The following is a 109415-nucleotide window of genomic DNA, read 5'->3' on the forward strand; positions in this document are numbered from 1 at the left end:
TCAATTTTCTGAGAAAATTAAATAAACATTTCTAAGAGTTCACAGTTAGGAGAGCCAAGATTATAATCTAAGTTTTCTAGCTTTTATGTTAATGACATTACAACATATTACAACACACCTACTCAAAAATACTACAAGTAGGCATTGTCATGCTTACCACAACCCTCCCATTGTTCTTTGTATTTATGGCCATTATGATGGTCATAGTTTTGTTTTGTTCTGTTTAATAAGCTTTATTTTTTTGGAACAGTTTTAGATTTACAGAAAGATTGAGAAACTAAACTCCATACTTTTATTCAGATTTATTTAGTTTTCACCCAATGTCCTTTTCCTATTCTGGGATCTTATCCAGGATATCACATTATATCTAGTTTTCATGTCTCCTTAGCCTCCTCTTGGTTGTGACAGTTGTTTGTTTTTTTTTTTAAGATTTTATTTATTTACTTGACAGAGAGAGAGACACAGTGAGAGGGGGAACACAAGCAGGGGGGGGGGGGAGAGGGAGAAGCAGGCTTCCCGCTGAGCAGGGAGCCCGATGCGGGTCTTGATCCCAGGACCCCAGGACCATGACCTGAGCCGAAGGTAGATGCCGAACAACTGAGCTACCCAGGTGCCCCAGTTGTGACAGTTTTTTAGACTTTCTTTGTTTTTTGTTTTTTTCTTTGTTAAGATTTTATTTTAGGGGCGCCTGGGTGGCTGAGTCAGTTAAATGTCTCCCTTTGGCTCAGGTCATGATCCCAGGGTCCTGGGATGGAGCCTGCATCAGGCTCCTTGCTCAGTGGGAAGCCTGCTTCTCCCTCTGCCTGCCATTCCCCATGCTTGTGCTCTCTCTCTCTCTATGTCAAATGGATGAATAAAATCTAAAAAAAAAAAAAAAAAAGATTTCACTTTAAAGTCATCTCTACACCCAATGTGGGGCTCAAACTCACAACCCCAAGATCATGAGTCACATGCTCTACTGATTGAGCCAGCCCGGCGCCCCTAGACTTTCTTTTTGATAATCTTGATAATTTTGAGAAGTACTAGTTGGTATTTTGTAAAATGTTCCTCTATTGGGATTTGTTTTTCTTGTGATCATAGTTTTTTTTTAAAGTTTTTTTTATTTATTTAAGTAATCTCTACACCCCATGTGGGACTTGAACTCATGACCCTGAGATCAAGAATCACATGCTCTTCTGACTGAGCCAACCAGGTACCCCGATCATAGGTTTATTTTTGATTTAACATAATCCTAGGCTTGTCAGCATATGTTTGTAAATTCTTTTCATGTGACATTATCCATTTCTAATAATTTATGGCATCATAAATATCTTTTTTTTTTTTTAAGATTTTTATTTATTTACTTGAGAGAGAGAGCACACACCAGTGGTGGGGGGAGGGGTTGAGGGAGAAGCAGACTCCCTGCTGAACAGGTAGGCCAACGCAGGGCTCAATCCCAGGACCCTGAGATCACGACCTGAGCCAAAGGCAGACGACGCTTAACTGACCGAGCCACCCAGGTGCCCCTTGTTTTGTTTTTTAAATATCGTTTTTAATGGCTGAAAATCCCTACTCTTTTATTTAAAATCTGTGAGGTCTTGCACACATTTCTAAACTTCTCTGAGCCCTTGGTTTCCTCCTCCGTAAGTGGTGCTCACAGGATTGTCATGAAAAAGGCAAGTAGCCTACTTGGGCAGAGGCAACACATAATAAAAGTTTTTATTTTTTTTTTTTCTTAAAGATTTTATTTATTGGGCATGCCTGGGTGGCTCAGTCGGTTAAGCGGCTGCCTCCGGCTCAGGTCATGATCTCAGGGTCCTGGGATCGAGACCTGCATCGGGCTCCCTGCTCAGCGGGAGGCCTGCTTCTTCCTCTCCCTCTGCCCCCTGCTCATGATCTAGCTCTCTCTCACACTCTCTCTCTCAAATACATAAATAAAATCTTAAAAAAAAAAAAAAAAAGAAGATTATTCAGAGCCTGGTGTTTAAGACTGGGGGGAAAATAGGTGGCCAAGAGGCAATTGCAATAGTTGGGGCCTGCAACCTCAATGGGACTGGAGAACTGACTGGATATGGGTGGGGGGGACGAGTTGGGGTCACAGAGCAGACAGAACACCTTCCTTGTGGGGATCCTCTAGGACCAAGAGAAACTTAGTGCAGGGTGGCTCAGTCAGAAGAGCATTTGACTCTTGATCTCAGAGTCATGAGTTTGAGCCCCACATTGGGTGTAGAGATTACCAAAAGAGAGAGAGAGAAAGGGACTTGGTGCTCTTGAGAGCCAGGGAAGAGGGGAAGGCAGCCCTCTCGGTGAAGGCAGCAGCTTGGATTTCGATGTGTTTAGTTTCAGGTGGTGACTGCCTGTTCCCGTGATGATGTCTTGTAAAGAATTAGAGTTCTGAAGGAAAGTGAAGTCTCAGGGCTTGAGAGTGGACAGGCTCTGCAGAGGCTAATGCTGGAACAACCAACATGGAAAGGGACGAGAGATCATCTCAACATTCAGTCACAACTGTTCCCATTTACAGTGTCCACTGAGGACAGGTGCTGCACAAGACCTGTCACCATTTCTTGTTTACCCTGAATAAACTCTGCAAGCAGGGTAGGTATTTTTACCCATATTTTATACATGATAAAACAGATTGCTAGGGTTAAGTAACTTGCTCAAAGACACAGGGCTCGTTGGTCACTGACCAGGAATCAATCCTGTTGTAGTGAAGTCAAAGCCTTCCCATTGCTCTACTGGAGTTAGACCAGAGGGCCTCAACCCCCTGATTTAGCAAATGAGAAACCTGAGGCCTAGAAAGAAAATGTAACTTCCCCAAGAGCAGTCAGTTAGAAACTAAACGGGGAGGGGAGGGTGGGCACGCCTGGCCAGCTCAATTGGAGGAGCATGGGACTTGATCTTGAGGTCAGGAGTTCAAGCCCCACATTGGGTATAGATATTACTTAAAAACAAAAAAACAGGGCGCCTGGGTGGCTCAGATGGTTAAGCGTCGGCCTGCGGCTCAGGTCATGATCCCAGCGTCCTGGGATTGAGTCCCGCATCGGGCTCCCTGCTCCTTGGGAGCCTGCTTCTCCCTCTGCTTCTCTCTCTGTCTCTCATGAATAAATAAATAAAATCTTAAAAAAAAATAAAAACAAACAAACAAACAAAAACACTTAAAAAAAAAAAAAGAAACTGAACTAGGGCTATAAGCCAGGTACCCAGAGTGAAATGTCCCTGTGGGGCACCCAGTATGAAAGGGGTCTGGGGTGGGAAAGAAAAGCCGGTAGAGAAGAACAAAAAGAAATGAAGGAAGAACTTCTCAGTAGGACTCACAAGGCCTTGCCTACAGTTCTACACAGAACCTCTCCTCTCTCTCCTCCACACAGCCTATGCTTCTGCTACCCAGGTTCCTTGCAGCTTCGGCCCGCACCATGGGACACTACACCTACTGCCCCAGCCACTCCTGGAAAACTGCTCATTGAAAACCCAAGCTTCCTGTGCTCTGTGAGGCCTTCCCACTCAGCCTCAGGACCCTGGGCAGGCCCCCCACAAGGGCACCTGCAGAGCAGCGATTTCATCTTTCCCCAATGACCGCCTTGTGATCCCACCCAAAGAAGGCTTATGGTAGAGAAGGAAAAGAAGAGAGACAGGAGGAGCCCAGGATCACATGAAGTGGGGAAGGCCCAAGGACATGGAGATAAAGCTGACTTTACCTCTTTCCTATGCATACCCACCCCTTAGTCCCTGGTCAGGACTGCAGTGTACTGGATGCCCACAGAAGGATCCAGGCATTCGGCAAATAGGAAAGGCAGTGAGTGGTGAGGCAGAGCAGCCGGGCATCCGATCAGCCCCTTTATGTTTGCACGTACATAGATTATACATAAGCTGCACATTTACAGGTGAGACATGGTACAGGAGGATTCCTGGAACAAGGGCCTTGCTGAATGCTGAAGGAGCAGACATTCGGCTGAGGCCTACAAAGGGGAATGGCAGTGGGGAGGAGTTGAGAGGCAGTCTTCTGGGCAGAGAGGTGGGCAGCCATGGGCACAGCTCTCTGGGGAGGGGCAGGCCTCCTGAGGTTGGGCCAGGGCGGCCAGGCGCCGCTGTACACACCCCGCCGTCAGCCGCGCTTCTGGGTCTGCATCCCAGCAGTCCTCTAGCAGCTCTCTCAGGCCGCCAGGGTCCTGGGAAGAATGGGAAGCAGGCTTAATCCTGGGATCCTCAGTGGCTCCCTGAGTAGCCCCAGAGTTGAAAGGTGTCCACCACTACCCTGTTTTCAACACTCCTCTTCTGATCCTCCCTGGGGCCTCCCTCCCTTCCCCCTCCCTGCAATCCAGCCCTCTGCATCTTGCCCCCAATGAGACAGTTCTTTGGGTGTCTTCCAGAGGGTCCCCCTTTTCCTCTGAGGAGCTAATTCAGGTTAATGACTTCACATGCTGATGGGAACTTACTCTCCTTCCTTTCAGGCAACCAGGGTCTTAGGCAAACAATGTTTAACCCAACAGATACTTGTGCAGTGGAGATTTCAGACCAGGTAGCAGGGAAAGGGGCTTCCTGTTAGGAAACTAATTATACAGATCCTGAAATTTCACTGTTTGGCCACTTTTTTAACCCTTTATACTCAGGACTGGCTTTTCTTGGGTCATGGCAGAAACACAGATGTGTGGGACAGGGTGAGGAATTACCGGACTGAATGTTGGGCTCCACTGTACCAGGAGAGGAGCCATCTTGGGAGCAAAGCTCAGGGCAGAAGCAAGGCTAAGGAGGGCTTCCTGGAGGAGGAGACTGAGAAATAGGGCTAACCAATGGTGGGGAGGAGAGAGACAGACCAGGCAAGTCTGAGCAGGAGGAAGGTGTCTGTCTCAGGAATGGGCTGTGAGACTTATGGTAGAAGGGGATGAGCTGAGGTGCAGAGGAAGTTTGCCCAGCTCCAGCTGAACACGAGACAAGAGTGGTGGCAGATGAGAGGAGGACAGAAGCAGATGGGCTGGTCCCAGTAGGCAAGTCCTTGAAGCCATGTCCACACTTTCCAGGTCCCCAGCCCACTAGCAGGTGGCCTCTTACTGTGGTGAAGCAGTGCCAGGTGGATGGGATGTAGGGGCGCCTTCTCTCCTCTACAGCCAAGGTCCACAGCTCACAGGTGGTGGGAGTGCTGCCCAGTTCTGCCTCATAGGCCAGTTGGAAGGGTGGTGGTCTGCTGTCTGGGGAAAGGCACGTGGGGCTAGGTGTCAACTTGCCCTGGGGTGCCTCCTTGTGGAAAGGCCAAGAGGGAGAAGGGCAGAACTTCCTGGGTCAGGAGGTAGGTGCATCTAGAATGGGTGGGTGAGTTATGGCGGGGGGGAGAGGGGGCACTGTCGCACCCATCCTTACCAGGCCACAAATCTGGGCAGCGGCTCAGGATCTCCCATAGGAGCAGAGCCAGAGAGTACACATCGGCTTGTCGGAGGGCCGTGCCCCAGTCCTGTAGGTCCAGAGTCTTGTCCAAGAGCTCTGGCGCCATGTATCTCTGGGTGCCAGCCTGGAGAGAAAGGCGTGGAGCGCCAAGAACCATCTCCCGGGCAAGCCTCACTGCAACGTTGGTCCATGCAACTTCCCCCCAACTAGAGTCTGCAATGTCCCAAACGCTATAGGTACTGCTGCACTGTTGTCACAGCAAAAGGCCCATCTCCATCAGCAACACTGCCGTCATCCTGGGCTTCACCCTTATCCAGAGTACTCACCTCCATGATGGCAGCTGGGCCTCGGGGTTGAGTAGGGGCCCACGTGGGAGGCTGGGTGAGGCCAGGGAGCACCAAGGCAAGGCCCAGGTCTCCAATGGCACACGACCCATCCTCCCGAATGAGCACATTCTGGCTGCTCAGATCTCGGTGGGCGATACCTGGTTTATATTGGCCTGTGAGAGAAGCCAAGGTTGAAGGGGCATGGATCCTCTTCCTTTCTCTTTGGACCCAATTCTTCCCCTCCGAGCTAAGGGAGAATCAGAAACATAGCAGTGTGGTTCCTGATTCCCATGGCTTCCTACTTCCAGCTCACCCACCATCCTGCCAGCGCTCCTCATGGAGAAATGCCAGGCCCTGCACCAGAGACAGTGCCATCCGCATGGAACTTCCCCAGTCACTGGTGTGCTGGGTCAAGTAGTGGCACAGGGAGCCCTGGGGAGCAGCAGAGAAAAGAGGAGGACACATAAGCTGGAGGTGGCTGATCCACCCCAGGGAGCAGAGATCAATCTACAGACTTCCCCCTGCATCTCCCAGCAGACGACCTACTGATCCATCCAGGCCAAGACAAGAGCAGGGGAGAAATGAGAACATGCATCTGTCAGATTGATGGGAAAAATAGTAACCCTAGCTCAAGTGTCTGAGTGCTTACTGTGTGCCAGGCCTCCTGAAATCCTCACAACCCTAGGAGACATGTACTCCTGTCACTCCTCTTTTATAGACGAGGAGCTTGAAAGAAAACTAAGTAAACCTGCTGGAAGTCACTTGGTGAGAAACAAGTAGAGCTTGAATCCCAGCAGTCTGACTCTAGGGTCACTCACTAGTAACTACCTTATCCTGCCTAGGGACTTGAGACAACAACAGAAGCAGAAGAGGCAAGGTGAGCTCAGTGTGGTGAACCACCTGGCCTGTGGTGTCAGGCCTGGGTGGGAGAGCAGGCCCCTGGGGAGAGCTGCTGGCAAGGAGAGTGAAAGGTGGGTAGCAAGTGGAAACTGGGAGGGGAAGGAGCATTAGCATCCCTCACTCAACAAACATTACTGAGCACCTTTAGTGTGCCAGGGAAGTTCAACAAACAAACCAACCCAAGAAAGCAGAGATTTTTGAGCTAGGCATTAAGGCACATGGTCAAAGAGGGGACTTCTCCGAATTCAAGATTTCAGAGGGAGAGGACCGCAAGGGCTAATAAAGTCCCAAGTCCTTAGGTGGCCCACAAGGGTAGGTGTGGTCTGGTCCCTGCCTACCTTGTCCTCTTCATCCTTCCTGTTCATGATCCTCCCCTCCAGTCACATATCCTTATTCTTCTCTCATGGTACCTCCTCTCTCAGCACTCAACACGCTTGACATTTGGCGCTTATTTTTGTGTTTACCTGATTCACTTTTGTCTCCCCCACTACTCTATAAAATCTACAAAGGCGGGGAAGAGGCTGTTTGTCTTAGCACAGGAGGTATGGCATATGGTCCATAAATACTTGTTGAATGAGTGTGTAAATGGTTTGGAGGGCTGTGCCTGGAGGTATTTCCTTAAGGTTGGGAATATGAATAGTTTTGATTTCTCCTTCCCTATGTTTCATGAGTTAAAAATATTAGCAAGTATTTCTTGTCTAATAAAAAACCAAGAAAACAACAAAAAATCATTTCTAATGTTCTAGAGTAGAGGAAATCTGAAGCAGAAGAATAAACACGAGCAGGGCCCCGCTGCCACCCAGCGCGGCACCCACATACACACATGGGCAAAGACATACAGATGTCCCTCCATCCTCACCTTCGGGTGCAGTTCCAGTACCAGCAGGGGCCCACAGGGCAGGGGGCCAGGGCCCCCTCTGCTGGCGGTGATAAAGCGGACAATGTGGTCGTGCTGTAGGCCTGGCAGTTCGTACACCGCTCTCTCAGCTTGGAACTGGGCCACAGCCCTCCGGGAGAAGGCCTTGATGGCTACCAGTTTGCCTTGCAGCCGCCCAGCCCACACCACTGTGTGACCTCCTTCCCAGATTACCTGGTGGGAACACAGTGCTGGGTGGGAACCTCTGCTGGTATCAGGACCAGGCTTCCTCCCCAGCACACCCTTTGGGAGGGATTGTAGGGCACCCCCCCCCCCCCAGGGCACCTGGGAGAAACGCAGCTCGGGCAGCTCGGGCAGCTCGGGCAGCTCAGCACTCCAGTCCCTGCCTGAGTCTGGCTCTGGCTCTGGCTCTGGCTCTGGCTCTGGCCCACCTTGTACTCTGCAGGCCTTTCGCTGTAGCAGGGCTGGGGCAGAAGAGCCCTCGGGTCAGGGTGCATAGGCATGGAGACTGGGAAAAGGGCTTTGTGGGAGGTAAGGGGCTCAGGCTGTAGAGATCTCAGAACCATGGGGTCAGGGGAACCCGGAGAGGGGTCAGAGCTTTGGGGCAGTGACTTGGAGTCACAAGGGAGGGATGAAGTCGATTAGTACCCAAGATGATGCTGCCCAGCAGCAGCAGGAGGAGGAAGAATAGCCCCAGCAGCACCAGTGCCATCCAGATGGACTCGCCTGGACAGTAAGGTAAGAATGCAGCCTGGATGAGCCCTGCCCCAAATCCACTCTGCTCCTCTCCCCCTCCTCAGAGAACTTACTTCTGGACCCACCCCCACATTGGTCACAAGCCCCTTATCTCCCAGTCACCAAGGCAACCAACTTCTCAAGGCCAGGAGGAGGACAACTTGGGATGGCGGTAGGGTGAGAACTGGCCCTGATTCTACCTCTCACCCTAACCTGGGCCCCAGCCCCCACCAGGCCCCAGCACCCTGCATGGCTACCTGGGACAGGTGGGGGACCCTGGGAGCCAGAAGTCCCAGGGCTCCCTGGAGGAGGCAGATGGCTGTAATTGGCATTGCAGAAGTCAGTGCCACAGGAGCAGGTGAAGAGAGTGGACCTGGGGCTGGGGTGGGCTCGGGGGCTCAGGTCACAGTGGGGGGACTCACAGTCTGGCTCATCACTGTCTCGGCATCCTGATGGGGTGGGATTAGAAGAGGAGAGAAAGGGCGAAAGGGACAGAGAGAGAGGGCAAGCGAGCATAATAGAGTCTAGGAACAGAGAGGATAACCCCCTTCTCTATCAGAGGCAACCCCTCCATCTCATACAGGCTTTTCTTGCCCTCCACACATTCCATTTCTCCTCCTCTCCCGCTGCTGTCACCCCCAGCCCAGGATGTACCTGTCTCCCACCCTAGCTACTACCTGCTATATACTTGGCCATTCACCTTGCATCTCCACCTGTGCCTGGTCTTGGGTCAGGTTCCAGATCCCAAAACAGCAGCGGCTGTAGAGGCAGCGGATAACCCTGGGGGGCCCTGGTCCTGCATCTAGCAGCTTCCCCAGTGTCTTTGTGCTTCCCCGCACTCCAGGGGCCTCAAAGAACACACAGGTCCGCCTGTTTGGGGGTGCTGTGGCCCAGGGTGGGGAGAGGGGAGGGTTCAAGATGGGCATGAATGCAGGGGCCAAAGCAGCAGCCAAAAGGAGAGACGCAACCTGTTTCATACCCTAGGGCCAGCACAGTAAACCCAGAGGAGGAAACAGGGTCAGCAGAGGTCTGGAACCTGACCTCACCGTGGGGACACATGGCTCTACTTTTTGCCCTCACTTACCCACCCCACTCACGCTTTCAAGGGTGTGGCTGCTGCTTCCAGTGCCCCTTTCCCTCCGTGGGTGAGTGAAAAGGCCCTGCCCCTCCCTGTAGACACTTACCGCGCACAGCTGTGGGAAGTGGTACCCAAAGGCCCAGAGTCCCCAGCATCATGCCGGAGGGGGCGCGCAGCACTAGGAGGGGAGCATGAGCCAGCACAGCTGCCCTGGCCAGAGCTTCCTTCAGAGACAGGGCGCTGTGGGGCTTCTGATCCCTCAGTCCCCAACCCCGCCCCCTCCCTCTTCCCAGTCTCTGTGGGGGAGATGGCTGCTGTGGGGGAGAGGGTGGGTGTAGGGAAAAGCAAGGAGAGGGAGGAGCAGAGAACCGAGCTCATATCCTCTGCAGCTGCCTCCTCTTTGCTCTGCAAAGTGGGAGGAGGGGTCTTAGAGGCCCAGCTGAGAACCCTATGATGCCTAACTTCAAGCCTCTGCCCTTTGCGGACCCTGGAAGAAAGTGCTGGAGCCTGTCAGCCCTTCCTAGGCTGGAAACCAGAGTGAGGTCAACGGAGCCATTCAGCTGTGCCCAATATCCTTTCTTTTCAGGGCTCAGATCTGCAGCTCTCTGGGCAAAGAGAGGCTTCATAAACCATACTAAAGTTGACCTCAGTTTCCAAACTCCAGAATCAGAAAAGAGTCATATAAAATTTCTCAGAGTTTAAAAAAGTCACATTGAAAATGGGTATAATGGTAAATTTTATGTTACCAAAATTTAAAAAATCATCTTGAGTCATACACTGAAAAAAATCACTGAGAAGGTAAAATAAAACAAAACAAAACAAAACAAAAAAACACTTTTATTGAGCACCTATGTGCTAGGGCACAGCTAGGGCTATGCATTTTACAGTCATCTCATCTCATTCTCCCATTGAGTTATTTATTATTATTTTCACTATACAGGTAAGAAAGCTGAGCTTAGGTAACTTGCCCAAGGTCACTCTGCTAGGAAATAGCAGAGCTAGGATTTGAACCTAGGTAAATCTGATTCCAAAGCCCAGGCCCTGTTCTTTATTCTATGATGCCTGAAAACAAAAAATTCAGTAATAAAAAATATTTCCATTTGATACAGTATTTGAATATTTGAATTTGGATTATTGAGAAAATATACACCATTACCTGCCAGCAGGCCGCTAACTAGAAAGGGAGGGTACAGTTCAAACTACCGCCACCAGAGGTCAGCAGACATAGGAGAAACTCAGGATGCTTCAAAGGGCAAAAGGGCCTCCTCTGATGACTAATATCCATAGTCCACCTTCTATATTTATTAAGCTGCAGGGACTGTATAATGTGAAGGCAGAGCTCAGGGTGTGCAGCGTGAATGGCAGCACGGAGATGGAAGAAGTCTACACTTGTGCTGCAATAGGAGACAGGAGTCCAGCTGCACCAGACTCCTCCCTAGAGTAAAGCATTTCAGTAATAGGTAATCATTTCCGTACCTGTGAGCAGTTGGCTCCCTTGAGAATTAAGAGTCAGAGGGGACTGGTTCCGTTTTCCTAGCCTTCTGTCCCCCTGGTGGTTGCCTAGAAACCCTTTCTGGGAACGGTCTGGCTTAGACCAGGACTGAGGGTATAGGTATTAACTGTCTAATTCTGGAGCCTTTCTCCTGGGGAGCCTGCATGAAGGAAGGAGAGAGTAAAAGCCCCCGGTACTTGTGAAGGAGCAGCCGGAGGAATGACCAGGGCCAGAGGCAGATGGATAGCTGCCCATCCCTCCCTGGGACCTTCTTGGAATCAGCAGGGCCCTGCCAGTGAGATGGAATGTTGTACTTAGTTACAGCTATTTTCCTGCTCCCAGATCAGTTAAGTCTGGAGGGTTGGAGGGCAGGTGGGGAGTTGAGGGTCAAATAGCTTCTTGTGTCTGGAGTGTTTCAGGAGACTACCTCCTCCAGAGGGGAGCAAAGTAAGGATGAGGCAGAAAGGCCACCTCCTCACCCAAAGCCTTGGGTGACTACTCCTCTCAAAGACAGAAACATCCCAGCCAGGTTTATAGGGTGAGGTGGTGATAGAAGGGGTAATAATCTGAATGCTGAGGGATTAGGAAGGTCCTGAGAAAGGACCCCAGCATAGAAACAGTTTCCCTGGATTCCACATACACAAAGATCTTTCTTCATCAGGATCCTGATTCAAGTCTGCAGTGGCCCAGTAAGTTACCTTTGACCCCCTGTCTACAGAGCTAACGTGAGTTGTTTATTCATTCAACTCAGAAAATATTAAGTCTCAGCCTTTCTTTTTTTATTGAAGTAATCTCTACACCCAGCGTGGTGCTCAAATTCATGACCCTGAGATCAAAAGTCACATACTCTTCCAACTGAGCCAGCCAGGTGCCCCAAGGTCTCCGTCTTAAAATGGAATTTCAGTAGGTGCTGGGCCTACAAAGAGATGCGTGTTTCCTGTCCTCCAGGATCTCATAGTCCAGAAAGGCAGGAAGATATATCAACAAGTAACCAGAAAATTATGGGTCAGACCAAGGGGTATGAGCAAGGAGCTCTATAAGCAGAAAGATCAAATAAGCTAATTCTGTACAGGGCATAGAAGAAAAGTACCTAGAGGGTTTCAAAGAGAAAGGGACAAATTGTCTTGAAGGTAAACACACTGAAAACAAGTAAAAGGAGGGTGATGATTATAGGCAAAGGGAGCATCAAAAATAGTGTGTGTTGGGGGCAGGGGGGAGTGAGCAGGAGAAAGAGGTATGAGATATGAAGCAGAAAATCACCCTAGAGACAGAGTGGGACCAGACTGGAAAGGTTTTTCAGGTCTATTATCAAGGAGACTAGACTTTTCCTGAAAGTAAAAGATTTTAGGGAGGGATTTGGTGCCAATGTGGAAGATGGATGACTAGGGTTTGGGAAGACTAGAAGCAGAGAGATCAGTTATGAGACCTGAGCAGTAGCCATGGTGAGTACTAGGACAGTGGAAATAAAAAGGGAAAAAGTTGATACACATTGTATTGGTAATATTGACAGGATTGGTAATCAAATGAATGTGGGTATTTGAAAGTGAGAATTAAAAAGATGATTCTGAGGTTTCAAGTATAAATGATCAAGGGGTAGTAATACTGTTAAGTGAGATGGGGAACACAAAGGATCATTTCTCCTTCTTACATCTTGATTTTGAGTTATCTGTGGGACATCCAGATGAAAATGTCCCGTAAGCAGTCTGCCAGGTTGAGAAAAAAGGCAGGGCTTAAGATTTGGGATAGCTAAAGAGTGGATGCAACTTGTTTAAGGGGATGAAAGGTAGAGTAAGGGAAAGGACACAAGACAGGGACACCAACATTTAAGGGACAGAGGAAGAAGTGGCTATGAAGGAGAACCAGGAGTATCAGTCTCACACTCCAAGGGAATGAAGCTCTAAGATGTACATGGTTGCAAGAGGTCTAAGAGGCAAATGACTGAAAGACCACCGGAGCTGGCAACCAGATTGCAGATGTTCATAAGAAACAATTTCGTACATGATAGGTGCTGAACAAAGTGGCCTGAGGGGCTCACTAAAAGAAGACAAAAATTGTCAACTACTCTCACTAACTTTGGAAATGAAAAGAACTAGATCTGAAGCTTGAAGTGGAAGCAGAGGGACAGGGGGAGAGATTTCAACATGCTTATAGGAAGACGAAAGGGAACCCAGGAGAAACTGAAGATGAAAGGGGAAAATACTATCCAAATGAGGAAATGAGGTTAAGAGCACAGGTAGTAGGGCTGGCCTTGCAAAGGCCAACTTTCTCTCCCAAGAAAAGATAAGGAGGGGCGCCTGGGTGGCTCAGTCGTTAAGCATCTGCCTTCTGCTCAGATCAGGATCCCAGGGTCCTGGAATGGAGCCCAGCATCGGGCTCCCTGCTCAGCGGGATGCCTGCTTCTCCCTCTCCCACTCCGTTTGTGTTCCCTCTTTTGCTGTCAAATAAATAAATAAAATCTTAAAAAAAAAAGAAAAGATAAGGAGGTAAACTAGCATTGGTGAGTATACGGCTGTTTGTAGGGAGATAGGGAGAGGTGAGGGAAGTTTGAGGAAATTCATGCTTAAACGTTCTCTCCACGAAATAGGAAGTAAAGCATCTGTTAAAAAATGGGGTCAGGATTGGGAGCCCTGCAAGTAATGATCTCTCTCTCACTTACCAGACTATCAAGTATGTGGTGGCAGGACCGGTCTTATTTTTTATCCTCAACCTAGCTCAGCACCCGGGACATAGCAAGGGCCCAATAAATGTTTACTGAATGAATAGATGATATAGCTATTAAAGGCCCATTTAGGGCTACAAAACCAAAACCAAAACAAAAACAAAAACCCCAAAACACCCAACTCCCCCCCAAAAAATACCCTCCAATAAAGCCAAATGTTAAAATGTTATATTGCTAATGGCTAAATAAGGAAATCCAATGACTGAGTTTACCCATGGCTGAGTGATTGAAAAGCAAAGGGAGTCAAATGAGCAAAGTAATTGAGAATGCTGGTAGCCACTGTATAAACAAGTGACTGAGGATTCTTGGATAGGTAGGAAGGGAAGGGAAACCATAGGCTGATGGGAAATTGGAAAGGCCATCAGAATAACTTCAATTTCAGTTTCTGAAAGGACCATAATCCAGATTCAATCACGTTAGACACAGGCTGCTATTAACTGAATGTAAAATATATTGGGACTAGATCTTAAGTTTCTAAATACCATTCTCCAATAAAAAGAACGAAGGCTCCTTGGAGAAATGGCTGATTCTAGGGCTGGGGCTGGGAAAATACAAGGTTAAGTCTGAAGCATCTTGTGTTTCGGAACGTTCTTTAGAAAGTGCTCAAAAAAGGAAAAGGATGTAGATGTATCAAAGAGACTCAGGAGTCAACCTGAAAGAGCTCCCAATGCCCAGAGCTGGGACAATTTGAGCAATGAAAATAATGTAGAACTGGATTATAACCTAAGTATAAAATAAACATACATGAGTACATACTAATATAAATTAAGAGTGAGAAGAGACAATTTCCTCACAGAATTCCAAATACTCTTATGTAGTTACTTCCATCAGGAAGGGAAACTTAAATTCCCACCAATTCCATTAAGGATGCGCTAGGCTTACTGACTTGCTTCCCAAGAATAAGGAAACACAGTGGAGAAAGCTGGCAAGCACTACCTTAACTAGGGTGATGAAGGTTAGCATTGGTAATGTCACGTGGCTCTCATATACCCAAGAGGATGTAATGAGAAAGGCATTTCACACTGTTTCACCTGTGTGGTATTTCTTCCAAAAACCTGGGAGCTCAGTCTAATAATGAGGAAAACATCAGACAAATTCAGATTGCGGGATATTCTACAAGACACTTAGCCAATACTCCCAGACTGTCAAGGTCATGAAAAATAAGAAAAGACTAAGAAACTGTCACAGACCAGATGCGTCTGGGGAGACCTATCAATGAAATGCAATGTAGCATCCCAGAACGGATCCCGGATCGGAAGGAGGACATCAGTGGAAAACCTGGTGAAACCCACAGAGCCTGGGGTTTAGCTAATGTAATGTACTAGCATCAGTTTCTGAGATTTGACAACACACCACAGTAGTATGTTAACAATGGAAAAAAACTGGAAAGGAGTATATGGAATCTCTCCGCACTCTGTAGCTTTCCTTTAAATTTAAAAGTATTCCAAAATAAAAAGCTTATAAAAATTTTTTTTAAAAAGAGGTTGGGCCTGCCCTGTTCCCCTTGGTCCTCCACATTTCTATGTACTCGTGGCACACTGATCTGATCATGAAACTGTTTGCCTGGGAGCTAAGCGTGGGGCAACTGCACCGACTAACATGTATGGGAGCACCACCGTATACCTGGAAAACTTTGTTGGGTACAGTATATGAAGTTATAACCATATTTTCCCCATTCCCACCCTGTCAACACACCAGAGACATGGCTTTTTATTAAAAAAACTTTTTTTTTAATTGGTTTACAAAGGAGCTACAGACTACATTGAAACTAATCTTTGTACAAAAAGGCCAAAAAAAAAAAAAAAAAAAAAAAAAAAAAGCCCCAAAACACCCAGAGACAAAAGGTAGGGGGAGAGACAAGAAAGGAAGATACAAAAGAGCAGGAAGAAACTGAAAGACAAGAGATTAGCATCATACATACACAAGATCAGGGGGAAAAAAGAGCAAGAACAGATGAGAGAGCATTTAAAAGTATTTCCCCACACGGCCCTGGTGATAATCGGATTGGAATCAACAACAAACACAGCATGAGAATATTAAGAGGTTTAAAAAGGCAACAGTGGTATGGAGACTGGTTATCGCCAGTATTGAGAAAGAGAAATAAACTTGTTTTAGGCACCAGATAGCACTGCCCCTCCCTCCCAGATGATGACAGACTGGGTAACAGGAAGCAGGCCCTGGGGCAGCTGCCATTGGTGTGTGTAAAAAGGGTCTCCTCAGGTCAATCTCAGTATATTTCCCCCAGCTTCCCCCAAAGTCTTTGTGCCCTAGACTCCAGGTGAGGGCTATGGGATGCCACTGGGAGAAAAAGGTGAAGACCTGCCCTGTCCACACCGTTCAAGAGCAGTTGCTGGGAAAGTGGAGGGCTGGGTCGACAAAGCCCATTCCCCTGTGGAGAAGGCACAGTGTAATTCCTGAAGGTGAGATAGAGGAAAACACACACCCCAGGAGAGGTATTAACAGAGTCCTCACTACCTGCAACCCCAGCTTAACCCCATTTGTTATGCTTTTTTTTTTTTTTTTTTTTTTTGATACTGAAGGGAGTTGAGGGATAGTTCACCACACCTCTTCTCACTTAAAAGGGACAAGGCAGGCTAGGGGTTGTTTGATAATAAGGAAAGAGGAAAACGGGACAATGTACTCATTTCTCTCCAATGAACGTGGTAGAGGAAATCTTTCTGGGTTTGGGGAAGTCAAACTGGAAAAGACGTAGGGGAGGAATGAAGCCAGGGACTCCCCTTTTTTACCCTTTCCCAGCCTTCACTCTTAAGGCAAGTAAGCCAAAACGGGAAGAGGGAGTAGGAATTTAAGCTTAAGGCTGCTTAATGTCCTCCTGGGGGCTGGTGTTTAGGGAAGGCAGACAAAGAAAAGAAACAGGTCAACCTCAAAGCTGGTCTGCTCATCCTCCTAGAAGAGGTCTGTACCCCAGGAGGAGAGCCAAGAGAGGCACCAGAGAGAACACAGGCTCCCAAACAAAAGTAATAACCTGCCCATGTTTTATCAGCAGTTTCAAAAGCAATGTTTTCCGGGATTGGAGGAGTGCCATATCCTCCTCCCTTTCCCCAAAACTACTGCTGCCACCTTTCATCCTTGCATATAAGTTACTGGCTCTCTTCTAAGGGAGATGAAACTCTGAGATTTCACATTTCTCTTCCTCACCCCAAGAGGCTACCCAGCTTTGAATAGGGGGAAGGAGAGCTATGCTAAGGGCCCCTCACTTGAGGAAGCTAGACTATCTGCATTTCCTTGGTACCGGGATCTCCAAAAATTGTTTGCTCTGATCCCAAGGTCCAAAAGGCATCAGGGTACTTACAATTGAATGAAAACTCTAAGCAAGTAGCACCAGGGCTCCCCCAAAGCGTAACAGGGGCCTGATTAACACCCCCCGAAGAACCCCTCAAAAAGTATATAAATTTATTGCGTCCTAGCAAAGATCTGCAGTTTCCAGTATTCACACAATGTGAAGATATTAACAATACAAAATATATTCTGAAAGTCAAACATCCGCAGTTCATAGTGCTTTCTCAGATTTGTTAAAAAAATACAATGCTTAGTTTCCTATATAGGATATACAAAAGCAAAAAATATATATATATATATATGTATATAGTAGAAATAAATCAATCAGCCATAGTAATTTACAGCTTTTGTCTCTAACCCTCCCCCAATCATAATCTTTACCCCATACTTCAGTCTATACTTTCTGGGATCAAGGGTTCTATTTATTCTGAATCAGGCTGAGAAATACCCATTAAATGGCATTCTGCATAGCACCCACAAACAGGGTGCTAGCTGGGAGGTCCCTGAAGGAAGATGGGTGTGGGTTGTTACTGCCCTGGCTTATAAGAGAGACAGTCAAATGGTACACAGATGAATGTGAATGGGCAACCTGAAGGGACAAGGGAATGGGTGCTTTAATATTACCACTGTTCTGGGCATCCCCTGCCCCACAGGTTTGGTCATCTAAAAAATTTAAATAAAAAAAGCAACTCATGAAAAAAATTTTAGAATCAATACGCCTGTCAATTACATTAATTTCTGCTGGCCAAAATGTTCAGGGAGAGGGATTTTCAGCAATGAGCTCATGACTCAAGCACTGCTGGCTCCCAAACTCCCTGTGGAAAACACTGAGCGGCTCACTGCTGCTGGAAGACAGGAGAGGAAGCTGCTTCAGTCTGGGGGCCAAACAAGATACTGCATTTGGAGCTTCCTTGGCAACAAGGAAAGAGGGCAAGTGGAGAGAACGGACTAGGAATTCACTTATAACAATGCTCATGAAGGGGGCTGAGGGTAAACCAGCATTTCATCCCAGAGAAAATCATCATCAAATAACCTTCTAAACACTTGTAGTCCTCAGCATCATTAAGCTAGTTTATATCAAATAATTTCATACTGGGGAAGATTCCATTTCTTGAAATGCTCTAGCAAAATACCACACACTCCGGTGAGTTATCCTGCCCCTTTCCTCCAAAAGATGCCTACGTACATGATTACAGACATACAATAACAGGTTCTGAGTTCTGCCTTTCGGTGGGAATAAAGGGTGTGTGATAAGTGGCTGGGCACGGATGACTTTTACTTCAGTATTAACAGAATTTGATTTGGGGAAAGTTCCTCGCAATAGTTCCTGAGTGTATGAAGTCTGCAGGGGAAGGACCAAATGGAGTGAACTACTGTTTAGAATATCAACAGTTATTGTATTTCTGGTTAAACAACAACACAAAATTACCCAGACCCTAATTTGGATAGATTTGATATAAAATATATAGTAGAATCATAGCATCATCTATTTGTAGTCAAGGTAAAAAGATTTATGAAAGAAACTAGGACGCTGCTATAGATCTGGATGTTGGTTTCACTTTCAAACACAAAAATAGTTTTTTCTTCAAAAGTGCAGTCGAATATCCCCCATCATTAATTGTAACTAATTTAGCATAAGCAAAGAAATGACCTCAGGAACATACCCAGGTTTTAAGACAGATTTCTAGGTAATGGGCCTGAAAGGCATTTTTGAGCTGAATTTGATTTATTTTCCAACAATTTCAAATATAATTTCTCATTGTGTAGATATATACAGGCACAAACACACATACACACACAGTCATACACAAACACTTCATTTTCTATCAGATCAGGGCAATTTTTTATTGCAGGTCTCTTTTAGTATAGGCTAACAGAAAACCTATCCCCAACCTAACAGATTACACACATACACACAGCCATTTCCACACTTCCTCACAGTGAAAAGCTCTCTGACAAGATACCAGAAGGTCAAGAGAGACAATGTTTTAATGGCTGGGCCTTGAGGACAACTCTGGTTGCATTTAAATCTCAGTGCCAAATGCACTAAGAGTTCCCTGCCGCTATAATTTTTGGATCAGTCTCTTCAGGAATCAGGCCATGGAGAAAGCAGGATGGCGTCTCCCGATCTCTCCTATAAACCACAGTGGTAAGACAAGATTTCTTTTTGTTCTGAGCTATCATTCCCATGATCGTGTGCTTCCTTTTCCCTTAGGAACCACCCAAGGAAGAGTTAAGGGAAAAGATCAAGGAACCACTGCCTTGCCACTAGGTACATGCTCTGGAGTTCTGCAGAATGGAAACTGGGAACAGATTCATTGGCTGATGCTCCTTAACAACATGAGAAAGAAACTACTGGGGATGTTCAAAAGAGGAAGTGCATTTCCTTTCAGAATGTGCCCCCAGAAACCCAGACACCAAAGCTCAGAGCTACTTTGGAAGACACTGTACACAAGTCCAAATACTCCACTAACTCCTGAACTGGACTACTATGAGTCACTTCCGCTTCTGGGCACATCATTTTCCTATTGAAAGCCCCTACCTATTACTTGACCGCTTTTTGATGGTTTATACAAACTGATCCCAGATTATAACCTTTAAAGGGTCTCTTGTACAATTCCATAGAAAGACTCTTGATGCTTAAAGCAGCTACTGACGAGAGGTGCCTTGGACTCTCCAGCGCCAAGACGGTGCCTGCGTCAGTAGTATTTTGAACACTCTCTCCACAGCTACCTCAAGCATCAGCCTGGGCTTCAAGGCTCTCCATTCTGCTGCTGGGAACAAGGACCTTAAAAGACTGACAGAAGTGCCTCATCCAAGGATCATTACCAAAACCAAAACATGAAGTGATCAGGTGAGAGAAAAGGGAGACAGAAAGGTTGAGTCAAGAAAGGAGTGCAAGAAGCTGATCCCAAATAAAAAGACAAAATTAAGAAAGGAAAAACATTATGTATGTATATATAAACTAAAAGCAGAGCATATGAATGCTTAATCTGGTGGGAAGCCAAGACAACATCTATAGAAAAGCTTGATGTGTCACAACAAGGCTCAGCCATAGGGAAATAAGGCAATATAAAAAAATGACCAAGGTATTTTGGTCACAGAATGGTCTCCTTCCTCCTCCCAGCCAACCCCTGCAAATGCATCTCTATATATCTTTTATATATATATATATATTTATATATATATAATATAGAATCTGTTTTTTTGTTAAAAAGTATTTCAATGATCATATATATTTATCAAGGCATGATGGCTTTAGGAAAGGGGGGATCCATCATGGGGAAGCTGAGAAGGGAAACGCAGGAAGGGGAGGCTGGGATAAGAAGTGTAAGAAACTGGGGTCAAACAAATGCTCATCAAAGGGTGGCACCAACAGAATTTTCACTAATGTTTCCCACTTCAAGGAGGTACTGATGATATAGGTGGGTGCCAAGACCCCATCTCTTCTCTTATATCCCTCCCCCAATTCTTCCCACCACCATGCATTTTAATGCCTCATGGCTCTCTCTCCCACATGTCTCTTGGACCCATGCTACCTTGCATCCCAGGGTTGATGGGTATGGCCCATATGTCTCTGGCCCCGGGTGCCTGATCTCAGAAGCCATTGCCACTGATATTAATGGACTGCAGATCCGCCACCTGCATGACGTTGATGCCACTGTTGGCAAGACGGGCAATACCCTCTGGACAGATGGCCTCCATGGCTACCATATTGGTGGTAATAAGGGCTGAAGGGGTGGCAGTGCCGCTGCCTTCTGAACCTGCCCCACTGTCCAGGGGCAAAGTGCCCACACTCAGGGATACACCTGGGCCTCCCTTCTTATTCTGGTGGGTCTTGATATGCTTTGACAGGTGGTCACTCCTCATGAAGCGCTTGGGACACTCAGGGCAGGCAAATTTCTTCTCACCTTAGTAAAAGAAGAGAACGAAGATAAGATACAGACATCTTAGGAAGAAGGGTTACCTTGTCCAATTCACTGTTTTCAAACTATATTAGAATATTAGAATATTAGGCACTCTTAGAAGGTGATAAAAACAAGAAAAATCTGTTGAGTATCTTTTTCTTTGGAGCGGGGAGAAAAATAGGTAAAGTTCAAGGAGTACTCAGAAAGGAAGGACTATAGCAGAAAAGGCAGGACTGAGACTAAGAAGAATAATGGGCCACGGTCCTCCTTTAAAATCCCACTGAAGGGGTGCCTGGGTGGCTCAGTTGGTTAAGCAACTGCCTTCAGCTCAGGTCATGATCCTGGAGTCCCAGGATCGAGTCCCACATTGGGCTCCCTGCTTAGCAGGGAGTCTGCTTCTCCCTCTGACCCTCCCTGCTCTCATGCTCTGTCTCTCTCTGCCATTCTCTCTCTCAAATAAGTAAAAAAAAATTTTCTAAAAAAATAAATAAAATAAAATCCCACTGAAAACCTAGCTCCTTCCTTCTGAAAGGTTTTCCAGATTAACTACAATTCCATTTATATTCTATACATTCACTTTCAAACTTAAGTTGCTCAGAAATTTATTTCACAGCTATATTTTGTGTCTTTCTTCTATTCTATTACTGTTTCTCTCTTCCCCAGGTTGCTCCTCACCTGTATGTGTGCGTTTGTGTCTCTGTAGCTCATCCGAACGTGTAAAGCGTTTCCCACAGTATGACCAGGTACACATGAATGGCCTCTCGCCTGTATGCCAGCGCAAGTGTGCCCGTAGGTGTGAGGTCTTGCCATATACTTTGCCACAACCTTGGATGTGGCAAATGTGCTGTTTCTTTTTGCCAGGGTCCCCAGAGCCCCTGAAAATAAGAACACAACTATTCATCATGCATTCTAGAGACAAAAATTAAAGAACCTCAGTGTCAGCAGTTATTACCTGACCCACTCAAAACTAACCCAAATTTTTATTTTAAAAAAAGGCTTCTCTTGGGGCACCTGGTTGGCTCAGTCAGTAGTGCATGCAACTCTTGATCCTGGGGTCGTGAGTTCAGGCCTCATATTGGGGGTAGAATTTACTTAAAAAAAAGAAGAAGAAGAAGAAGTAGTAAAGACTTCTTTTTAGTATCAAAAGATAAATTTTTAGGGGTGCCTGGGTGGCTCAGTCAGTTAAGCATCTGACTCTTGATTTACGTTCTGGTCATGATCTTGGGGTTGTGAGATCAAATCCCACGCTGGGCTCTGCACTGAGCATGGCGTCTGCTTGAAATTCGCCCTCTCCCTCTGCCCCTACCCCCGCTCACACTCTAAATAATAAAATTAAATAAAAAGATAAATTTTTAGTTGATTCTGATTCTTAATATCCTAAATTCAAGTTTTAAGTTCCCTCTCTACTGGGTATTTACTCTTTCTTGTTTTTTCTATTCCTTAATCATTTTTTATTTTTTTAAAGATTTTATTTATTGGCACCTGGGTGGCTCAGATGGTTAAGCGTCTGTATTCGGCTCAGGTCATGATCCCAGGATCCTGGGATGGAGCCCCACATCGGGCTCCTGACTCGGCGGGGAGTCTGCTTCTTCCTCTCCCTCTGCCTCTCCCACTGCTCATGCTCTCTATCTCTGTGTCTCAAATGAATGAATAAAATCTTTAAAAAATAAATAAACATTTTATTTATTTATTTGAGAGAGAATGAGAGACAGAGAGAGCACATGAGAGGGGGTAGGGTCAGAGGGAGAAGCAGGCTCTCTGCTGAGCAGGGAGCCCAATGTGGGACTCGATCCTGGGACTTAAGGATCATGACCCGAGCTGAAGGCAGCCACTTAACCAACTGAGCCATCCAGGCGCCCTTCCTTAATCATTCTGATGTGTGAAGAGATAATTGCTCTCACGATCACTTGTCAAGTCTGTGAGGAATTTTCTTGTATTTATCACAAATTTTAAATCACAATACAAGCATTTTCCATGGGGAATGTGAATATGGTGCTATTTTTGGCTGGGAACTTACTTACGGAGCAAAAGGTCTCTCCATTTAAACACCTGGTGGAAAACTTTAAAGAAAACGTAATAGTTTACAACTATGAACTTATTTCCTAAAATAAAGGTCAAGAGCCAAATGGTGAAGGGCGCCTGGGTGGCTCAGTTGGTTAAGCGACTGCCTTTGGCTCAGGTCATAATCCCAGGGTCCTGGGATCGAGCCCCGCTTCGGGCTCCCTGCTCCGCGGGAAGCCTGCTTCTCCCTCTCCCACTTCCCCTGCTTGTGTTCCCTCTCAGGCTGTCTCTCTGTCAATTAAATAAATAAATAAAATTAAAAAAAAAAAAAAAAAAAAAACGAGCCAAATGGTGAAGATTACATTATCAGGGACTTCAGAGTAGAGGAAGATGGGCTGGATAAAAGTTAAAACAGGGGAATAAAAACCCTAATTCAAGGTATATATATATAAAAAAAATTTATATATATAGACATATATATATATTCCCTATATGAAGCAGTTTGTAAGCTCCTCTGAGGCATCAGTTCTGAAATGTTTTTGCCAAACCAATTTGTTCCATGTATAATCCATTAGTGGGCATTGGGGAGATTTCCAAGAGGGACTTTTCTTGGGTTTTAACAGCAGAGGGAAAAAAAACTGTAATGGAAATGAAATCATTACCTTTGGAGAGTTACCTTTGAAAATTTAAATCCACTTTAAGTTTGTTTGTTTTTTTTTAAGACCCTATCTATTTATTTGATAGAGGGAGACAGCGAGAGAGGGAACACACACAGGGGGAGTGGGAGAGGTAGAAGCAGGCTTCCCACAGAGCAGGGAGCCCGATGCGGGGCTCGATCCCAGGACCCTGGGATCATGACCTGAGCCGAAGGCAGACGCTTAACGACTGAGCCACCCAGGCGCCCCAAGTTGTTTTTTGTTTTTAAATATTTTATTTATTTGACAGAGAGAGACACAGTTAGAGAGGGAACACAAGCAGGGGGAAAGGGAGAAGCAGGCTTCCCACAGAGCAGGGAGCCTGACACAGGGCTCGATCCCAGGACCCTGGGATCACGACCCGAGCCGAAGGCAGGTGCTTAACGACTGAGCCACCCAGGCGCCCCAAGTTTTGTTAGAGGGAAACTCTATTGTATTCATGCTTTTTTTTTCTTTTTTTTTTTTTCTTTTATTATTTTTAAGTAATCTCTACACCCAACATGAGGCTCGGACTTACAACCCCATGATTGGGAGTTACACACTCCACTGACTGAGCCAGTCAGGTACCCCTCAGTGCTTCTGATTCAGATTTTTCCTGTAATGTAGGGTTAACCTATAAAGAACTCAAATTATATTTAGTTTTGTTGCTTTTCTTATTTTTGTATCTTTGTACTTAATTTTGTTGGGACAAAACTTTAACAGATTTTATTTCCAAAGGCATTAATGACTTTCTATTCTCTTTCAAAAGCAGTGAGTTGAAGAAAAAGAATGTAACTTGGAACTCTCCAGAGATAATACTGAATAAAACTGAATATTCCACTAATAAGAAAAATTTGCCAGAACTTTGTTCTGTAGGACACATTAAATTCCAGGATAGAAGAATTTTCTATCTGGAGTAAGCACTTCTGTCTATTTTGAGGGAAAATAAGACTCTATAAACCCTTAGGATTCTCACACAGCCACTGTAAAAAATCATTACAGTAGGTATGTTTCTTTTTCTTTGCAAGACTATTTTATAAGCAACCTTGTTAAAACCATTTCAAAACAGACATATGGTAACAATCATTTGACCAGTTGGCTCCATGTGATTACCTTATCTCTGGAGAAGGCAGGCACCTATTAAGGCCCAAGGTCTTAGAGTAGATCAAAGGATCAGAGCTGGAACCAAAATCCTATAATATAACCCAATCAAATGTATTGTACTATCTCTGGTCCCTTTGCAACACTGCCAAGTCTTAAATGTTAAAAAATTAACCCTCTTCTGTTTACCTCCAAATCCATTAATTTTTCTCCTTTATACTCTTAAGAGACTGGCTTGGCTGGGTCAGCTTACCTTCCTTCACTGTCTTTACAGTAGGGGCAGGTGCATGCTTCTCGCCGGGTCCTCCGACCAGCTTGGGGCTGGGGATCTGGGCTGTTTTCCCCTTCTTCTCCACCTGCTGTGTCATCATGTATTCCGTCACCACCAGCTCCATGGAGGCCAAGCTGGGCTCCATGATCACCTTAAATTAAGAGAGTAAAGGGTCAAGGTGGGAAGTAGAGGAGATTGTCAAGCTGTGGTCATTTCAGTGACACTTTACGTTTATAGCACCATTTCTTCACAGCTTTGAAGCCATATTTACTGATACTGCCGTCCATTCTTGAAATCTCAAGAATCAATTTGTATTTGAAAATACAAAGAGCTAGTAAATATATAAAAACATGGTCAGTCTCATTTAAATTTTATTTTTTTTGAGGGGGGGGAAGGGGCAGAGGGAGCAAGAGAATCTTAAGCAGGCTCCACACCCAGCACAGAGCCCGATACAGAGCTCAATCTCACCACCCTGAAATCATGCTATGAGCCAAAACCAAGAGTCAGAAGCTTAACTAAGCTATCTGGGCGCCTCTTTTTTTTTTTTTTTTTAAGATTTCTTTTTAAGTAATCTCTATACCCAGTGTGGGGCTCAAACTTATAACCCTGAGATGAAAAGTCACATGCTCTACCGACTGAGCTAGCCAAGTACCCCATTCTCATTTAATTTTTCAAATGCAACTCTAGGGGCACCTGGGTGGCTCAGTCAGGCATCTGCCTTTGAATGATCCCGGTGTCCTGGGACAGAGCCCCACATCAGGCTCCCTGCTCAGCGGGGAGTCCACTTCTCCATCTCCCTCTGCCTGCCACTCCCCCTCTGCTTGTGTGCATGCTCTCTCTTAAATAAACAAATAAAATCTTTAAAAAATAGAAATAAAATTCAACTCTAGGTGGACTTTTGTAATTTTTCACCTATCAGTTCACAAAAAATTAAAACAAACAAAAAAACACGAGAAGTCTAAACTCTAATAATGCATAGCATTAGCAAGGACATGGGGAAAGAGGCTTTTCCTTTTTTTTTTTTTTAAGATTTCATTTATTTGACAGAGAGAGACACACAGCGAGAGAAGGAACACAAGCAGGGGGTGTGGGAGAGGGAGCAGCAGGCTCCCGTGAAGCAGGGAGCACGATGCAGGGCTTGATCCCAGGACCCTGGGATCATGACCTGAGCCGAAGGCAGACGCTTAATGACTGAGCCACCCAGGTGCCCCGGAAATAGGCATTTTTTAAAAAAAGATTTGATTCATTCAAAGAGAGAGAGTATATAAGCAGGGGAGCAGCAGGCAGAGTTGGAGAAGCAGGCTCCTCGCTGAGCAAGGAGCCTGATGTGGGACTCAATCCCAGGGCCCCAGGATCATGACCTGAGCCAAAGGCAGATGCTTAACCGACTGAGCCACCCAAGTTTCCCAGGAAATAGGCATTTTTATATATAGGTGGTGATAAATCAATACCACATTTTAAGTCCAATTTGGCAATATTATTAAAAATTTAGGGGCTACTGGATGGCTCAGTTGGTGGAGCATGTGACTCTTGATCTCCAGGTCGTGATTCAAGTCCCATGTTGGGCACAGAGCTTACTTAAAAAAAATAAAATTACATTTAGAAAAAATTTAAATGTGTACCTTCAAAGTAATTCCACTTTTTGTTTTTTTCAAGATTTTATTTATTTATTTGACAGAGAGAGACACAGCAAGAGAGGGAACACAAGCAGGGGGAGTGGGAGAGGGAGAAGCAGGGTTCCCGCCGAGCAGGGAGCCCAATGTGGGGCTCGATCCCAAGACCCTGGGATCATGACCTGAGCCGAAGGCAGATGCTTAACGACTGAGCCACCCAGGGGCCCCAAAGTAATTCCACTTTGAATCAGCAATGTCCTATGGATATACTCATGAGTATACAAAAATATGTGACAATAATATTTTCTATAGCTTTATAACAACAAAGAACTAGAAACCATCAAATGGTACACATCAGAGCAGTTAAATAAATTATGATAAACTTATGCAACTGAACACTATACACCCATGAAAAAGAATGAGATAAAGGTATGTGCTGTTACAGAAGATGGTCATGACCCAGTATATTGATATTATGAAGCACTAATGTGTCACACTTAACGTTTTCAAACACTTCTCTAGGCCAATGGACAAAAGTAATGTTTCAAAGAGGTATCATATCCTCAAGTTTTCAAAGCATCAACCAACAATAAGTATTCACCCATGAAAGCACCTTGCGAAAAAGTTAATGACTCTATCCATACTTAAGATTTCTATAAAGAGATTTGATTTGATTTTTTTAAAGATTTTATTTATTTATTTGACAGAGAGAGACAGTGAAAGAGGGAACACAAGCAGGGGGACTGGTAGAGGGAGAAGCAGGCTTCCCGCCGAGCAGGGAGCCCGATGTGGGGCTTGATCCCAAGACCCTAGGATCATGACCTGAGCCGAAGGCAAAAGCTTAATGACTGAGCCACCCAGGGGCCCCTATAAATGGAGATTTTAAATTGGCCTGCTTTGTTTTTACCTGTTGTATAAAGAAACAAACAACTACAAATCTCAGCTCCTGGTTTTACTTCTGTACCTAATCTCCACTCTTTTCAGTGCATCAACATAATTTTGAGTAACTATGCCTAATAATAAGCTCTCCTCATGATTTCCTTCTCACTCTACCACTTCTTTATTTATTTAGCTATTTATTTATTTATTTATTTATAGATTTTATTTATTTAACAGAGAGAGAGCGTGAGCGCACAAGCAGGGGGAGCGGCAGGCAGAGGGAGAAGCAGGCTTCCTGCTGAGCCAGGAGCCCAATGCGGGACTTGATCCCAGGACCCTGGGATCATGACTGAGCGAAGGCAGATGCTTAACGGACTGAGCCACCCAGGCGTCCCTAAGATTTTATTAAGGGGGAGGGGCAGAGGAAGAGGGAGAGAGAGTCTTTTAGGCTTTTTTTTAGATTTTATTTATTTGACAGAGAGAGAGAGCGCCAAGCACAAGCAGGGGAAATGGCAGGCAGGGGAAGCAGGCTCCCCGCTGAGCAAGGAGCCCGATGTGAGGCTCAATTCCAGGACCCTGGGATCATGACCTGAGCTGAAGACAGATGTGTAACCAACTGAGCCACCCAGGCGCCCCAGGAGAGAGAGTCTTAAGCAGACTCCCTGCTGGGTGTGGAAGCCCAACCCACGTTGGCTCAATCTCAGGACCTTGAGATCACGACCCAAGCAGAAACCAAGAGTCCAATGTTTAACTGACTATACCACCCAGGTGCCCCTCACTCTACTACTTCTAAGCACCAGCCTATGGAATTAAATAAAATAAATTGGAACATTCTGAGATTTTCATGATACTGGCAGAGCTAAACTGGAAGGACTGGAGTACAGGGTTAAGAACAGGTTTTGGAATAGGACAGATGTAGATATGAGTCCCTGCACAGCCATTTGATTAGCTTTTTGACAGTGAGCCAGTAAAACTTCTCTAGTTATCAGTTTCTCCCTTAGCAAAAACTGGGATGAAATATTATCAATCTCGGGGCGCCTGGGTGGCTCAGTCGTTAAGCGTCTGCCTTCACCTCAGGTCATGATCCCAGGGTCCTGGGATCGAGCCCCACATCGGGCTCCCTGCTCGGCGGGAAGCCTGCTTCTCCTCTCCCACTCCCCCTTGCTTGTGTTCCCTCTCTCGCTGTGTCTCTGTCAAATAAATAAAATCTTTAAAAAAAAAAAAAAATTCTGGGCGCCTGGGTGGCTCAGTTGTTAAGCGTCTGCCTTCGGCTCAGGTCATGATCCCAGAGTCCTGGGATCGAGTCCCACGTCGAGCTCCCTGCTCAGCGGGAAGCCTGCTTCTCCCTCTCCCACTCCCCCTGCTTGTGCTCCTGCTCTCACTGTCTCTGTCAAATAAATAAATAAAATCTTTAAAAAATAAAAAAAAATTCTTACAAAATGGACAGTTAAACCTGATATCCTCCTCAATCCCTGCTATGATTTCAAAGGATTTTTTTAATATGAAAACTGAAAATGGGGTTAAATGAGTTTCATTTAACAAAAAGAGGGATAAAATGCCAACAAAGCATCGACATCAGACCAGAATCTGTTTCCAGCCTCTTTTTTTAATAACAGTTTTAGAAAAAGAACAGTTTTATCTTAAAATGTGGCATTGGTTAAGCAATGAAATAAATTAAAGATTTTCCTTTCCATGATGAAAATAACAAGTAACCAAAGGCACAGTTTAATGACAGTCTCGCCCAGCCCAGTGGTTGCCTTTAGCATCAGTTATTGAAATAGCTATGGTAGTTAACACACTTTCTCAGTTTCTTCAAAGTGAAGAAGTGTGCTGAAGTCATGAACTTTTAAGACCACCATGATACGTCAAATACCCTATTCTTCTCTGAGAAAAAACTTGGGCAATACACTAAAATAAGATGAAACAAGAAACTCAGTAATTTTCAAAGGGTAGTTCCCATACACTTCTCTATTCATTTGGTCTCTGGAATGATTTTGAGAACACTGTGTTCTTTAATTCAGTATTAACACAGGATGACGGATTTTCAAAACTATACCTATACTAAGTACACACTGAGTTTTCTGAACATGTTTCATTTTATACAACAGATTTAATCCAAAGAATTTTATCTCAGTTCAGAAAGTGTTTGTGTGTTCAGCCACATTCAAAAAGAATACTGGTAACAAATCTTTTTTTTTATTCTTATGTTAATCCCCATACATTACATCATTAGTTTTAGTGGTAACAAATCTTTTAACCGTGAGGAACATCAGGTATCCAGAATATAGCCCCAAATCAAGAAATAAAACAGAAATAGGTAATTCATAATACATTACTTTATTTTTCAGAATAATAATAATTTTATTAATCTGGCTTCCCAATCCAAGTGAATCAGAGGTAGCAAATCAGAGAAAAAGGAATATTGTACTTTTAATGGCAGAAAAGCGGGGCGCCTGGGTGGCTCAGTGGTTAAGCATCTGCTTTCACTCAGGTCATGATCCCAGATCCCCATGATGCCCTTCTCCCACTCCCCCTGCTTGTGTTCCCTGTCTCTCTCTGTCAAATAAATAAATAAAATCTTAAAAAGGAAAAAAAAAAAAAAGGCAGAAAAGCTGACAACTGGGAGTGATAAAATGTAATACCAAAAAATACTGATAGATGGTCTCTAAATTCATCCCTACCTTGACTACTTGTTTATGCCTGAGATACAGTTTAACATAAGAGACAAAATAAATGCTTGATTCTGTCAATTACTAGTTTTTAAAATAGTTTCCTAGAATCCTTGAAAAGTGACTAAGGACTCTTCCTTTTAAAAATCAAGTCTGTTGGGGTGTCTGGCTGGCTCAGTCAGAAGAGTAGCAACTTTTTGTTTTTTAAGATTTTATATATTTGACAGAGACACAGCAAGAGAGAGAACACAAGCAGGAGGAGTGGGAGAGGGAGAAGCAGGCTTCCCACAGCGCAGGGAGCCTGATGTGGGACTCGATCCCAGGACCCTGGGACCATGACCTGAGCAGAAGGCAGACGCTTAATGACTAAGCTACCCAGGCGCCTGTGTATGCAACTCTTGATCTCAGGGTCGTGAGTTTGAGCCCCAAATTGGGTGCAGAGATTAAATAAACTTAAAAAAAATTAAGTTTATTAATAAAGATGTAATTTACACACAGTAAAAATTCACCCTTTTTAGACCAGGGTTCTCAATCAGGGCCACTGCACTTCCCAGGAGACACCTGACAATATATGAAGACATTTTTGATTGTCATGCCTAGCATCTAGTGCTGCTAAACATTCTACAATGCATAAGACAACCTGCTCCTCCTCCCAAATGAAGAATTATCTGGTTCAAAATATCAATGTTGCTGGGGCGCCTGGGTGGCTCAGTCGTTAAAGCATCTGCCTTCGGTTCCGGTCATGATCCCAGGGTCCTGGGATGGAGCCCCATATCGGGCTCCCTGCTCGGTGGGAAGCCTGCTTCTCCCTCTCCCGCTCCCCCTGCTTGTGTTCCCTTTCTCGCTGTGTCTCTGTCAAATAAACAAATTTAAAAGAAAAAAAAAATCTTTAAACAAAATATCGATGTTGCTAAGGCTGAAAAACCATGGTTTATTATTTTTTTAAAGATTTTATTTACTTGACAGAGAGACACAGCGAGAGAGGGAACACAAGCATGGGGAGTGGGAGAGGGAGAAGCAGGCCCCCCGTGGAGCAGGGAGCCTGATGCGGGGCTTGACCCCAGGACCCCGGGATCATGACCTGAGCTGAAGGCAAGACGCCTTACGACTGAGCCACCCAGGCGCCCCGAAAAACCATGGTTTAGATAAATGTATACAGTAAGTAGTGTAACCTTTTAATATAATCAAGATACAGAATATTTCTATCATCTCAAATAGTTCCCTTATACCCCTCTGCATTCAGTCCTTTTTGCATCAATATGTATGAACTCAGGATTTAAACTTATTTGATGTTTCAATCCATTGTGGTTACTGTTTTTATTGATGCTCAAACTATCTTACACTTGGTCACAGAAACTTACATGTTGACTCTTGTGTCCTTTGACAAAATATCCCACATTTAATATTAATTTCCTACTCTAGATCAAAAATCAGGTATTTCTTCAACTATTCCTAATATCCCTAGTTTCTCTTACTGGAAATTAGTATTTAGATACCACAGTCTGGTTCTCTAGTTATTTTAGTTATTTGAAGCTCTAGTAGATTCCATACAAAGGGATCATGTGAACGCTGTTTCTTCAATTCTTTTTTTTAAAGATTTTTTTTTTTTAAAGATTTTATTTATTTATTTGAGAGAGAGAATGAGAGACAGCACAAGAGGGAAGAGGGTCAGAGGGAGAAGCAGACCCCCCGCTGAGCAGGGAGCCCGATGCGGCGGGACTCGATCCTGGGACTCCAGGATTATGACCCGAGCCGAAGGCAGTCGCTTAACCAACTGAGCCACCCAGGCGCCCCTAAAGATTTTATTTATTTGACAGAGAGCACAAGCAGGGGGAGTGGCAGGCAGAGGGAGCGGGAGAAGCAGATTCCACGCTGAGCAAGGAGCCTGATGCAGGACTCGACCCCAGGGATCATGACCTGAACTAAAGGCAGACACTTAACGACTGAGCCACCCAGGTGCCCTATTTCTTCAATTCTTACATGTTAGTGTTAAACTGTCTGTGGTATGGGGTGCCTAGGTGGCTCAGTTGGTTAATCGTCCAACTCTTTATTTTGGCTCAAGTCATGATCTCTGGACTGTGAGATCAAGACCTGCATCAGGCTCTGTGTTCAGCAGGGAATCTGCTTGAGATTCTCTCCCTCTGCCCGCCCCCCCAATAAATAAATCTTTAATGAACTGTCTGTGGTTCTTATACTTAGGGGTCTATTTGTCTGGATATAAAATTCTTGGTTCATGCTTTATTTCACTGATTTTCTTAAATGTTAATCCACTTCATTCTGACACTAAACATGTTGTCAAAAGAGTCTAGTGACAAGGGGCACCTGGGTGGCTCAGTCAGTTAAGCAGATGACTCTTTGATTTCAGCTTAGGTCATGATCTCAGGGTCCTGGGATCGAGCCCTACATCAGGCTCCATGCTCAGCAGGGAGTCTGCTTCTCCCTCTCCCTCTGCTCCCACCCCCCAATCTCTCTCTCTAAAAAAACAAATCTTAAAAAAAAAAAAAAGTCTAGGGCACCTGGGTGGCTCAGTCCTTAAGCGCCTGCCTTCAGCTCAGGTCATGATCCCAGTGTCCTGGGATCGAGTCCCGTAGCGGGCTCCCTGCTCAGCAGGAAGCCTGCTTCTCCCTCTCCCACTCCCCCTGCTTATGTTCCCTCTCTTGCTGTCTCTTTCTGTCAAATAAATAAAAAACCTAAAAAAGTCTAGTGACAATCCATTTTCCTTCCTTTTTAAGTGATTAGTAGGTCTTTTTTTACTAGGATGCCCAAATTATTTTTTTTTTTGCCCTTAAAGTCCATCAGTTTTACTAAACTATGTCGCCGTGTTGGCCATTCTGAATCAATCTCCAGAGACACACTTTCACGAAGTTTTCTTTCTGTCCCATGGCTTTGGTTGTTTTCTTCCTTGGGGACTCTGTTAGTATGAATGTTAGTTTTTCTTTTTCTTTTTTTTTTTTTTAAGACTTTTATTTATTTATTTAACAGAGAGAGAGAGGGGCGCCTGGGTGGCTCAGTTGGTTAAGCCACTGCCTTCAGCTCAGGTCATGATCCTGGAGTCCCGGGATTGAGTCCCACATCGGGCTCCCTGCTCAGCGGGGAGTCTGCTTCTCCCTCTGACCCTCCCCCTTCTCATGCTCTCTCTCTCTATCTCATTCTCTCTCTCAAATAAATAAACAAAATCTTTAAAAAAAACAAAACAAAACAGAGAGAGAGCGCGCGCCAAGTTGGCAGAGCAGCAGACAGAGGGAGACAGACGCTTAACGACTGAGCCACCCAGGTGCCCCTCTTTTCTTTTTTTAAAAAGATTTTATTTGTAAGACAGAGAGCGCACACGCACAAGCAGGAGGAGTGGCAGGTAGACGGAGAAGCAGGCTCCCCGCAGAGCAGGGAGCCTGATGCTGGACTCGATCCCAGCATGATCCCTGGGATCATGACCTGAGCCAAAGGCAGATGATTTACCCACTGAGCCTCCCAGGTGCCCCTCTTTGCCTACTATTATAGCAGTTTTTTCTCAATCCCTTTTACTTCTTTTTTTGATTCTTAAAAGCTTCTCTCTTTATACCTTGTTAAAAATTTCTGTTTTGCTTTTTATTTTATTGAGTCATTACCTGTTGTGCTTCATGTTTGTGTTCCTTTTAGTTTAGTTTCACCTTTATTTCTGAAATAATTTTTTCTCTTATTTCTAATTTTTTCCTAAGGTCTATCACTTCTTTTTTCAAATTTTCTTTTTCTTCAATCACCTCATTTCTAAGATTCTTTTAATTTGAATTAATTAATTAAGTAGGTAGGCTCCACACCCAATGTGGGTCTTGAACTCACGACCCCAAGATCAAAGGTCACATGCCCTACCAACTAAGCCAGCCAGACACCCCTATCTTCTAATTTGAATTTATTTTTTTTGAAGATTTATTTATTTGAGAAACAGAGCAAGCAAGTGCGGGGGGCAGGGAGGGGGAGAGGGAGAGAGAATCTCCAGCAGACTCCCTACTGAGCAAGGAGCCCTCCGTAGGGCTTGATCCCACAACCCGGAGATCAAGACCTGAGCCCAGTTCAAGAGTCAGGCATCCAACCAACTGAGCCTCTAATTCTAATTTGAATTTAAAGTATTTTATTTTGGGACGCCTGGCTGGCTCAGTTGGAAGAGCATGTGTGACTCTTGATCTCAGGGTTGTAAGTGAGTTGCAGCCCCACACTGGGCATAGAGATTACTTTTAAAAAGTAAATAAATAAAATAATTATTTAGGTGGAATCCTCATTCTCTATTTGTGGTTGCTTCAGTGGTAAAGATAGGTAAGCATGTACATTACGCTATGGTGCTCAACAGCAGATACTACTACTTGTTCCCAGTTTTCATTCTCTTCCTCTTCCTGCCTAAAAGCTAGGCTAACAGAGTGCCAGGTTACAAATATTCCCCTTCCCAGATACCCTTGCAGGTAAGAAGTAGGCAAATGACAAGGTCTTAGCCAATCAGATGTAAAACAAAATTACTGTTAGGTAAGACTTTCAAGAAAGCTCTTTAAATGCGAACTAAGCTTGCTTCCTCCTTTATCAAGCTTCACCTTTCCCTCCTTTATCCTGTCTGGAAAGAAGTCACAATGCCCAAAGGTGATGCAGCTGCCTTGCAAGCATGACAACTGTGCCACACTAAGGCAAAAGTAAACATAGCCAGGGTTCCTACTGTTACCTTGAGCTGCCACACGAACTTTGGACTCACTACCTTCAGACTTCATGTTACATAAAAACAATAACCACCCACACACCTGATTAAGTCACTGTAATAGGTTTTCTGGCATATACAGCTAAATATGCATTCCCTAACTACAAAAAAAGAAAAAGGAAATTATTATTTTTTAAAGACTTATTTATTTGAGAGAGAGATAAAGAGTGCATGTGCGCATGGGAGGCAGGGGGGAGAGCGAGATCTTAAGCAGGCTCCACGCCCAGAGCACAGCCTGACGCAACCCTGAGATCATGATCTGAGTCAAAATCAAGAGTCGGACGCTCAACTGACTAAGGCACCCAGGCGCCCCGAAATTATTTTTTTAAAGTACATCATGACTATGCTGGGCCTATCAGTTTTTCTTAATTATACAGTCTATACATACCTCAGTATATCCTACCAATATTTTGTGTCACTATTTTTTGTGTGTCAAATTGGTAAGAGCCTTTAATTTTATTTTTTGTCCAGCTCCCAGAACTGTGAGTGGATAAGCATCTAACAAAAAAATTCTAATACTTTTATATTAAATTAGACCACACAAGAATAAAGAACAGATAACAGAAACTTATTTCCTCCTGTTCCAAAATACAAGCCCTTGCTAATTCATTAGTAATTTGTGCTCAATACAAATCCATATAACCTTGCTTCTAAACTCATTTTTTCCACATTAAATCTTTCCTGATTATAGAGTTATTACAGCATATTACACACACACACACACACACACACAATTTACAGGCTTTACTATATATAAACTTCCTTTAGAGCTTATCCCTATAGTGTCCTATACCAAGTGGACTCCCTAAAAAGTATGTTGTAGAAATGTTTACCAATTATTTATTTTCTGTTATTCCAGGTACTATACTAAGCTCTGAGGAGTCAAAGAAATAGTACTGGCTGTTGAAGAGTTTGTAGTTCCCTAGAGAAGAGAAAAACAGGTAATTTCAAAATAGTGAGATAAATGTTATAGTAAAAGCCATTCCAAAGATGTTCTGGTATTGAAAGGGGTAATCTCCCCAGTCTGGAATTTCAGAGAAGGCTTACTTCCTAGAGGAGCTGACATTTTGGCCAAACTTTAAAGAAGAATACATAGGAATTAGCCAGGTGAAACATGTCGGCAAGGGAAGGTGTTCCAAGCAAAGAGAACACTAGGAGCAGAGTGAAGGAATATAGAGGAGTAGAACATGGTGTGTAGGATGATGGTAGAGTAAAGGGAGAAGATGGATGTGGAGAGGTGAACTTCAAAACATGGTATCATCAGATCCAGGACAGATATTCAAATGACTGATTTTTTGAAAAGTGATGGTAGAGACAACATAAAAAGATAAACACTTTCATACAACTCCCAGTAGCATGAGTGCACTAAAGTGTATAGCAGGGAACGAGCATGGTGTGTATATTAGGCACTGTGGCACAATACAGAGCAAATCTTTAAAATGTGACTAATCTTGGGGTGCCTGGCTGGCACATGCAATTCTTGATCTCAGGGTCGTGAGTTCAAGCCCCACACTGAGTATGGAGCCTACTTAGAAAAAAAAAAGGGAACCTGGGTGGCACAGTCAGTTAAGCTGACCCCTGGTTTCAGCTCAGGTTGTGATCTCAGGGTTGTGAGATGGGGCCCCCAAGTTGGGCTCCATGCTCAGCACAGAGTCTGCTTAAGAATCTCTCTCCCTGGGGCACCTGGGTGGCTCAGTCGTTAAGCGTCTGTCTTTGGCTCAGGTCATGGTCCCAGGATCCTGGGATCGAGCCCCACATCAGGCTCCCTGCTCGGCGGGAAGCCTGCTTCTCCCTCCCCCACTCCCCCTGCTTGTGTTCCCTCTCTCGCTATGTCTCTGTCAAATAAAATCTTAAAAAAAAAAAGGGGGGGGCGCCTGCGTGGCTCAGATGGTTAAGCGTCTGCCTTCGGCTCAGGTCATGATCTCAGGGTCCTGGGATCGAGTCCCGCATCGGGCTCCCTGCTCCTTGGGAGCCTGCTTCTCTCTCTGCCCCTCTCTCTCTGTCTCTCATGAATGAATAAATAAAATCTTAAAAAAAAAAAAAAAAAAGAATCTCCCTCCCCGGACATTAAGGAGGACACGTGATATAATGAACACTGGGTATTAAATACCACTGATGAAATCACTGACCTCTACCTATAAAAACCAATAACATATGTTAATTAATTGAACTTAAATTTTTTTAAAAATGGGAAAAAAAAAGAATCTCTCTCCCTCTCCCACTCAAGCTCTCTAAAATAAATAAATCTTAAAAAAAAAAAAAGGTGACAAATCTTTTAACCCAGTAAGTATATGTCCAGGAATAACGACATGTGCCAAATACTGTATTAAGTTCTTGGGAGTGATAGAATCCTGGCCATTACAGAGGTTCTATCTTACTGGGAAGATAAAAATTAAATCAACTATAATATTTGCCTTATAGTTTATAAAATAAAGTACTAATAATATGCTCTGATAAAAGGAATATAAGAGTTGGAAGGAGGAGTATTAGAAAAAAGAAAAGTAGGGCGCCTGGGTGGCTCAGATGGTTAAGCATCTGCCTTCGGCTCAGGTCATGATCCCAGGGTCCTGGGATCGAGTCCTGCATCAGGCTCCCTGCTCGGAAGGGGGCCTGCTTCTTCCTCTCCCTCTGCTGCTCCCTCTGCTTGTGCTCTTTCACTCTATCAAATAAATAAATAAAATCTTTAAAAAAAAGGTAGAAAAAAGAACAGTAGAATGTTCTGGGCTACTCCACTTGATAATGATGAAAGATAATAAAGGCGTAAAGCAGGGCTGTGAGGGGTGCCTGCCTGGCTCAGTCAATACAGCATGTGACTTTTGATCTCAGGACCATGAGTTCAAGCCCCACACTGGGTGTGGAGTCTACTTAACAATAAAAACAAAACAAAACAGGGCGCCTGGGTTGCTCAGCCGTTAAGCGTCTGCCTTCAGCTCAGGTCATGACGCCAGGGTCCTGGGATCAAGTCCCACATCAGGCTCCCTTCTCGGCAGGAAGCTTGCTCTCCCTCTCCCACTCCCGCTGCTTGTATTCCTGCTCTCGCTATCTCTGTCTCTGTCAAATAAATAAATAAAATCTTTAAAAAACAAAATAAAACAAAACAAAAATCAAGTGGGGCTGTGGTTCCAATGAAGAGAAAGGCATGAATAAAAAATATTTAGGAGTAAAAACAGTCAGAATTTAATGGCTGAATACAGGGAACTTCAAAGTTTCTGGGGCATAAATGAAACAGCAAGACAACCAGGAATATGAACAAAAGAGAAGCGATAAATACAGTCGTCTCCCCTTATCTGCAGATTCTCTTTCTGTGGTTTCAGTTACCCACAGTCAATCACAGTTGGAGGCAGATGATCCTCCTGACATTATTGTGAGAAGGTCAACTACAGCCTAACACTATGTCACAATGCCTACATCATTCACTTTACTTCATCTTATCATGTAGACATTTTGTCATCTTATATCATCACAGAAAGGGTGAATACAGTACAATAAGATATATTTTTTACAATAAGATATTGTGACAGAGACCACATTCATATAACTTTATTATGATATATTATTGTAACTGCTCTATTTTATTATTAGTTATTGTTATTAACCTCTTACAGTACGTAATTTAGAAATTAAACTTTATCATAGATATGCATGTATAGGGAAAAAACAGTTTATTTGGGTTCGGTACTATCCACAGTTTCAGACATGCACTGGAGGATGAACGCATCCCCAGCAGGTAAGGTGAGACTACTGTATTTTTAAGATCTTTCAAAGACACAAAAGAACTCATTAAAAATTGAATCTAACCCAGTAGCTCCGCTCCTAGGTATATAACAAAGAGAAATGAAAACATATGTCCATACAAAAACTTGTAAACAAATGTTCATAACAGCACAGTCATAATGCCAAAAAGTAAAAACAAGCCAAGTATGTACCAAACTTGATGAATGGATAAACAAAATGTGGTATATCTACATAATGAAATACTATTTGGCAATAAAAAAGAATGAAGTACTGATACATGCTACAACGTATGAACCTTGCAAACATTATGCTAACTGAAAGAAGCCAGTCACAAAAGACCACATATTGTATGATTCCATTTATATGAAATGTCCAGAATTGGCAAATCTATAGACACTGCAAGTAGTGGTTGCCCTGGACTGGGAATGAGAAGTGAGAATAGGGAAGGACAGCTAATGGGCCACATAGTGTTTCTTTTGGGGGTAATGAAAATGTTCTCAAATTAGATTGTGGTGGTAGTTGCACAACTGTGTGAATATACTAAAATCTACTCAACTGTACATTGTAAATGGGTGAACTGCATGGTTTATGAGTTATAGCTCAATTAGGATGTTTTTAAAAGCAAACTATGTTCAAAACATTCCTTGTTTTTTTTTTAAGATTTTTTATTTATTTATTTGAGAGAGAGAGACAGCGAGAGAGGGAACACAAGCAGGAGGAGTGGGAGAGGGAGAAGCAGGCTTCCCGCCGAGCAGGGAGCCCGATGTGGGGCTCGATCCCAGGACCCTGGGATCATGACCTGAGCCGAAGGCAGACACTTAATGACTAAGCCACCCAAGTGGAAGAGAAGGAGGAAAAAAGAGGAGAAAAATGTTCAAAGGGGAAAATTGAAAAGGAAAAAGAACCTATACTGCACAGGGGATGGGGGGCACCACAGAAGGAGGGAGAAGAAAAATACTTATTAATTTTAATTCAATAAATTTTTTTTTTAAGATTTTATTTATTTGACACAGAGCAAGAGAGAGAGACAGAGAGCAAGCACAAGCACGGGGAACAGCAGGCAGGGTTAGAAGCAGGCTCCCTGCTAAACAAGGAGCCTGATGCGGGACTCGATCCCAGGACCCCGGCATCATGACCCAAGCTGAAGGCAGCCGCCTAACCGACGGAGCCACACAGGCACCCCTAATTCAGTAAATCTTTACTGCACATCTGCTGTGTTCCACACACTAATGTTATGTGCTAAATTGTAGTGAGCCAAATGTAGTGAGATAACACACAAGACAGAAAGTAGCATTACCAGTTGCCTTTTTTGTTCTAGATGAACATAAGAGACAGCTCTTACGTTCAAAATAACTTTAGATACCTCTCCCCTGACAGTTCAAAAATAACTCTGGGCAGATAAAGGTCAATGTTTACAAAAATGTCTAGAAAGAAAACCTAGCAAGAAATTCCAAAACACTAACACTGGTTTCTTTAAATGATAGGTTGCCTTCTTCATATTTTCCCCTGAAAAATAAAGCATGAAAAATAAAAGGGAGGGGAGTTAAACACACACAGACACACCCACACAGACACACACCCACACCCACACCCACACACAGTTTAAATGTGAAGAAAAGAAGGGGCGCCTAGCTGGCTCAGTCAGTAGAGATTACTTTAAAAAATAAATAAATAAATAGGGCGCCTGGGTGGCTCAGTTGGTTGGGCGACTGCCTTCGGCTCAGGTCATGATCCTGGAGTCCCGGGATCAAGTCCCGCATCGGGCTCCCTGCTCGGCGGGGAGCCTGCTTCTCCCTCTGACCCTCCCCCCTCTCCTGCTCTCTCTCTCTCATTCTCTCTCTCAAATAAATAAATAAATAATCTTTTAAAAAATAAAATAAATAAATAAATAATGTAAAGAAAATAATTATTAATTTTTGAAAAGGCATTTCTATATGATTTTAAAATTCATTAAAGAAATCACAAAAGATCAGTTCATTTGACACATAAAAATGAAAACTTCTATATTACAAAAAAGTAAATAAGAGCTTGAGGAAGTTTTTCAACAAATTTTATTTATTTTTGGGGGGGGTGGGGGTGAGGAGGGGAGAGGGAGAGAAAGAATCTTAGGCAGGCTCCACACCCAGCGTGGAGCCCAATACAGGGCTCGATCCCATGACCCTGAGACCATGACCTGAGCTGAAATCAAGAGTTGGCCACTTAACCAACTGAGTGATCGAGGCACCCCTCAATAAATTTTAAAAACAACGAACTTCTTTATTTAAAAAAATAGCCCAGGCAACTTCCTAAGAATATCATTATGGTGCCAGTAGACAAATCAACTAATACAACTTGTAAACAAACAGAAGGAAAAACTTCAACCTCACTAGTAGGCAAAAACTTAACCTTTAGGGAAAGGTCAGAGTCTATAAAAATATTCCTAATTGAAAAAAATCCAAGTATGGAAAAAGTCATTTGAACAGACACCCAACAAATTACTTAAAACAGCAATATAAGAAATGGAGGGGCGCCTAGCTGGCTCAGTCGGCTGAGCGTCTGCCTTCAGCTCAGGTCATGCTCCCGGGGTCCTGGGATCGAGCCCCACATTGGGCTCCCTGCTCAGTGGAGAGCCTGCTTCTGCTTCTCCCTTGGCCTGCTGCTCCCCCGCTTGTGCACTCTCTCTCACTCTTGCTCTATCGCAAATAAATAAAATCTTAAAAAAAAAGGATTAAAATAGGAACAATGAGGAAAGTGTTAAGTAACCTATGGAATACCAGACAGTCAGTAAAATTTATGGTTAACTGAAGTATAACTTGGAAAAAATGCTTATGCCGTAACAGTGAACAAACCAAGGAACAAATTACATGCATGCCAAGAATAAAGCTATGCTTAAAAAATAAATACATCAGGGATGCCTGGGTGGCTCAGTCGGTTAAGCATCTGCCTTCAGCTCATGATCCCAGGGTCCTTGCTCTGCACAGAGCCTGCTTTTCCCTCTCCCTCTGCCTGCTGTGCCCCCCGCATGCTCTTTCTCTCTCTCACTGTTTCTCTCTGATAAATAAATAAATAAAATCTTAAAAAAATAAATACATACATTAAAATTTAAGTAGAAGAAAACACACCAAAATTGCTGACTGTGATGGGGAGTAGTTATTAGTTTTGTTTTTCTCCTTTCTGTTTCTCATATTTTCTATAATATGATCATTTAACTTTTATCATTAAAAACATACACAGGGGAGGGGCGCCTGGGTGGCTCAGTTGGTTAAGCAACTGCCTTCGGCTCAGGTCATGATCCTGGAGTCCCCGGATCGAGTCCCGCTTCAGCCTCCCTGCTTAGCGAGGAGTCTGTTTCTCCCTCTGACTCTCACCCCTCATTCTCTGTCATTCTCTCCCGCTCAAAAAAAAAAAAAAAATACACAGGGGTGCCAGGGTGGCTCAGTCCGTTAAGTGTCTGCCTTCAGCTTGGGTCATGATCTCAGGGTCCTGGTTGAGCCCCATGTTGGGAATCCCTGCTCAGTGGGGAGTCTGCTTCTCCCTCACCCTCTGCCCCTCCCTCTGCTCCTGCTCTCTCTCAAACAAATATATAAAATCTTTTTTTTTCTAGATTTTATTTATTTGACAGAGAGAGACACAGCGAGAGAGGGAACACAAGCAGGGGGAGTGGGAGAGGGAGAAGCAGGCTCCCCACTAAGCAGGGAGCCCGATGCGGGGCTCAATCCCAGGACCCTGGGTTCATGACCTGAGCCGAAGGCAGACGCCTAATGATTGAGCCACCCAGGCGCCCCAAATATATAAAATCTTAAAAACACACACACACACAACATATACACAGGAAAAAAATAAATAAAAAAAAAATCAGCCTCTATATCTCACCCTTTTATTATTAACAATGTTTTATAGATTTAACAACTGGTGTTTCACATCTCACTAAACGGGAGTTTTCTTTAAGCATGGGGCAATCAGCACAATGATGTCAAAGATTCTTACCAACAGGTGTCGCCGTAACTAAGAGATAGATAGGAGTTTTTATTTATTTATTTATTTTTGGTAAAGATTTTATTTATTTATTTGAGAGAGAGAGAGAGCAAGAGTGGTGTGAGGGGCAGAGAGAGAAGCAGGCTCTCTGCTGAGCAGGGAACCTGACGCGGGGCTCAATCCAGGACTTGGGGATCATGACCTGAGCTGAAGGCAGATGCTTAACTGACAGCCACTCAGGCGCCCAGACAGGAGTTTTTAAAGCCCACCCTCCCAGCAAAGAGGTTTAGAAGAAAAAAAGGGGGAAAGGCAATCCACAAACTTTAAATGGGACCATTTGGAAGTATAATTCAGATGTGTATCAAAACCAGATTTTTTTTTTCAGCTTTGGTAATGCTTCTTTACTAAAAACTCTAGTCTTAGGTTATCCATCACGAATCCAAAGGCACAGGTTTCCCTATTTTCCGTGTCCAAAAAAACCTAAAGATCTCAAAATTTAATCATTATTAGTAACATACTGAAATTCTTCTAAATTCCAAGACTTTCACCTACTTCCCACCTCTGTCAACATCATTCCATAGTGAAAACTATTTTTTAAGACCAAGACATGAATTAGAATGGTCATATCTTTCCCCCCAACTCTCACCATAATGATAACTTCCTGGGGAAAGGGTCTCACTTTAACATCCCTCCTAAACTAGCTATAATTACTTATTATTCAGACTGGTATGATTTAAAATTCACTTAATTTAAATATGTAATATATACATTCCAGAGGAAAGCTATGGGAGAGGGATATAAAGGTTAAGAGAATATAGTCGTTTGGTTTATTAAGAGCAAGAAAGTGAAAAAACAAATAGGAAATGATAAAATTAAAATTAATTTTGGGACTTAATTCATGCCTCCACCATTTTCCTGATTAAAGAAGAGATGAGGCAGCTCTTTCTGCCCACAGGTCCTGTCCCCATGCTTTAATAAAACCACCTTTTTTGCATGGAAGGAAGGAAGGAAGAAAAGAGGTGAATGCAACTTCTCCCTTGTTGGTTATTTATTTTTTTCAGGTTTTTAACTATTCATTTAAGTATTCTCTACACCCAATGCAGGGCTCAAACTCACAACCCCAACACCAAGAGCTGCATACCCCTCTGACTGAGCCAGCCAGGTGCACCACCTTGTTGGTTTTATCTTTTTTCCTTTTTTTTTTTTTTTTTTAAGATTTTATTTATTTATTTGACAGAGAGAGACACAGTGAGAGCAGGTTCACAAGCAGGGGGAGAGTTAGAGGGAGAAACAGGCTTCCCGCAGAGCAGGGAGCCCGATGCGGGGCTCGATCCCAGGACCCTGGGATCATGACCTGAGCCGAAGGCAGACGCTTAACGACTGAGCCACCCAGGCGCCCCTTCCTTTTTTTTAAAGTAGGCGCCACACCCTGCATGGAGCCCAACATGGGGCTTGAACTCATGACCCTGAGATCAAGACCTGAGCTAAGATCCGGGGTGCGTGGGTGGCTCAGTTGGTTAAGTGTCTGCCTTTGGCTCAGGTCAAGATCCCAGGTCACAATCCCAGGGTTCTGGGATCGAGCCCCACATTGGGCTCCCTATTTGGCAGGGAGCCTGCTTCTCCATCTCCCTCTGCCTGCTGATGCCCCAGCTTGTGCTCTCTATCTCTCTCTGTCAAATATAATAAATAAAATAAAATAAAACACCTGAACTAAGATCGAGTTGGACACTTAACTGAGCCACCCAGGGGCCCCCAACCTTGTTGGCTTTCAAATAAGGTCCTTTTGACTGACTTTTGGTCCATTCATATACATTAACAGGTATTTTAAAATTACTAGGAGCTTCTGATGATTAAAATTAATCAGGACCATTAAATACACTGAAGGCACTATAATGGTGCAGCTGGACAAACCTAGATTGAATCCTGGTTTCACCACTTAACTACTAGCAGAGTAACCTCTCTGAGCCTTACGTTCCTCATCAGCAAAAAGGATATGATTATACTGGATTAATAATATAAAGCATACCGTTAGCATTACACCTCACACATAGAAGGCACTCAATAAATCACTGTATATTAGGGCGCCTGGGTGGCTCAGTTGGTTGAGCGACTGCCTTCAGCTCAGGTCATGATCCTGGAGTCCCGGGATCGAGTCCCACATCGGGCTCCCTGCTCGGCAGGGAGTCTGCTTCTCCCTCTGACCCTCCCCCCTCTCATGTGCTCTCTCTCATTCTCTCTCTCTCAAATAAATAAATAAAAATAAAATCTTAAAAAAAAAAATCACTGTATATTAGTAAAATAAAAGAGCTGAGTGTGACTTTTGTTTTTTCCCTCCTATCTATATATGTACTCTTACTACTCACAGTATGTTATTTTGAACTTATCTAGGACAATTATAGTATCAAATTCAATCACCAATATCTCTAAAACAGCACCAATAAAATGCTGTAAAACAAAAAAATGAAATGCACAGTAATGCAATATTTTGCTTCTAACCATTCGATTTACCACTGAAAAAGGATAATCATATCGAAGCATTCAAATAATACTTGAAATCATTAAAAATAGTTTTGGGGGGGGGCGCCTGGGTGGCTCAGATGGTTAAGCGTCTGCCTTCGGCTCGGGTCATGATCCCAGGGTCCTGGGATCGAGCCCCGCGTCGGGCTCCTGGCTCAGCGGGGAGCCTGCTTCTCCCTCTCCCTCTGCCTCTCTCCCTGCTCATGCTCTCTCTCTCTCTGTATCTCTGTGTCTCAAATGAATAAATAAAATCTTTAAAAAAATAAATAAATAAATTTTAAAAAATAAAAAAAATAAATAAAAAATAGTTTGGAGGGGCACCTGGGTGGCTCAGTTGTTAAGCTTCTGCCTTCGGCTCAGGTCATGATCCCAGGGTCCTGGGATCGAGCCCCACATCGGGCTCCCTGCTCGGCGGGAGGCCTGCTTCTCCCCCTCCCACTCCCCCTGCTTGTGTTCCCTCTCTCGCTGTGTCTCTCTCTCTCAAATAAATAAATAAAATCGTTTAAAAAATAAATAAAGTTTGGAGTTGATTAATAATGCAGAAATAACAGTTCTGAATACACAACACTGAAAGGACAAATTGTGCCAATTAAGCTTCATGTTTTCAGAGAATTTTCTGGATAAAATATAGTAATGAGATGCTGTGTGACGATAAAACCATGAAAAAATGCTGAAGGAAAATAAAGATGACCATAGGGAAAATAAGTACTTTAAACTCAGGTATCCTAGAGACTCTCTCACTAACAAGACCAGATTAATTTCTCTAGTAGGGGGGCGCCTGGGTGGCTCAGTTGGTTAAGCATCTGCCTTCGGCTCAGGTCATGATCCCAGGGTCCTGGGATCGAGCCCCACATCGGGCTTCCTGCTCAGCGGGGGGCCTGCTTCTCCCCCTGCTCATATTCGCTCTCTCTCTCTGTGTCTCGAATAAATAAATAAAAAAACCTTTAAAAAAAAAAATAATAATTTCTCTAGTAGGGCCTGAAGAAAAATGAGTAGTAATAGCCATCTATCATGTTTTGTGAATAAGATTTTTTTTTTAAAGATTTTTTATTTATTTATTTGACAGAGAGGGACACAGCGAGAGGGAATACAAGCAGGGCAAGTGGGAGAGGGAGAAGCAGGCTTCCCGCGGAGCAGGGAGCCCAATGCGGGGCTCGATCCCAGGACCCTGGGACCATGACCTGAGCCAAAGGCAGACACTTAACAACTGAGCCACCCAGGTGCCCCGTGAATAAGATTTTTAAAAAAATATTTATAGTATTAGTAAGAGTAATGGAAACAAGGGGCATCTGGCTGGCTGAGCTGGAGGAGCACATGATTCCTGATCTCGGGGTCGTGAGTTTGAGCCCCACGCTGGATATAGAGATTACTTAAATAAATAAATAATTTTTTTTTTAAAGATTTTATTTTTATTTATTTGACAGAGAGAGACACAGCGAGAGAGGGAACACAAGCAGGGGGAGTGGGAGAGGGAGAAGCAGGCTTCCCGCCAAGCAGGCAGCCCGATGCGGGGCTCGATCCCAGGACCCCGGGATCGTGACCTGAGCTGAAGGCAGACGCTTAACGACTGAGCCACCCAGGTGCCCAATAAATAAATAATTTAAAAAAAAAAAAGAAAAAGTGTAATGGAAACAAAAAAGGAGGGGGAAACATCCAAAACCCTACCATCCCAACAAATTATCATCACATTTTCATCTTCTCAGTTAATATTCATATGCACAAACTTTACCTATTTATAATCATAATAGTTACATTATACATAAAAATCTGAACTAAAGGGGCGCCTGAGTGGCTCAGTTGGTTAAGCGACTGCCTTCGGCTCAGGTCGTGATCCTGAAGTCCCGGGATGGAGTCCCGCATCGGGCTCCCTGCTCGGCGGGGGGTCTGCTTCTCCCTCTGACCCTCCCCCCTCTCATGTACTCTCGCTCTCTCAAGTGAATAAATCTTAAAAAAAAAAAAAAAAATCTGAACTAAAGGGGCGCTTGGGTGGCTCAGTCGTTGAGCATCTGCCTTCAACTCAGGTCGTGATCCCAGGGTCCTGGGATGGAGCCCCTCATTGGGCTCCCTGCTCGGCGGGAAGCCTACTTCTCCCTCTCCCATTCCCCCTGCTTGTGTTCCTGCTCTCGCTATCTCTGTCAAATAAATAAAATCTTTAAAATGTTTTTTTAATCTGAACTAAAGGAGTAATTCTTCAGATCCACACCATTCTAAAATCCCTGAAATGGGGGCGCCTGGGTGGCTCAGTCATTAAGCGTCTGCCTTTGGCTCAGGTCATGATCCCAGGGTCCTGGGATCGAGCCCCGCATCAGGCTCCCCACTCAGCGGGAAGCCTGCTTCTCCCTTTCCCACTCCCCCTGCTTGTGTTCCCTCTCTCTCGCTGTGTCTCTGTCAAATAAATAAATCTTTAAAAAATAAATAAATAGATAGATAGATAGATAGATAGATAAAATCCCTGAAATAACCAGGTAAATAGCACTTACATGTTAGATACCTTTTAATGATAGGCTTCTCAAAGTTTATACATGAGTAATGCCCATAGCACAATTATATAATCTGATATACTATGGACTAATATTTTAACCCCTCCCTAAGCATAAACTCTAAAGTCACTTTATAATGTAAGAACTAGACTTCACCTTGTCTTAATTTAGCTAGATTAGTAGGTAAGTACTAAAAGCAGATACTCTCATTTATACCTAGTGTTCCAAAAACACACCACATCTTTAAACAGCCAATGACAATACCACAAAAAGATACAAGACAAAATGCTACTCTACGGGGACGCCTGGGTTACTCAGGTGAGCCTCTGACTCGGTTTTGGCTCAGATCATGATCTCAGGGTCATGGGATTGAGCCCCCCTGCAAAGAGCTGTGTAGCGGGGACTCTGCTTGAGATTCCCTCCCTCTCCCTCTGCCCCTCCCCCAGCTCTCATGCGCTCTCTTTCTAAAAAATAGATTTTTAAAAATAGAAAAAAAGAAAAAAAGAAATGCTACTCAATGATAATATACAGGTGCTCATCTATGCATCTGCGTACTCCTTTTCCTATACTAGTTTCCTTAAACTTCTACTTAATATGGCAATGGATAATTCAGACATATTTTATCTAATACATTTTAAATGTTATGCTCTCTTTAATATTATGTAATGAATGAATCAGGAAACCAACTCCTCAAGATGTATTCTAAGTAAATGACTCAAAATGAAAAAACTGTATGCTCTATTATATTCTATATTTAAAATATAGGAAAATTTCAAACGATCAGAATATTTGACAAAGAAAGAAATTGTGGCAAACGACTTGATAGAATATTACACAGTAATTAAAAATCACCACTTTAAAAGTGAAATATAGGGCGCCTGGGTGGCTCAGTTGGTTAAGCGACTGCCTTTGGCTCAGGTCATGATCCTGGAGTCCCTGGATTGAGTCCCGCATTGGGCTCCCTGCTCGGCAGGGAGTCTGCTTTGCCCTCTGACCCTATCCCCTCTCGTGTGTTCTCTCTCATTCTCTCTCTCTCAAATAAATAAATAAAATCTTAAAAAAAAAAAAAAAGTGAAATATAAGGGTGCCTGGCTGGATCAGTTGGTTATGTGTCTGACTTGATTTTGGCTCAGATTACAATCTTAGGGTCATGAGATGAACCCCTGGGTCCGGGCTCCATGCTCAGCAGGAATTCTGTTTCTCTCCTCCCTCTCCCCACCCTGGCTCATGCTCTCTCTCTCTCTAAAATAAACAAATAAATCTTAAAAAAAAAAAAAAAAAAGGAGGGGCACCTGGGTAGCTCAGTCAGTTGGGCATCTGCCTTTGGCTCAGGTCATGATCCCAGCATCCTGGGATCCCCCCTGCTCAACGGGGAGCTGCTTCTCCCTCTCTCTCTGCCTGCCGTTCCCCCTGCTTGTGTTCTCTGTCAATATAAATAAATAAAATTTTAAAAAAAAAAAAGTGAGGGGCACCTCAGTGGCTCAGTCGGTTAAGCATCCAACTCTTGATCTCAGCTCAGTTCTTGATCTCAGGGTCCTGAGTTCAAGCCCTGCGTTAGGCTCCAAGCTGGGTGTGGAGCCTACTTTAAAAAAATTAAAAAAATAAGTTTAAAATAAAAACAGGCAACTCACAAGAGAAAAATGTAAATAATAAATGAAAATATATTTATTTCCCTAATATTCAAATAATGCTAATTAAAGCAAGACTCTTCCCCCCACCATATTGGCAAAGACTAGTTATTATTTTTTTTTTAAGATTTTATGTATTTATTTGAGAGAGAGAATGAGATAGAGAGTGCATGAGAGGGGGGAGGGTCAGAGGGAGAAGCAGACTCCCTACTGAGCAGGGAGCCCGATGCGGGACTCAATCCCAGGACTCCAGGATCATGACCTGAGCCGAAGGCAGCTGCTTAACCAACTGAGCCACCCAGGTGCCCACAAAGACTAGTTATTAATGGTAGTATAAATTGCTAGCTTTCTGAAATTCAGTTTAGCTGTTAAGTATTGAAACATTAAATGTATAAAAACCTCTGACCCACTAATGCTTAGAATTTTTTTCAAAGATTTATTTATTCATTTTAGAGAGAGACAGAGACAGAGAGCAAGAGAGAAAGTGTCATGTGTGAGAGCGGGGAGAGGGGGAGAGGGGGAGAGGGAAAGGGAAAGGAAGAGAATCTCAAGCAGACTCCCTGCTAAATATGGAGCCTGACTCAGGATTCGATCCGACGACCCTGAGATCATGACCTGAGCAGAAATCGAGTCGGATGCTTAACAGACTGAGCCACCCAGGCGCCCCTAGAATTTAAGTAAGCTCTACAGCCAACATGGGGTTTGAACTCACAAAAGCAAGATCAAGAGTCACATGCTCCACTGAATGACCCAGCCAGGAGTTCCTTTTGAAATTTTTTTTAATTGACATGAGATTCACATAACATTCAATTAACTATTTTAAAGTGTACAATTCAGTGGCATTCAGTGCATTCACAATGCTGTGCAACCACTACCTCTCTATACTTTCAAAACTTTCATCACCCCAGAAAAACACCCATACCCATTAAATAACCATTCCCCATTATCCCTTCACCCCATACCCTGACAACCACTGTGTCTATGGATTTTCTTGTTCTAGATAGGTCATATAAGTAGAATCATAAAATATGTGACCTCTTCTCTCTGGCTGATTTCCTTCATTTAACAGAATGTTTTCCAGGCTCACTCACATTGTAGCATGTATCAATACTTCATTCCTTTTTATGGTTAAATAATATTCTATCATATGGCTATATCACATTTTGTTTATCCAATGGACATTTAGGTTATCGGCGTCTTTAGGTTTCTGTGCAAGTTTCTGTGCAAGTTTCCATGTGGAGGTAAGTTCCCTTTTCTCTTAGAAATATACCTAGGAGTATGGGGTGCTGGGTGGTCCTCAGCAGGGAGTCAGCTTGAGATTCTCTCCCTCTCCCTTTGCCCCTCCCCCTGCTTGTGCATGCTCTCTTTCTCTCTAAAATAGATAAATCTTGGGGTGCCTGGGTGGCTCAGTCGATTATGCATCTGCCTTCGGCTCAGGTCATGATCCCGGGGTCCTGGGATCCAGCCCTGTGTCAGGCTCCTTGCTCGGTGGGGAACCTGCTTCTCCCTCTCCCTCTGCTGCTCCCCCTGTTTGTACTCTCGCTCTGTCAAATAAATAAATAAAATCTTAAAAAACTAAAATAAATAAAATAGACAAATCTTTAAAAAAAGAAGCAAAGAAATATACCTAGGAGTAGAACTGCTCACTTACAGAATTTTAATTTAGAAGTGTGAACTTGGGCGCCTGGGTGGCTCAGTTGCTTGAGCAGCTGCCTTCGGCTCAAGGTCATGATCCTGGAGTCCCTGGATCGAGTCCGCATCGGGCTCCCTGCTCGGCGGGGAGTCTGCTTCTCCCTCTGACCCTCCCCCCTCTCCTGTGCTCGCTCTCTCTCATTCTCTCTCTCAAATAAATAAAATCTTTAGAAGTGTGAACTTAGATGTTCATCACAGCACTGCTTGTAACAGTGAAATTTTGGAAACAACAGGGTTAAGTAAATCCTAGTACAAACATACTATGGAACTACCATACAATCATTTAAAAAGATGATACAAATGTATATTTATTATTATTTATGGAAAAGATGTTCATACTATATTGTTTGGTGAAGATAAATCACGGAGCATTGTGGATAGTGTGATCCTATTAAAATATTAGTAAAACTATATACAGATTTCTTTGTAAATTATACACAAATGTACAAAAAGCTGGCTGGACGTTCATCAGAATTTCAACTGTGGGGCGCCTGGGTGGCTCAGTCGTTCAGCATCTGCCTTCAGCTCAGGTCATGGTCCCAGGGTCCTGGGATCGAGCCCCGCATCAGGCTCCCTGCTCGGCAGGAAGCCTGCTTCTCCCTCTCCCACTCCCCCTGCTTGTGTTCCCTCTCTCACTGAGTCTCTCTCTGTCAAATAAACAAATAAAATCTTTAAAAAAAAAAAAAAAAAATTTCAACTGTGGATATCTTTGGATAGCTAAACTTCAATCAATTTTTACTTTATCTTCCATATTTGTGTTGTTTAATGTTTTTACCAACATCATTTAAACAAAAGTTAAATTTTTAATTTTTTTTCCTATCCTCAAAGGTTTTTCTTTTTTTTTTTTTTTTTAAGATTTTATTTATTTGACAGAGAGAGACACAGCAAGAGAGGGAACACAAGCAGGGGGAGTGGGAGAGGGAGAAGCAGGCTTCCTGCCGAGCAGGGAGCCCGATGTGGGGCTCGATCCCAGGACCCTGGGATCGTGACCTGAGCCGAAGGCAGAAGCTTAACAACTGAGCCACCCAGGCGCCCCAATAAATAAAATCTTTAAAAAAAATTAAATAAATAAATAAAAAATAAAAACTATACCATTTTGCATATTCTTTAGTTTTAAGTAATTTTTCCCTAAAAATATTTAAATGCTAGGGATTTAATAATGAACAAAAATACAATTACCATTAAATAAATGAAAATATTATGCAATTCTCTTCTCCCTTTTCCACACATCTGCTTTTAAAACTTGAGTCAAAATTATAAGTAAAAGTACAAATAGTTACTAAAATATTAAAGGACATGACATGATATTAATTAAAAATAAATAACCTGATAATGTATACCACAAGAGAAAACTAAAATCCAAAATAGTGTGGCCCTATTATTTCTTATATTTTCTGCAACTCTCAGTATTAGCTCAGTGTGAAAATTAGTGTGAAAACTTGTTCCCCTCTGAAGTGCACTATGTGTATATAACTACAACACAACAGCAACTGGAGCTCCATGAAGGCAAGGACCATTATCTGTTTCAGAGAATTCTGAGAGCCTGGCACATTTGACACATAATAAATGCTCAATAAATTTTGCTAAATTTGTCTATGAATAAAGCATCAAAAATTAGAACCCATTTTCATTATTACACTTTTTCCCCCCACTGTTACACTTTTGTATCGAACTCTTAAGCCTGCTGGGGGCAGTTGTATTACTAAGTATACTGGTGTTCAGTAAATGCCTATGTGAGTTAACTGAACCATGAGTATTATTGGATTTCTTAATAGCATTTAAGGCTAAACAAGGAGGCCATTCAAAACATGATAATGCCAACAAGATATTCTGTTAAGAGAACACCAAACCAAACAAAGAAGTTCTTGATAATATGGAAAATTTCCAAATACTTCAGAATTAAGAGCTTTTTACCTTCTTTAAGACAGTCTGCATAAAATTACAGTTTTTCATGAGTGCAAGAAACTGCCAAAGAATTCTAAGCATAGTACTTTCAGATACCACCAGTGACCATAAGAAATATTATATATATAAAAAAATATATTATGCATTGTCTGTGTTGGGCCTGGACAAAATTGAGCCCTATATAGTCTCTCAAAGGGTTGTTAAACTGTATCCCCAACAAGTATGTCAGGATAATATATTTTTTTCCAATCAGAAATGTGGTGGGTAGGGATGCCTGGGTGGTTCAGCCGGTTAAGCGTCTGCGTCCCGGCGTCCTGGGATCAAGCCCCACGTCAGGCTCCCTGGGTAGAGTCTGCTTCTCCCTCTCCCTCTGCTCCCCCATGTGCTCTCTCTCTCTCACTCTATCTCAAATAAATAAATAAAATAAAAAAAAAAAGAAATGTCGTGGGTAGAGAAGGCAGGCACTGAAAGGGAATTTCCTGATAACAAAACAATAGATGAGGAACAATAAATAAAAATTTGTTATGAAGTCTGAAGCATATCAGGAAAAAAAAGTAAGAAAGGTACAGTCAGGGAAAACACATCACATCATCTTAACTGTAAAAAAAAAAAAAAAAGGGAGGGGAAAGGGTAATACCCTTCTACACATACACTTCAATATGACACAGCTGACCTCCACATTTTCTTTTCTTTTTTTAAGATTTTATTTATTTATATGACAGAGAGAGACAGCGAGAGAGGGAACACAAGCAGGCTTCCCGCTGAGCAGGGAGCTTTATGTGGGGCCAGGACCCTGGGCTCATGACCTGAGTCGAAGGCAGACGCTTAACGACTGAGCTACCCAGGTGCCCCGACCTTCACATTTTCAAAGTGACTATAAGTCTTTGATTTCTCTTTTGCCATCTTGCCCCTCCCTTCTTAATGTTTTGATCGCATTATTTATATTTAATTACAGATTAAATTAAATTCAAATTAACTAATCTGATTACAACAAATTATGATTCATAACAAAGTTTATAAAGAAGTTGATTACCCATGCTTTTTTCCTTTTATCTGTCTTAGGCTACAAATGTTAGTAACACTTCAAAAAAAACTGAACCTGGGTAAAAAAACAAATCCATTTTTCTACTTGGGAGAAGTCTTATAAAATGGGGAAAAAAAAGAAAACAGGGGTGCCAGGCTGGCTCAGTCAGTAGAGAACGTGATTCTTGGCCTCAGGGTTATGAGTTCAAACCCCATGCTGGGTGTAGAGATTACTTAAAAATAAATATATTTTTTTAAAAAGTCACGTAAGAGGGGCGCCTGGGTGACTGAGTCGTTGAGCGTCTACCTTTGACTCAGGTCATGATCCCAGGGTCCTGGGATGGAGCCCCGCCTCGGACTCTCTGCTCAGCGGGAAGCCTGCTTCTCCCTCTCCCACTCCCCCTGCTTGTGTTCCCTCTCTCTCTGTCTCTCTCTCTATCAAACAAATAAATTTTAAAAATCTTAAAAAAATAAAAAAGGTCATGTAAGAAAATAGTGTAGTGTAGTGGAAAAGGATATTGATCTAAAGCCAAAAGATCTGTTACTCTATAAATTTTGTCAGTGACCTCTGGCAAGTCATTGACTGTTTCTAGTCCTTAGGTTCTGTCAAAATGGGGATATTGGAGAGGATGAGGGTTTCCAGCTCCAGCAACCTTCCGTTTAGTTGCTATTACCATTGATAGTCTTACTTAATTGTATTATGTTTGCAAAGAGTTGTAACTTAAATCATCAAAAAGGGTCAATTCAACAAGGAACATACTGAATAATTTGAAAAGATTCATCTCAATAGCATTTAAGCTTTTTTTTTTTTTTAAGATTTTATTTATTTGACAGAGAGAAACACAGAGAGAGGGAAAACAAGCAGAGGGAGTGGGAGAGGGAGAAGCAGGCTTCCCACTGAGCAGGGAGCCTGATGCGGGGCTCGATCCCAGGATCCTGGGATCACGACCCGAGCTGAAGGCAGATGCCCAACGACTGAACCACCCAGGCGCCCCCATTTAAGCTTTTTTAGATTATTTGCAGCAAGTATTTGCTTTCCTATAAAAATAATTTTTTTAGGGGCGCCTGGGTGGCTCAGTTGTTAAGCGTCTGCCTTCAGCTCAGGTCATGATCCCAGGGTTCTGGGATCGAGCCCCGCATCAGGGCTCCTTGCTCAGCGGGAAGCCTGCTTATCCCTCTCCCACTCCCCCTGCTTGTGTTCCCTCCCTCTCTGTGTCTCTCTCTGTCAAATAAATAAAATCTTTGAAAAATAATAATTTTTTATGGGCACCTGGGTGGCTCAGTTGGTTAAGCGACTGCCTTCGGCTCAGGTCATGATCCTGGGGTCCCGGGATCGAGTCCCGCATCGGGCTCTCTGCTCAGCAGGGAGTCTGCTTCTCCCTCTGACCCTCCCCCTCTCATGCTCTCTCTCTCAAATAAATAAATAAAATCTTTAAAAAATAATAATAATAATTTTTTAAAGTTTTCAGAGATGTATAAATTTTTAACTTAGTTCTCTCATCTCTTAACAGTAAAGTCTTTGTCTTGACATAGATATCTTAACTCCTTCAAAATTATTTACTTTGTACATAGATACAGAGTTAGAAAGATTCATAGTAAATTAGATTGGCATATCCAAACTTGTCAAACAAGTAATACTGCCCACTTTCCATAAGCCACTCAGTTTAAAAAACACTGGAGCAAAAGTGCAAATTCAAATTACAAACCAGATTTGCAACCAACTCTGGAAAAAAAAAAAAGTTTCTATGGAAACTTTTTCAGGGTCTTCTAAGAGAAAACAATTCTTAAAACCTAGCATAGTATCAACAATATAGTCATAATGTGGGCATATACACCTTAAAACAACACTTCAGCACACCAGTACCTAAATAATAATGTTAAATGTTAGAAAAAGGGATAGCACTATTGTGACACACCCGTAAGAAATATAAAAAACAAATAGCAAAGTAGAAAATTTCAACTAATATTATCAATGTTTACAGACATCCAGTAAGTAACTTACAAAGCATTATGTAATAAAGCTTTTCTACAGATGTTCATCTTACATCCCAAAACATTTTCAAGGAGGGAAAAAAAAAACAATTAGAAGCAAGGAATGAGCAGAACTAAATTACCAGTGGCAACATTTATATGCTACCTTACAAAGTGGAACAGTTAAAAGAAAAGGAAGATAAAAGAACAAAACAGATACTAAACTTTCCTGAAACACTAGGCACCCTTGTGCTCGTTATTTAATTAAGAACTAAAATGGCCACATTACACAATGCAACGTGATTTAACAATGACGTCATTTACAGAAAGCCACTGGAATGAATAAATAGGAGCAACTGAAAAGGTCCGAGGACTGTCCTCTCAGTCATTTCAAATCAATGAATCCACCTTGGTTTTAAAGGAGACTTTTTCTACTTAAATTGAAATCAGTTAAAAGCACTAATATCACCTTCAGAAACAAATATTAGATTAAAAAGGCAAATGATGCAGAAACATTGGACATTGTATTTGATAAAGTATATTATTTTAAAAGAAAAAATTCTCTCAAATGATCTTCTGCAAAAGAATAATTCTGAACACCTTTAAATCATCTAAACCTACTTGTCACTAGTATTCAAATACCCTAGTCTAAAATACAACTTTTTAATAAATTAGGTCTCAGCAATCTGACCCCAAGTTTAGCGACACCGTTGGCAAACTAACTCTGGTATCACATTCAACTTAACTTCTAAGAGAAGACATTTTCCTGACCTCGATAAAACCAAGCAGATGTGAATTTTTTATTTTTAGTGCCTGAAATTTGCTTCTTGAGTGAATTATAGCCATCAAGGAAATATGCTCTATTCTCCTGCCAAAGACTAGCCCTGAACTCTTTATTAGGCAGAACTCCCACGAAGTCATACAAACTGTCTTTCAAAGTTGCCCCCCCCCCCCCCCCCCCCCCCGTCAACCTGGTGGAAGAGTTTTCAGGACACAGCAGTGTCTGAGAAAAAACCTGAAGCTTTAAACTGGAAAAAAACAAGATCTGTGAGAGTGTAACTACAAAATGAGAGGAAAGGGTGCTGATAACTGGGAAACAGTGTTGATTTAAAAACAAAAAAAGCTGCTGATTAAAAAAAAAAAAACCTCAGAACCCATAGATCATTTCACTGTCTGGAAACTAAACTCAGTTTACTGGGTGGTCCCTTCCTCACTACCACCCACCAGGGGCTGAGCCATAAAAAACACAGGATACTAAGATGGCTGGCTTACTTTGGTTCTAAGTTTGTGCCTTTGCCTGTGTATTCAGCAAACAGAAATAAACCCTGAAAGTCAACAGGAGAGCTTAAACAATTTCTAAGGGATGGTTTTTAAAAATAATAAATATAAACAGACTAAGTGAACACCATGGAAGTTGCAGTCTTCCACAACCATGTAATAATGTCTCACTTGTCTCACTTTGTAGAGTGCTGTGTATCTATCCACTTATCTACAGATGATTTCACATCCAAGGCTCTTTCTACAACATTACACTGCCAAGAGATTGAGTTTTTCCAGTAAAATTACTATATACCAGACAAGAGGGTAAAATGAGACATTTTTTAGCAGCCAGGCAACAGATGAACAGCACTAAAGCTTCTAGGAAATGATTTTATTATCTTTCATTAAGGATAAAGTTGACCAACTGAAGGGAGAAAAATGTTGCACAAGTATGACCAACCAGAAAGGAGGAAACTTTTCTCTTTGGAAACCACTATTAATGAGGCAACCAATCTCAACTCACAAAATGGCCTTTCAGAAACTCATTCTCTCGTTAGTGAATGTCAAGCTGCTGCTACTTCACAGAAAGGCATGCATTTGTTTGAGCTCTGAGACCATCCATAATAGCTAGGTAGCCCTATCCTATGACATATTAAATGGCAGACTTCCCCAGAGCATGATTTAGCAATGAGAGTGCCTAATAACTGTTCTCTAAAGCCCAAGTTCTAAACCTTTTTAGAAATTTGCAAGGATCCAAATTATTACTAAATGGAACAATCCCACAGCTTTGCTTTCCTTTGAGGAAGAGCAAACTGCTGGATACAACCTAAGAGCAAAGAGAAAACAAACATGCTAGTGTAGCAAGTGTCTAATTTTCCAGGCTGCTGTTTAGTTTTAACTTTTCCCACTTCTACGGCCAGCCATAAATTTTAGCCTATGAAACACTTGCCACATCTAGAGCATTAAACTTCAAAGCAGCAAAGATATCTTTTCTAAAACATTTTTAACAATCTAAAGGATTTCTCACATCCTAAGTTAAAACTAATAGGTAATGCCTTACATAAGAACTAATTACAAGCCCTAGCTGACTTGTATGTAGTCTCACCACTTACTTAACTGCTTCTCTGTAACTCAATGTCCTCAACTAGAAAATAAGGCAGTTGTACTAGATGACTTCTTAGGTCCCTTCCAACTCTTTCTATTCTAAGATCTCCCAATCATTAAGAAAACTGTTAACTTGTTAAGGCTCAAAATGTAGTCATTTTAAACACACCTCAAAAATGTAAGAAAGTGGGCACCTGGGTGGCTCAGTCGGTTAGGCATCTGCCTTCAGCTCAGGTCATGATCCCAGGGTGCTACGATGGGAGTCCCGCATCAGGCTCCCTGCTCGGTGGGGAGTCTCCTTCTCCCTCTACCCCCCATCCCTGCTCATGATCTCTCTTTCTCTCTCTCTCTCTAAGCTCTCTCTTTATCTAATAAATAAAATCTTAACCAAAAAAAAAAAAAAAGTGGGGTGCCTGGGTGGCTCAGTCGTTAAGCATCTGCCTTTGGCTCAGGTCATGATCCCAGGGTCCTGGGATCGAGCCCCGCATCGGGCTCCCCGCTCTGCGAGAAGCCTGCTTCCCCCTCTCCCCCTCCCCCTGCTTGTCTTCCCTCTCTCACTGTCTCTGTCAAATGAATAAATAAAATCTTTAAAAAAAGAAAAAAATGTAAGAAAGTTAGGAACCTGAGCAGACCTCCCGCCCACCATTTTCCAAAATTGCAGGAGGCAGGAAATATGATTCTCTATTTATCTTTTTTTTTTTTAAGATTTTATTTATTTATTTGACAGAGAGAGACACAGCAAGAGAGGAAACACAAGCAGAGGGGGGTGGGAGAGGGAGAAGCAGGCTTCCCGCTGAGCAGAGAGCCCAATGTGGGGCTCGATCCCAGGACCCTGGGACCATGACCCGAGCCGAAGGCAGATGCTTAACAACTGAGCCACCCAAGCGCCTGTTATCCTCTTTTATATAAGAACCAATCTAAATGAAAAGAGAACTCTACAATAAAAGTAAACAATTCATAAACCCACATATATTCCAATAAAACTAAGTTTGGTGATATTAAACTATTTCCCATCATAATTTTTATATATCATGCAATAATGTAAAAATCTATAGTATCCTGGGTGGCGCAGTGGGTTAAAGTGTCCAGTTCTTGGGGCGCCTGGGTGGCTCAGATGGTTAAGCGTCTGCCTTCAGCTCAGGTCATGATCCCAGGGACCTGGGATCAAGCCCCACATCGGGCTCCCTGCTCAGCAGGAAGCCTGTTTCTCCCTCTCCCTCTGCTGCTGCTTCCCCTGCTTGTACACTCTCTCTCTCTGTCAAAAATAAATAAAATCTTAAAAAAAAAAAAAAAAAAAAAAAGTCCAATTCTTGATTTTGGCTCGGGTCTGATCTCAGGGTCACGAGACTGAGCCCAGTGTCAGACTCCACACTAAGCTCGGAGTTGGCTTGGGTTTCCCTCTCCCTCTGCCCCTCCCCCCTCAAATAAATAAATCTTGAAAAAAATCTTGTGCTCTTTATTAAAGATTAGCTCCATCACCACAGAATTTAAAATAAATTCTAAATAGACGTCCACTTTTTTAAATGGACATATCTCAAATTAACCAACAGTGAAACACTATTCAAATTTTTTTTTTTTTTTTTTAAGATTTTATTTATTTGCGAGAGAGAGAATGAGAGACAGAGAGCATGAGAGGGGGGAGGGTCAGAGGGAGAAGCAGGCTCCCTGCCGAGCAGGGAGCGCGATGCGGGACTCGATCCCGGGACTCCAGGATCATGACCTGAGCCGAAGGCAGTCGCTTAACCGACTGAGCCACCCAGGAGCCCGTGAAACACTATTTAAAATGAATAGTTGAATATTGTGGTCAACTGATTCAACATACATTCCAATACATACCTCTTCCCTGAGGACTCTTTCCCTTCAATGCTCTCCTTATTCCTAATTCCTCTCAACTCCACCTCCCCACTCCATTTCAGGCCTTACTCTCCCTTTCTCTCCCCTCCCTTAACCGTACGCTACTTTAAAAGCAGTCTAGGAAGTGGTTCTCCTAGCTAGGAAGTACCAGAATCACCTAGGAAGCTTACTGAAAATATACATTAGTGTAAGGGGACGCAGACAGATTCTACTTTTAAGATAACTAGAAGTTGTTGTTGTTGTTGTTTTTAAGATTTATTTATCTGACAGACACAGTGAGAGAGGGAACACAAGCAGGGGGAGTGGGAGAGGGAGAAGCAGGCTTCCGGCCGAGCAAGGAGCCCGATGCGGGGCTCGATCCCAGGACCCTGGGATCATGACCTGAGCCGAAGGCAAACCCTTAACGACTGAGCCACCCAGACGCCCCAATAACTAGAAGTTTAAAAAATTAAACCTTAACTAACCAGCTTGCTCAGAGGGTAGGATATTCTAGCTAACTAGAGATTAACTATGTAACTTTTTTTGTTGAAAATCCTTCTGGAACCCGCTATATCACCTTTCCCTCACTTAAGAGTTACAGTTCGGGGCGCCTGGGTGGCTCAGTCGTTAAGCGTCTGCCTTCGGCTCAGGTCGTGATCTCAGGGTCCTGGGATCGAGCCCCACATCGGGCTCCCCTCTCGGCGGGAAGCCTGCTTCTCCCTCTCCCACTCCCCCTGCTTGTGTTCCCCCCCCCCGTGCCTCTCTCTGTCAAATAAACAAATAAAAAATCTTAAAAAAAAAAAAAGTTACAGTTCATAAGAAATACCTGATTATTTAATAACTGTCCTACAAATAGGTCAAGTTTATAATCAATTCTCATCCTATGAAGCGGTGGGCCTGCAGCCCAAATAAAGTTCTCGAGGTAAGAATGGTTTACATTTTCAAAGGGTTGTAAAAAAAGACAAACAAAAAAGAATACTATCTGGCCCTTTATAGAAAAAATTTGCTGACCCTTGTTCTGTAGCACCAAAAGCACTGGAAGTACAGTGACCCCAGGGACACTGCCCAGAAATGCTCCTTTCTCCTAAGATTAACTGAAAAAAAAGTTTCCGTTAAGTCGGTTCCAAATGACTTAAATAGAATCATTGCTATTTCTCTAATCGACTTGCCCTCTAGAAACTGTTACCCACAAAAATCTCTATTTCCTTCCTTAGACTCAACAGTTGCAGTTAAGATGCTAGTTAGCTCTGGAAATTAATGTAAAAGATTGGAAGCCTTACCTGGGGCGTTTGCTATAGCCAAGGGCAGGCTTGGAAGCTGGTGCACCTGGATTCCTGAAGCACCCAATGCACTGAGGTTAATGGTCTGGAGGCCAGGCATGGAGGAGAGCTGAGCAGCATTCACAGTGACTGTGCCGGTAGGGATGGAGGCAGCTGAGGCAATGGGTGTAAGGGTGGTATTGCTGCTGCTGGTCTGCCCCAAGGAAACACCCTGCATTGGGGCCAAGGTGATTGTCTGGGCCTGTGGGTTCTGAACTTGGAGATTCTGCAGCTGAAGAGTCTGCCAACTGACCTGTCCATTGGGCCCCACTGTTGGTGTCCGGATGATGATGGGGCCAGAGTTTGGAACAGCCTGAAGCTGGAGATTCTGGAGGGTTTCCTGGGAGATAGCTTGGGTTGTAAAGGTCTGCCCTGACAATGGTGCCGCTTGAAGGGCCTGGAGAGCCTGTCCCCCTTGAACTAGCTGAGGCTGGATAAGAATTTGTTGCTGCTGCTGCGTCTGCTGGTTTTGCTCTCCCTCTTTTTGCTGACTTGCTTGCAGAGAGCCTCCAGATGTCTGGTTCTGCTGGATGTTTAGAGCATCAGACCCCTGTAGCCCACTGACCCTCTGGGGTGTCTGCCCTTGAGAGTTGGTCCCTGCTGATCCGCTGGTGGTAAAGTTCATAATTCCCATGTTGCTGGTGGTTGTAGTTGTTGAGTAGCTATTGGCATTGGTGAAAAAGGAGCTGGAACTGGCTTGTGATGATACCAAACTGGCAGAACTGATGGCAGTCCCTGAGGTGGAGGGCTGTGAGCCACTCTCCTGGGACCCAGAGCTGCTGATAGTGACTGCCTGAGAGCTAGGAGTCAAGGTAGCTGCAGAAACGCTGTTGACAGGTAGCAGGGTGATATTCCCATTCAGGGCAACTGGTACGTTGGTCACATACTGAGTCTGTCCTGAGAGTACATTATTAGCCAGGCCCTGGAGGGGGACAGCCTGCTGGAGTAGGTTTGGCATAGCAGCAATGATGTTGCCTCCACTTCCTCGATTTGTGATGATCTGTTGGTTTGCACCTGGTATGATCTGTATCTGACCGGAACCATCCTGCTGCACTTGGGCCCCAGTGGCTGCGAACTGCAGCTGCTGCCCATCAACGGTCTGGAACTGTGGGATTACTTGATACTGAATATTAGGCATCACTCCAGGTAATCCTGTCAGGACTTGCTGGTTCTGTAAATTGGAGGTGGCAGCCACAACATACTGCCCACCAGAGACCGTGCGATTCTTGGAAGACTCACCGCCATTGCTGCCATTGGTACTGCTGCCACTCTGTTCCTTTGAGGTAGGGGTAGCCCCAGAGGAGGAAGAGATGATCTGCCAGCCATTGGCACCCTGTGAGAGCTGTGTGGCTGTGAGGTCAAGCTCACCTGTGCCCCCTGACTGGCTTGGGCCCTGGGAGTTGTTGCTGTTTTCATTGGGTGACTCAATTCTGCTGCAAGTTGCTGCCAGCAGAGCCAGAGGGGATGGCTGGGATTCCTGGCCAGAAAATTAGGGAGAGAATAGGAGTTAGTTTAGTGACACCCAGCTGCCAGCCCAGGGGGCAGTATAAAACAAGTAAACAGCAAAACAATGCAGGCAAAGAGGGAAAGAAAGGAAGGAAAGAAAGCTAAGAAAGGAAAGGAAAGGAAAGAAGGAAGGAAGGAACACAGAAAGAAAGAAAGAGCTGACCTATCTATACTGCTGAAATCCTCATCTTGGGGATCTGCCAATCATTTGTCTCACTATGTTAACTTCCCTAGCTAAAAAAGGGTTTAGCCCCTTCCTAAAAATGTTTCTGTGAAAAGACAATCATCTAAGAATATCCACATTCTCTTAACTTCTCCCCCACTCTGTCCTGATCATCACTTACCTGCCCTCCTCCTCCTCCACTGCTGCTACTGCCTGTGCTGCTGCTTCGAGCCTGAGAAAAGGCACCACCACCATTACCACTGCCCCCATTATTGCCACCAACTCCTTTTTCAATCTTCACCACAGCTGTCATTTCATCCATGGAGTGATCTTGGTCTAAAAAGAATTAAAAGATAAACAACTTAAAGCTGGGGGAAGGAAAAGGGTAAGGTGAGGAGGAGTAAAGGACACTCTGATGAAAAAGAAATAATTAACAGTAAGATGAAAGGCACTAGTGTAAAAAAGTGGAGTGGAGAAAGGGCAGTTGTAGGACATCCAGATCACAGTAGCGCTAAAACTGGGCCTCAATTCTCCCTTGCACAAAATTAAACCCAGAAAACATTAAAAATGTACTTTTCACATAGGAAATGTGAGGGGCGGTGGACATGTTCAAAGAGTTTCAAGATACAAAAAATTATCCTGGTGAAAAAAAGGAGAAGGATAGGTAAGGCAAAAAACAACATGTGGGTGGATGGAAAGCTTGCTAAAATTAGGGTCAAAGGATATGGAGAAAGAGAAAAATTCAAGTGTAAAAAGGACCAAGAGGAGAAGAGGGGAAAAGGGAAAAGAACAAATAAAAAGTGTGAGTGGGGAAACATTTGTGAATACTGCTAAGGGGCTAAAGGGGTCCAGGGGTTAGGAATCTGGAGGTTTCGGGGCGGACAGAGGGCGGGCCCTAGAAGGAAAGGGCGGTTTCGGGGTGAGGGGCGTGGAAAGGGCGGGACGGTGGGGGGGAGGGGAAACCTACGGGGGGAGGGGAGGGCCTTGGGGCAGGCGGCGACCAGAGGGCGGACCAGGGAGGCGGTTGGCCCGGGCGGGGCCTGCACTGCTCGGGCCGCCCCCGCGGCTCCAGCCCCCGGCGGGAGGAGCCTCAGGCGGGCGGCCGAATAGTGGGGGGTAAGGCCCGTCCCCCGTGGCCGGGGCGGGCAGGGGGCGGGCGAGGCCACGCTGCCCCCTCCCCCGGGGCGGGCGGCCCATCCCCCTCTTTCTCGCAGGCCCCGCCACTGCCCCTTCTCCCTCCCTTCCCTCCGCCCCGGGCGGGACCAAGGCCGCCGCCGCCGCCTCCCGCCCGCCCCCCCTCACGGCGGGGACCGCCCGGTCGGCCCTCGCGCGCGCCCCCTCATTCCCCTCCCACCCCTAAGCTTGGAGTGGACTCATCCTTACCGCTCATGGTGGCAGCTGAGGGACGAGCTCAAGGGGGTCCTGTCCGGGGGGGTTGGGGGGGGCCGGGAAAAACGCGGACGCTGACGAGGCAAGCGAACCCGGACCGGACAGGGAGGGGGGGGGTAAGGAGGAGGGAGCAGCGCGCCACAAGCCCGGCCTAGGCTCCGCCCCTTAGCTGCTGCCCCGCCCAATGAGGGAGGGAGAAAGGAGGGACTTGCAGAAGAAAGACGGGTAGGTTGTCCAATGACAAGACTCGCTTGCTTTCTAAGGCGTGTAAGACAAAGTTGCGTGCCTGGTGTCCGCCCAAGGAGGCCGCCCTCTCAGTTTTAAAAGCCAATGAAAGACGCAGGAAGTGAGGATGGGCGGGAACAAGTGATGATAGGCTTGGAAAGAAACCAGTTAACTGCCAGGCGGGCTCCCTGAACGGTAGGGATAGGAAGAACTTTGATTGGAATGACAGAACAACGACCAACCAGAACCCTGGACATGCCTGGGCAATGTCCCCGGTGGGAGGTGGTAAGAAGTAGGCAGAAATGGGATAGGATGAAGCTGATCAAAACCAATCAGAAATCAGGCGGGCAGCCAAGAAAGTTATGATTGGATTAACACTGAAGAAAGACACGACAGGACGCAAATTGACGTGAATGAAAAGCCAATTAAACGCTGAATGGACTCTGGGGGCGGGATTTTGGAGTGGGCAGAGGAGAATTGGCGTCTCCCTCAGTCACTCAGTCCAATGAGGTGGCGAAGGAAGCCAGGCACCGCCTCCAACTTGGCCAATGGGAGCTACTAGAGCCTCGGTCCTGGGGGGAGGGAGCAGGGCTGTGCCAAGAGGAGTCCGTCGCCATTTTGGCCCTCCTCAGGGGACGTCTTTACAGTGACTAGGTGGCATGCTTCAGTGGAGCCCTGCTGCTCAACAAGTGTCAGAGCCAAGACAGTTGGTGCGCAGTTTTACCTCGCCACCAGGGCTCGTTTGACCCGTTCTTAAAAGTACCTCTTAAGTCTCACCCTTCCCGGGGTTGGGCGGGCAGGCGGGCGGATGCCTCTGAATGTGGGTGTAAGCCCTGTGGGTGCGTGCACGACGAAATCTGGCGGCGCGCTCATAGTTAATACCGAGCTGACAATTCGCAAGGGCTTTGTGAGACCAGCAAACGCCATTTTACTAACTTCTCCCAGATAAAAGTGCTAACTACTTAATTTTTGTGGGGTTAACTTTTCAAGAGTTGGTCTTTGAGGCTAAAAGACATTGGAGAACCTCCCAGAATCAATGTCCTAAAAGCCACTTCCTGTTTCTCCCCTTTATTGTAAATACCGTCTAAGCATAAAGCAGGATGGCAAGATAAAGAGTTCCTGCATTTGTAACTACAAAGTTAAAGGACGTTTTTCCCGAGGCACTTGAATTTCTGGCCTCCCATTCCACCTCCCCTTTTTCCTGATTTTGGTGGGGGCGGCCTGGGTGACTTGTCAATGACATGGAGGTTATTCATTCTCTGTAGCCCCTTGTATCTTACATGCTGTCACTAGATTATTTACAATTCAGCACTTCGTGATGTATTGTTATGTTTTAAAGTCTGGATCCCCCTGGGGTGCCTGGGTGGCTCAGTCGTTAAGCATCTGCCTTCGGCTCAGGTCATGATCTCAGGGTTCTGGGATCGAGTCCCGAATCGGGCTCTCTGCTCTGCGGAGAGCCTGTTTCTCCCTCTCCCCCTGCTCTTCTCTCTCTCCGTCAAATAAATAAATAAAATCTTAAAATAATAATAATAATAATAAAGCCTGGATCCCCCCTAAAACAGGCCTCTGCCCCTTTGCGTAGACCCTGAAGAAAGTGAAGTGATTGTTAAATGCCTGCTGTGTTAGGTGCCTAGGTCAGTTAAACATTCTGCCTCTGTGTCATGCTCATAAGGAAAATATCGGTACTAGAGAAGTTACCTATTTTATAAGAAATTTAGGCTGGGAAATAACTGGCCCAAACTCAACAAAAGCTAGTAAGTTGTAGTGCCAGATTCCAGTCCAGAAGTCCCACAAAAAGTTTTCTATAGATTCTTTTTTTTTTTTTTTAAAGATTTTTATTTATTTGTTTAACACAGAGAGAGAGAGCACAAGAAGGCAGAGCAGCAGAGGGAGAGGGAGAAGCAGGCTCTCTGCGGAGCAGGGAGCCCGATGCGGGGCTCGATCCCAGGACCCTGGGATCATGACCTGAGCTGAAGGCAGCTGCTTAACGACTGAGCCACCCAGGCGCCCCAAGTCTTCCATAGATTCTTAAATGAATAAAGCATGCCTGGTATAACCATTTATAAAAATGGGCTTAATAAAATTATATATATAATTTTTGTAATGTTTTTGTATTGTTCCCTTCTAGCTCCTGAAAAAAAAAAATCTCTAACTTCTAGGACAGCTCAAATGGCATCATACTCTTGTGTACTTTTATATAAAACATCACATTACGTTACAAATCACAATAGCATCTCCCTAGATCAAAGTTTCTCAAAATATAATGTCAAACAGTCTCTATCCAAACTCTTGGCTGCTTTGTTTAAAAAGGTAGATTCAGGGGTGCCTGAGTGGCTCAGTCAGTTTAGTGGCTGCCTTCAGCTCAGGTCATGATCTCAGGGTCCTGGGATCTAGCCCCGCATCAGGCTCCCCTCCTCCCACTCATGTGCGCTCTCTCACTCTCACTCTCTCTCAAATAAATAAAATCTTAAAAATAAACAAAAACAAAACTTCTCTGGGCTTCCTCATGTATAAAATAGGAATAATGAAAATCTATCAAATAAATAAATAGATAGATAAAAAAATAAAAAGGTAGATTCCTAGTCTCCCTCTCGGTAGTAAATCGGTGAATCAGATTCTCTGGGGTGAGGTTTGAGAATATGCATTTTTAACTAATTCTTTCAAGCTGATTAGTCCCTAAGGCAAAGTTTCAGAAACAAAAAGGGATGAAACTGTAAAGAAGAAACAGAAGGGAAGAAACTTCCTGGATGTTAGAAACTGCATTAGTCATCTTTGTAAACCAAGCTCTGGAGATTCTAACAGCTGTTTAATGTATTCAGCAAAAGACCACACCTAAACTTGCTGGGGATGGGGGTGGGTGGGGGAGGAGCTAACAGAGCGGTCCTCTGAATGTTTCCTGTATATACGCATTGTCTAACTTAATCCTTTCAATTAATTTAAATTGCCATCCCCTTTTACAGATGAGAAAATTGAGGCTCAAATACTTGAATTATGATGGTTCTGTTTAGTTCCAAAGCCTGTGTTTTATTCCCATGGTTCTAAGCTAGTCTATCCCTGAAATGGGAAATAGAGTTTGATTTTATCCTAGGTACTGAGAAAAAGGTCTACTTACTGATAAGAGAACAAATGGGCATGATCCATCTTGTCCAATTCATCTGTGAAAACCTGAACAAAATTTCTTTAAACAAAACTAAGATAAATTCTAAAAAAATGAATAACTTACTTCAAGGTTTCTCAAATCCCACACATGCCAGTGTCTGTCTACATAACCATTTGTGAAATCATTTAAATAACCCCTCATGACTGTGTTTAAAAAGCAACATGGGTCCTTGAGAGATGTTTTACTTCAAAATCAATCGTAATAGTACAGGCACTAAGTGGTAACATTCCAGAGTGGCAGTCAAAGTTCTTGTGCTCTGCCCTTTACTTATTCAGGTTCATCTTCCATTCTCTGTTGGACTCTTCCCCCAAAGCATTCTTTCTTGGGTCTCCATAGTCCAGAACCACAATTTACTCAGCTTACCCTCCTTCTGGGTTACCAACTCTTCCTCTTATCTTTGATAAGAATGACTTCTCTGGGCGCCTGAGTGGCTCAGTTGGTTAAGCGACTGCCTTCGGCTCAGGTCATGATCCTGGAGTCCCGGGATCGAGTCCCGCATCGGGCTCCCTGTTCGGCGGGGAGTCTGCTTCTCCCTCTGACCCTCCCCACTCTCATGTGCTCTCTCTCATTCTCTCTCTCTCAAATAAATAAAATCTTTAAAAAAAAAAGAATGACTTCTCTGAAGTCTTTTCCTAACTCCCCCAGATGGAATACTCTGTCCACTATGTTTTTATATACCTCCATTAGAGGTATCTAAATATCCAATCTCCTCCAACTAGATAAAAGCATTCTGAGGGCCTGGATAATGCCATTTCACTTTGTATCCTCAGGGCCTAGCATATAATTGACACCCAGTAAACAAACACTTAAGTGAAAGAAGCCTAGTCCCCCAAATCCTGAACAGATCTCCAGATAATACAATGCCAACTCTCAGCCTTCAGTTGTTTGCCTTTTACAAATTAAATCATTCTTCCTGATTTTGAAGCCACTCTTGTTTTCATCAATTTTTCACTTGGGGCACCTGGCTGGCTTAGCTGGAAAGGTATGCGACTCTTAATCTTGGTGTAGTGAGTTCCAGCCCCATGTTGGGTGTAGAAATTACTAAAAAAATAAACTTGGAGGGTGCCTGGGTGGCTCAGTTGGTTAAGCGACTGCTTCGGCTCAGGTCATGATCCTGGAGTCCTGGGATCGAGTCCCGCATCGGGCTCCCTGCTCGGCAGGGAGTCTGCTTCTCCCTCTGACCCTCCTCCCTCTCATGCTCTCTGTATCTCATTCTCTCTGTCTCAAATAAATAAATAAAATCTTTAAAAAAAATAAATAAATTTGGGGGAAAAAATTGTCCCACTTAGCAATCTGGTAACTGGGAACATTTTACAAAATAAAATATGCAGATATTCAAAACCTTCCTTTTACACCATCACTGTAAACTTCCTTCTCAGTTAGCTTTCAACTACAGCTATTAAATACAAAACAGACTTGGGGCACCTGGGTGGCTCAGTTGGTTGAGCGTCTGCCTTTGGCTCGGGTCCTGATCCCAGGGTCCTGGGACGGAGCCCCACGTTGGGCTCCTTGCTGGGTGGGGAGCCTGCTGCTCCCTCTCCCTCTGCCTGCCGCTCCCCCCGCTTGTGCTCGCTAGCTCTCTCTGTAAAATAAAATCTCTTAAAAATAAATTGATAAATACAAAACAGACCAATTTTTTTGAGAGAGCTGGCACACATGCATGAGTCGGGGTGGGGCATGGGGGCTGAATCTCAGGCAGGCTCCACGCCCAGCATAGAGCCCTACACAGCTTCTCCATCCCACGATCCCACAACCCTTAGATACTAACCTGAGCTAAAACCAAGAGTCTGATGTTTAACCAACTGAGCCACTCAGGCGCCCCTAGATTTTTTTTTTTTTACCTGTTCTGCCTACTCTAGGATAAAGAAGCTCAGGAAAGAAAAAGTAAGAGAGAGTCCCTGATAATAAAGTATCAACAGTCTTCTAAGCAAGAAAGCTTCTCTCTGAGCAAGAAAACAAGCCTAGAGTTTTCACATCATGCTATCTAGGGTCATCTGAAGTGCAATGGTGACTGGAGAAGCTGGATGGATCATCACACACATCCCTCAGTCTTTTCAGGGCCCTGAAAAGGCAAAAAACTAAGAAAAGGACTGTAACAAATCTGGTTTCTGTTTGGGAAGCCCAGAACCTGTTGATGAGAAATCCAGGGCTGAGTACAGATATTATTATTATTACAGATATTATTATTATCATTATTTAAAAGGATTCATTCTTTATAAGGAAATGTACCTTTGCTATGTCTTTATTTCCTTATTTTAGAACCATTGTGGTTCATCCCTGTCTATTCTGTACCTTGTACTTGGAAAGGCCTCTGTTCAGTCTGGCAACCTCTTGGTGGCTCTGGCGATCTTGAAGGCCTGGAGGGGGAAGAAGGGCTTGGGGGTTGGGAGGGGAAATGAGAGTTTTTGAGAGTTGGGAGGCATGGTTAACAACACAACTTAGTTATTGTTGGAGCTGAACCCTGGCCCAAACTTCTCAAATATTCTTTTCTGAGGGTTGCAAGATGACAGGCCTGACTTTAAACCCAGCTGATGGTCTCTAGAGCTTGAAGACACTGGCAAACAAAAGCAGAGGTGGTTTGAGGTGGTGGGAAAGAGAAGAGGAAGATCTGAAACTAAATTCCACAACCCATCTGCATTCTAGAGAGCTAGAGAGGCAGGCTCAGGCACCAGGAAGGCTCAGAGAGGAGCCTAGACCCCAAACTGAGCAAGCGGACAGCTTATCTGAACATTTAAATCTGCCCCCTATGGACTCCGGCTTGAAACAAACGCATAATCAAAACATTTTCCTCCCCTAAAATATCCAAACCCTTCAGATTCTTCAGGGATCCTTAGCTCACCAGACCTGGAAGCATGCCAGTGCTTAATGCCAATGTACCCACCAGTCACCCCTACCCAGACCTCTGCACCCCAGGGGTGACTGCGGTCCTGCCTGGCAGTTTAGCATTCTAAGAAGAGTAAAGTTCCTCTTTTAACCAAAAATGAAACAGTTTCCTCTCCTGGGACAAATAGTCCTGAGTCCCCTCCAGAGTCCAGAGCTGAGTTACACCACTCCCAGCTTTCCATTCCCAGAAAGGAAAATGGCCCCAACACGACAGGCGCGTCAGGACTGGAAAAAGGACCTGGCCTCCCACAGGCCGGAGGAAGGAAGGGGAGGAGAAGGGAGGGGGGCCGGCCCGGTTTCCCCCTCCCACGGAACTGGGGCCACCCTAAGGGCGGGCGGAGGGCCGGGCTGGGGGAGGAGGGAGCTGGATTCATAAACAAACCCGCCTGGGCCACGAGGTGCCCAGAGGAATGGGGTGGGGTTTGCCGGCCTCTCGGGCCCAGCCTGGAGCTGGAAGTCTGGTGTGAGCTGGGCTGGGCCTCTCCACCCCCAGTTTCCGGAGAGGGGTGGGCCCTCTGGCTCCCCCCAACCGCAAACCCCTCCTTCCTGCTTTGCCCTCCCTCCCTTGGGCCGAGAAGCCAGCTGAAGTTCGTGCAGGCAGAGGCGTGACACCTAACTTCTCGTCTCTTTTTCCGGAAGTTTGCACTGTCCCCAGGACTAGTGGGTGGTTCCTGTGGGGAGAAGGCCCTGGAACACCATGTTCATTCCTTCCTGAAGTGGCCGGGAAGACGGTGGAGAGGGAAAGGTGGGAGGGGGAGGGAGCTTCACAGACTTTTGCCTCCAAGAGGGGTTTTCCCACCACTGCCCTGTTGCTGATGCCCAGTTTAGAGGTAATCTTTACCAAGGCCTGCCTTCTTTCTGCTCTCCCATCCCCCACCACCGCAGGTGCTCAGACGTGCCTGGACAAAGGTCCCTGGGAGCCTCCCAGGAAGCCTCCCTCTTCAGTCACAACAAAACTAGTGACTAACACCTGTAGATAGTATAGTTATCTCCTTACTGATTAGGAAGTACATTCAGGACTTGAGAAATGTGCCCAACCAAGGTCCCATGGCAGAATGAAACTCTCTGACAACAATTCTACTTCTCTGGCATTTCCAGAAGTATGATGATGCCCTTAACTACTGGTGGAATGTGAACATTTCTTTATGTATTCTTGTAATTTTATTTTTTTTAAAGATTTTATTATTTGAGAGAGAGCACAAGGGGGGGAGGGGTAGAGGGAGAAACAGACTCCCCACTGAGCAGGAGCCCAATGTGGGGTTCAGTCCCAGGACTGGGATCACGACCTGAGCTGAAGGCAGGCGCTTAACTGACTGAGCCACCCAGGCGCCCCTCTTGTAATTAATTTTAGAAAGAAATTGAACTACATACCAAACCTATCATTTCAGAGGGGGTGTTGTTATGATAAAGAAAAAATGGTATACTATGGAACAAGGGGAGCCTGATAATGTTAAAAATTATGCAGGTGGAGTGGGAATGATTGAAGGTCTGGGGAAATAAACTGTACATTCTGGTTTCACCATCTAACATGCGGCTATTTCTAAGGAAGAATGGAAATTCTTAAGTGACTGGCTAGCTTAGATGGTACACAAGCTTCCTTCCATTCTAAAGTTTAAAAGCAATTAAAGAGGGGCGCCTGGGTGGCTCAGTCGTTAAGCCTCTGCCTTCGGCTCAGGTCGTGATCCCAGGGTCCTGGGATCGAGCCCCGTGTCAGGCTCCCTGCTCCGCGGGAAGCCTGCTTCTCCCTCTCCCACTCCTCCTGCTTGTGTTCCCTCTCTCGCTGTGTCTTTCTCTGTCAAATAAATAAATAAAATCTTTAAAAAATATAAAATAAAATAAATAAATAAAAGCAATTAAAGAGTACTGTAAGGCAGGAACTGGAAGCCAGAGAACAAGAAACACTGAGCTAGTAGAGTCAGGAATTTTCTTGAGCCGCAGCCACAGTATCACCAGGCCTACCATCAAAGGGCCCAGAGCTGAAGAGGAAGGTTTCTTGCTCCCTGCAGTGGAGAGTGCAGGACAGCGTAAACAGGTCCTGGAATGGTTCCACCCCCAATCCTGGGGGATTTTGCCTGGCTAGTCTCCTCATTCCTGCCGGATGCACGCGGGCCTGAAGGGAGGCACTGCTACCTGTGTAGTGTCTGTCGCAGAACTCTGCTCAGTCCTGCTCAAGGACAGCCAGTCCAAGCTGCCAACCTCAAGCTGATGCTTCTCTCAGTGCCTCCTCCCAGACCTCAACCCACTCTTTGCCTGTACACACCCGCAGCCATGGAGGTTGGGGCTCAGTTGGAGCTCAGCTTCCCCGTCCCTAGGGGGTTGACTGCCTAGGTCCCCTGAGGCTTAGCCTCCTCTCAGCTTCAAAAACAGAGTCAGACCACCAGACACGTGCATTAGGTGTCCCTGATGTAATGTAATAGGAAAACTGCATCACCTACCAAGTATTCTTTCCAAAAATATGGAACCTGAATCTAAAGGAGTCTTTAGATGTAATCGCTGGCTTGCAGAAAATATGGGGGCCGGCGGAACAAGGTAAGTAGAAACACAAAGAAACAAATAAGAAAAATCCCAAAGGTAGGACATTATACAGGGCAATTGACTGTTTATTCAACAAGTCAGTGGCATGGAAAAAGAGGAGGAAGGGCTGTTCTTGCTTAAAAGACACTCAAGAGGCAAAACAATCACATGCAATATGATCCTATTTTGAACAATCACTTGTTAAAAGACACTCCGGGGACAGTTGGGAAAATTTGAATAAGGACTGGGTATTACATGATATTAAGGAATGATTGTTAATTTGAGGGGCATGATAATAGTATTGGGATTATATAAGGACATGTTTTTATTAGCAATGCATATTGAAATATTTAAAGGTTTACTGTCATGTCTATAAATTATTTTTAAAAATTTTATTTAGGGGCGCCTGGGTGGCTCAGTCGTTAAGCGTCTGCCTTCGGCTCAGGTCATGATTCCAGGTCCTGGGATCGAGCCCCACATCAGGCTCCCTGCTCAGCGGGAGGCCTGCTTCTCCCTCTCCCACTCCCACTGCTTGTGTTCCCTCTCTCGCTATGTCTCTCTCTGTCAAATAAATAAATAAAATCTTTTAAAAAAATTTAAAAAAAAATTTTATTTAAGTAAACTCTACTCCCCACGTGGGGCTCAAACTCAACGACCCCGAGTTCAAGTCACATGCTCTACTGACTGAGCCAGCCAAGCGCCCCTCATGTCTATATCTTAGGATACTTATATTTATTTTTTTAAAAGATTTTATTTATTTATTTGACAGAGAGAGACACAGTGAGAGAGGGAACACAAGCAGGGGGAGTGGGAAAGGGAGAAGCAGGCTTCCCGCAGAGCAGGGAGCCAGATGCGGGGCTCCATCCCAGGACTCCAGGATCATGACTCGAGCTGAAGGCAGATGCTCAACCGACTGAGCCACCCAGTTGTCCCTGTTTTTGTATTTTATAAGTTTTTTTTGTATTTTAGTATTTTTGTATTTTATAATATAATTATATAATATTTTATAATAAGCCCCCCATGCGGGCTCTTAGAATACTTTTAAAAAGAAATAACGGGGGGGGGGCACCTGGGTGTCTCAGTTGTTAAGCGTCTGCCTTTGGCTCAGGTCATGATCCCAGGGTCCTGGGATCGAGCCCCACATCAGGCTCCCTGTTCCGCGGGAAGCCTGCTTCTCCCTCTCCCACTCCCCCTGCTTGTGTTCGCTCTCTCGCTGTGTCTCTCTCTGTCAAATAAATAAATAAAATCTTAAAAAAATAATAAAATAAAATAAAAAGGAATAACTGGTCGGGGGGAGGGAAGCAGCTTCAGGGTAGGGAAGCAAATAATAATAAAGGAATAACTGACCTAAACGTGGCAAATATTGAAAATCGTTAAGTCCAGATAATAGTTCTATCAGATTCATTTTCTCTCCTCTATTCTGATTTAAATCATTTTTTAATAATACAAATGGTTAACATTTTTAAATTATATACTCATAATAGTTAAAATACCCATCGAGTTCTCTCTCCTTTTACATCCCCAGTATCAGGCCCATGGCCTCCTTTTCTTTCTGCTGGAGTACACGTCTTCTCGCCTATTCTCTCTCTTCCCCTTGCCACATCAGTTTATGGCACAGTGCCAAAGACATGCCACCTCTTGCCACACAGCTCAAGATTTGGTGGTTTAGAGGACAGAAGTAGAACTCTGAGGCTTCCTTCACAGTGTCTTTTTAGAATCAGTTTCTGGGTGGTGGTAGCCAACTTGGGGGGAGACACTCTCGCCCACCACTGAAGGCACCCATTTCTCAGCCAGCCAGGAAAGGACTCAGGGAAAATTGGGCAATCTCCCCTGGGGCAGGCTTCTGACCAAGGCTGAGGAGGGAGGTGGTAGGCTGGGGAATTTCCTGCCTCGCAACCTGTGTGATTTTTTTTTTTTAATCTCCCACCATTCCATCTCCCCCCACCCACCCCAGACCAAGGCCAATCTCTCCCCTGTGCTCTTTCATTCAGTGTCGAACATTCTCCATGCAAGAGATGGGGCTAGACTCTGCAGGAGATGAGATGAACAAGACATGGTCCTCCCTCAAGGAACTTGTGGCTTAGTAGAGGAAGCCAACTCATACACAGCTAATTATAATATTGTGTGTTAGTGCAGTGAAGGATCCCTTTTTAAAGGGCCTGGTGCCCAGTTTTCTCCCCAACAAACTTCTGTCTTCGGACTCCTGCCCATTCCCCTCACAGCAGTAATCAGCCATCAACCGCGCCAATCCTGTCTAAAAATACCTGTCAAATTCATCCCATCCTCTCTCTCCATATCCCTAGTCACTGCCTTATTATTATCACTGCCTTGTTAGGCGTCCCCACCCACTGCCTACTTCAGGTGGTTACTGTAGAGAATGGATTCCTTTTCTCCAGGTTGATCTTCAAAATAGGCTCCACGGCCCCCAAGGAGTCTTATTAAGAGAGAGCTCATCATCTGGTACAAGTGAAATCAAATCTTCCCAGATACCTTTCTTTATTATTTATTTATTTATTTATTTGTTGGGGGGGAGGGGCAGAGGGAGAAGCGGACTCCCTGCTGAGCAGGGAGCCCTAGACTCTGGGGCTCAATCCCAGGACTCCAGGGTCATGACCCTAACCAAAGACAGACGCTTAACCGACTGAGCTACGCAGGCACCCCTCTAGGCCCTACCTTTCATCTGGAGATGTAAGTGAAGCTCCAGCCATGTCCACTCAACTATTTACCCTTCACAAAATAGGCCAAGTGGTTTCCCCTGTGACATCTCGCTGATGCATACACAGGTATGTGCCTGGAGTGCTCTTCCCCCACAGTAATTCAGGAACTCACCTTTCAAGTCTGAAATCAAAACTTCATCTCTGGAACCCTTTCCAGAAATAGCCCTTCTCTCCCTAGAATTGGCCATGCTTCCCCACGTGCCCCCATTACAACCTCTGCTGTCTTCCCTCTTGCAGCCTTCCACATTTTATTGCACTTACTTGTTTGTACATTTATAAACATAGGGAGTGAAGTCAACCTGGGTAGTGAAGCTACAGGTCAGAGTTCACATCCAGGCTTAATAACTAGGCAACATGAGGCAAGTTACTTAACCTGTCTGAGCCTTAGTTGCCTCATCTATAAAGTGAGGATACTATTACTTATCTGGAAGGGTTGAAGAGAAATAAATGAAAATGTGGCAAGCCATTTTTGCTTTCATTGTGGTTGTTATTGTTGTTTTAATCTGTTTGGATTTGTGTGTGGGTGTGGAAAAGAATTTTTTTTTAATTTTTAATTTAAATTCCAATTAGTTGGGGCACCTGGCTCACTCAGTTGGTAGAGTATGTGACTCTTGGTCTTGGGGTTGTAAGTTCGAGCACCACAGTGAGTAAAAAGATTACATAAGTCTTTTTTTTTATTTGTCAGAGACAGAGCATGAGCAGGAGGAGTGGCAGCAGAGGAGGAGAGAGAAGCAGACCCCCCACTGAGCAGGGAGCTTGATGCGGAAATCAATCCCAGAACCCTGGGTTCATGACCTGAGCCGAAGGCAGACACTTAATGACTGAGCCACCCAGGCGCCCCTAAAAAAATAAAATCTTTTTTTTAAAGATTTTATTTATTTATTGGGCACAGAGAGAGAGAGAGAGAGAAAGATCACAAGTAGGCAGACAGGCAGGCAGGCAGAGGGAGAGGGAGAAGCAGGCTCCCTTCCGAGCAAGGAGCCCGATGCGGGGCTCGATCCCAGCACCCTGGGATCATGACCTGAGCTGAAGGCAGATGCTTAACCGACTGAACCACCCAGGCACCCCAAAAAATAAAATCTTTGAAAAAAATCCATTTGCAAGGACTTGGATGGAGCTAGAGAGCATAATGCTACGTGGAATAAGTCCGAGAAAGACAAATACCATATGATTTCATTCATAGGTGGAATTTAAGAAACAAAACAAATGAGCAAAGGGGAGGGGAAAAAAAGAGAAATCAAGAAACAGACTCTTGGGCGCCTGGGTGGCTCAGATGGTTAAGCATCTGCCTTCGGCTCAGGTCATGATCTCAGGGTCCTGGGATCGAGTCCCGCATCGGGCTCCCTGCTCCTTGGGAGCCTGCTTCTCCCTCTGCTTTTCTCTCTCTCTGTCTCTCATGAATAAATAAATAAAATTTTTAAAAAATATTTAAAAAAAAACCATACTCTTAATTATAGAGAACAAACATGGTTACCAGAGGGGAGGGAGTTGGGTGGGGGGATGGGTGAAATAGGGGATGGGGATTAAGGAGAGCACTTGCTATAATGAGCACCAGGTGATATATGGAATTGTTGAATCACTATATTGTACACCTGAAACTAATATAACGCTGTGTGTTAACGAAGGAATTAAAAACTTAAGAAGCCAGAAAAATTCGTTGTTAAAATGTCAAATATTTTTTCCCTGTCAACTGTCTTTTGTTCTATTTTGGTTTTTGAGATAAAATCAATTTCAGTGAGGTATAATTTTTATACAATAAAGTGCACCCATTTGAAATGTATATTTTGGTAAGTTTAGACTGATGATAATACACGTGTAATCATCACAATAATCAGGATATAGAACATTGCCCTGAAAGTTTCCCTGTGCCCTAATGTCCCAGTCCCTGCTAACCCTCTCCCACCTCAATCCACACACAGCCAATGATGTGCCTTCTGATTAGATGTCATTCTAGATTTGATTCTAGAAAAAAATTAGATTTGTCTTTTCTAGTTTCACAGAAATAGACTTGTACAGTATGTACTTTTTTTTTTTGCTCTAGCTTCTTTCACTCAACATAATGGTTTTGAGATTCTTACATATTGTTGGGTATATGAATAGCTTGTTCCCTAGTATTGCTTCATAGTATTACATTCTATGAATATATCACAATTTGTTCATCCATTCACCTTTTTAAATTTTTAAAATTTTATTTAAGATTTATTTACTTGTCTGTCTGTCTGTCAGAGAAAGAGAGAGAGAGCATGAGCGGCGGGGAGTGACAGGCAGAGGGAGAAGCAGGCTTCCTGCCAAGCAAGGAGCCCAATGCGGTACTCCATCCCAGGACCCTGGGATCATGACCTGAGCCGAAGGCAGACACTTAACGACTGAGCCACCCAGGTGCCCCTAAATAAATCTTTTAAAAAAAAGTGAAAAGGGACACCTGGGTGGCTCAGTTGGTTAAGTGCCTGCCTTCGGCTCAGGTCATGATCCCAGAGTCCTGGGATCGAGCCCCAAGTCGGGCTCCCTGCTTGTTGGGAAGCCTGCTTCTCCCTCTCCCACTCCCCCTGCATGTGTTCCCTCTCTTGCTGTGTCTTTCTCTGTCAAATAAAAAAAAAAAGATTTATTTATGGGGTGCCTAGGGTGGCTCAGTTGGTTAAGTGGTTGCCTTCGGCTCAGGTCATGATCCGGGCTTCCTGGTCTCAAGCCCCACATCGGGCTCCCTGCTCAGCGGGGTGTCTCCCTCTTCCTCTGCCCCTCTCTATACTCATGCTAACACTAGCTCTCTCTCTGAAATAAATAAAAATCTTTAAATAGATAAATAAATAAATAATCCCTACGCCCAGCGTGGGGCTCAAATTTACAATACCGGAGATAAGAGTTGCAGGCTCCAGGGACTGAGCCAGGCAGTTGCCCTTCATCCACTCACGTTTTGATGGATGTTTGGTGTATTTCCAATATTTTGATTTTATGAATAAAACTTCTATGAATCCCCTGTAAGTGTCTGTGTAGAAATGTTTTTATTTCTCTTGGGTAAATACCTAGGATTGGAATGGCTGGGTCTTGTGGTAAATGTATGTTTAACTTTGTAAGGAACTGCCAAACTGTTTTCCAAAGCTGCTGTATTATTTTACTTTTAAATATACATAAATACAATATACTAATCTTTTAAAAAATTGGAAATATTTTCTCCTTGTCGGTTGCCTTTTGACTTTGTTGTTATCTATGCAGTAAAACTTTTTTTATGGATCAAATCTTTTTCCTTTTTTGTACATTGAGTTAGGTCTCATTTATCTTCATATCCCCGGCACCCGGACCTATACTGGGCAAAAAATAGCCCCCCAATAAGTGTTTATTGAATGACCCAACACCAGTGAGAAATTCTGCTATCCCTAGAAATTTGTAAACAGGGTCACATTCCGATCATTTAGCTAATACAAACAAGTCACGGGTGATAGATTTATCATCAGTAAAAGACCCCAAGGTATACTCTGCAAAGGAGATGCTGATGAGATTTGGGAAACACCCAAATCCAATCTGTGCTCCACAGTACACCTACCAGATCCTTCTTAAAAACTCTCATCTGGGGGCGCCTGGGTGGCTCAGTCGGTTAAGCGACTGCCTTCGGCTCAGGTCATGATCCTGGAGTCCCGGGATCGAGTCCCGTATCGGGCTCCCTGCTCGGCAGGGAGCCTGCTTCTCCTTCTGACCTTCCCCCCTCTCATGTGCTCTCTCTCTCTCGCTCATTCTCTCTCTCAAATAAATAAATAAAATCTTAAAAAAAAAAAAACAAACCTCTCATCTGGGTGCGCCTGGGTGGCTCAGCTGGTTAAGCGACTGCCTTCAGCTCAGGTCATGATCCCAGAGTCCTGGGATCGAGTCCCGCATCGGGCTCCCTGCTCTGCGGGGAGCCTGCTTCTCCCTCTCCCACTCCCCCTGCTTGTGTTCCCTCTCTCGCTGTGTCTCTCTCTGTCAAATAAATAAAATCTTTAAAAAAAAAAACAAAAAAACCTCTCATCTGTTTTGGTGCCTGGCTGACTCAGTCAAAAGAGCATGCACTCTTGATCTCAGGGTCACGAGTTTCAGCCCCCATTTGGTGTAGAGATCACTTAAAAAAAAAAAAGTATTAAAACTCTCATCTGTTTGTATAACACTCTCCTGTTTAAATCTTTTCAAGGCTTTCCAGAACCCTGGGAATAAAGTGCTCCAACCTTAACTTGGCCTGCAAAGCTCTGAGTCATCTGGTCTTCAAGTTTGGCCACAGTCTCCTCCTCCCTGTCTATACATGTTCTTCCAATGTGCCATGATCTTCCTCAAGCCAGGGTCCTTTGGAACCCCCCCTGTCTCCCTCCACCCCCACCTAACTTCCACTCATCTTTCTGGACTCAGTTTAACTCTCATCTCCTCAGGGAGTCTTTCCTTCTCCAACTCCTGAAAGAGCCTTAGGTCCCATATAACCCTGTAATTACTCATTCAACTTTTGTTTCCCCCAAAGATCGTAAGCTCCTCAGGAGCAAAGACTGCTGCTCTTATTTGCCTCTTAGTTTCCACTGACTGCTAGAGTGCCTGGCTCATAATAGACACTTGATAAAGTTTGAATGGATGAATGAATTAAAGGTAAGCCAGGACCAGGAGGAATTGTAGGATTCATTAAGTACTCGACTTCAGGGGTCCCTGGATGGCACAGTAGGTTAAGCATCTGACTCTTGGTTTTGGCTCAGATTGTGATCTCAGGGTCAGGATCTCAGGGTTGGGGGATTGAGTCCCGCATGGGGTTCTGTGTTCAGAGGGGAGTCTGCTTGAAGATCTCCCTCTGCCCCCACCCACTCTCTCTCAAATAAATAAATAAATCTTAAAAAAAAAAAGAACTCTGGACTTTATCTTGGGGTAAAGGAAACCGCTAAAAGATTGGAAGCAGAAGAGTGAGATACAAAGGTCTCAATCCCACTAGACTGTGATGAACTGTTTAGATAATTTGAAAATAGAAATTGCAGTGATAGAGTGAATTCATAAAGGGACCCTAGTCCAGCCTGCGAACATCTGAACCGAGTAGGAAATCACGATTCTTAACCTACCTAAGGATTTTTTAAATTTAAATTTAAATTTTTTTTTTTTTTTAGATTTTATTTATTTGAGAGAGAGAGCAAGAGAGTGAGCACGAGCGGGGTGAGGGGCAGAGGGAGAAGCAGACTCCCCTGCTCCGGAGCCCCTACATGGGGCTCAATCCTGAGACTCCAAGATCATGACCTAAAGGCAGGCACTTAACCAACTGAGCCACCCAGGCCTTCCCCCCGCCCCCGCTTTGTTTTAGAGGATTTTTTTTTGTTTTTAAATAAAAATCTGGCCATTTCACTTCCCTGTTCCACAGCCTTCAATAACTCCCATTTCCTTAAGATAAAGCACAAACTTCTTAGGGTGACAAAGGAGTCTAGAAATTTTACATCTCTATATGTCTTTTTCCTTCATAAGAAGACCTATGATACTGCCTAGTCCATTAGGCACTTGCAAAGACCAAATGAGTTGGAATGCCTGGGTGGCTCAGTTAGGCGTCTGCATTAGGCGTCTGCATTAGGCGTCTGCCTTCGGCTCAGGTCATGATCCCAGGGTCCTGGGATCGAGCCCCACATCGGGCTCCCTGCTCCGCGGGAGGCCTGCTTCTCCCTCACCCCTGCTTGTGTTCCTTCTCTCACTGTGTCTCTCTCTGTCAAATAAATAAATAAAATCTTAAAAAAAAAAAAAGTTGACACAGGGGAAGTGCTGCTGTAGCTTGTAAAGAACCATAGAAATGTTGGTTTTATTAATAGATTGTCCTTCATATATTTCTTCCCCTCAGAGGTAGGCTTCATGTTTATTTTAGCCATTCTTGAGTGGTGTAAAAATGTGGGTGGTAGGGATTGGGCGGCCCACTCATTGGACAGCACCCCTATGGGTGTTAATGCAGTGAGGGAAGAGCGACCACTAGTGAGAAGGCTGGAGGCAAGGAGATCAGGCTAGTGAGGCTCAGAGTAGGGGGCTTGGGCCCTTACCCTTTCTTGTTCCCAATTTCTGTGGGCATCTGAGAATAAAGATCAGGCTTTTTTTTTTCTTCAAGATTTTATTTGTAAGTAATCTCTACACCCAGCGTGGGGTTCAACTCACAATCCCGAGATCAAAAGTCACATGCTCTACCAACTGAGCCAGCCAGGCACCCCAAAGATCAGGGCTTTATATTTTTCATTTATCTTCGTTATCTCTTACAACCTCTGAAAGAGCCTCATAGTAGGTGCTCACTAAATATATGTTGATTGATGGGGCGCCTGGGTGGCTCAGTTGGTTAAGCCACTGCCTTCGGCTCAGGTCATGATCCTGGAGTCCCAGGATCGAGTCCCACATCGGGCTCCCTGCTCGGCGGGGAGTCAGCTTCTCCCTCTGACCCTCCCCCCTCTCCTGCTCTCTCTCTCATTCTCTCTCTCAAATAAATAAATAAAATCTTTAAAATAAATAAATAAATAAATAAATAAATAAATATATGTTGATTGGTGGAGAAAATCTGGACAATGCCAGCCTCAAATGTGGGAAGCTAGCTTCGTCCTTGTCCCTGTTGCTGGTGAACCAAGGGTGCGCATCCATGCTCCCCAGAGTTGTCTGTCTACTCCTCCCTGTCCACCTTCCTCCAACCCCCCCGCACTTAACCACCTCTCCCTCCTTCTCCTAAGTATCTTCTACTTATCCTTCAAATTTCTACAACAGTGGCAACTTTCTCTAGGAAGTCTCCTCAAGTCTGAGCTGGGTGCTGCTCCCCTAGCATTCAGCACTTACACCACCTACACAGCAGGCAATTAATTTTATTTATTTTATTTAAAAAAAATGTTTTTATGGGGCACCTGGGTGGTTCAGTCGTTAAGCATCTGCCTTTGGCTCAGGTCATGGTCCCTGGGTCCTGGGATCAAGCCCCGCATCGGGCTCCCTGCTCAGCGGGAAGCCTGCTTCTCCCTCTCCCACTCCCCTGCTTGTGTTCCTTCTCTGGCTCTGTCAAATAAATTTTAAAAAATAATAAATAAGTGTTTTTAGGCATGAATTTTATACATCATCATGTTGGTCTTCCACAAGGGTCATATACTCGCATTTTATAGACAAGGAGACTGAGGCTCAGGGAGTTTGCACAACTAGCAAGTGGTGGAGCTTGAATTCACACCCTAGTCTGTCTGACTTCCAAGAGAGTGCGCTTAATCACTACTCAAACTGCCTCCCAGTGTCATGGGAGCATAGCTGTTTACCTGGTTCTCTTGTATTAGATTGCGCACTTGTTAAATGCCACCTGGGACACCCCTAGCATACACCTGGTGCACAATAGATGCTTAGGAAATACTGTGAAAGGAAGGTAGGCAGGGATGTGAAGGCGATCTGGCTGCGACATCTGTCACCCCATTGATCGCCAGGGTTGATTCAGCTGATCTGGCTGGCTAGGCGGGTGTCCCCTTCCTCCCTAACCGCTCCATGTGCGTCCGTCCCGAAGCTGCGCGCTCGGTCGAAGAGGAGGACCGTTCTTCGGTCAAGGGTATACGAGTAGCTGCGCTCCCCTGCTAGAACCTCCAAACAAGCTCTCAAGGAAGGCAGGCAGGTAGGTGGGGCCGGAAATAGACCCTCGCTGGCTGGATGCAGGCCTAGGAGTCAAGACACCCTAGGACCTTTGACAAGTGCCTTGTCCTCTCTTGAGCCAAGACCGGGGGAAGGGGCAGAATCAGTACCAGAAGCTCCTGAGACTTCCCACTCAGCGCTGATAGCTGGGCCATCGCCTTCAGCAAAAATGTGCCAACCTTCTGCCCCCAACAAGCCCAGGAAGGGCAATAGGTGGAGTTGCTGAGCAGCTCACTCCTGCCACCTGGTGGTATCAAGGAGCCTTGCTCAATTTTCTTTGCAGATCTAAGAAAGGTCTTGCCTGAAAAAGTCTAAGTTTTGCACACTGCCCTTCCCTCCAGGGGTTTTGCTTTCTCTGGAATCCCTTCCCATTCCCAGCACACATCAACATTCCTGCTATTCCAACACACGGAACTGAGCTGGATGAAGTTAAGACCCTTGAAGAGCCTAAGGTCCCAAAAGACTGTGGTGTATACCTCCACCATAAGGACTTCAAGACAGAAACAATACCAAAAGTAAAATAAGTACAAGTAAGGATGTACCACAAAATTCTGATTTCTCTTACGATGACTACTTTAATGCTTTTATTTTTTTAAATATGAAATACAAATTATTTGCTTCTAAATTTCTGTTTGTTTCAGTGCCCCTGCTTTGCTGTGCCATGCACTAAGTACTAGGGTACTGTTGGGTAGCACACCATGGACCCTATTTTGGAAGAGAGAATCTTCCTAACTTCAGCCTATGGGCTACTTGAGGGCAAGGGTTGTTGTTACTTTATAAGAGTTAGCCTTTCAGTGCACCTGGCTGGCTCAGTAGGTGAAACATGCGACTCTGGATCTTAGGGGCTGTGAATTCGAGCCCCACATTGGGTGTAGAGATTACTTAAAAATAAAATCTTTAAGGGCCCCTGGGTGGCACAGTTGGTTGAGCATCTGCCCTGGGCTCCCGTCATGATCCTGGGGTCCTGGGATGGAGCCCCCTGTCAGGGCTCCCCACTCAGTGAGGACTCTGCTTCTCCCTCTCCCTCTGCCCCTCCCCACTGCTCTTACTCTCTCTCTCTCTCTCAAATGAATAAATAAAAAATCTTCTAAACAAATAAAATAAAATCTTTTTTAAAAAAAATAGGCTTTTCTACTGGAACTACAGCAAGAAATCGAAGGCTAAATAGAAAGATGGGAGACGATGGTTACACTGAATAAAGGACTTCCATGGGACGCCTGGGTGGCTCAGTCAGTTAAGCATCTGCCTTTGGCACAGGTCATGATCCCAGGGTCCTAGGATGGAGCCCTGCATCGGGCTCCTTGCTCAGCAGGGGAGCCTGCTTCTTCCTCTGCCTGCCGCTCCCCCTGCTTGTGCTCTCTCTCTCTCCCTGACAAATAAATAAAATCTTTAAAAAAATAAATAAAGCACTTCCAGGTAGAGAAGGAAATCATCAAGCAGATGAGTGAAGGTGGCTTGAGTCATCCCCTTTCCTTACCAGGTGAGCTTGAGAAAGTGGAGCCTATGCTTTCTTTTTGGGCGGGGGGGGGGGGGGGGGGGGGGAAGCCTATGCCTTCTGACTAGGCAAAAAGACCAAGGAAAGAACACAGTGATTTTTGGTCAGGCTGATTAGTTTTGGTTCTTCTTACGATTATTGTCTTATTTCCTTATCGCTCTATGGTGACCTTGTATCCTAGATTCTCCAGAACTTTACAATTTCAAATATTTCTTCTCGGGGCATCTGGCTGGCTCAGCAGTAGAGCATGAGACTCTTGATCTCGGGGTCATGAGTTTGAGCCCCACATTGGGTGTGGAGCCTACTTAAAAATAAATACATAAATACATAAAAATAACCAAATTTTTCTCCTAAACCAGTGAGATGTTCCAGAAAAAGAGCAGACTACCCCACCTTCAGCTTTTCCAATGCTCTGTCCCATATCGTATCCATGCCCAAATCTGTACCCTTCCCAGCAAAAGACAAACATTCCAGATTTCCAGATTTAAGAATAGATCCCTGAAAAAAAAAAAAAAGAAAGAAAGAAAAAGAAAAGAATTAGGTCGCTGTACTGGAAAGGCAGTGGGCAGAAGAGGATAAGGCCGAAGAATGGGCTGAGCAGGAGGCACGATACCCACATTCTTTTCACCACCCTTCTAAGATAGAAGGGATCTGGGGGAGCAGTGGAGGGTGGGCTGTCACCAGTGAGACCACAGGTCCCCAGGTTCCCAGAGCTCCCTGGAGCTGCCTATTCTTGCCCTCTCTTTGTCCTTTGGCTGCCATGAATGAACCCACTGGACACCATATGCTTTTTCTCTAAGAATAATTTGGAAGCAACTAGAAAGTATTCTGAGGCCAGCACTAAGGGAGAGCATCCCAGATTTCCTCTACTGTGGTCCCAGGTTCCGGGAGAAAGGGGTCAGGCCTCAGAACCATCCAGAAGTGGAACGGAGTGGTAGGTGTTGTCTGGCAGGGCACAGGCAGCCTTAGGTGTGTCTGCCCCCTTACCCTCTGTTAGCTAAAGTCTCCCCGCTGTCCTACCCCCATATTCTTGGATTCCTAAGGTCTCCTTAGCTGGCAAGGAAAACCCAGTGCCCTAGGAGACTTTAGAGGGGTAAGGGACTATGTAGAGAGAGAGGGATCACCTAGGTGTTTCTGGAATGTATTTATATGACTTTGCATGTCTCCCTCTAAGACCTGGCCCCTGTGGTTCATGAAGTGTCGCCATGAATGCCCATGGGTGTGTTACTGTGGCATGTGGTGTGTGCCTTTGTGTGTCAGGGCAGGGGCTCCCTGTGGTGTGCATGGTTTGGGAGGGGGTGATGGTGAGAGCCTGGCTCCCTCTCCTCCTCCCCCATCCCTGCTCCCATCTGGCCTTGATCAGCCGGTCCCTGGGGAGAGAGTCGCGGTTTCGGATGCAGGAAAATGTTCCAGGAAGCGGCCACTGTGCAGGCCCTGCTCCGGCTCCCCCAGCGGAAATTGTTCCAGGAGGGAGGGGGAAGGGAGTGTTGAGATAGGATGGGGGGGGTGGCTCTTGGCTCCCCTCTCCATGGAATAAAGCAGGAAAAGCTGATGGGAAGCTCAGGTCAGCCAGGAACCTGGATATTGCTACCTAAATCATTTATTTTATTTTATTTATTTATTTATTTTTTAAGATTCTTTCCTTTTTTTTTTTTTTTTAAGATTTTATTTATTTATTAGAGAGAGAGACAGTGAGAGAGGGAACACAAGCAGGGGGAGTGGGAGAGGGAGAAGCAGGCTCCCCACCAAGCAGGGAGTCCGATGCAGGGCTCGATCCCATGGCTCTGGGATTGTGACCTGAGCTGAAGGCAGACGCTTAACGACTGAGCCACCCAGGCGCCCCTACCTAAATCATTTAGTGCAGGAAAATTGGTTCCTTTTCTTATCTGGTTCTCTTTCTAGTGAAGTTTAAGGATTGGGATCTGGGTGGCCCTTGGGTTCCTTTTCCAACCCTGCTAACATGTACCCAAGCTGGGGACCAGGACACCTGGGTCTTGTCTGAAAAACGGTGTGGCTTGGGGACGGGGGAGGCATAGGATTCAGCCCCCTCTTCTCCCCTGTGAGGGGGCTTTGAAGCTTGCATGCAGGACTGGGAGGGCTGCCTAATTGGGATAATGGATGTTAATGGGGCGCCTGGAGGGGGTGGCCACGCTCCCAGATCAAAGAGGCCAGCTCTTCCCAACCACCACAGCTGGAGGTCACAGCTGGAGGGGGAGGGGCAGGGGCTTCGGGCCAGCCAGCAGGGGGTGCTCTGGCCCCCGGATGCCTGTCCTGTCGAGTCTGACCCCTTCTTCGCTGCGAACTCCTTTTGCCTAAAGAGTGCTGTAGGGAGCCGGGGATAAAGAGAAGGGGAGCCCCGAGATTCAGACTCCTCTTTGCGTGGAGGTGGGGCTGAGGAAGAGAGGCTGGCAGCCTAGGGTCGACGGCACGTTAGCGCCGTCCGGACCTCGGGGACTGCAGGGTCCAGAGGAGGACGCCCGGGATCCAGGTCTCGAGAAAGCCAGGGCTGGGGAGGCAGGACTCCCACCGTGGGTTCAGGCCGCAGAGAAGGGACTGGGCGGGGCAGCTGGGGGCGCTGGCTGGGGCGGAGGGGACAGGGGCACACGGAGCGCCGCCGCCGCCGCCTTCTCCCCCTCCCCCCGGTTGGCGCTCCCTCTCGGGCTCTAATCGGCGCGGCGGCCGCAGCGGGCAGAGTCAGCGCCGCCAGTCTCCGGGACGCGACTCCCAGCAATTGTGGTCGGGACCGCAGATATGCAGCTGCCTCCTGCCCGGGCGCCCGGCCCGGCCGACCCCGCCCGCGCCCCGCCCCCCCCCCCCCCCCGGCCGGCCCGCCCCTCCGCCTCCCGGCCGCTCGGGGACACTGAGGCACGCCAGGGCCGCGACGGCGTCGGCGGCCCCGAGTCCGGCCGAGGCGGGAGAGCCCTCTCCCCGCGTCCCCAGACCTCACGCTCCGTCCGTCGGGGGGCACCTATCCCCGCAGCAGCTGGAGCTGGGGGCCGAGACCCCCTCCCCCCAGTCCGGCCCTTCGCTTAACCGCTCAGCTGGCCTCAAACCTCCACGCCGAAAGGGTCGAATGGAGCAGTGCTTTGAGATCCAGAGCCGGCGTCCGACTGAGGGCGTGTGGGGAGGAGGTAGTGGCTGAGTCCCAAGGACTCTCCTTAACCCGGGCCGTGGAAAAAGGAAGGATGGGGAAGGGTGGCCTAAGCAGACTCTGAATTTACAGAGAGTTCCTTCGTAGGGGAGGAGGAGGGCCGGTGGGGAGAGGCAGGAATGGGTGTAAGAGGGGAAAGGAAATAGTCAAGGAAGGATTAGGGCAGCGGGGGGGCGCCGAGGGAGTCCTCCTGCGAGGCTGGAGGCCAGGTCCTCAGACACAGCATGGTGCCTTCACTCTGTTGACCGGATCCAGTGGCTGTCAAGGGCCACTCTCAGAACAGAATGTGTACGTCCAAAATGCCTGCGCGTCCCGTGTGCGTAGGCACACACAAACCCACATATCAAGGGAAGTCATTCTTGACTGCCCCCACACACTCCCAAACTCCTCACATCTCCGTATCACCTTTCCCTTTACTTCTAGGCATCCCCTCTGCCGCCCCAGGCCACATCTCGCCTCTTGCTTGGACTGCTGCTCTCCTTGCCTCTAATGTTGCCCTCCTCCAGACGGTGACAATACCAATAGGCACCATTCATGCAACAACGACTAAGTGCCAGACACTGTGGTAAGAGTTCCACATGTATTATTCCTACTCCTTGCAACAACCCTGGAGGTTGCTGTATTATGTTTCTCCATTCTAAAGAAGAATCTAAGGCATCAAAGGTTGTATCACCTGGCCAAGCTTACACCATAGTAAACGACTGATTTACCCAGAACTGCCTGGCTCTAAGCCCCTATTCCCACCTACTCTGTGCTGCCGGGGCTGTCTTTCTAATAGGAATAGTCCCATATGTTGCCCTTAGGATCAGGTTCAGATCCTTTGCATAACTGATTAGACCTTCTCCACCAGTCTCCACTTGGCTCAGTCACACTCAACTTTGAGCATTTCAAAAGTGTCATTATTCTCTCACATCTCTGGGCCTTTGCATACACACTTCTCCCTGCCTATGAACACTCTTCCTCTCTTCACCTGGCTAACTTCAGTTTTTTTACCTAGTCACTGGTTCTTCCAGGAAGCCTTCCTTGATTCCCCAAACACTGGATTAGATTCACTCTTTGGTCTCCAGTAACATCTAGTAATTACTGTCTCCAGATACTTCCCACTCTTTATGTTAGTTGCTGGTTTGTGAGGCAAAGGGCTAGGTCTATTGTTCATAGTTGTGTGCCTGAGCCTAGCTTGCTGAGCATTTGTTGAATGAAAGAATGTTCCTCAGGTCCAGTCTACATCTCAAAAAACTGTGCTTCCAAGAAGAATAGGAGCAGATCGGAGAAAATGAGGGAAATGTGCCTCCCAGCAGAGAATGAGGGAGTTGGGGTAGGCGTGTAACATGTAAATGTGTTGGGGAGGGGAGCCCCGCTTCCAAGCTCTTCTATACAGAGGTTGCTGGCCTCTTGAAAGCTTCCCTTTTGCCCTGTGTTCTCAGCTTTGCCTCCCAGAATTGGATCCTTTTCCCCAAGGGCCCTGAGCCTAGGCTCAGAATGCTCTGTCAATGCCCAGGGCAGTGGCCACATCCCGAAATCTTGAGTGGGTCTTCCCCCAACCCAAGGAGCAAGTTTCCCTGGTCACCAGCTCCATTACTTTTGGAGGGCCCTACCAGATCAGCAACTGTCCCCCAGGGCCTCTTATCTCCCTCCCCACCATCTCTCTGTCCACCCCCCCCCAGCCCACCCCATGTCTCTCCTTTTGTCTTCCTGTTTCCCTGTCTCTGGGTGCCTTCTTCTTTCTTGTCCCCTCTGTGTTCTCTGTCACTGGTGTCTCTCCTGGAGACAAGGGCTGGGCCTGGGTGCATTGAGGGGGGTGCGGGTAGTGGCCAGACCAGGGGCCCGGGACATGAGCGCAACTTTCCAAGCTTCTCTTCCAGGCCCCTGTGGTTGGGGAGCTCCACAGAGGGAGGGATGAGTCAGCGGGCCGCAGAGCAGGGGGGGTCTGGGTGGGGGTGGGGATGCCAGGGCTCCCCAGGGCCAGGGAGTTCGCTGGCGCATCCGGGTCTCTCAACTCTGGAGGATACGGGGGCGTAAAGGATCTTTGAGTCCCCCAAATGTACACTAGAGGTTGCTACACTAGTAGGAGTTGCAGGCGGCTGTTTGTAGGACTGGCAGTGCTCTCCACATCACCCTTTTCCCCAGATTCCTGGGGGAAGAGGGGTTCGTAAATCCCCTCTGGGAGACTTCAGGGACCTTTAGAGCTGTACGGTTGTGATGCTAGGCCCGTGTGTATGTGTGCGACGTCTGCCATATATGTAAACGTGTGTACTGAGGGGAGTCTGTGTGTGTCCCTGGTTGGGTGGGTATTCGAGGGGACTGTGAGTCTGTCTGCGCGTATGCATACTGCCGTGTGCATTCTTGTGATTGGGGGTTAGGCTAAGTACCTTGGTATAAACATCTTTTCCATAAGAGATATATATATATAATCAGTGTGTATCAGTGTGGGTACCTGCACAGGATTCAGTTGACCCTTGAGCAACATGGGTTTGAACTGTGTGGGCCCACGTATACACCCCCCCTTTTTTTTTTTTACAGTACAGTACAAAAACGTATTTTCTCTTTCTGATGATTTTCTTTCTTTTTTTTTTTTTAAAGATTTTATTTATTTATTTGAGAGAGAGAGAATGAGAGACAGAGAGCAGGAGAGGGAGGAGGGTCAGAGGGAGAAGCAGACTCCCTGCCGAGCAGGGAGCCCGATGCGGGACTCGATCCCGGGACTCCAGGATCATGACCTGAGCCGAAGGCAGTCGCTTAACCAACTGAGCCACCCAGGCGTCCTCTTTCTGATGATTTTCTTAATAACATTATATTTTCTCTAGCTTACTTTATTGTAAGAATACAGTATATAATAGAACGTACAAAATACGTGTTAACCAACTATGTTATCAGTAAGGCTCCAGGTCAACGGTAGGCTATTAGTAGTTACATTTGCAGGGGATCAAAAGTTATATGCTGATCTCCGACTGTCAGGGGATTGGTGCCCCTAACCCTTGAGTTACTCAAGGGTCAACATATTTTCCTAATTCAGCGTGTGTGCAAGTGTGTATCTGAAAGGGTGTCACTCGTTAGGTATGTATTTAGAGTGTGGTCCAACTCTATTTCAGGGCCTCTATTGGCTGTTCACTGGTGATTCTAGGGTAGCCAAACCTTCTATAACAACAACAGGAAAGGGTTAGGAGTCCCTTTGGTGTAGGGCTGTCAGCGGGAGCCCGGCCTAGGAGGGTGGGCAGAGGACAGTGGGTGTGGAAGGAGGCAGCTTCCCTGAGGAGTAGGGGGATAGAATCTTCCACTCTGGCCAGGTTTCACTGTCTCTCCACCTCACCCATTCCCACCCCCCCCAAACTTTCCAAAGGATCCCCAACCATTAGAGAGAACTGAGGCAGGTTCCAGATTCAACCCCTCTAACCTAGAAATCCCACCCTGATACTTCTAGGGGAGCGAGGGAAGGGAGCGGTCCCTGTGGTTCAGCCCAGTCCTGGGGTTGAGAGATCAGAAAGGCACCATCCCACCCCTTCCTTCAGAGGCGTCCATCTCAGAGCTCAGCATCTGGGTGGCCATGGGCGGAGGCTGAGGGGCCCCCAGGGTGGTGGGGGGCGGTGGATAGAAACCAGATGCCTAGGGGGTTTATACTGGAAGGACCAGAGCCGCAGCCTCTACCCGCCCCTGCCACATGGCGCCTCTGCCTGGGCTGCCCCACCCCCTGGGAGGCTGGGCTGAGGGAGGCCTGTAAGGGTGGAGGCAGGTCCTTGGTCAGGGCTCCCAGTTGCTGCCCCTAGCCCCTGGGGGCACCGGGAAGGGGGGGTAGGGGTCTGAACCCAGGAATACCAGGGTCTCAGCTGGGCAGTAGGACTATCTTTAAAAAGGGCGTGGAAGATGGGGCGCCTGGGTGGCTCAGTCGTTAAGCGTCTGCCTTCAGCTCAGGTCGTGATCCCAGGGTCCTGGGATCGAGTCCCACATCGGGCTCCCTGCTCTGCGGGGAGCCTGCTTCTCCCTCTCCCACTCCCCGTGCTTGTGTTCCCTCTCTCACTGTCTCTCTCTCTCTCTGTCAAATAAATAAATAAAATCTTAAAAAAAAAAATAAATAAAATTCAACACTAAAAAAAAGGGTGTAGAAGAAGTCAGAGCCCAGGGTCCCAAGGGAGGCAGCTGGGGCCTTCAAGCAACCTCTCTGCCTGGCTTTGGCACTGACCTTTGGGAGGGGGCTCTGTGTCCAGGCACTATCCTACTGGGGGTAACACATCAGGGACCCTTGGCACACGTATTTCTGGGAACCTTGCTCCTTCCTTTTCCTCCCCCAGCACTCCTGCCCCTTCCCAGGTAGGATAAGGGATAAGGCCCCCAAGGGAAGTGGAAAAGGTTGAACTCTGCCTCCCCACCTCCTCTCCCCAGCCCTGCACCTCCATTCATCCTGCTTTGTTTTCCGTTCAGTCTCTTCCTTTCTTTCCCAATCTAGGCTGAGCTCCAACCCCTTCTCTCACCTGCCACCTCTTCTCTATTCTGGAGTCTAGACTTTTCTCCTCTGCCTCAGTTGCCTGCCTGATGCAACTGGTCTCAGGCTTTTTTGCTGGCTGTGCAGTAATTTCCCCAAAGCTTCCCCTTCATCCTAGCTTTGGAGTGGGGGGCCCCAGAAATCCATCTGGCACCTCAGCCTCAGATGCCCCCACCAGGGGGAGACTGGGAGGTCACAGGGACACCCCACCACGGGCACTTCCTCTCGGGCAGACGGGTGGGGTGGCCCGTGTAATCATCGGACACAATTATGCGCTATTTATACTCCATCCCCGCCCCCCACCTGCCCAGCCGCTTAACCCTCTGCCTCCTCCAGACCTGGCCATGCCTCCGGCTATTTTCTCTGTTCTGCCCTTCCAAGCCGTTGTTTCTATCTTTGTTCTTCTGGGCCCGTTTCTTTTCCTTTTCCTCCCCCCACCCCCCCCCTGCTTTCTTAAAGCCAAGCAGCACCTGGTCTTCTGTTGCCCTCTTGTCTCTTTCTCTTTTATGTCCCACAGTGTCTCTTCTGGTTCTCTTGATTGTTTTTTTTTTTTTTTTTTTTAAAGATTTTATTTATTTATTTGACAGAGAGAGACACAGCGAGAGAGGGAACACAAGCAGGGGGAGTGGGAGAGAGAGAAGCAGGCTTCCCGCCGAGCAGGGAGCCCAACGTGGGACTCGATCCCGGGACCCTGGGATCATGGCCTGAGCCGAAGGCAGACGCTTAATGACTGAGCCACCCAGGCGCCCCTCTCTTGATTGTTTTATTTGTTCTGTGTATCTCTGGGTCTTTCTGCTCTTTCTTTCTTTTTTTTTGCTTCCTTTTCCGTTTGTCAGCCAGACACCCTGATTCCCTAACCCTTTCCCTAAATGCTGGGCCCACAGGGTTCCTTGGGGAATTCACATCATGGGGCTGGAATCCAAATGCCTGGTCCTGAATTTTGATCCTGCCTGCTGGTTAAACTGCACTTAACTCTCCCTGGACCTCCAGGGTGCTCCCTCCTCCCCACCTTTTCATCAGTGAGAGCAAAAGGAGCAGGGAAGTGGGCACGCAAGGGGAGAAAGTAAGGGAACTGTGTTGGGAAGTGAGGGGAGTGGGGAAGGACATGTCTCCTTTCCTCTGATGGACTGAGGCTAGGAGGGACTGAGGGTTATGTTGGGGAATAACTTGCAAAGCAACCGTGGCTGGCTGGGCCCCTCTGTGGGAGAGATGCTACCCACTGGTGACCCGGTCCCCTCTTTCCCAGAAACTTACCTGAGGGCCCAGATTTCAGGCCATAGACTTTTTGGGTTTCCTTCTCCCAACCTAATTGACCTGCCTTCTTTTCTTCCCCATTTTGATGAGAAGTCACCGTTGGGAAGTCCTGCTGTAGCTCTAACTTCAATTCTGCCTGCTGCAAGAGGGCACTGATGCATGACAATGACAAAGGGAACGGGGAGCTCCCTCCCAGGAAAGCATGACCACTCAGAACTATCCAGCAAAGGATGGAAATTTGATGTATGGCCAAGAGGAGCCGGGGGATGGTAACTGGCAAGGAATAACGAAGGCCAAGGCTTATCTTTTTTGGGAGTGAATCCAGAGGGGCTAGGCTCAGGCACAGATGAGTTGACCCAATGACCTTCCACCTCCACCCTCACTCCTGCCCACCTTCAATTTTCTTAGAATCAAAAGATCCAGGTTCTGCCCCACAAAGGGAGGTAGGCCTAGGTGCTACTTTCAAGGAGTGAAACTGAGGCATTGGGAAGAAGATTGGGGAGCCCCTGAGCCTGTGCCAAGCCCTCCTCTCACTCTCCGCCCCTCCTCCCGGCCTTGCTCTCTAACCTACCTCAGTGACCCTAAAAGTTTAGGCAGCTGAAGCCTCCACCCAGAGCACGGCCTCCCTCCTGTCTCTCACCACACACACATACACACGCACACACACACGCACACGCACACGTGTGTGTGTACACATGCACATACACACTGTTCTCCTGATCTAGGGGTGCGTGTGACGGGGGAAGCAAGCGTCTCTGTGGTCAGCTGGGGGGGGTGCACCCCCAGCCATGTCACTGTGCCCGTTCGTGTGTGTGTTTGTCTGTGTCCGTTCATGACAGCGGCGGTGGCCGTGTGGGCAGCACCATGTGTGCGGACGTGTGCACGTATCATCCTGTGTTTGTCCATGAGTGTGTCTGTCAGTGTGTTCCAGTCTCTCTGTGTGAGTGTCGTCCCCAACCCCCCATCCCCCCCCTGGATCTCTAATTAGTGGTTTGGGGTTTGTTCCTTTTCCCTCCTGTTCCTTCCCTCAGCGGCAGTAGGAGAGCAGCGGCGGCGGCGGCGGCAGCCAGGACTCTGGAGTCAGAGTAGGACTGTAGGATCGCAGCCCGAGTGGGAACAGGAGTGCAGCTGGCCTGGGAGAGGAGCAGAGCCCTCCCGGGGCCCTGAGGTCACCCCTTGCCCGCACTCCCACTGCCAGACCTCCAGGGAGGAGAGACCCCCGGACACCCAGCCCCAGAGCCCCCAGGTACATGACACTGGGGAGCCCTGGGAGGGGTGCCCACAGATGCCTATGGGATTGCTGGGGGCGGGGTGAGGGACACCTGGGCCCACCGTCCCTTTGATTCCCCCCCAGCACCTCCCAGGACACCCTGACAACTTGCCCATGGCCCTACCCTCCTCCTGCTTCCACCCCCTTCCCTGGAGCCCTGTTTCTCCTCTCCCGCCCAGATCCCTTCTTTGGGGAGCTCAGCAAATGGAGCAGGAAATTTGGACCCTCTGCCTCCCTCTCTCGCCCTGCTCATTGGATCCGGAGCCTTCTCCGCTGGGAAAGCTGTAATTAGAGGGTGGATCCCTACAGACAGAGAGCAGCCCCCCCCCCCCCCCCCCCCCCCCCCAGTCCCTTCTAACTTTAGATCTCTTCTCTCCCATTCTCCCATTCTCCCTCCCTCTCCCTCTCCCTCTCTCTCCGGCTCGGCTGGCTCTCTCCATCTGCCTGGCTCCTTGGGACCTGTTCCCCAGCCTCAGGATGGCATCCTCCCTGCTTGAGGTAACTGCCCCCTCCTCCCCCCAGGACACCAGCGACAGTCCTAATGGCCCTAATCCCTGCCCGCACCCCCCCCCTCCCAACTCACACAGACAGTGGCTGTGGTGCTTGTCACTTCCAGGGTCCCCCTGATGAGGAGAGAGGACGGGGCTCAGGGTGGGTGGGAGGGGAGGGCAGGAGGAAGGGTTGGAGAGAGTGGGGCCAGGGGTCAGAGAGCAGTCAAAGGAAGATGAGAGGGGCCAGGTCAGAAGAAGGCATGGACCTCTGAGGTCCGCCCTGCACGCCAACCCTGAGGAGTGGTCAGGGATGGAGAGAGGAGGAAGAGGAGGGGTGGGAGGTAGGTCAGCCTGGCAGACGGGGGGAGAGAGTGAGCGGGCTGGTGGAGTGGGCACCAGGCAGCAACTGGGGTGCCTTGGGGGTCCCGTCTCCGGGAGCTCCTAGCCTGAGCCTGAGCTGCAGCTGGTCTGGTTTGTAGTGGGCAGGGACTGGGCCTCCGGGCCAGTGTGTGTAGAGGAAGAGGTGAGCTATGGGAGAGGGGAGAAGGGCAGTCCTGTGCATGTGGGGGGGCTGACCAGAGGAACTGGGCCTGGGCCTGAGAGGGAACCAAGGAGGAGGGCCAGGGTCTGAGGCCGCCTGCCCGGCTCACAAATATTTAGTTTTCAGCCAAAGACAAACTCAGCTCTATTTTGGGAGTGGGAGGCTCCAGGGCGGCCTGGGCCACTTCCCCTAGGGGCTGGGACCCCAGCATCCCTTGCCTTTGGCACTGGGGATGGAGGGAACTAGGGTACCGTGGAGGTCAGATTTGGGGGTTTTGAGAAATCACTGACTCTACCAGGGGTTCTGGGGGACCCCAGGTGCATAGTTGGAAGGGAAGGACTCAGAGCCACTTAGAACGTCCTGAGTTCTCCTTGCTTCTGAGTCTGACTCTGTTTCTCTGTCATCATCTCTGTCCTGCTTTCTGGGTCCCTCCACAGGAATTTGGAGCCAGAGAGTCCTCCCTTCAGGTCACCCACCTTCAGTCGCCCCTCAGAAGCACCCATCTCTGCTCCCAGTGCCCTAGCTCAAGTCCCAGGGGTCATGGGCCAAACGGGAAGCCGACTCATTCAGCCTGTAGGAGAGGTGTGTGTGTGAGATGGAGCGGGAATCTTTCGGCACCTGTGTTCATTGGCCTGGGCGTAAGTGTCAGGATGTAAAGCAGCGTGCCTGCACGCACGGCTGGCTTTGTGAGAGCGCAGGGGTGTGTGTATGGGTGGCAGCTGGGCCATCCGAGCATCTGCTGGTCCAAGTGAGGACTGGTGTGTGTGGAAGTCTGGGAATGGCGAATTTGAGACTGAGTCTGAAGGAATGGCATGCAAGCCAGTGGGGGAGCACGACGCCCCTCGTCACTGTTCTGTATGCAGTCAGGGGTCCCCAGGCATGATGCTCTACTGCACTGAGGGCAGATTGCTCGCCCTGCTGTGCCCCCACCAGACTCTATATTGAGCCATCACTGAAACCCTGCGGTTGGTCTTGAGGAAGCTTCAGGACCAAGGTGCGTGGAAATCCTGGGGCCATCCAGGGCAGGGGCAGTACCAGTGGGCGTGGGCACCATGCCAGAGTCGCCAGCGTGGCACTGGTGCCTGGGGGAGGGGCTGGCCCTGAGGCCTGCAGGAAAGGCACAGGATTGGGATAGCACTTGGCAAGAGGAGTGTGTCCAGGCATCCAGGCCTTCATGTCCCTCACTGCTGGTGAGCTGGAGATGCGCCCCCAACACAAAGGCATTCCAGTCCCTCTGCCTGTTTCTCCTACTTTTGGGGCACCCGGGCCCTCAACGGCCCCTCTTCCCTGCCCAGGAAACCCTCTGCCTTGTATGGGTGGGCTCTCTGGCGGTGCAAAGAACTTGGGGGTTCCGAGAGGGAAGCAGCTGCTGCCCGATGAGAGGCTCACCTGGGACGAGTGAGCTGCAGGGGAAGAGGCAGGAGGGAGAAATGGGGGTGAGGGCCAGGTGGGGATGGAGAATTGGAAGTGGGGAGGACCGAACAACGTGGGCAGAGGCGGAAAGTGGAGAACGGCACCCGGGAACTTGGGTGCTCAGCGTGGATGGCCAGCTGGCCCTCAGATGTAGAGTGAGCTTCCGCAGGAGGTCAGCGGGGCACTGTGAGCTCCCGGGAGAAAGGCTCCCACTTTCCCCAGCTGGGCTGCGCCTATGAGTGAGAGAGCTGGGACAGCTCCTTGTTCTTTCTCTGGAGACTCCTTGCCAGTACTTTCAGCCTGCTTTTATTGTTTTAGCGGAAGGTTGGGTGGAGGTAGGAGAAAAAACAACTGGAAGGTGGGACTCCTGGGCCCCTGGGAAAGGAATACATGTGATCAGGTATGGGGGCGCATGTGTAGGACCCTCTCAGGAGCGCGCAGGCAGCTGGAGAAGGAAACTGAGGCGCGGTGAAGCTAGCCAGGTGCCCAGTTCTTGGCCTCCAGAACCCATCCGAGTGGGACTGGTGCCTTGCTCCCACTTCCCTGCTCTCAGGGCCCTGGGGGCCTCTGCTCCAGGGCCGGGGTCTCCTGTTGGCCTGGGGCTGCTTGCCTTCTTTCACCCCTCCTTCCCTCTCCCCAGCTGGGTGGGGTCCCTGGGCTTGGCGGAGGCCCCTGTGGCCACAGTGTGAGGGCCGGGCGGGGGGGGGGGACGGCGTCGGCGTTTTTAAAAATAAACCGACCGCAGGGAAACCAACGGAGCCGGGCTGGGCCAAGGGGGAGAAGCGGTCAGGGGGAGAAGGAGGGAGGAGTGGCCTGGTCTGGGGGTTTTCTGGGGCCCAGCATCGTGGTGGTTTTCTCTTAGGTAGGAGATCTGTCTTCTCCCCTTCCCCCCTTTCTGTTTTCTTCCTTCTCTCTCTCCCTCTCTGTTTTCCTCCGCCTTCCTAGCCCAGGCTCTCTCCATCACTTCTTTGTTTATTCTGCTTCCCTCTCTCTCCCTGCCCTTTGTCTTTTCACCTTTCTGCTCTTTTGGGTCTCTGCCCATTTCTGCCCCTTACTGCCAGTTTTCCCCTCTGCTCCCCCTCCCCCACCCCCGGTGGCTTCTTCGTCTGTGCCTCACCCTGGGCAGGGTCTGTCGCTCCTCCTGGTTCTGGGTCTCTGCCTCTCTCCTTCGCACTCCGTGGTTTTACCTTTCTGCTAGGCTTTGAGTCCTGCCCCACCAGCTACCCTTGCCTCAGCTTACCCTCTGCTTGGGAGACCAGGGGCTCTAGGGAAACTTTGGCTAGGGAGGACCCAGGGCTTTTCCCATAGCCGGATTTCAGGAAGGTTTTGGTGGCTCAAATCTGGGGAGTCTGTGGGGTCGACAGGACCTCAGAAAGAGGTGACTGGGCAGGGGAGCGGCAGGTCTGCACTTGGGGAGCAGTGTGGGCGTGATGAGGGCATAGACCCCTCGCCGCAACCTTAAAACCCCAAACGTAGCTGTAGGATTGGTGTCACGCACGCACACATGCTGCATGCTCAGAGGGACCAGGCGGGTCTTGGACGCCTGGGTTCTTTTTCAGCTGGGAAGGTACCAGATCCATCAGCTTTTGAGGGCCGCAGTCAGGGAACTGTACAAGGTCAGCTTTTGAGGGCATCTTTTTGGGTGGGATTCTCAGAAATGGATGTCTGTGCCAGCCCCGGATTCTGGAGGGTATCTCCTCCCGGCACGTCCTGAGGCTGACCCAGGGAGGGGTACCATGAGCTCCTGACGGGTGGGCATCTCAGGGTGGTTTGGCCTGGTAGCAGCAACATGATGAGCATTAAGGGCATTTTGTGTGTCTCAAAGAGCCCCATGCCCCCCATCTACGTATCTTCCTTCACTCACGGTGCTGCAAGGGTGAAGAGAGACCAGCTACGTGTGTAGGCTACATGGTAGGGGACACTGGCCATGGAGGGGTGTGGCTGTGAGCCCATATCTTAGCCATCCCAATGCCCGGTCCTGGAGGGGTGTGAGGATTTTGGGCTCCTCCGGCCTTCCCAAAGGGGTACCAGCTGGCTCCACAAAGCAGGAGGTGCCCACTGCCCGCTTGAAAGACATTCTTGCCTCAGCCACAGTCCTGGCTTGGCCACAGCCCTGTTCCCTCTCAATGTCCCAGTGTCTCCGCGTCGCTTCCTCTTGCACCCCAGCCCTAGAATCCCTGCCAAGAGATTCCTTACCAAGGACATGAGGCTGCGGCCTCAGGGAGACCAGGCCACTCACTGCCGTAGTCAAGAGCTGAGGCAGAGACAGGAAGTGAAATATGGGGTAAAGCTGAGCAAATCTGGAGTGGGGGCAACTGCAGTCCCCTAATACTTCATTTTCTCCCTGTGTTACTCTTTGAGCCTCATCTTTCCTCTCCAAGTCTCTGACCATGGCCCTTGCTCTGAACCCACTTCCAGGGGTAGGACCCCTAATTCACACCTCACCTAGGTCCTGCATCCATCCTCGGCTCTTCTCGTGGCTATTTAAGCAGTGTCTCCTGTTCCTCTGAGGCGCCCCGGAACCCCAGCAACTCCACAGTGAGCTCTGCCTCCTGCCTCCTGGATCAGGTTGTTAGGGTGCAGTCTGGACCTGGCTCTCCTCCCCACGACTCCATCTGAGCTCTGCCCTGGGGCCTCGTGTTCACTGGCCCCTCCACCTCTACCTCCCATCCTCCTCAACTCTTCCTGGACCCCTTCGTTCTGCTCTCCACATCTCTAGAGTTTTGCCCTTCCTTCTGCACTTGTCCTCCTCTCCCCCTAAGCCGTGCTTCCCTCTGTCCACAGGAGGAAGCTCACTATGGCTCCAGTCCCCTGGCCATGCTGACGGCAGCGTGCAGCAAATTTGGTGGCACCAGCCCTCTGCGGGACTCAGCGACACTGGGCAAAGCAGGCGCCAAGAAGCCATACTCTGTGGGCAGTGACCTTTCAGCCCCCAAAACCATGGGGGATGCCTACCCAGCCCCCTTTTCAAGCACCAATGGGCTCCTCTCACCTGCAGGCAGTCCTCCTGCACCCACCTCGGGCTATGCCAATGACTACCCTCCTTTTTCCCACTCATTCCCTGGGCCCACAGGCACCCAGGACCCTGGGCTACTAGTGCCCAAAGGCCACAGCTCTTCTGACTGCCTGCCCAGTGTCTACACCTCTCTGGACATGGCGCACCCCTATGGCTCCTGGTACAAGGCAGGCATCCACGCGGGCATCTCACCGGGCCCAGGCAACGCTCCTACTCCTTGGTGGGACGTGCACCCCGGGGGCAACTGGCTAGGTGGTGGGCAGGGCCAGAGTGATGGGCTGCAGGGGACACTGCCCACAGGCCCTGCTCAGCCTCCACTGAACCCCCAGCTGCCCACCTACCCGTCCGACTTTGCCCCCCTTAATCCAGCTCCCTACCCAGCTCCTCACCTCCTGCAACCAGGGCCCCAGCATGTCTTGCCCCAAGACGTCTATAAACCCAAGGCAGTGAGCAATAGCGGGCAGCTGGAGGGGAGCGGTGGGGCCAAACCCCCTCGGGGGGCCGGCTCCGGGGGCAGTGGTGGATACGGAGGCGGTGGAGCGGGGCGTTCCTCCTGCGACTGCCCCAACTGCCAGGAGCTAGAGCGCCTGGGGGCGGCAGCAGCTGGGCTGCGGAAGAAGCCCATCCACAGCTGCCACATCCCGGGCTGCGGCAAGGTGTACGGCAAGGCCTCGCACCTGAAGGCCCACTTGCGCTGGCACACGGGCGAGCGGCCCTTCGTCTGCAACTGGCTCTTCTGCGGCAAGAGGTTCACCCGTTCGGACGAGCTGGAGCGCCACGTGCGCACCCACACCCGGGAGAAGAAGTTCACCTGCCTGCTCTGCTCCAAGCGCTTTACCCGAAGTGACCACCTGAGCAAACACCAACGTACCCACGGCGAGCCAGGCCCAGGGCCCCCTCCCAGCGGCCCCAAGGAACTGGGGGAGGGCCGCAGTGCAGGGGAAGAGGAGGCCAGTCAGACGCCCCGACCTTCAGCGTCCCCAGCACCCCCAGAGAAAGCCCCTGAAGGCAGCCCAGAGCAGAGCAACCTGCTGGAGATCTGAGCGGCGTGGAGGGTCTCCAGTCCCAGGGCTGCCTTGCCAGCCTCCCCCCGCTTCGTGGACCACTGCTTGCCCCTCACCCCCTTTGCCCTATGCATGCTGCCCTTGGGGCTCTTGCCATCTCTCCCCTGGCCGTTCTGGGCCTGGGTGTCTCCCAGCATGCCTCCTTAGCTCACCCCTCCCTTTGCTGTGAGCCTGTTCCACAGACTCTCATCTCAGGCCCTCACCTTGTGCCTGATTTCTGCACTCTGGCTTCCTAAGATCTTCCCTTGCCCCTGCTCACAGCTTCCCTCTCCTCTGCTCTTAAACCCAACTCATTTTCCTTCCATCTGGGCTCCCAACACTTTCTTTCTCCAGCTCACTAACTCCTTGACAAGCATCCTTTCTGCTTCCCAAGCTTATTTACCACTATTGCTTAGCTTCCAGGCTCCAGTCTTCCCAGCTTCTTCTTCCACTTGCTTTCCATGCTCCAGAGCATTTTTGTTTTTGTTTTTACAAACATAATGATAATGATGATGATGATGATGATAATTTATTGCCCCCTGATGGCCTCTTCATTAGGGACCAGAGTTAGGGGGCTTGGGGTTAGTGACCTGGCAGGGAGCAGGGTGCCAAGAGGGGGGCAGACCAGTGGGGATCTGATCCCAAAGATGGGGTGACCCCAGGGTCAGGGACGCTGCCCCCAGGCCTGTATATTTAACCCCTATGTTCCAAGAGAAATGAATACTAGTAATAATAATAATTCTATTTATCTAAGTTATGATGACAGGTCAGGTAGAGTGAGCTGGGGAGGGAAGGAGATCCATTTCTGCTATGGAAATTTTAGCTAAGTGTGTCTCTGTATAGAAAAAGTGTTAGTGGAGATCTTGTTAATAGAATTTCTATCATCAGGGTCTCAGTTAATGGGGTTTCTCTTTTAATGGAATCTCTGCTAATAGGGTTGGTTAGCTAGATCTCTGTTAAAGAGTTGATGGGGTGTCTCTAAATTAGGGAATCCCTAATATTCCCAGCCCCAGCCTGAAGCTGTGAAACCTCAAGTCCTATGGAGGGGAGGACTGGAATGTACCCCAGCTCCCTTGACCCCAGAGCAAACGGTTCTTCCACTGCCCCTCCCCTGACACCATGACCCCATCAGGCTAATCCCTTGTTGCCATGGTTATGGAGAGCTTGCAGCTGCCATCCCGGACATGCTCTTTGGGGAAGCCCACCTAACAGGAGGAGCACACTGCTTTGGAGGTGCCTCTCCTGAAGAATAGGTGGGGGAGGCTTTCTCTGGGATCAGATTCAAATAAATCAAGTATTTATTGAGTGCCTATTCTGTACAAGGCACTGCTAGGCTGGTGCCTAGAAGCCATGAGAAAGAGGAATTTATAGAGCTAGGAGGACAGAGGTCCCCGAGCTGATTTGGGGTTGCATCCCCAGGCCCCCAACCAGGGACTTCCAATGCCCCCAGCTCCACCTCTGGTGACTTTTAAAGCCGCTTCGTGCCTTTGAATGCCTTTCCTGTGACTTTGGATCCTCCTTTCCTATCTCCTGCTCCCTCAAGGCCCCAAGTTAAAGGGTTAAAGCCGCTGGAGCTTGGGGAGAGGGTAATATTGTGGAAGGGAAAGGATCATGCCCTCATGGAGTCTTTTTTTTTTTTTTTTTAATTTAATAAAAAGTTCGATTTTAAATTTTGTCCTGGTGAGAAAAGAGAAAGAGGAAGGAAGAAGAGTGAGCCACAGGATTTTTCCCTGGCAAACTGGAGACTCCCCACGGGCATCCTATCGTGCACATTGGCACAGCGTGCCCGCGGCAGAACGCTCCGTCGGCCAGGCCCTCGGGCTGAGGTCAGTTTTTGAGCGGCCAGAGCTCTCCGTCGAGCTGGGAAGGCGGGAGGTTTCTTCCCCGGCTGTGTCCCGGCCTCGGCCTCCCGACCCCGGCCGGGGCAGGGCCCCGCGGTCGCGGTCGCGGCGCGGACTACTGCGCGGCCCCGAGCGGGGTCCCGGCGGGCGGCCCCGGCCTGGCACGTAACCGCCCCCTGCCCCCGGCCTGCAATCAGCCGTGCCCGCCGCCGAGTTAGCGGACGAACAAAAGCCACTCTGTGGCGGCCAGCCCGCAGCCACAATAGGGCTTTGTGCGGCCCCCGCCCCCGGGCTCCCCCGCGGGGCTGAGGGGGCGCACGGGCGGCGCCCCCGGCGACCATCCCCCCCCCCCCCGCTCGGGAGGCGCTGCGGGCGGGCTCGGGCGGCCAGCCCCCTCCTCAGCCTGCCGCCGCGGCCGCCGCGGCCAGGTGCGAAGCCTCCTGCCCTGAGGCGGGGCGCGCCGCTTCGGAGGCGCTCCGAAGAGGGCCGCGTTCCGGGGCTCCTCCCGCGGGCGGGGGTCGGGGGCAGCGGCGGAAGAGACGCGCTCTGCGGGCGCGACCGAGGGGCGGGGGTCCCGGCTCCCGCCCCCGCCCCGCCGGGCAGGCTCCTCGGGACCCCCCAGGGCCTGGCCCCCTCGCCTCCCGGTCCCCGCCTGCCCGGTGCCAGCCCCCGCCCGCCGCGGCCTCGCGGTCCTCCCCTCCCGGCCCCTCGGCCCCTTTCATCTTCCCTAGACTCCGCTTGGGGTTTTGCTGGTTTCTGGGAGATAAAAACCGCCTCAAATAGCGGCGGCGCGCTGCCAGGACAAACAGGGCCGGGCGGGCCATGTGCGCCTGGTTACCGGCCCTGAGCCGGGGCGCCGGGCGGCGGCGGGCCGAGCTCCGGGCACCCAGGCTCCGGCGGCGCCTCCCGCCTCCCTAAGTCGGGGACCCCTTTAGAAAACTTGGGCAGTGGCCCGGCGCTGCCTCGGTTTCCCGCCCAGGTGGTAGGGTGCTCCCCCCCCTCCCGGCCCTGGAGACCGCCCGCTGAGCGCTCTGAGTCCGTGGGGCGGTGGGTCACCGTCGCTGTGTCGCTGGGGCCGCCGCGCCCCCTGGTGAAGTGAGTGGGGAGTGCGCTAGGCCTGGATGTGGGCCTCCCAAGAATCCGCAAACCCTGAAAAACACTGAACAAACGTTAAGTAAGTATGGGGGAGGCGGGGGCCGAACAAGAATGCACAGCGCACTGTTCCTCCTCCCCAGTTCATATTACAGGGTGAGAGGCAGGCACCTAACTCGGTAATTACAACACAACCTGTTAGTAGGAATCAGGCTTCACCGAAGGGACGTGCAAGTTGCAGGCCCAGTCCGCAGTGATTTCTTTGCGGGGGGGGGGGGGGGGTCTCTGGGGCTGGATGGTGGCATGACTGAGTACAAACAAAAACTTTGTGGGTAGGTTCTCGGTGCTCTTCACTAATCTGTCAGAGTCAGGGCTCCCTGTCTTCCTTCAAAGCCTGCACTGCTTCCCTCTTTCAAGGAGAGCTTTCTCAACAAGTTTCCCCAAACTACCCTGTTTTTACTCTATGCTCTTTAAGCTTTCCGTGACTTTCCAGGTGACTGTGCACTAACCTAGAAAATTAAACTGGGGCTACTCAAAATTTGGTCTGTGCAGTATCACGTGGGGGGCGTTTTGGAAATACAGCTTAAGAGCTCCACCCCAGAATCTGCATTTTAGCAAGATCCTCCAGTGTGTCTATGTTCACTAACATTTGGGAAGTACTAGAGTAGAGGAGACCCATGGCTTTCTCTGTGGTAAGGGCATTTTCAGAGAAGCCTTCTGGAGCCTTCCTGTTTTCTGACTCTGGAATAACTCTTCTTGGTGGCAACTTTACATGTAAAAAGGAAGAGCAGACAGAGCCGGGGATCGCTAAACTTAGAATGCCCCCTAGATTCTCCAACTAGGGCAACTCTTGGGAATGGGGACTAGGCTTTATATATTTCTTTGTCCCCAGAGCATGGTCATTGGAATTGCCCATTAACCCTTATTAAATGAACAAACCAAAGCCCAAGGTCACCGAGTTCATGGCAAAGTTATGGCTAATCAAGTGTTTAGTACTTAAAAAAAATTTTTAAAAGATTTTATTTATTTATTTGACAGAGAGAGACACAGCAAGAGAGGGAACACAAGCAAGGGGAGTGGGAGAGGGAGAAGCAGGCTTCCCGCCAAGCAGGGAGCCCGATGCGGGGCTCGATCCCAGGATGCTGGGATCATGACCTGAACCGAAGGCAGACGCTTAACGATTGAGCCACCCAGGCGCCCCTAGTACTTAAAATTTATTAAATGGCTTCATTTCCATTATTTCGTATGGGAAGCAACCATGGGAAATAATTAGGACACTGCAAAAGTGAGGAAGTTGAGGCCCAAAGAATTCAGACTTTCCCAAAATCACACAGCTTTAAGAAGAGGGGCCTCCATTCTGCATTCTAGTTCCATCCTTTGGAATCAAAATAAAATCAATCTCACTTTTCTTCTTTGATATTTAAAAGAGAGAGCACGCACGGGGGAGGGGGGGAGAGAGAGAGAGAGAGAGAGAGCACGAACAAAAGCCAGGGGTGGGGGCAGAGGGAGAGGGACAAGCAGGCTCCCTGCTGAGCAGGGAGCCGGATGCGGGGCTTGATCCCAAGACCCTGGGATCATGACCTGAGCTGAAGGCAGACACTTAACTGACTGAGCCACCCAGGCACACCTCTTCTTCTTTTTTAAAAATTAATTAATTAATTAATTAATTTGACAGAGAGAGCGACACAGCGAGAGAGGGAACACAAGCAGGGGGAGTGGGAGAGGGAGAAGCAGGCTTCCCGCCAAGCAGGGAGCCCGATGCGGGGATTGATTCCAGGACTCTGGGATCATGACCTGAGCCGAAGGCAGACGCTTAATGACTGAGCCACCCAGGCGCCCCTTATTTATTTTTTAAGTAAACTCTACACCCAACATGTAGAACTGGCCCGAACTCACCACTCTGAGATTAAGAGTCGCAGGCTCCACCGACTGGCCCAGCCAAGCGCCCCAATCCCACTTTTATTCTTAAATCAGAATGCTGGCTTTGGTACAACCTCTCTGTGCCTCACTTTCCTCATGCCTTCACCTCATGGGGTTGTTGTAAAGATTATACAAGCACTTGGGGCACCTGAGTGGCTCAGTTGGTTAAGCATCTGCCTTGGGCTTAGGTCTTGATCCCAGGGCCCTGGGATGGAGCCCCGTATCCAGCTCCTTGCTCAAAAGCGAGCCTGCTTCTCCCTCTGCCTCTCTCTCTCTGTCTCTCATGAGTAAATAAATAAAATCTTTAAACAAAAATTATATAAGCACGTTACTGTATAATACACACTCAGGAAACGTCACTGTTTTCCAACTCACTCGCCCTCCACCCCTAACCCCGGGGGCCTGAGGTTTTGGCTGGCGCATCCCTCTCCCTCCCAAGGTCTCTCCTGACTTTACTCCTCCCGGAGGCTTTCCCCTCAGCTTTCCAGTCAGCTGCCCAAGAAGGTCCGCATTTTCCTCTGGACGATCCACGGTCCTGGGAGGGTTTAATTAGATACTTCCCTGAACGTGGCTTATCTTGGGCTTTCCGAGCGCTGAGAGGTGAGTGGGAAACTGTGTTGCGGACTTCGGAACTGGGGGAAAAAGGCAGTCTCACAGAAAACAAACAACCCCCCCCCCCCCACTCTGACCCTTAACTAGGGGCTGACCCTGCGGACATGCCGGCGTCGCTCCCCCTCCGGCCGCCAGGCGGCGCGCGAGGAAGCTCTGGCAGTCTGTCCCGGGACTGCGCACGCGTTCGTGTTCTGCGTTTCTCTTCCCCTAACTTCCGTTGAATTTGGGCACTGCCGTTTGTCCCAGACGGCTACCCGTACGGATCCGAATCTAGCCCGGGAACTAAGAGGGTTAGGGAAGCGGGATCCGTGAGCTTACCGATTCCAGACGTCCTCGGGCCCGGCAAGATGTGTTCCCTGGGACTGTTCCCTCCGCCGCCGCCTAGGGGTCAAGTCACCCTCTACGAGCACAATAACGAGTTGACGACAGGCAATAGCTATGAGAGTCCGCCTCCCGACTTCCGGGGCCAGGTGGTCGGAGCGAGGAGGGAGGGGATCTACCGGCATGGGGGCGGGGCCCGGGAGACTAGGGGACCTGAGGCCCCGTAGCGGGGCCGGCGGTCGTGGTCCTCGGCCTGGTCGACTGGAAGCAGCCTGGCCCAGACTCGAGACTAGAAGGGCTGGAATGTATTTTAGGGCTGGGACTGGAGGATGAGGGATGTTGAGGAGCTGTGGGGCGGGCCTGGAGGGAATGGAGAGAATGAGGGAGAATTTAGGGGATGTGAGGGTCCAGGAGAACTGTTGAAAAGTTGAAGACAGTATCTGTGAGAGCTGGGAAGGCACAACCTGGAGTTTTGTTTTGTTTTTTTTTCTCCCCCATGGAGTTCCTGGGAAAGAAAAGGGAGAGAAACTGCTGATTTATTGAGCGTTTGCTATGTAAGAAAGAGACTGAATCAGGTGTGCCTCACAGATGTTCTAAGATCCAATAATCACAGCAACCCTATGAAATACGCTAGTTTTACAGATAAGGGAGTTAAGCTGTTTCACTTTCCCACAAGGATTAAGTTTATGGGAATGGGAAACAGGTTTCCAGAGCCTCTTACTCTTAGCCCAGCCATAGTTTGGAGATGGCAGGGAGTTCAGCAGAGATCTGGGAAAGAGACTGACTCACCGTCACACCTCTCACACCTCTCACTTCTGGCCTATAGTGGATCAATCTTCCTGTCCTGAACCTCACCAAGGATCCCCTGAAGACCCCTGGGAGGCTGGACCATGGCACAAGAACTGCCTTCATCCATCACCGGGAGCAAGTGTGGAAGAGATGCATCAACATATGGTGAGATGTCGCAAAGGGTCTCCCGGATCATGTCTGCAGATCCCAGAGAAGATGGGGTCAACATCCCTCTGCCTTGGGCTGCCAGGCTCTCTTTAGCTCAGTGCCGGATATCATTCATCATAACAAATTAGTAGTCCTTATTGGGAAACCTAAGTCGACAGTAGTTCATTTCATCTCCAGTGACTTGCCTTGCTTTCTGGTTTAAGTGAGCCTGCTCCCTACCTGCTCTTTGTATCATTACCACTTTCTGAGCCCTTACCTGAAGCTCAGCAAGGTTAGGGATAGTGTTGCAGTGAATAATCTCATATTTAGGTCATTCATTTAGTACATTTAGGAGTGGAGCCATGCTGCCTGGGTTCAGGTCCTGGCTTGGTCACTCTTTAGCTGTGTGATCTTGGGCAAGTTACTTAATCACTTGGTCCCTCACTTTCCTCATCTGTAAAAGGGGACCGATTTTACAAGGTGTAGTGACGATGAAATGAATTAATGGATGTAAAGCACTTAGAGAACAGTGCCTGGCACATACATATTAATACCTTCAAGGGTTAAAAAAAAAAAAAACCTTCAAGGATTAGTTATTATCACTGTCGTGTGTAGGATAAATCCCTACAAATCTAGTTGGTGGCTTCAAAGGGTATGTTCATTTGTAACTTTGTGAGCTGCTGCCAGATGGCCCTCCACTGAACTTGTACATATTTACAGTCCCACCAGCAGCGTATGAAAGTGCCCGCTCCCCAACACACGTGCTGCCAGATCGAGATATTTGTTATCAGAGTACCATTTAATTTGCGCATCTTTGTGTGAGTGAAGTTAAACAGCCATTCATTGTCTGATAAGTCATTCTTTCTCACTGCCTACCTCTTCAGCTGCTGCTTCTCTGCCTTTTCTGTGCCTCCTCTTTCCGATGTCCCTGAAATGCTGGTGTCCTGGGCTGGACTCGGAATTGAGACTTCATACCTGGGTGTTCCCTTGTCTACCAGACACCCTCAGTTGGCTCTTCCGCAGGCTTTTTTTTTTTTATTTTAAGATTTTATTTATTTATTTGACAGAGACACAGCGAGAGAGGGAACACAAGCAGGGGGAGTGGGAGAGGGAGAAGCAGGCTTCCCGCAGAGCAGGGAGCCCGATGCGGGGCTCGATCCCAGGACCCTGGGATCATGACCTGAGCCGAAGGCAGACGCTTAACGACTGAGCCATCCAGGCGCCCTTCTGCAGGCTTTTACACACTCCGCGTGTTCAAAGCCGATCTCTTCATTTTCCTTTCCAAACCTGCTTTTTTTTTTTTTTAAGATTATTTATTTATTTATTTGAGAGAGAGAGAATGAGAGAGCACATGAGAGG

General features: G+C 46.9%; 4 protein-coding genes across 7 annotated transcripts in view; 2 read left to right on the top strand and 2 right to left on the bottom strand.

Moving 5' to 3' along the window:
- Window positions 1–3214: 3214 nt before the first annotated feature.
- Window positions 3215–13110, bottom strand: AMHR2 (anti-Mullerian hormone receptor type 2). The gene is given in 10 exon segments (XM_035002549.1): window positions 3215–3959; window positions 3961–4145; window positions 5026–5162; window positions 5332–5479; window positions 5682–5854; window positions 5999–6113; window positions 7441–7922; window positions 8107–8184; window positions 8451–8642; window positions 8894–13110. Coding segments are annotated over 10 exon segments (1911 nt in total). The 5' UTR covers window positions 9171–13110; the 3' UTR covers window positions 3215–3835.
- A 2079-nt stretch (window positions 13111–15189) lies between these two features.
- SP1 (Sp1 transcription factor) lies at window positions 15190–64188 on the bottom strand. Its single transcript, XM_035002550.1, has 6 exons — window positions 64086–64188; window positions 62884–63038; window positions 60995–62510; window positions 24720–24888; window positions 21366–21565; window positions 15190–20693 (listed from the first exon to the last, which is right to left on the bottom strand). The coding sequence occupies exons 1-6, from the start codon at window positions 64090–64092 to the stop codon at window positions 20380–20382; spliced, it is 2361 nt and encodes a 786-aa protein (XP_034858441.1). The 5' UTR covers window positions 64093–64188; the 3' UTR covers window positions 15190–20379.
- A 30595-nt stretch (window positions 64189–94783) lies between these two features.
- On the top strand, window positions 94784–103009 carry SP7 (Sp7 transcription factor). The gene is made up of 3 exons (XM_035002556.1): window positions 94784–94806; window positions 95301–95328; window positions 100060–103009. The coding sequence occupies exons 2-3, from the start codon at window positions 95308–95310 to the stop codon at window positions 101332–101334; spliced, it is 1296 nt and encodes a 431-aa protein (XP_034858447.1). The 5' UTR covers window positions 94784–94806; window positions 95301–95307; the 3' UTR covers window positions 101335–103009.
- Window positions 103010–103906: 897 nt separating this feature from the next.
- AAAS (aladin WD repeat nucleoporin) overlaps window positions 103907–109415 on the top strand; it is a 16784-nt gene continuing 11275 nt past the window's right edge. The window contains exons 1-3 of one of the 4 annotated variants that reach the window (XM_035002553.1): window positions 103907–104349; window positions 106627–106787; window positions 107947–108074. Coding sequence is in view for 1 of the 4 variants with exons in the window: in XM_035002551.1 (XP_034858442.1) it covers window positions 107147–107269; window positions 107947–108074 (251 nt within the window). In the remaining 3 variants the exon portion in view is untranslated. Of the gene's footprint in view, window positions 104350–106626; window positions 106788–106808; window positions 107270–107312; window positions 107426–107946; window positions 108075–109415 lie in introns of those variants that run through there. The other 3 variants (XM_035002552.1, XM_035002551.1, XM_035002554.1) reach the window with 3 other exon arrangements.

Source organism: Mirounga leonina, unplaced genomic scaffold, assembly GCF_011800145.1.
Source record: "Mirounga leonina isolate KUSES-001 unplaced genomic scaffold, KU_Mleo_1.0 Mir_126, whole genome shotgun sequence".
In the NCBI taxonomy this organism is placed as follows: domain Eukaryota; kingdom Metazoa; phylum Chordata; class Mammalia; order Carnivora; family Phocidae; genus Mirounga; species Mirounga leonina.

Bases quoted from the DNA above. Each gene is read 5' to 3' on its own strand.
- SP1 (XM_035002550.1), bottom strand. The intron at 62,511-62,883 runs GTAAGTGATGAT...TTTTCTGGCCAG, and splicing joins GTGGAGGAGGAGGAGGGCAG to GAATCCCAGCCATCCCCTCT. The intron at 21,566-24,719 runs GTAAGCTGACCC...TCTTATTTTCAG, and splicing joins TGTAAAGACAGTGAAGGAAG to GGGCTCTGGGGACCCTGGCA.
- SP7 (XM_035002556.1), top strand. From the start codon at position 95,308: ATGGCATCCTCCCTGCTTGAG. The intron at 95,329-100,059 runs GTAACTGCCCCC...CTCTGTCCACAG, and splicing joins TGGCATCCTCCCTGCTTGAG to GAGGAAGCTCACTATGGCTC.